Genomic DNA, 121,896 nt, shown 5'->3' with positions numbered 1-121,896 from the left:
CTGCAATTTACGCCCATTGCTTCTTATCCTATCCTCAGAGGTTAAGAAGAACAATTTTTCTCCCTCCTCCTTGTAACAACTTTTTATGTACTTGAAAACTGTTATCATGTCCCCTCTCAGTCTTCTCTTCTCCAGACTAAACAAACCCAATTTTTTCAATCTTCTCTCATAGGTCATGTTTTCTAGACCTTTCATCTTTTTTGTTGCTCTTCTCTTGACTTTCTCCAATTTGTCCACATCTTTCCTGAAATGTGGCGCTCAGAACTGAACACAAGACTCCAGTTGAGGCCTAATCAGCATGGAGTAGAGTGGAAGAATTACTTCTCATGTCTTGCTTACAACACTCCTGCTAATACATCCCAGAATGTTTGCTTTTTTTGCAACAGCGTTACACTGTTGACTCATATTTAGCTTGTGATCCACTATGACCCTCAGATCCCTTTCCGCAGTACTCCTTCCTAGGCAGTCATTTCCCATTTTGTATGTGTGCAATTGATTGTTCCTTCCTAAGTGGAGTACTTTGCATTTGTCCTTATTGAATTTCATCCTATTTACTTCAGACCATTTCTCCAGTTTGTCCAGATCATTTTGAATTTTAATCCCATCCTCCAAAGCGCTTGCAACCCCTCCCAGCTTGGTATCGTCCGCAAACTTCATAAGTGTACTCTGTATGCCGTTATCTAAATCATTGATGAAGATATTGAACAGAACTGGACCCAGAATCGATCCCTGTGGGACCCCACTCGTTATGCCCTTCCAGCATGACTGTGAACCACCGATAACTACTCTCTGGGTATGCATTTAGGGTAGTTCTAAATAAAGACTAGTAAACAGGTGTACAAAGTCAGAGTGACATAAGAATAAAGGAGGAGGATTAACCTGCATTAGGGTGACCAGATGCTAACTGCAAAATATCGGGACCGACGCAGGGGGAGCGCCTTTACACTCTCCTGTCTGGGTTTTTGGCGGCATTTCGGCGGTGGGTAATAAATTTTGCCGCCAAAGAAAGAAGTACCCGCTGCCAAAATGCTGCCGAAGACCGTCAGCGACTGAAGTACCTGCCACCGAAGTCCCGCTGAGATCTGGATGTGCCGGGTGAGTGTAACAATTGAAAAGGCACTCCCCCTCCCTCTCACCGCCGCCTAATCATGGGGGGGAAAAAAAAAAAAAGAGCCCGAAACAAAATATCGGGACAATACTTCGGTCGGGACGCGGGACAAACTGCTCGATATCAGGACACTCCCGATTTTATCGGGACGTCTGATCACCCTAACCTGCATTCTTACCAAAAAATAATTTTAACATAGCACATTTCTAAATAAAATCATGAAATAAATTACTAAATCTTAGTAACAGTGGAATAAATAATTGTTAATACATATATCTATATCAGTGTGTGTATATATATTATATATATAACATGCATTTTTAAAGGAAAAATATTATTTTGATGTAGTTAGTGTATTTCTAAATAAAGTCATTAAATAATTGTGCAAAGTATTAATGACAGGAATAAAGGGGAAGTATTAATACATATATAAACATACATTTTAGCAAAAATAATTGTATGCAGTTATTACACTTCTAAATATAGTTGATTAAACGGCACAAAGATCACAAAGTATTAGTGATAGAGAACCTGCATCCAGAGAGCTAGTCGTCACATACTACAGGGGACAGACATCTTTCAGAGATTACTAAAAAGGTTTTAAAACAGCAAGAAAGGGAAAAAAGGCAGAGAGAAGAAAGAAGTATCTCACCCCACAGAGTTACTGGCCAAATGACACAAACCCCTCTGTTCTAGGAGCTTGTAATAACCTCATTGGCTGAGCCAATCAGAAGGTATTTTTTAATCATGGAACCTCTTGTGGACAGATCACACAATATTACAATGGGTTGCGTTTTCCTGAGTCATGCTGAGCACAGCACTTTATGGATTTATCATCAATATCTCATTGATCCAGATTTTCCTGAGTCACGCTGAACACAGCATTTTATTCACTGTCACACATTAAAATGTAAATCAGAGTTAAAAATACCTGCCCAAAGGAATGCATGTAGATTTCTCCATCAACTTTTTATTAAACCTATGTAAATTTAGCAGTTAACCTTATTTGGTTTTAATTCTGTACCAGGAATCAAATTTCCTCTTTCTACACAACAACTTTAGCATATGCCTTTAAAAATGGCAGACAGAGCCCCTAATGAAAGGCATACCTACCTGTGACAGTCAGGATCCAGACACCCCAAGGGGACAACGGGGGGGCTGAACCCCAAGAATAAGCAGTTGACTCAGATGATTGTATGCAGTGTTATTGTGCTATAAAAACAAGCCAAGTAAGGTCTTTTGTGAAAATGTGTAATGTTTTGAGTGGAGTGATCGTTATAAGCCATGCATACAGGCGATGGTTATGAATTTAAGTATTTGTGTATATAGAGAACTGTGTTCATAACACTTAGGCGCCACTCTGCGGCACGACAGTAAGCAATCAGAAGGAAGAGACACCTCCCACGACAGGTGTTTACACAAAACCCAGTGCAAGTAACAATCCATTGTACAACCCAGGAAACAGCAACAATGGGTCATTTGATGTAATAGAAAGACACTGGGAGAACTAGGAATTCCCCCACATCCAACACTCCTTTTCAAATGATATGCATCCAGAAACCAAGGGACGCGCACTTCTCTGAAACACTGGATCCCCTCAATGGCAGGGGGTTTGGTGGGAACCGGGTCAAAGGCAATGGGTATCCTGTATTAGAAAAGGGCTTTTATTGAATTTGAAAGGGTAAAGCCTGAGGTTGCGTCTTTATGTTTATTTTTGTGGAACTTGTCCATGTTTGCTTTTCCTTACTGTTTGACCTTTGAATCTGTGATGTGTCTATTAAATGAACCTTCCGTTTATTTTCACCCCAAGTAGGTCTCTGGAGTGCACATTGTTGAAGTGCATGTGCCGAAGTAAACTGGTGTCTGTGGGACTGGTTTCATGCCTTCAGGAGTGATGAACCAGAGGGGAAAAGACCAAGTGGCCAGGTAATGAAGTCTTTTATATTTATTGAAAATGAGCACCTATTGACTTTTGCTATAAGAAGCCCTCTTAATTTCAATCCTGTAACACCAGTTTCCAGGAGATCATTTGTAAAGTGTGAAGATTTTGGGGGTCAGTATAATATCCCCATCAAACCTCCCGTGACTGTGAAAACCACTGCTATACGTGTTTAAGTACAGAAGGCGTTGAAATGTATGGGGCAAGAATGGGATGCCCCAGCTGTAAGTCCAATGCCTGTGTAGCAAAACTCAGAGCTTTGGGAACAGTTGGTAAAGTTGACAGTGAAACTAAATGTCTTTGTGGTAATGTGGTTTCTACAATGTTAAAAATCACCACTGTAAAAGCAAGACATGTTCCCGGAGTTATGAGCAGACTGACAGCACGAATGGCCCCCACTGTTTTATGTGTAGTCCTCGCTTTCTAGAAGAGGGTGAGGAGTCTCTCTTTTATGACTTTGAAGGCATGCAAGAAACTGGGCTACATGCCAAATTATGTAAATAATGCCTCCAGTTGGGACTTTAAAGGGGATGACTGTGTCATTGAGTTTGTTCGAAATGTTGTCGACAAGTATTTTAAGGGGTTCACCTTTATCGTCCACAACACTGAGAGTTATGACAGTTATTTTATCCTTAGTTGATTAAAATAAAAAATGGGCATTGACATTCTAATACAGGGTGGAAAACTCATGTGCATAATGGCGGGCGGGGGGGGGGGGGACTGAGAAATCAGACTTGTAGATTCTTTATGTTCTCTGTCCATGAAGCTCAGCAAGTTGCCCAAGGCCATGGAGTTGGAAGGAGTCAAGTGGCATTTCCCACACCTCAGAGAATCTGAGTGATGTGGGGCCTGTGCCTGGGGCAGAGCACATGAGGCCTGGAGCCATGGGCGGTGGGAGACTAACCCCTGGTTCCTCCCCTTCTGCCCCCCCTTCTATCTCCTCCTCCCCCACAGGAGCCCAAAGCACCCCCACCGCGGCCCCCCAGCCCCAGACGGCCAGGGGTGGGGGGCGAGGCCCCACCCCCGATGCACCGCAGCCTCAGCGCCCCCAGCCCCTGGAGTTCTGGGTGTCTGGGCAGCATGGTCGCCGCACCCCCAGTCCTGGTGCTTGGCCGGCGCAGTCACCACGCCCCTAGCCCCGGGGGTCCGGTGGCTGGGCAGCGCGGCCGCCGTGCCCTCAGCCTGAATTTTTGAGTAGGCAGGGCCCTGAGGTGAAGATGACATGGGGATGTTTATCCCCATTTGTTCCTGTGCAAACCCTCTTAACTGTATGTATAGAAAACAACGATATCCCCGCTCAGCCTTTGTTTTGCTAGGCTAACCAAGCCTAGGTCTCTAAGTCTCTTTGCTTAAAATCGGCTTTTCATTCCCCTGATCACCTAATCGCCCTTCTCGGCACCTGTTCCAGTTGCAATTTCTCTTCCTTGAACGTGGGTCACCAGAATTGCCCACAGTGTGCCAGATGCGGTCTCACCAGTGCCCTGCCCAGTGGCATTAGCACGTCCCTACTGCCACTGGATATACTTTGCCTGGTGCATCTTAGGATCCCTTTGCCTTTCTTGTGGCAGCATCACAGTGGCGGCGGTAATCCTCCTGTGATCAGCAAATACCTCCAGCTCTTTCTCTGCCTGTCATTTCCACCCCAGGAGTCCCTGTCTGGCTGCAGAGATGCTTGTTCTTAGTCCCTAAATGCATCACCTTGTACTCTGCACTATTAAACTTCATCTCATTTCCTTTGCTCCAGGCCTCAAGGTAAGCCAGTTCTTTCAGTAGGATATTAACTTTCTGTCATCAGCAAATGTCATTCATACACTCCTGCTTCTTGTGCCAGTCATGAATGAAAATATTAAATAAGATTGGTCCCAAGACCACTATGGCACTCTGTACCTCAGAGCAACATCCTGGAACCCCAGTATTCACCCCTGTAATAGAATGATGGTATATTTCATACAAAGCATGCCACGGAAGATATCATATGAAAGGTCATGATCTGCTGAAACCCATTGTTCTGTCAAAATATGTATATCGTTAGCATGTATGAAGTTATGAGATTTTACTCTATGGTTGTTACAGAAATATGTTGTAAGTTTGAGAGTCGTCTACTGCCAGTTCTCCAGTGACAATAAAGGAGGTAACCCCTCCTAGGAGGGTGTTAATCAGCAGGGGAGTTGTAAATAAGGGATTTACAATTCTGTAAGAGAAGCGTCACACAATGGGGCTGCTCACAGGGAGTTTCGCAAGGGAGTTTGGGAAAGGAGCGGGAAGGGGGCGAGGGTCCCTTGCCGGTTCTATCTGTTTTCCCTTTATTCCCCTTAAAACCTATAAACCAACTACATTCAAAATTTCTTGCTTAAACAACCCTTTCAGCAGACAGGGGGCTGCAGACGGGAGTTTGACAGAGGGAGGCTTACGATGGTTAGGAAGACCCGCAACACCTGTGCCAGCACTGCTTCTGTCTCCTCCACCTGTGCCTGTAGCCAGACAGAGCGCCTGAGCATGGATGCCTCTACCCAGATCCTGGTGTGGTTTTGCAAAGACTGTAACTTGCAATTTCCACTTACTGATATCCAGGCTGGGGGGACCATCCAATATGAGAGGTGCCTAGGGAGGTTGTGGAATCTCCATCTCTGGAGATATTTAAGATTAGGTTAGATAAATGTCTATCAGGGATGGTCTAGACAGTATTTGGTCCTGCCATGAGGGCAGGGGACTGGACTCGATGACCTCTCGAGGTCCCTTCCAGTCCTAGAATCTATGAATCTATGAATTGCTCAACCCTGTGACTCAGCAAAGCCCACCAGGACATGTCTGGGCTGGCGTTTTCCAGGCACATGGGCTGAGGATATAAAATAGGGGACAGTGGCATCATGCTTGGGCCTTTCTCTTCCCCCACCGACGCTGGAAGCAACGAATGCTGGGATGACAAAGACTTGAACTGAGGAGACTGGTCCCAGGCTTAAAGGAGAAGCCTGTGTATTAAGAACTTTAACCTACCTGCAACATCCAGTAGAATGAGGAAAACTGCTTGATCCAAATACTGCCTAGTTTAATAAGGTTTAAGATTTAGACTGTACATTTACCTTTTATTTTCTTTGGTAACTATCTCTAACCTTTTGTGCCTACCACTTATCATCACTTAAAATCTATCTTTCTGTAGTTAATAAATCTGTTTTATATTTTACCTAAAACAGCATGTTTGGGTTGAAGTGCTTGGGGAATCTCACTTCAGTTTACAAAGGCTGGTGTGTCCCCTCTCCACATCGTGGGAGGGGTGGACTGGATAACAAACTTATACTGCGGTCAGGCTTCTGACCAGGGAAAGATGGTATATTCTGGGGGTGCAAGGCTGGGGACTTGGGAGATTTGCTCGTGTCTTTCTCTGTGTGATTCATGAGTGGCTCAGGGAGCATTCATGCAATCTAGCTGCGTGTGGGGCTCAACATGCTGTTGTGCTGAGTGATAATAGCACCTGGAGGAGTTTGCTGCTTGCCACTAGCAATGCTTTGTGAGAGACAGCCCAGGTTGGAGAGTTAAGGGGCCCAGCAGTACCCCAGTTCCAGGTTGTACCCCGGGGATACCATCACAACCGCTCCTTGAGGCACTCTTGGTGACTTCGCTCTAGCCTAATGGTTCCCCTTTCAGCACAACTTATCTCCCTTTTAGCCAGTGCCATGTCCACATCATTTGTGAACTAATCCTTATATTCTCTAGCTTTACTAATAATGTCCATCTGGCAATGTAACAAAGATTTTACTGACATCCAGACAGATTAGCGCCTCTGTACTGCCCCTCTCTAGCGCAGAGTCCAAGGTCAGACGGGACCCTTGTGATCTAGTGCCTGACCTCCTGTCTAACACAGGCCATGGCATATCCCTGTAATGTGGGGCTTGTCCCATGGGCTAGAGAGCCTAAAACAGCCCTGATTACAGGATGGGCCACACCTGGGTTGAATCAGCGAATCCCAGAATAAGCAGAGCATGAAGTTGCAGTAAAAGGGTGAGCTCAGGAGACTGCAGCTAGGCTGGGAGATGCTGTAGGGGGCCAGAAGGCTCCTGTAGGGCCCCAAGCCAGCAGGGGAGACGCTGAAGATTCAGGAAAGAGTGAGGAAAGCGCTCCAGGCAGGGAGACCTGAGCGAGAGCCTGTAAAGCCAGCTGGGCTGCAGACGGGGTGAGTTTGTTTTGCATTACGTTGGAGTCATTAGCAGAGACACTGAACAGAGCTTGAAGGCTAGCAGGCCAGTATGGACCCGTGGACTCCATAACTGGGAGCCCTTGTGGGGTCTGAACCACCTTTGACCTGTGATTTCTCAAAGGGCCTGGAAGCGAGGCAGGGCAGTGCTGCGGCACCCTGCCCATGAGGGGTGCTCAGGAGGCAGTCAGCTGTGATGGTGCTATGTTCCCCAAAGCACCTCCTAGAGCAGAGCTCTTAGGAAACCATCCAATTGTGATGTAAAAGTGGTCAGTGATGGAGAGTCCACCATGACCCATGGGAAATTGTTCCAATGGCTCACCTCTAAAAATGTATGTCTGATTTCCAGTCTGAATTTATCTAGCTTCACCTTTCAGCCGTTGGATGGCGTTAGCTCTTTCTCTGCTGGATGGAAGAGTCATCCATTATCCAATTTCTGTTCCCCAGGTAGGTCCTTAATCACCCTTAACCTTCCTTTTATTAAGCTAAATGGATAGACTCAAGAAGCTAAGTTTCCAAAAGGCAGGTTTACTAATCCTTTCACCACTGATGTGACTCTTCTCTGAACCCTGTCCAATTTATTGACATCTTCCTTGACTTGGGGGCACCAGATCTGGACCCAGGATTCCAGCAGCAGTTGCACCAGTGCCATATACAGGGTAAAACCACCTCTCTCCATTACTTGAGATTCCAGTATGTGTACGGGATCATATTAGCCCTTTTGGCCACAGCGTTAGCCTGAGCTCATGTTCAGGTGATTAATTTGTCAGAGCCACTGCTTCCCAGAGTAGAGTCCTCCAGGGTGTAAGTGCAACCTATGTTCTTTGTAAATGTAGAGATTTACATCTAGCCCCAGTAAAACACAGCTTGTTCGCTTGCACCAGCTGGTCCTGCTGAGCTGACTGTGGCACTGGGTGCTCAGATGTTCCAGCTCCTGGTTGGCATTAAGGTGACCTTGCTGCTCCCTGGCGACCTGCTTTGTTCTCTGTACTGATTTTCAGTGGGTTTCCTTGAGCTGTTTGTCTGATAAAGCACCTTTGTGCTGCTTGTGTGTGTTTTTAAGCAGCACTTAAGGGGAGACGCTGTGAGGAGGGAGAGAGCAGCTGGAAGCCAATATACGTTGACTTGATTCCATTCCTCTCCTGTCTGTGCCTTCCCAGCAGGCATCAGGCCCATTTAATCCAACGCTCATTAGGGTTTAAAATACTGCCATGGCACCCAGAGCCTCGGGCTGAGATTTCAACGCATCTTAAGTCAGTTCACTCTTCAATTTGGTACTTATTGGCTTCCTTCTCCCCATTAGAAGCAACAGAGCTGTGAGCACCACGCATCTCAGTGGGTTTTATGCCAAACTTGTTAGAGTTCATTAGAGGCAATTTCATTAACAAGCTTCATCTGAAGTCACCGAGGCAAACTGCAGCACAACAGACCTTTAATTGGATTCTACCCCACCTCTTGCAGAACCATGGGGGAGGGGGAATATTCCCCAGCTACAGCCATCCCTACACCACAGATTAGTTGTGCTTGTGATGCTGGCTTGCAGGTCTCCTTTAGAGGAAGAGACACCTCGAAGCAGCTAGCTCACAGAAAAAGGACATAGTTCAGTGAAGATGCTGAGCAGACACCCTCTTGAGGGTTCAGACACAGTGTCTGATGAAGTGGGTATTCACCCAAGAAAGCTTATGCTCCAAGACATCTGTTAGTCTTTAAGATGCCACAGGACTCTTTGTTGCTTTTTACAAATGAAAGCTAGTGACAGACTCATCATCATAGGCATTGCAAGATGGATGGTGTGTAAGTAGTTGTGTAGCCACTAAAAATGTTTTAAACAATGTAACCAGGCACAGTTGACACACAGGTGTTTCTGCCAGACCAACCATTTCTACTCACTTGCCCCTGCTTAACTGAAGCACTGTGAGTCATAAAAACAATGGTAGTTACATTTGCATTTCAAGTCACTATGAGAAGATACCAAAGGCTAATTGTCTCTGGGCTGCAAAGACCATGAACTTGGGGCATCAGAGGAAGGCACATGGAGTAACTGGGCAGTGTGATTATGTTAACGAAAATGGGAACTCAAGCAGGGTTTGGCTGAAAGCACTGCAGACAGTTGGGTCAGAGAGATTCCTTTCAACAAGGGCTTAGCCTGTTAAGTTTAGACTAGAAGCATGTTATACCTTTGTGTTGGATCTGTAACCTGTTCTTATTGCCCTTGCTCACTATGTCATACATCTTAACTGTTAATAAACTTAGATTTGTTTTCAGTAAGTTACAGGGCTGTGTTCCATTCAGCTTGTAGGTGCATCCCCCTCGAGGACAGCTGCCCAGGTCAATACCCTGAGTGTCTAGAGACAGGCTGGGAACCATAGGGGGATGTTTCTGAGGAGGCGGGGACTGGGGTACACAGTGTTAACCTGCAGGGCAAAGTAGGGGCTATGCTAGAAGCAGCCTGAGAAGAACAGTTGGGTGGTTAACAGACTGGGCTGCGGGGGCTGATACCCAGATTAGCACCAGCATGTGTCTCTCTTGCTGAGACGGGGGTAATAGGGAGACTTGGTTCTGGGCACTCAGTGTCAAAACCTCTCCAGAGGGTTTTACACAAACAGTCACAGCCTTTAGTTCTAGTTTTACCTCAACCACTCAGCCAATTCACATCTGTCCCACTGCAGCAGAACGGAGTGAGTCTCCCAGCGCTGCTCTACCCTGCAGGAAGCTCTCCAGGGAAGGGAGCCAATGGATTTATGACAGGTTCCTGAGGGTTCGGTCTGGCTGCTCATGATGCTGGTGCAGCTGTTTGCTCCAGTCTCACTGGCTGAGTGTTTATTTTAAGATGTTAGTTTGTGAAGGGTAAATATGAAGGACCAGACTACCGCAGCACCCAGCTTCTGCCCCTGGGTATGGGGGGAGGTTGATGCTGAGCAATGCAGGTAATGGCTCTCAGGCCCAATGGGATGGGTTGCTATTGTCCGTCCTACGCTGTGTGCACAGAGTGTAGGCAAGCTGCCCTGGTGCATGCATGCAACACTTAACAGTCAGTGGGGTTGTTCTTCCTGCAGTGAGACAGAAGCTGGATAGGTGGCCCAGCCAGCACCAAGAGAAGCTGTCACCCCTCTCTCAGCAGCTCACAGCTGGGAGCCGGAAGTTGTGGAAAAGCATGTGGCTGCCTCCTGCTGCACTCACTAGCTCCAGCAACAGCATGGGCACCTGTGCTACCATGACCAGCACAGTGGTAAGGGATCCGTAACACGGACAATGTGTACATCAGACATGACCACCCCGCTTGGTCTCTTAACGGGACCCTGAGCATTGGCTGCATTTCCACCATCTTCCAATATGGGGCCAAGTTCTACCCTTTACTACTTCCACAGCTGGTTCAGTCCACACACTTGTAGCCAACAGCTCCAGGCCCTTTTCCACTTGAAGTGAAACACATGGAATGCAATTCCCTTCTTTATTAAAAGTGCTGAAATACAGCTTGGGAGAAGCAGCAGGTTTGCTTTCCAGACCCAGTTTGGTGAAGTATCACCTTCTTTCCTCCTGCAGCTCGGCATCCTCATCTCAGCGAATCACTGAACAGGCCCAATGCTGCTACTCAGCCACAGGTGTCTCCTGGCTTGGCAGACGGCCGGCTGAGCATAGAAGCAGTGGCCCAACCCCCCTCTGAATCCAGCCAGAACAGCAAGCTCTGGAATCACACGGGGATGCCCTGTGACAATTCTTATCCTTCTGAGACCAGACATGAAAATGTGGCATTGCTTATTGCCCCGAGTCAACAGCCCTTCCCTCATGATGCAGCCAGATCACAGCGGGGTCCCCTCCCTTCATCTCTTCCTCACAAACTTCTTGGTTGCTGCGTTGGGATTCATGCGCCGCCGGCCTGCACCCAGAGCTGCATCCCGGATCTGCAGGTTGGCTGCCCGGCTATAGATGTCGTTTTCTGCGAAGGGAGAAACCCCTGCAATGTAATCCGGGTCAAAGACGTTGGTTTTCTGCCTTGCCTTCCGGGAAAGCCGCTGCTGAGGAAAGTGCTGGTCCTCAGCCAAGTGGGGGTTGCTGGCGTGTTTTCCCCCTTGGGGAGCGGGCAGCGAGTACTGCGGGAGAGAGTAAGAGTCATTAAGGAGCAGAGTCCCCTGGCAAAGCCAGGACACTAGATGGAGGCCGGCTCCTCCCAGGAACTCATCCCCAAATAGTGAACTCAAGCAGTGATCTGTGAAGTGGTGACTGGATCAGTTTACGTACCTGAATAAGGCACCAAAATTTAAGATGGGGGCTCTTCTACCTAGCAGACAAAGGCAGAACAGTGGCTCGACGTTGAAGCTGAACAAATGTAGGCCAGAACTAAGTGAGGGGAACTAACCACTGGAACAATTTACCAGGGTCATTGTGGATTCTCTAGCACTGGAAGCTTTTAAATCAAGACCATGTTTTTCTGAAAGATGTGCTCTAGTTCAACCACAGCTACTGGACGCAGAAATTAATTCAGGGAAATCCTATGGCCTCTGTTATGCAAGAGGCCAGGCCAGATGATCACAATGGTCCCTGCTGGTCTTAATCTGAGAAACTCCTTCCATGCCAACAAGCCATAGCACAAGTGAAACAAACCCCTGTATTGTTTCACCACTGGAGAGTGAAAACCTCCTCAGCAGGCCTCTGTACCTGGGGCCCCAAGCCATTAACAAGAGACCAGGTGGCTCTCACTCAATGTTGCTATGATTACTAGGCTATGTCATGACAGCAGACCAGCCAGCATGTTGTGCCTAAGTCCCAATGATGAGCTACTCACCCGAAGCCCTCGTGTGTTCAGGACTTTGGGGTTGCGGGAGAAGTGCATGTGGAGGGTGCCATCAGCACCCACGCTCACTGCAACCTTTTTCAGTGTCTTGTTGCCACAGTGCGGACAGAAGACCCTGGTCATGTCAGACGTTGTCCTAGAAAACAGAAGTGGTTCAATGCTCCAGTATCACAGGCTCTCTCCACAAGCAGGATTCTAGCAACCGGCCAGTCTGGGCTATTGAGAGAGGCTGGAGCCAGTCCCCTGTGTACAAGACCCAGAAAGAGAAAGGCGACCCACGGAGCTAGGTGGGGTGCTGGCTTAACACACCTGTTTTTCATTACTGGAGTCTCAGGACCTAGGTCACACTCTGAGTGAGTTTGTTCAGTCCCAACTTAACCTATGACTGGCATTTATCCCCCAGATACTCCACCACACAAGCTGAATAAAGCAGCAGCCCTTGCTCCGAGGAAGCCCAGGGCTAAGAGGGAATAGTACTAGTTAGGACTGAGATACCGGGGCTTAATTGTCTTGGGAAAGCTTCTCCCTCTCTGCACTCAGCTGTCTAAGCACCAATGACCCCCCTGACACCTCCCTGGCAAGAGTAGCGCTGCTCTTCACCAGCAGGTTCCGATGCTTGTGACACGTACTTGAAGCAGCCATGACAGCGTAAGATGTAGCTTCTGGCTTGCCGGATCAGCATGCCATCCATTGCCAGCACATGGAGACCCATCTGGAGCAGAACATTCTGCAAGGAGAAGGAACAGCCATGGGGAAAACCCTGTAGGAGGAACCTCCAGGCAGCTCTTAGAGGCACCAATCAACCTACGAACAACAATGCACGTTGACAGAATTGTAGCAGAGGGCAGGCCTATGAGACAGAACCAGCTTTGCGGATGGCCTAAAGATAGTTCTGGGAGGAGTTGTATGGCCAAAGCAGGGGTGAGGCACTATTGCTCCCCAGTACAGCTGAAGACACTCACTGCAACCTTGGAGTTTTGTTACCACAGTGTAGACAGAGTCCACAGGGGTCCATCTCGGCCAGGAACCTCTCTCTCAGGAACCAGGGGCCAGTACCTGCTGCAGCAGAAGGAAGTCCAAGAAACCTGGTGTTGGGCAATTTATGCAATAAACTGCCCATCAGGGTGTGTCTCTCTTCCTAACCCCTATTAGTTAGGTTATTTTATGCTCTAAAACCAGATATTGACTCTATTTACCTAGCTTAGGTGGGGCCCATCTCTTCTCTAGAGCCAACTAACCAAAATGCCATCTGCAGTGAGGTGACAGCCTTTGTTCACCCCTTTTCTCATTGTGCAGGCAAGTGCATTACAGGGCAGTCGAGTGCAGATCTTTCTGGCATTCCTCTTCTGTGCTGGGGGCTTCAGGCGTCTCCACTGACTCCATGTTAAAAACTGACCATTGATTCCTACTCTTTCTGCCCAAGCCAGTTTCAGCCCCAGGCACTCTGCTGGTTTGGAAAGCCCTAATGAATTACATGCCCTAGTTCTTCTCCTTTATCTGTTCTTTTGCTGACTTGCTCAGTGATGTCCAGCAGAGGCAGAATCTTCCCTTTGCAGAAGACCTGCTGCTTTGGCTCCCATTCATCTAGGCATGTTATAGCTGCAGTCACACAGTCACTCCTTACCTGCATGGCAAAGTCTGTGGTCACGCAGCCGACCTGTACGTTGGCAGGAGCATCACCATGCCCCATACCCTGCTGGAGCCGTTTGATGTTGTCAGGAGTTATCCAGCCTTCTCCGTCATCACTGTCCCCTTCACTTCCGTCCTCCCCAGCATTTTCCTGATCCTCCCCAGACTGGAGACTCGCTGGTATCTCTAGGCTAATGGAAACGGTGTCAGCTTTCTGGAGGGCAAGAGACACTCAGTCAGATGTGGCCTATGCAGCACCTAGGCAGGTGAGATGAGTGATGCCAGAGAAGGGGGCACCAACCTAACAGCCATAAAGCTAGACAGGAGTGAGCCAGCAAGAGAATCCACAGAAACCAGGGAGCAAGGAGGCAGCAGCTGAAATGAGTTGGGAATTAGAGAGTGCCCTGTGCCTCTCACCTGCAGCTCCTGCAAGTCCTCTTCAATGCTGGGCAGAGGAGTCCTCCAGTACAGGAAGGAGCTGAACTCTGGGTTCTCCTCTGCTGCTGCATGCAGGCCACGTTCAGATGTGGACAGACACGCATCTTCCTCCAGGTGCTTGGACTAGGTTTGAACAAATAGAAGGAAGTTAGTGGGACACAGGAAACTGCCTGCATGGTTGATCACTGGGGGGAGGGCGTGGGGCTGGGTGTAAGCACGTGCCAACTCTGTCCCTCTCTCGGACTGCAGCTCCCTGGCATGGAAGGGTAGGGCTTTGTATTACGCACAGCAGGCTAGAGGCACAAGTGAATGTGCCTATGTAGTAACATTGTTAATGTTCCTATTGTTAGTTAACTGTTCCCTTTCTTGGTCAATTCCCCCAGGAGCATAAAACCTGCGCAAGTTTTAAGGCCCCTACATTGCCAGAGTGATTTGGAGCCTTATTATAAAGGACAGTAAGGGAATCCTCAACTAGGAAAGTCTATGTGCTTTCTCGCTTTTTTCCTGCGCCAAAGTGGCACAATGGGGTTAGATTACAGCTCAGGATTTATTTTACTTACCCATTTTTTAAAAAAGGACGTTTGGGCAAATAAAATATTTAACAAACAGTCAAAATGTCGGGACAATCAAAACCAAGCCCTTCCCAAAGTACCCAGCCAGGTCCAGGCCAATGATTTGCAAAACTGTATGACTTTCATGTGTGAAAGTCTGAGCAATTTAAAATGACTTTTTTTTTTTTTGGCTGTTTGGTGTTGTATAATGCAATTTAAATGAAAAACCATGCATTCCAGTTACAATCCTGGAATTGGTTACCAAGTGTTTGTAACTTAACTTTCATGTGTTGAGGAAATGCTGAATAGTTACTTTTTTCTGTACTGTGGTTTAAATATATTACCAAAACAATTGAAACTGGTGTGACTATGTTGAATTATTTTGACAAATAAAATATACTGAATTTTTTGCAGAATTTTGAATTTCTGGCACAAAATCCCCCCAGGAGTATATTCTGCTGTTGACTTGTGGACAAGTCCCAAACCGCCCTCTGCCTCAGTTTCCCCAGGATACAAAGATCTCTACCTACCCCATGGGAGTGGATGAGCCTTCATAAGTGTGGAAGGCTCTTTTCCCCCCATACTAGCACCTTTCATGGGAGGCTACGAGAGCACTACCATAGCCAATGCAAACAGTTACCTTGGAAGGCAGGTGGAACCCAGCGACATGAACCGGCGCCTCTGGATGCTGTATGGTGGAGCTCAGCTGAACCTGCAGGCAATTAAGAGCACCAGTGAGTTTGGCAGGCAGAGCAGAATGTACGACTAGGGCCGCCTTGGGCTAGTTCCTAAGCCAGCAACACGGGGATGGCCTGGGGCATCTCTACAAACCCCTCCAACAATGGAGCTTAGTTGACTTGAACTGTTTTCCAAACCAGAATGGAAGGTGTTGACTAGCAGGCAGCTGACTGCGCTTTAACCGATGGCTAGAAACAAACTGTTACGGCTCCGTGTTCAGTCCCCAGGATCTCTCCACTATGTAATGTTTACACTACAAGGCAACTTGGTTCAGAAGCTGTGCCCCAGAACTTGGAGGTGAGGGATGGAGGTGGGGGGGGTGGAGATGGGGGGGGGGGGGGCACACCTTATGAATCCCCTCTGGGCCAAATCTGGGGTTTATGTAGCCCCTTTATGTAGCTCTGTTCTTTCATCCAGTGTAAAGGAGCCAGAGTGGGGTTATAGATATCACCTGCAGTGTGGTCATAAAAAGTGACCGGCTTCTAACGGGTCAATCTTTTTGATTCCATAGTTTATTAACGGACAGCTGTTTATATGCATCATAATGTATTTAATATTTTGCTCTATACATTTTATAGAAACTGGAATTATTTGGAGGAAGGGTAGGGGGAAGGGGACTATAGCTATGGGGCCAATCCTGCAAGCTGTTTGTTCACCTGGGCTATGAAGAAAAAAAATAAATAGTACGTGATCATGGAATTAGAGAACATATAACAATAGACAATCACAAGGGGGCACCATTTTTATTCTGGCATGTCCTAACTTGAGTGTTTGAGTTTTACAATCTTAACATTCTTTTAATGCAGGTTTATTAGATTACTGCTGGGGGAATTCTGTGCCACTGCATGTGTGCATAATTAATAAGCCGTGCCTATTTTTAATTTTTTTTTTGCACAGAAAAAAGTTTCTGCTGAAAAGTTGTTGCAGTTCTGCCTTTTGCCCACTAGAGGGTGTTGTGCCAATGGAACACAGCAGCAGCTCCCAGCCAGCTAGGGAAAAGAGAGTCTGCAGAGCCTTCTTTGCAGCGGGCCAGGTCAGAAGACAGGGGCTGTGGATGAGGAGGGATGAAGGTCAGACTGGGGCTCATAGGGAGTAGTGGGGGAGGACAGACTGGGGCAGAGACTGAATGGGAGTGGAGGCATGGGGCCATGGTGGGAGGGGAGGTGCAGGGCCACATGGTGATGGGGGAGGGGGTGCAGAGCTACATAGGGCCAGAGAGTGGCTGGGTCCGGGTACAGACAGATAAGGATGGGGGAGTGTGTGTCTGAGTGGGTGTGGAGGGACACATGTGCCTGACTGAATCTGAGAGGCTAGGGGTCAGCCAGGGTCTGCATGGGGGAAGCTCCCTAACAGTCCCTCCCTACCCCCAAAAAACCTGTTCCATACATTTCCCACCCATAGCCAAAAACCCTCCAAGTTCACAGCCAGGCTCCTTCCCAGCAATTTATTTCCCTCTCTCTGAGCTCCTCCGTTACCCGGCCTTGCACTGCTTCTGGGGGGTGTGGGAAATAAGTTTCTGTGTTGTAGTTTAAATGAATTATTACCCAAAGTACTGAATGAATACGCCTAAAAAGGAATCTATTTGTCAAACATTTTCTGAATTTTTTGTTGGCTGTATTGTTAGACATACTTGCTGACACATTTTGAAATAAATGACCAAAAATAATTAACATAAAAACAGCCAGAGTAGGTCAGAACAAAGGTCCATCTAGTCCAGTATGCTGTCTTCCGATAGTGCCGATGCCAGGTGCTCCAGAGGGAATGAACAGGGAATCATCAAGTGATCCATTCCCAGCTTCTGGCAAACAGAGGCAAGGGACTCCATCCTGGCTAACAGCCACTGATGGACCTATCCTCCATGAATTGAAACTGGTGTGATTATATTAGGTAAAATATTACATCTGATTACACAAGTTCTCTAATGCAGCCCGATATTTCTTAAAAACAGAAGAGCTTTTTGGAGACTAGACAAAAAGGTGACATGGCACCAGGCCCTGACAGTAGATGCAGACTGAATTTTACATCAAGAATTGGGATTAAACATCCCCCTCACTTTTCTCATGACTATACACCCTCACCAGACACCTTTGAAAAGCCTATTCATTCATGAAGGCAGTAATCCTGAAGGACCTACCCAGCACTAGAGTAATGGATTGGGTCTGTCACTCCAGGGGAGTTTACCTTTTTTTCTGGCTCGGTCTTCAGATGAGCCACCCCAACAGTCTCTGCCTCCAACTGGTAGGTCAGGGCTAGCACCTGAAGATCTGTGGCTGACAGACTGGGGTAGTCACCCGTCTTCTTTGAAAATTCTGTCACTATAACAAAGGGAGAGTGCTGTCATTGGTGAGTCCAATGGTTAACAGATACATGGATACTAACGAAATTAGAACTTCCAGAAAAATACCCCAACCCAAACTCTGTATTTTGTATCTGTAGAGGCTGCTTTTTCACTTGAACCATTCCCATCTATTGAGAATTCTTCCCATAGCCCCCATTCTCTTAAGGGCATTTTCTCTTTAAATCTCACCCTAAAAGCTTTTCTCGCAGGCCTACAGGTAGCTCTGCGTAAAAGGGTCTGTGCCACTCTATCAAAGAGCATTTATCTGCTGAGCTTAAGAATATTTGGAAAGAATCCAGACGAAGCATCACTTTTCTCTTGAAAAGTGACAGTAAGGTTGTTTTAGGCTCAAGATGTGGGTTTTAGTAGTAATGGGCTAAGCAGATCAAAGACTCCTACAATCGGTCATGCCTCTCCTCATCCATTACTGCCACTACAATCATTTAGATGTGACAATGATCTCCTCTGTGGAATGTTTGAAATAAATTCCATGAGAATAGTTTTATTTGAATGCTAACTTTCTCCCAGAGGGATTTCAACCCAAACACCACAGCCTTGTGCTACTGCATGAGAACTAGGAAGCAAAAGTAATTAGAAACAAAAGTAAAAACTGACTATTCTGCTGTCCTGGGTGGGGTGGGGAGTAGTTTAACAGCATGAATGGTGAGAGTGTGTTGGGACTCTTAAAATTGTTAGTTTCAATCACAGGAGCAGGAGTTAATAAAGGAATGGGGCTTTCCTCCTGACAGTTGCTCTAAGGCTACGGTTAATGGAATCCAGGCACACTTTCTATGACAAAAAAATACCTATACAGAGAAAAGCTGTACAAGCGCCAGGACAGGCAGGAAGGACACAGAGTTAGGAGAAAGCAGCTAAGCTAACTGCTTAGTCCCCGAGGCCAGCTCGCCTACCTAGTTTAACGTACTCAGGGAAGGGCTGTTTGAAGTGAAGCTGGTAGGGCAGCACGGCCAGTCGCCTCCTGGTTTCCTTGTCCCGGATTTCACTGACCACTTCCTTAATAGTGTAAATGTTTCTACCGAAGTCCTGTTGTATGAAACACACAAGAATTCCTGATATTAGGAACAGACAAATGACTCTGATTCCAAAGCCAGAAGGCACATGGCGATGCCCATCCCCACAGACAGCAGGGTGTGGTTCCAAAGCAGCCCCATACACAGTGCCCAACACCATGGAGCCAGGTGCTGAAACATACCTGAGCCATTTTTTTAGGTGGCAATTCTGAAGAACTATCCCAGACTGAGATGCCATTAGAGGAAGTTTTGGAACAAATTCATAAATTAAACAGTAATAAGTTACCAGAACCAGATGATATTCACCCAAGAGTTCTGAAGAAACTAAAATATGAAATCACAGAACTATTAACTGTGGTATATAACCTATCACTTAAAGCAACATCTGTACAAGATGACTGGAGAATAGGTAATGTGATACCAATTTTTTAAAAAGGCTCCAGAGGCGATCCTGGCAATTACAGGCCAGTAAGCCTAACTTCAGTACCAGGCAACTTGATTGACGCTATAATGAAGAACACAATTATCAGAAACATATATGAACATGATTTGTTGGGGAAGAGTCAACATGCCTTTTGTAAAGAGAAGTCATGCCTCATCAATCTCTTAGGATATGTCTATACTATCGGCGGGAAGCGCTTGATCCAGCGGGGGTTGATTTATCGCGTCTAGTCTAGATGTGACAAATCGACCCTCGAGCGCTCTCCTGCTGACTCCTGTACTCCACCACCGCGAGAGGCACAGGCAGAGTCGACGGAGAGCGGCAGCAGTCAACTAACCGCAGTGTAGACACAGCAGTGAGTAGGTCTAAGAACGTCGACTTCAGCTACGTTATTCACAACTTCAGTTATTCACGTAGCTGAAGTTGCGTAACTTAGATCGATTCGCCCCCTCCCCCCAGTGTAGACCAGGCCTCAGAATTCTTTGAGAGGGTCAACAAACATGGGGACAAGGGTGAATAGTGAATATAGTGTACTTTCAGAAAGCCTTGGACAAGGTTTCTCACCAAAGGCTCTTAATAAAATAAGCAGTTATGGGATAAGAGAGAAGGTTCTCTCATGGATCAGTAACTGGTTAAGAAACAGAAAACAAAGGGTAGGAATAAATGGTTGGTTTTCAGAGCAGAGAGAAGTAAATAGTGGGGTGCCCCAGGGGTCTGTAAAAAGGGATAAACAGTGAGATTGCAAAGTTTGCAGGTGACATAAAAATACTCAAGATAGTTAAGTCCACAGCAGACTGCAAAGAGTTACAAAGGGATCTGACTAAACTGGCAACAAAATGGCAGATGAAATTCAGTGTCGATAAATGCAAAGTAATGCACATTGGAAAACATAATCCCAGCTACACATACAAAAAATGGGGTCCAAATTAGCTGTTACCACTCAAGAAAGAGATCTTGGAGTCATTGAGAGTGGTTCTCTAAAAAAATCCATTCAATGTGCAGAGGCCGTCAAAAAAGCAAACAGAGTGTTGGGAATCATTAGGAAAGGGATGGAGAAGACAGAAAATATCATATTGTTGCTCTACAAATCCATGGTGCGGCCACACCTGGACTACCGCGTGCAGATGTGGTCGCCCCATCCCAGCTATATGGGAATTGGAAAAGGTTCAGAAAAGGGCAAGAAAAGCGGATTACGGCGGGGCGGGGAGGCGAGGTGAAGAGGGCTGGGCCGGGCCTGGCCAGGCTGGGAAGGAGACAACCCCGGGGGATGTGCCCGAGAGCGGTAAGGCCGGGACCGGGGAGGGTTCCTGACCCCTCCCCCCGGGGAGCCCCTCGCCGGGGAGCCGCGAAGGCGGGAAGTGAAGCTGGGCTCGGGAGAACGAGGAGGCTCCAGGGAGGGCCCCGGGGCTCCGGGCTGTGCTGCGGGCACGGACTGACCCGGCTCCCGAGGCCTGGGCCCGGAAAGGAGCTCGGTAAGTTCCCGAGCCTGGGCCCGCCCCGGCGCTGGTGCCCCCAAGCTCCACGGGGGCCGGGGTCTGACCCAGCCCGGCCGTTCCCGGCTCGGGGCGAGCGTCCCGCAGGCCCCGCCCCGCCCCGCCGCGCCGCGCCGCGCCGCTGGTACCTGGAGCGGCGCCCCGCGCAGAAAGGCCCCGGCGTCCGCCACGACGTGCTCCACCGCCGCCATCTTTCCCTCGCGGAGTGCGCAGCCCTGCCCCACGGCATGCCGGGAGCGGTAGTTTTTGCGGGGCCGCGGTGCATGCTGGGACCGGCGCAGTTTCGTTGCCATGGTGCGCGCCGGAAGCGATGGTTCTCGCAGGCCCGGTACGCAGCTGCCCCGTGACACATTTCCGGGCTCCGAGTCAGGTGGGGAGCCGGTGTCACATGATCGCGATCGCAGGAGCCGGAAGTGGAGGCGAAGCCGTCGCCGGTAAATACGGAGCGGGCAGCGGCACGGGCCAGCTTGGCTGGCGGGAGGCGGGACCGGGCCCACGGGAGGGGGCAGCCCGACTCCCCGCCCACGGGCCTCCTGCTCCGGGAGTGTCGGGCCCGGGCCGGCCGAGGCGCCCCGCTGGGGACGGAGGGAGCCCCCGGCCTGGGAGCCGGGCGGAGAGCCCAGCCCAGCCCGCTGTAGGGCCGAGCCAGGGGCTGCTAACCCGGCTGTCCTGGGCCGCACCGGCTAGTGGTCCGCGGCCAAGGCCGAATCCCGGGCGCCCCGGCGGGGGCAGAGCGACTTCCGCTACCTCCGGTGCGATGGGGGCGGCTCTGCTACCCCCAATGGCCACGGCGCTGGGGGCGGGGGGAAGGCCTCGTCCCTTGTCCCCCCCACTGCAGCCTGGGGCTCCGCGGGGCTGCTGAACCGGGGGTTTCCCTGTTGGGTTTTGTGGGGTGCCCCCTCCCGCCCGACCGGCTGGAGAGTCTCCGCGAGTCTTGGCGTCTGTGCCTTGCTAGGCAGGCTGGGTCCCAGCCCTTTGCTGAAGGAATGGATGGGCTTATAGAGAGTCTCCTACCCGGTCTCAGGTAGGAAGTGAAAAGGAGCTTCCTGGTGTCTGAGCTCCGTGGGGATAAAGTAGCGTTTACACCTGACACCACCTGAGTGGGGCGGGTCCCCTTCGAGAGCTTTAGTCTGACTAGGGCACAAAGAGGCAGCTTGGCATCAGCATGTTGTACCGATGTCTCAGCCTCATGGCCTCTCCATCTCCTGGAATCTCAGCTGGGTGCTCCTTTCCCTCTCCCCTTGCTGGCTTTCCCTCTGTTTCTCTGTGGTAGGTGGCTCTCTGTCCCACCCCAAAAGCAAATTACCCATCTGTCACCTCACCTGCCACTTGCTTTTCCTTGTTAGTAGGTCTTTTGCCAAATTAGGCTCTGCCATGCTGGTTAGCCCCTTTTCCCAAATATTATGCTTGATCTGTTGCTGAGCTTCATTCCTGGCTCACATTCTATCTGTCTTTGGCCAGGGTAGCATTAGTTGGGAAGGAGTCTCCTGTTACTCTGACCTCGGCTCCTCCTTGAGAGAGCCACAGTCCTAAACAATAGATGATGCTGGTTCAACATGTGCACGAGTGGCTGGTAACTGGCAGCTTTGCAGTTCCTCTGTACCCAGATGGGAGCTGAGCGGGCTGCCTGCCAACTTCCGTCCTTCTTTGAGGCTAAGAGCCAGTGGGCGCCTCTTTTCAGCACTCATATGGCAGTAGACTGGGGGGAGGTAGCAGAAAAACAACTTGTTAACGTCTTTCTCGCTTATGGGCACAATTTAAGAATATACGAATAGCCACACTGGGTCAGACCAATGGTCAGTCTAGCCCAGTATCCTGTCTCTGACAGTATCAGTGTTTCAGGTCATGTACCTTTTAGGGCAGTTGGATCCACCCCTGTATTCCCCTCCTAGCTTCTGGCAGTCAGGGCTTTAGGCTTGCCCCGAGCATGAGGTTGCATTCCTCACCATCTTGGGAAATAGCCATTGATGGACCTTTTGTCCCTGAACTTATCTAGTTCTTTTTTGAACCCTGTTATATTTTCATTGCCAGAGGATGTTGTGATGGCCAAGTTCCAAAGTTAATTGTGTGTTGTGTGCAAAAATACGTTCTCTGGTTTATATTAAACCTGCTGGCTATTATTTTCATTGGGTGACCCCCCAATGAAAATAATAGGTTTTTCTATTGTGGGAGAGGGTAAATAATACTTCTCTCCTCCCCCCTCCCCCCATTCATGATTTGATAGGGCTGTATCCTATCCCCCTTAGCCATCTCATTTCTAAGCTGAACAGCACTCATCTCTCTAATCCAGGGGTAGGCAACCTATGGCACACGTGCCGAAGGCAGCACACAAGCTGATTTTCAGTGGGACTCACACTGCCTGGGTCCTGGCCACCGGTCCAGGGGACTCTGCATTTTAATTTAATTTTAAGTGAGGCGTCTTAATAAGGTTTTTTAAAATGGTTTACTTTACATACAACAATAGTTTAGTTACATATTATATACTTATAGAAAGAGACCTTCTAAAAGTGTTGAAATGTATTACTGGCATGCGAAACCTTAAATTAGAGTGAATAAATGAAGACTCGGCACACCACTTCTGACAGGCTGCTGACCCCTGCTCTAATCTTTCCTTGTATGGAAACCATTCCATAGCCTTGAACTTCTTTATTGCCCTTCTCTGAACCTTGTCCAGTTCCACTATATCCTTTTTGGGCTGGGGTGACCAGAACTGGGCAGAGTATTTAAGTATTCTAAATCTACAGATAGCTCCATGGCTGCTTCTCAGAGCTTCCACAGGAGTGGAATGAGTCCTGATTCATCTCCTCTGTTTGCAGCGTTGCTGTTCCAAAACCCTGGGGACAGCAATGAAATTGACACAAGGGGGTCAATTTAATTCTGCTGTTCCTTGGGGAAAGTGCTAAGCAGCAAAGGCAGGCGTGGGAGCTGTCTTCTGGGGGTGGAGGGGAGATGCAGCTGGAAGCTGGGGGAGAGGTGGTGCAGCAGATATTCTTTGCCCCTCCCCCGTTGCAGTAGCCAGGCAGCTTTTGAGTTGTGGTGGGGAGAGGGAAGAAGGGGAGTGAGGCCATCCCTCCTGGAAGCCGGTCAAGGTTTCAGGTGTGTGACACTTCATTTACTTCAAAGCCAGAAGCTGATCGATTCCAGCCCTGCAGTATGTTGTACATGTGCCCTGGGCAGGGCCTGTGTATTCTGTGGCCATGGAATTTGTTGCAGGCACCACACCCCGCCCCAGCATGTGCTCCAGAGTCTGACTTCAATTTGCAAACCTCTTTAGCCCCTCTGGCTGTGAAAAGCAATGCCTGTTGTCTGCAGGCTTGGCAAGTCAGCTTGCATCAGTAGCCTTGAGAGTTGTGAACTGTCCCATTCATATCAACAGTTCATTAGCTTTTAAATCTACCAATGGCACGGTGATGTTTGGCTGTTTCACTGTTAATCACTGCAGCAGAAACATGCTCCTTCCAATGTCACTCACTATCTCAGGTGCCAAAAGCCCCCCAGCTTTGCTCTGTCATCTCTGGGCACTTACGTGTTCTCAGTAGAAAGCTTTGGTGCATGTTGAAAATGTAGCGGTGGCATAAAAACTATTGAACTTGGTTACCTCACTAGCTGCATTAATCCAGGTAATGCAATGGAAGAGAGAGGGTCAGGCAGTGCTTACGACTAAGGTGACCAGGTGTCCAGTCAAAAAGGGACCCTGGTGGCTCTGTCACCACTGCACACCGGGCCATTAAAAATCCGGTCGGTGGTGCTAAGGCCGGCTAGTCCCTACCTGTCCTGGGGCACCGTGCTATGCCCCAGAAGCGGCTAGTAGGTCTGGCTCCTAGGTGGGGGGGGCATAGGGCTCTGGGGGCGGTGCCTGTGTGTGAGAGTGGCGCGTGGAGCCTCCTGGCCCCCCTGGCTAGGACCCAGACCTGCTGGCTGCTTTCGGGGCACGGGCAGTGCCAGGACAGGCAGGGAGCCTGCCTTAGCCCTGCTGCTGACCGAGGTAAGCCTGTGCCCCAGCCCTGAGCCCCCCGAAACCCAGAGCACCCTCCTGCACCCCAAACCCCTCATCCCTGGCCCCAGCCCAGAGCCCGCATCCCCAGCCCAGAGCCCATCACCCCGCCCACCCCAGCCCAGAGCCCCCTCCCACACCCTGAACCCCTCAGCCCCACGCCAGAGCCAGCACCCCCTCCTGCATCCCAATCCCCTGCCTAAATCTTCAGCCCCCTCCCACATTCTGAATCCCTCGGCCCCAGCCAGGAGCCCCCTCCTCCACCCCAAACCCCTCATATCCAGCCCCACCCCAGCCAGAGCTCTCACCCCCTCCCACACCCCACCCCAGCCCAGTTGAAAATGAGTGAGGGTGGGGGAGAGCGAGCCACCGAGGGAGGGGGAATGCAGTGAGCAGGGGGTGGGGCCGTGGGGAAGGGGCGGGGCTAGGGTGTTCGGTTTTGTGCAACTAGAAAGTTGGAGAACCCTACTTCCAACACGCCTTCGGGGCTAGAAGACCTGGGTTCCATTGTCCGCTCTGCTGCGGCCTTCCTGTGTGACCTTCTTAGCCACGTAGGCCTTGTCCACACGTGAGTTGTGTAGCCCTTTAACTGTACTGCTATTGTCAAAGCAGTACATCCCCTCGGAACGTGCATGCAGGTAGATCTGTATAAAGGTGCTTTATAGCAGCAGAGCTATTCTGTGCTCAGATGCTGCAGTAAGGGGGGGCCGGGCCTGGAAGTGTCTAGGACAGAAAGATACGTGTGGATTGACTTCTTCACCTCCTGTGTAATTCCATGCAAGTCCTCATTCTGAATGTGCTGGGAGCTGCTGCAGAAAGTCCACCTACTGCAGCAGAGCGCTGCTGAGAGCAGGCAGTGTTGCTGCGGGCAGCCTTCTTGCTAAACTGAAGCTAGGTATTCAATGCCAAATGCAGTGGCCTGTGAGCAGGCGTTAGTTACGCATGCGCTTTATGCAGAGTAGCTTGAATGGGGTACAGGGGCCAAAGCCTAGGTCACAAGTGAGGGCCAGTTGGTTCCCAGTCTTGTACATCCCAACCAGCTCATAACTTGGTGGCGTTAGGGGTCTGCAGAGGGTTTGGACCTGGGATGAGATGCTGACTTAAGGAGACATATTTCTATTATCTAATCCTCTGCTCTGCACAACCACTAAATATCCCATGATGATCTCGGGGGGAATGGATGTTTGTCCTTGGCCAAAATGACCCCTCAGTTCTGTTGTGGTGTGCCGCGCCGCCTGGATGCTGCTTCCACCCCAGAGGTGGCTGTATTTTGGTGGTGCTCTGTGAATGTAGCTTGTGAAGTGCATTGGGATCTGTCAGAGTGAGCTACAGACATAAAATGCTGTCGTAGTGTTATCCGTCTGTTTCCTAACTGTGCAAGTGTTGCTGCTTGTGTTGGTCATATGGGACTATTTATAAAGACTTCTGGATAACCCAGGGTAGTTTCCACTTGCCTGAGCCATGCTGCAGAACTGTCAATGAGGACAGGAGACCCATGGCCCACAGAAAGAGCCTGCTCTGAATCCCAGTCTTCAGGACTCATTAGGGAGGGGCCATCCAGTGGGAATCTCATCTGGCGGGGCTTGGGATCCAGCCAGTCGAGATCTTAACAGTGAGCCTGGACCTACGCGGAGGCCACCTTCTGGAACTAAACCCTAATGAGAGAGACCTGGGCTGTCCTTGAGGGCTCCCGACACTCTCCCATGTGATGCCTGGCCCCTCATTTCCTCTGTAGTAACCTAGAATCATAGATGCATGCATAGGACCGGAAGGGAGCTTGAGAGGTCATCTAGTCCAGTCCCCTGCACTCAAGGCAGGACTATGTAATAACTAGACCAGAGGTTCTCAAACTGGTCTGCGGATAGTTCCCTCTAAGGAGTGCCTGGGCAGCTGCACACGAGAGAATGAAGGGCCACCCACCTAACTAGTGGAGCCGAGCAGGCGTGGCTGCACTAATTAGGTGCCTGGACCCTGGAGAAGATGCACTTGTAAGGTGAGGTGGTGGCCTTGGGGGAAATAGGGCGTAGGTGGGAGAGGGCACTGGGGTGAGAAGAAAGGAGTGGGGGGAATTTGGGACGTGCAGGGCTGCGGCAGCCAGAGAAAGAGGTGACTTTCCCAGCTCCAGGCCTGTGGCTGCTGTGGAAAGATGGCCCTTCTTCCCAGCCCCAGCTCAGGGGCTGCTGCGGTGGGGAAGAGAGGGAGAGTCCCCCCCCCCTCCTGCCCAGCCCCAGCTCGAGGGCTGCTGTGGTGGGGGAGAGAGGGAGAGACCGACCCCCCCCCCTCCTTCCCAGCCCCAGCTCGGGGGCTGCTGCGACGGGGGAGAGAGGGCACATCCATCACATTAGAAAAGCAAGACTACTGATATTAAAATGAGTTGTGTGCTTTTGTTTGTAGAACAAAAAAAGTTAATAAGTTTTTTTTATATAGCGCTTTTATCCAAAGCACTTTTCAGTAGTTAGCTAACAGTACAAACAACGTTTGGAAAGATCATTAAGTCGTCCGCTGAGACCCTCAGCAATTTTCAAGTGGTCCGCAAAAAAAAGTTTGAGACCCACTGAACTAGACCATTCCTGACAAGTGTTTGTCGTGTTAATCTTGTTTCCGTGGGGGCTTTCCTAAAGGATCCTCATGCTGTTTAGTCACATACACTAGTCACGAACCGGCCAAATGCAGCCAGCATCCCTGTTCAGTGTGTGGGGCAGAAAGTGAAGGCAACTGTATCCTCTTAGCCCTGGGGGACACCTCTCTCCCTGTGCCATGCTGTCAGAGTTTGAGTTTGATCACCTGTCATCACAGGAGGGGCCTGCGGGCTGAGCAAGCTCTGTACTTTGGAACGCTCTTCCTGAAAGGTCTGAACTAGCCTGAGTTTATTGCCCTTCCTGTGCCAGGCACTTTGCAAACCCCAGCTGCTGTGGGCATTGGCCACGGGCTGAGGGGCGTGGAGGCTGGGGGTAAGCAGCCTGTCACGTGATTGGTGAAGTCTGAGGCAGGGGAAGAGCTGCTGCTTTGGCTGGATCTCCATTTATTCCGTGTTTAAAAGTCAAGGGCAGGCCGAGCTTTGGACAGGAGCCCTGTGCGGGATGTACGAGACCGGAATGAAAAACGACCAGTCGAATGACCCCGAGGGTGCTTATGGCAGCAGAACGTGGCTCTTGAGTGGTCGTGCAGGGCAGAGGGTAGATGAGGAGACACATTTCTATTAAGTCAGCATCTCCGTTCAGACTGGCGTGACCTCCTGCTGTCCCAGCTCCCAACCCCTGCCCAGACCGAAACAAAGGTGCCAGGGGCTCTCTAATGATCCCTGTTGGATTAATTTAGATGGAATAAATGGGCCAAAGGTGTGAACATAACCCTGCCATTGCCCAATAAAAAACAGTGCTAAACAAGGTATATAGAAATCTCGTGCCCTGGCCAACAGGTTTTAACCTTTTATTAAAGAAAGAAAAGAAGGAAACCCAGTTAAGGCCCTGGGAATGTCAAGTATGAACTAAGGCTTCCATCTGAACAATGTCCCTTGTTTCTGTACGCTGGAGAGAAAACCCGCTTCCTGGGTCTCTTAGATGGCGTCAAAGACGGCAGTCCTGCCCTGGGGGGGGGGGGGGGGGGGGGAAGAGAGGCTAGCTGGACTGGAGCTGCTGCTATAGTCCAATCCCGTTTCATCCCAGGGGGTGGTTGGGATTTCCTGGAGCTGGTCGGGGTGGCCATGTTATCTGGGTCCCCCTCTCTGGTCCGGGCTGGTCAGGACCTGTCTCAGGATTAGGATGACGAATGCCCAGGAACCCAGGAGATGGTGGGAGTGCCAGCCATGATGGTGAAGCTCACTTCAGTAGCTGCTGTCTGTGCTTCTCTCTGTTCTATCGAGGACTCAGAAAAGGAGTGGGGTGTGGCATAGCCCATCCCCTTATTATTTGTCCAGCAATTAATCCTGATATCTGACACCCCAATGTTTGTCCATAAATTTCTCAGTATCTTCTGTTTTTACCAACCATGTTTTCAGCCTAGTGCTTGAATTATGTGGCTCTTTGTGGGGACTTGTTTACTCTCTTTGGCTCTCTTCCACTTCTTTATTACGTTCTTTATGGAAAATAAGTGGACCTACTTTGCATGGTAAATTCCTGAACAGGCAGAAGTTAGAGACCAATTCTCACAACACCTGTAGAAGATGGCCGTACCCAGGCAGCAACGTTGCTCCCCCAATACCACATGAAGGGGGTAGTTCACTGCTGGTCCATTGTTGAATCCCCGACCCACCGGGGTCTCCTGTCCTGGCAGTGACAGGATCCCTGGAGATCCCAGCCCCGAGGTAGCCTGGCTGTAGCATGGAGCTGTACTAAGGTGTTGTGTCTGTTTTCCAGTCCCATGGTGATGACATGGCATCTGCTAGCTCCAGCAGGGCCACGGCAGGGCTGGCCTGTGAGAAGTCCCAGCTCACTGTGAAAGGTGAGTAGAGCTGCAGTGGGCGCCCCGGGGGTTGGGAGATGGGGAAGCAGGCACTCTGGCTAGGCCAGAAGCTTCTGGTCCTGCTGGGGAATGTGGATTTTCAAGTGTGGCTTGTCTTGTCCTAACTTCCTTCTCCAGCAGCCCAGGCAGCCTGCCAGCTTCAGACAAGCAGCGCCTGTCAGTGACCACCTGCTCCCCGGGGAAGGGAGATTGCCCTAGTCCTGGACTCCTGAGCCTGTGGCTGGGGGGGAGTAATTGTTGAGTGAAGGCTGCTATTGCACCAGTCCAGCCAGAGACTGGGTGTGCCCAGGAGAATGCAGGGTGTCCTGCTGTCTGGAGCAGCCCATGACTGTGAGCGCCTACCTCTGGGGAGACTGTCAAAAACAGGACAGACACCCTGTCACAGGGCGCTCCACTCACTGCTGGGCTGGTGCCTCCTCCTGGCCACTCTGGGGTTAGCTCTTGAGGTCAACACCCCAGTCTGCGGTTTGCACACCGTCACTCCAACTGCGGTCTGCAGTTCCTCCGGCTCCAGGACCCTCAGTGTTGTCTTTGTGACTTAGCCCTCTGGCTAGGTGACTGTGTTCCCCCTTCCGGGGTTCAGTCCATCAGCACTGCTAGGCAGTCTGCCCTGTCACTGCCCCAGTGCCACTTTCGCAGCAGCTGATAGGGGAACCCGGACCTGCCCTCATCTCTGGGTTCTAGTTCCTCCAGTCAGCAGTTCTGGGCTCATCTCTCTGCCTTCCCTGGACTGTTTCCTATCTCTCTGGTTCCCCTTCTCTCTCTGGGTGTGGCAGCTCCCAGAACCCTCTTCTCAGGAGTGGCTGCTGCCTGCCTTCCTGAAGCCTTCCCAACTGCCCCCAAACACTCTTCCCTCTTCCCAGGGAGTGACTGCCCTTTCTCCGCAGCCCAGTCTGTAGCCCACTACCTGGCTTTACAGGCCCTGCCTGTTCCTGCACCCATGAGCCTCTCTAATTAGCTGCCTCCAGCCTAAAGCTCCCCTGTTTGCAGCCTCATTAGCTGACTGGGCCCACCTGGCCCACTCAGCTGTTGCCGGGCTAGTGTGGGGTGGTGTGTTCTGTAAGTAGGTGTCACCAAGCCAGTAACCAATGTGAACTTCTGAATCCTTGTAAGTCTTACCACGGAGAGACAGGAGCTGGCATCTGGCCCGTCAGCGTCACTCATGGACTTCACCCCAATCGGCCAGTGCAGCAGAGTGCAGATTAAAAGATGTGTTCTTCCTGGTGCTTCCCCCTGGGTCGGGGATTGGCAGCCTCGTAGCCCCAGACATGAGGAGAGTCGGGGGAGGAAGGATGGGGTCTTTCTGCGGGCAGAGGCAGAGCCAGGGAGGCTGTCTCTTGGAGGGTGCATTCCCTATTGTCAAACCTTCAGCCTCTTGGGGCTTCCTCTGAAACTGGTGCTGGTGAATGGTGCCAGGCTGGAAGGTCTCCCTGCATGTCCAGGCAATGTGAGCCTTGGGGGCTGGCTGGCTGTCTGCCCAACTTTCCCCTTCTCCCTCTGTCCCGGGGCCGTCACCAGTGGATGCCTTGGTCTCCTTGGCTTTAGGGGAGGTGGAGTGTGTGCAGAACTCTGTTAAGGCCACCAGGGGGCTCCAGATACCTGGAACTGCTTCCCTGACTTCTGTCTACACTTCTTTTCACACGGCTCCTGTTTTTTATTCCCTTTTTAGGGTGCCCTTCAGGGTGGGGGGATTTCTCGGTCCCAGGCTGGGGGGCCTTGCCTTTCCCGGGTCTCCAGGACATGTCTCCCTGTCTGGCCCATGAGACCCGGCTGCCAGTAGTAAACCTTGGGCCCTGGTTTCTTGGGCTGGCGGCTGCTGTGTGGCATCTGGGCCTCTCTGGGTGGGGACAACTTGCATATTGCCTACAGCTGCGTGACTCTCTGCCTCTTTCTCTTCTGCCTAGTTGTGTCAGTGAAACCCAAGGTGCACAGCCGCCAGTCCCGGATCAACTCCTACGTGGAGGTGATGGTGGATGGACTTCCCAGTGAGACCAAGAAGACAGGGAAGCGGATTGGGAGCTCTGAACTGCTCTGGAATGAGATCCTCATCGTGTAAGAACCCCTGGGGACTCCAGGGGGTTGGGGCTAATGCAGGCACCCCAGAGCTGGCACCAAGCTCCCTACTTCTGCACTGGGTCATGCTGCGTAAGGAAGCCTGGAACGTTTGCCACTGGCTGGCTGGAAGGAGCTTAGGGTGCACGCTCAGGTGTGCATGTGCTGTGCTGGATGGAGAAGCTAGTGGGGGCCTGGGTGTCCCAAGGGCCTTGCCCTGGCCTCTTCTCTGCCCTCTGTGCCTGGCATGCCTGGTCCTGCTCTGCTAGCTTGGCATCAGAGAAGCAGGTGGGGAGATGACAGCCCTCCTCTTGGTTTGCCTTCCAGGAACGTCACAGCTCAAAGCCACCTGGATCTGAAGGTCTGGAGCTGCCACACCCTGAGGAACGAGCTGCTAGGAACAGCTTCCATCAGCCTGTGTAACATCCTGAAGAAGAATGGTGGGAAAAGTACGTATGAGTGGAAGCTACTCTGGGGCCCGGACGCCTGGCCTGGCCTTTGCTTTCTTCCTGAGCCTCATTTCCCTGTCTGGAGAAAGCAGGGAGCGGCTTGTCATGGGGGTTGGGGCCTCCTCAGCTGCTGGCATCGGGCAGCGGCACCTGCCTCCCCATGGTGCTACCATCTCACCAGCCAGATCTAGCTGTTCCTGAGCTCACTCTACCTCGAACCTCCAGCGTGGTCCTGCAGGATTTCCTGCCTCGGTAGGTGTGTGCCATGGAGAAGGGGTAGCTCAATCCCTTGCCCCGGGAGAGAACAAGGCATCCTTGTGTGAGGCTGGGCGGGCCTGTCGGGCGCTCGGGGCCGGTGTGTGATGGAAGCCATACCTTAATTGGCCAGGGTGCCACTGCCGGCAGGAAACACAAACTTCACAGCTATTTGCTGCCATTTGTGGTCACCCGAGTGTGGCCCGTGGTGGTGGCGGCTGCATAAAGACCTCCATTCAGGACCTGGGCTGGGCTAGCGGCTGCGTGGGGCAGGAGAAGGTTTGCTCTGTCTCTTCCAAGCAAAGCTCTCAGCCTCTCTCGAAGGACAAACCTTGCATTGAGAGCCGAGAGGGGCCTCCTCTCCCCCGAGGGAGACGGCACTTAGCCAGACTCTCCCTCATGCCAGGGGTTAGGCTGAGTCGCTCCTGGGCATTGCCAGCGGTGAGTGTCCCCAGCACACTCCCTGGGCAGTGTTGCCAGGACCAGGCCCATGTACTCTGGATGGGGTGGGAAGAATCACCAGGGGCTTTGTGGGGACTCTCTGACACGCCGGATGCCCGTGTCCCTGTCCCCCATGCATGGAGCTGGACAGTGCTGCTGTGCTGCGTGTGTTGGAGATGGCGGCTTGGTCTGGATCTCAGCCTGGCAGGCCCACGGTCCCCAGCTGCCCGTTCGGCGACCAGCCAAGTGCCATGCCTGTTCTCCTGGAGGTGCTGTCTGCTCCCGCCCTACCTGTGCGCGCCCCGTTGCAGGGGCACAATCAGCCCTTTCAGTGGGCTGTGTCCCCAGGGGGCCGTGTGGAAAATGAATGGAAAAGGCAACTGGCTGTTTTTGCTCATACTGAAAAAAGTGTCCGATTTTGTTCCCCCCCGACCTAGTGGGCTGTGAGGGGAGGAATCTTAAAGCTACAGCGCACAGCTGTGTCTGCAAGGGGCTGCCTGGGAGCTGGAAGGTGCTCCTCTGAACACTGGCCCAGAATGGAGGGCTCCAGGGCTCTCCCCCTGCAAGTGTGGCTTCCCTGGGCTGAGGTTCCCTGGGAGTGCAGGGCCTTTGGAGAGGGTCCAGGAGTGAGGAGTGGGTGGGGACAAGGCGGATCCAGTGCAGAGTGGAATAGTGGCCACGGGGCTGCCCCTGGGTCTGGGCACTGAGAGCCCTGCACCAAGTGGAGTTACTCTGGCTGTTTGGCGTGGGGCCCAGGGTCAGCAGGCGTCTGTATATGAGGGTGGGGATCTGAGCTGGTCACACTTTCCTCCCACAGCCTTCCTACGCGGTGACCTATGCTCCCGGCCCAGTCAGTCCCGCTGGTGTTCCCTAGCCGTCTGACACAGCCCGGGCCAGGGGTTGCTGTCCTAAGCCCAGCCCACAAACCAGCCTCCCCCCAGTGGAGGTGCTGAAAGGACACTCCGCTTGCTGCCACTTGTGCAGATCTTCACAGAACAACCCTCCTGGTCCTTCCCTATGTGTCTAGGTTAGCAGCGAAATAGTGAACTTTATTGCCATTTCAATGATCATTATTAGGCTTCAGAGTCAACACACCTCTGAGATGATTCGGGGCCCTTCACTCCTCTCCAGGCTGTCCTATCTGTCTGTCTGCAGACTTAGGCAGACATCTGTGATAGTCACCATGTGGGTGCAAAGCTTTGCCAAGACTTTTTATAAGTTACTGATACATACTTACAACCTTAACTGTGTCTTAAAGTCTTTGGCTGGGTGTTTCCATCGTTTTTATTAGCTGTCAAGGACAAATGTTGGTCCCCCAGCTATGTATTCTCCAGCAGTATGTCAGCGTCATTCCCCCTCAACAAAGGGCATGGCAGCATGTTTAGGTCTCCTGCGTGCTGGGACTGTGCCCAAGCTCCCTCTGTCCCTCCAGATGAGTGCTGTGAGCTTCAGAAACTGTAGGAAGAAACGGGCTTGTGTCTTTGGCAAAGAACCCGCCGGGCCTCGGCTTTCAGGCCTGGCAAATGGAATCCATTTGGCGCTAACAGACCAGGCTGTGTGAGAAATGAACTTCCAAAATGGGTTCCTTTTCCAAAAACCTCATTTTTCAAACATGCTTCTCTCCCGACTGCCTTGGCAGGTTCCTCTGCAACGCTCGGCACGGCCTCTCCTCTGGCACGGCACGGCTGCGCCGCAGCAGCCGGGGGGACAGAGTGCCAGGGAAAAAGGGCCTAGTCATAGAAAACAAGTTGCAGCCTTCTGTGGAGCTGCTCCCAAGGGACCTTTAAAACAGCTAATTTACTACGGCCTAGCCCCCTGCCCCAGGCCTCTGCCGCTGTGCTGGAGAAGAGGCTCTTTGTTCTGATGCTGTGGGGACTCGAAGGTGCTCTGCTGGTGCTGGGCAGGAGGAATGTCCCCGGGTGGCCTCGCTTTGGAGGCTTCATGGAAGCCGATATGGGGCCATGCCGCCCCCCGCCCTTGTGTTTGTACAATTCACTGAGCTGCGGACAGCAGGGCAGGCCCTGGAGTGACTCGAACGTGTGAGGCTGCAGCCTACAAATGAAAGCTCTTGTTTTTATTGCTTGCTGCTCAGGTTGCAAGTTACATCAACAGGCTCCTGTTTCTTGAGTGGCACCATCTGCCAGGGTTTTACAGCTCCTGCAAAGCGCGCTCTTTGCTTTCCGTTCTGCACCTCAGGCAGAACCGCTGGAGCCACAACCTCAAGGAATTCTTTCAGGAAGCCAGCAACAAACCCCCAGGCCTCTGGGAAGTTGCAGTCGACCCCTCCTCATGAATGTGCTGTCAAAGGAGCTCGCTGAAGCAAAGGCTCTTTTAGCAGAGAATCATAAAAGCAAATCTGTAGCCTGCCTGAAATGAATGTTAAACAAGTCGGCTCTGTCAGCGCCTGTACAATAACTTTGTAAACGCTGCTGTGCCAAACCAGAATGCCCCAATGAAGGCCTTCGCTGAGATTGCTTTGCGTTTCCTCACAATTCACTCCTGTTCCGCTCATGCTGCAGAGCTAATGGCCAGTGGGACTAGGCTGATATGCAGCTAACCCTGCTCCTCGGTGCACACCCTGGGCAGGGCCCAATTCGCTCTCCTGCATGAAAGGCCCTGCTCCCATCTCTCTGCCTGTGGGCTGCAAAGTGAAGGGGTGCCGGAGGGCCAAGTGCTGCCACTCTGGTATTGGCCCTTCAGTCCCCCGTTCCTCTGTCATGCACACGGCTGTTCAGCAGGTAACCAGCTGCATCTTCTGAGGATGAGACGTAGGGGCTGGGTGCTTTACCTTTTGCTGCAGTGTTTTAGGAGGAAGGATGCAGGGCTCGTGGAGGATGGCCTCAGGCCATGTCTATGCGGCAGTTAAAACCCTGTTGCCGGCCCAGGCAAGGGGCTGTTTAACTGAAGTGTAGACGTTTGAGCTTGGGCTGGAGCCTGGGGTCTAGGACCCTGCCAGGTTTCTAGAGCTGCAGCCTGAGCCCGAGTGTCAATTAAACAGCCCATTAGTCCCAGGAAGCTGTCTGGGCAACCACAGACTTCAGGCCTGTTGTGACTTCAGATCTCACCTGGTCTCCATGGCCCAACTTTGTCCCTGACTCTCACGATTCCTGCTCCCCGATTGCCATCCTCTACGCATGGCTCCTCCCCCACCTGTGCCAGGTCTCTTACACTTGGCTAGTGCACACCGTTGTCGTTATCTGCTGTCCCTTGCCATCGCTGCCTGCACTTGCACACATGGGGCCAAGGCATTTTCAGGGCTGGGCCCTTGGCCTTGGGGGTTCTCCCTTTGGCCTGACAGAGGCTGAGTTAATTGCCCCTCAGAGTGCCGTGTGTGTAAAGCCCAGGTGTGAGGCTTTCTCGGTGGTCTAAGGCAGCGGTACTCAGACCTCCATGGTTCAGGAGCCAAATTAGCGATCGGCATTACCCAAAAGAGCCATGGTCGGGTGAATTCATTGTGTCATTTAGTGTCCGACTATAGGTTTAAACAGTCGGCCGGGGAGATATTTAGAGTTTATGTATATTATTCTCACAGCAAAATGACTGACCAAGAGTTGTTGTTTTACCAACTACAATTGGTTAATAACCTAGTAAAAGCCTCCTGGTTGGTTAATAACTTGGATGGGTTAATACAGGGTGGCCAACCGGTGGCACCAGAGCCACATGCGGCTCTTCAGAACTAACTTGCGGCTCCTTGTACAGGCCCCGACTCCGGGGCTGGAGCTACAGACGCCAACTTCCCAATGTGCCGGGGGAGGGGGGTGCTCACTGCTCAACCCCTGACTCTGCTACAGGCCCTGCCCCTACTTCACCCCTTCCTCCAAGGGCCCCACTCCTTCCTGCCCCCTTCCCTGAGCCTGCCACAGCTCGCTCCTTCCCCTCCCCCAAGGAGGCATGGGGAAGGAGGGAGAGGTGCTGATCAGCGGGGCTGCTGGCAGGCGGGGCGGAGCTGATGGGGGGCTGCTGACGTGTTACTGTGGCTCTCGGCCGTGTACGTAGGTAAATTCTGGCCCTTCTCAGGTGCAGGGTGGCCACCCCAGGTTAATAATTCAATCACAGGGTTTTAATATCATGCTGTGAAGAGCCGCAGGAGACCCATTCAAGAGCCGCTTGCGGTGTGTGAGCCTCAGTCCCTGGTCTAAGGGATTTAGACCCATTTTCCATTTGCCGGGCTTTCCCTGAGAGGAGGCGGCTGGGTCCGGTTTGATTACACCGGAATTGTTTTAGTTGACGTAGGTCTGAGCTCGCAATGGCAGTGTGATAAGCACAGTTGAAGATGAGTAAATGGGCAGGAAACCCATGTATTGGAGGCTCCTGTCGGAAGGTCTCTGTCTACATGCGGGTTGGACTAAGCCACCTTCCCTGTGGAGAACAGGCCTCCAGTAGGAGCCAATCCCGCCCCAGCCCTGGTGGAAAGTTTTGTGATGCTCACGCCAATGAGCTGCGTCAGATGTGTGCAGTGACCAGAGCTCCCTCTGGGTGTGGGCTCAACGCTGGAGCCTTTATCACACTTGTTGCTACCAGCCTTACTTCTTGGAACTGTAAATCCCCTTAATGGGCTGGGAGGGAATTGCCAGCCAGCCCTCACTAAATGGGAGTGCTGATGCTGTGTGCAAGGCACTGGGAGCAGCTGAACTGAGACCTTATTCAGGACCTAATCACCCCTGGCCTCCTCCCAAAATACTAATAACCCCTCTGACATGCTGCTGCTTGCTGGGACACAGGCTGCCTTTGTGCTCACCCTTTGAGGGGACCCTCTGTTGGTGCAGCAGCGAGGTCCCTTTGTGCGTCCCGTGTGCCGAACGGGGACAGGGAATGGAAGGTTCGACTAGTGTTTATTTTCTTAAAAAAAAAAAAAAAAAGCTGGGGTGGAGGCAAGGAAGAGGAGGAGGCCGGCTGGGAGGTTCACATCCTCCAGTTGGAGACACCTTGTCTTTGCTACTTGACTAACTTCCCCCTTACGCTGAGACAGCCTTCACAATGAGGGCTTGTGTAGCCCGCAGAGCAGCGTGCGCTTTGCTGCTAGCCGCTCACAAGGAGCGAGCCTGGAGCGTGCGGGGCAGGCTTTCTCCACAGCTTGAGGGAAGCAGAGTTCTTATGGCAGGCAGTGACCGGTGAAAAGGGGTTTGCTGCTTTCTGCAGTACCTTCCATCTGAGGATCTCAAAGCACTCTGCATAGGCTAATGAAATGGTCTCCCCTGGGAGGCTCCTTTGTACAGATGGAGAAAGTGACTTGCCCAGAGTCATGCAGGGAGTGTGCAGCAGGGTCAGGAACGGAGCCCAGGGCTCGTGACTCCTAGATCTGTGCTTTACCCACAGGAAGATTTTCTGCTCATACTAAAAGCAAGCAGTTAGGAAGGGATTGTTCTGAGTTGAGAGATGCCAGTTGGCTACATAAAAACTTGAGGTGGTGCGTGCACAAAATTTGAGAGAGCATTACTCATCCTACGGCCCCATAGTGCCTGTCGCCCCCCACTGGCCCCATGGAGCTGAGAGTTACAGAAAGTCTGTGTCAGGATGGTAGGCCAGGAGACTTGCATGCAAATGGGGCCGATCTCAGGACTGGTTGCCTTCAGCACATGGCGTTTGTGGAAGCCTGTGCCATAGCCATGGTGTAAGCAGGGGTCCTGTTACTTCTCGGCCTCAGAAGCGCCCGAATTGTGCATGGCAGAGTGGGTCAGGAGAGGAGGCTGGCTCAGTCTCAGACCAGGCTGGCCTGTTCTCTGCATGGCCCTCATCTGGTCAGACGCAGCTAGAAACCTGGGATTCCTCGGCAGGCGCTGGTTCTGTTGCAAACAGATGTGCTTGGAAAGCCCTGCAAAGCCCAGGCCTCACCCTGCCAGTGGCACTTAGTGGCACCAAATCTCACCCGATGCCCTCGCTGCTCTCCCCTCACCACCTGGCTCTCTCCTCCAGTGGGCCCCCCAGCTTTGATGTCCTCTGCAAATTCCACTACAGCTGCACTGACAATCCCCCAAACACCACCAAGCAGCTGCCCAAGGCGCTGGACCTGAGCATGGCTGGGTGGTGAGAGCATGTCCTCCCCAGGATGGAGAGTGGCTGCTGTTACCATACCTGTGATCGCTTGACTACCATGCGATGCAGCGTTAGTCTCTGGGAAGCTGAAATCCGCCTGGCCTGAGCTCCAGCTAGCCGGGGCAGCCACTGCCAGGTGCATTGCTGTTGGGGAAGAAGCAGCCCCAGGGCTAGTTTGAAAAGCCCCAGGCCCCTCCCAATCCAACTCCGGAGCTGGGCATGGCCTGGGGCTTGCTGGTCTCGCGATAGCCATTGACAGTACCTGAATGTGCTGGAAAGGGAGGAAACAGACAGGGACCTGGTTCAGTTCTCAGCTCTGCCGTGGTCCACCTGTGTGACCTGGGCAAGTCATGTGATCCCTCTGCCTCCATTCCAGCTTCCCAGACAAGGATAGTGTTGCTGGGAGGATGGAGGCGAGGCTGCTCGTGGGCGAGCCATGGAGACATCGGGCAGCATTCAGCCCATGTGGTGGACCTCTCAGAAAGCTGACCATGGGAACGCGGCGCTCGCACGCAAACCGTTCTGCACCCTGAGCTCCAGCAGGAGCTGTCAAAGGCAGGGAGCGCTGCTGGTGAGAGCCAGGCTGGAAGCCCAGGAACCAGCAGGCGCCGCATGCGGAGCAGCTGTGAAGGCTTCTGCCTCTCTTAGCCCCTGCCAAGCTGCCTTGCTTCTGAGCTGGAGACTGGCTGTCGGGGTACCAAGGAAACAAACGCGATGAGTAGTGGTGTAGAATAAAAAAATTATTTGAGCAAAGTAGTCGGGAGGCATCTGGGCTGGTGTCGCCAAAAACCTGAGGCCTCCTGTGTCTTAGCTGGGTGTTCCAAGCTCACTGGCCGTAGCTGGGCATTGTTGTTACTATCCAAATCCTGCCCCGTGGCCGGGACCTGGAGGCTGACTGTCATCTTGTCCTGGCTGGTCCAGTTCATCAAGAAGCTCCATAGTTTGGCAGACTTTGCAGAGGCACGGCTAGCCCGCTGTAGCAGGGGTTGTGGGAATGGGGGGGGGGGAGGGTGCACAGCTGCCGCCTACCGTGTGCCTTGCTTTGACTGGTGCTGTTAGCCCCTCACTCTCACGGGCACCATGGATTCTTCTTGCTGGTACGTGTGTAACGTAAGGCTCTGGCTCCGCCTTGTGATGGGGCTGAGGGGATCTGCCCCAGGGGCCCAGAGGAGCAGGGCTCAGCTGGCTGACAGGCCTGTGTGTGAGATGGAGCAGAGCCCAGTTATAAGGGACGCCAGCGAACCTTGGTAGCTGCAGGCTGTTCTCTCAGCCCCTGCTTTGTGCCTCTGCTGGTCGTTCAGTTTGCTAATCAACTTCCTCTCCCCTGTTCTGCCCTGCCCGGGTCCCCTGGCTCTGGGAGGGGAGAATGGAGAGCTGTGTTTTCAGGTTAATAAGCTCTGGGCGAGGCTGAGGTGCCGTGCTCTGTGTCTGGCCACATTGTGCCTGCTGCAGCTGGTGGGACCTCGTCAACCTCCCAAGAGCCTTTGGCTGTCAGACGAGGGGGGAAGCAAAGCTGCAGGCCTGACGTGAGGCCGAACTGGGCCCTGCAGCCCCCTGGACCCGCGTGCTGTGCTCTGTTTCTAATGTGCCCCTCGCTGGGGCCGGGCGGCCTGCCGGGCAGTCTCCAGAGGCTTGTGGCCAGCGTGGGAGCAGCCTGGCTCCTGTGGAGCTCAGCAGAGCGGGGCCTTGGGGTTGAGGAAGGGGATTTTCTTTCTCCAATTGCCTTGTCAGTCTCTTGGGTGGGGAGAGGGTCCAACCCAAGGCGCTGCCGTCTGGACTCCTCCGAAGTGACCGCGAGGGGCCCTCTCAAATGCTCCCAGAGCTGCGATTGGCCGGGCCTGTGAGGGCCATTCCAGCACCCTGGTGACTTGATGTGTGCAGCCATCAGATCGTTCCATGTTCCCAGCCACTCTCGGCTGCTTTCTTCCCCGAGGTGCCAGGCCTTTGCTGTCTGAAGGAGTTATGATTACAAGCAGCTTAGCAGCTGGAGCCCTCCGCTCCGCTTCCACCATCTCCCACACTCCCGAGATCCTGTCTTCTGTATTGAAAGCCATTGGGACCCCGTCTGGCCAGTCTGCCCGGTGGTGGTACAGTGTGGCCTGCTCACAATGGGACGTTTACTGGCTCTGGCCCCTCAATCATCGGGAGGTTTGGACAGTGCAGGGGGAATGGCCCTGCCTCCTCTTGTGTGGGAAGGAAGAGGCCATGGCCTGTGGGCTGGGGACAGCCCTTGGTGGGAGCTGAGGGGCTGGCTTGGTGGCTTAGCATTGCTGGGGCACTGGTGTGGTGTATATGGGAACTGGACCAGAGCCAGCCAGTGTCCCGGCAGCTCCTGACCCTGCCGGAAGCTGAGGAATTCATCTTTTCCTCCTCCTGCCATATGGAGAGAGTCTAAACCCCCATGGCGGGGCAGGGTGTGGAACCTAGAATTAGGTGAAACTTTTCAGGTAGTGGTGACTGTGGCTTGTCTCTTTCTCCCCATCCCTCCATCTCCCCAGTGGAGAACACGCAGCTGACCCTGAACCTGCAGACGGAGAACAAAGGCAGCGTTGTTTCAGGCGGAGAGCTGACGATTTTCCTGGACGGGCCGACTGTTGATCTGGGAAGCCTGCCTAATGGCAGTGCCGTGACAGAGGGTGAGTGCCGCCCATCTCCACGTGCAGGCCGCTGCTCCGAGCATGAGGTGGTGAGTGCGGGCGGTGGGGGAGGGCTGAGATCACAGCTGTAAGGACTTGTGAGCAAACATCTGAGAGCCAGGAGCCACCTCCTCTCCCAGGTAAGGCCCCCAGCTCAGCCTGTTAGAGCGCCGTGCAGTCTGCCCAAAGGCTTGGCTCACCCTTGTGCTGACGGATTATCCCAAGAACTTGTGGAAGTGGCTCTGCCTGGGAGGGGAGCTGTGGGATCTGCAGGAAAAGGTCTCCTCCTCCCCCAGGGAAGTGAAGGGTGCAGCTGTTTTCTGGGACCTCTGCTGCTGCCTGGGCTCTGCATCCCCTCTCCCATCTCTCCTGGGCCTCGGGTGGCTGCGATGGGTTCGCTGTGAGCCTGGCCCGTTGGGGCTCCCTGTGGTGGGAGGGAGCAGAGCGGGATGATGCCTGGCAGAGTGAGGAGTTCAGCAATGCGTGGGTGCGTTTGCTATCAGGGCGTCTCGTTCTCTGTCACGTGTTGCGCTCGTTCAGCCCGCTCCCTGCCTGACATGAGCAGGGCTTCCTTGCGCTGCGGGATTTTCCCTGGGCTGGTGCATTTACTGGCCACGTGTGCCGGGTTCCGAGCCACGGCGAGATACAGGTGGCCTGAGAGAACCATCGTACGGGGTGGCCTGAGAGCTTCGGCTTCTGTGAAGCCTGGAGAAGTGGGGGCTGCAGGTGAAGACTGAGGAACTCTGGCAGAGCTGTGTGCGCAGAGCCCAGGGCTGGCAGCACTGACGCTGGGGAGCCAGGCCTGGGGCGAAGGGGCGTTGGCAGAGCGCCGCTGTGGAAAGTAGCCTAACTCCGCTGCTACTAGCCCCCATCCCTTGGGCCATCACTCTTCCAAATCCCCTGCAGGGCCCTGTGTGGAGACCCTCGGGGTATCGTGGGGCCTTGATGCACCGTATCAGATGCATTTGCAGCATGAGGGGCAGGTGTCCCTGCACCCCAGTGTGCTGGGCTGTTCTCTCTCCAGATTCCCTCGTTGGGAGGCAGCTGGCAGCCCACGTGTCTCCTAGCCTCTCACACTCCTTTCTCCTTTTCCCGCTTGTTTATTGTCCAGGGTCCCAGCCGCCTGCGAGGGATCCCAGCTGTATGGCTCCGGCTACAGAGAGCAGACACCAGCCCCCCAGCACCAACTGCTTTGGAGGTAGATCCAGGTAAGGGCCCCTCACTGACGACACCTGTTGGTCCGTTGATGGGAGCAGGAGGGGCTGGGTCTTGGATTCTGTGCAGGAGGCTGAGAAGTGAGGCTCCGCAGGAGCTTACAAAGGAGACCATTCAGTGAGCTCACCAAAGAGCATGCAGGACGTGTGTGGAAGGGAGGGGCAGCCCTGGCAGGCCAGCTGAGGGGCAGAGATGCCCTGGCAGGGCCGGGTGGGGAGCTGCCTGGCAGGGGTGAGGCAGACAGGAGGTGGTCGTGGGGAGTGGAGGCTAGGAGTCTGCCTGACTGGGACGGCTGCCTGGCAGGGGAGAAATGGGTTTATTGTAACCTGCCTCCGAGGAGGCTGTAGCCAGGAAGGAACCTGCCTCCGACACGCTGTGCAGATTCCTCCCCATGTACGCCCCCTCCCCTTGGTCCAGCCCGGGTCTGTTCGAGTGTTAGCCCTCTAGGTGCCCGTTTGTCTTTCCTGTGCTTGTACCGCACCCAGCACAATGGGGTCCCAGTGCCCTGCGGGCCTTGGGGCGCTTCCCCAGGAGATGCGGAAGGCTGCAGCTGAGGGCAGCTCGGTCTGGTTTACTCCTGCCCGGAGTTGGAAAAGGGCTCCAGCTGCGATCACCCGTGCTGGCAATGCCTCGCTGTCCTGCTCTGGCCTCGGCGCTCGGCTCCAGACAAATTATTTTGTTTTTACTGCCCGAGACGTCGTTTTTTTTCTTGCACTCCAGTGGCCAGGCCCTGCCAGGCGGCTGGGGGTGCTGAAGTGAAGTGGCTCTGCTCTCCTCTCTCACACCGTGCCCGAGGCCAGTCTGGGGCATGTCGATGTGCTGGCACGTGTGCAGGTTTGGCAGAGGAGGACGCAGAGCAGTGAGGGCGCACTGCTGGCAGGCGGAGAGATGCTGTGGACGGGCCTGCTCCTTTGGTCCCCTCTAGCGGATCTGGGCAGCTGCCCGTGTCTGTCTCGGAGGCCGAGTGCAGCATTTGGTTCCACACAGTAGGATGGAGGCCTCTTGGCACAGTCTAGAGATCCAGACGGGGAGCATCAACCCCTGAGCTCTGCTGGGAAGAAGCTGGCTGCATCCTTGTGCAATGTCTCCATTTCCCTGGCTCAGGGTGGGCAGGAGGTTCCCCATGCTCAGCTCCTCCCCTGCTGGCCGGTGGGCACAGCTGCCAGGGGCAGGCCAAGGACCAGCTTGATGTTCTCGGGGCTCGTCTCATCTCTCCGTTGCTTTGCTGTTAACGCTTGGGCCACTTGCTAGCCCTTTATACCCCCAGATGATCCTCCAAGCCAGTCTGACCCCGTGGGAACGACCCCAAGCTGCTGGGCAACCCACCGTCCCCCTGTTGCTCTCCCCCTCCTTCCAAACCCACTCCTGAGCAGTGTCTTCTCTTGGCAGCCCCTTCATCCCAGCCTACTGTTCAGCCCAGCCGCACCCCCTGCTGCAGTGTCACTCGATGGGGAAAGTGGCGCAGTCTGAGCCCTCCCCTCGGCCGATAAGGTTTCCTTGTCCGGAGCAGCAGTAGTGGGCTCGGTTCAGCCATGCCGGTAGCCAGCTGCCAGTGTCCTGTATTGCTCGGCGTGGTCCAGTGCCATCAGCACTAACCAACCCTGCATCTAGCTAAGACTGAATTGTAGGGAGGCAGAACATCGTTACCCTCGCTGGAATTCGGGCAGTAAATACCCCAGCTCTCACGAGGGATCTTGAATGAGCACAGCGGGCAAAGCCAACAGCACAGCACCTCCCCACATCCTGCTGGCTGAATTGCTCACACTACTTCAGCACCTCTGGAGGTCTCCTGTGTCCACGCTGGGCAGGCCACGCAGACCCCAAGAGGAGAATCGTGTACAGGCAGCTAATGCAGGGTCGCCATTGAGCACTAGGCAGGCACATGCAGCCACCAGGCTCACTTCCCAGCTCTAGACTCGCCTTAAGGCAGCGCTGTCCCCTACTAACTGGGATGGACCACCCACGCCAGCGTGCTAAACACGCAGCCAACCCAGGTCTGAGGCCTGGCCACCCGGAGTCAAGCCGTCTGCAGCCCTCACAGAAGAGCATCAGTCTGAAGACCATGATCACCGCCTTAGCCTCCAGCCTTGTGTCCCTGGCTATGGAGCCCAGCCCCTAAAGCTTCCACTCCAGACAGGACTCTGGAATTGCTCCACCCTCATGGAAGAGGCAATGGCAGAGGTGTGAGCACCCTCCTCACCGCTCCTTGGAGCCCATGTGCACTCAGCACATGGAGAAGGACGAGAGGAGCCTGCCCTGAAGGAGCAAAGAGCCCAGCACCACCACAATTCCTTTCAGAAGCCCTGTGTTTCTATGCGCAGGATCTGCTGGCTCACGCGGACAGAGCAGCGCCACCCTCATGTCTCAGCTGCCCTGGTGGGAGGTGCTGGGATTCTCTTCTCTGAAGAGACAGGCCTGTAAGCAGAACATCTGTAGGAGTGGCTGGACCCCAGCCACCAGCTACAAATCTACGTAGATGTTAAATCCAACCCCATGTTGACAGTGTGACACGTCTCCCAGTAACCACAGCTCCAAAGCGAGCAGCTTCTCCCCACTTCATGCCGCTCCAGAAGGCTGGCACGTGGCCCCAAGCCAGGGAGAGGATGGCCCAGTGCCGCAGCAGGACACTTCCAAAGGAAACGAGCAGCTGCTTTCCCTCCTCCAGCCCTGGTCGCTTTGCTTCTCCTGCCCTCCCTGCATTTTCTGACGGGCTCCCACTCAGGCCGCACCCAGCCTGGGCAGTCTGCTTTCCGCCCGGCACAGGAGCCTGCTGCCGCTTGAATCAAGGCAGTGGGCTGGGGCTGTCCAAGCTTCAGGAGCTGTTTGGAGGGAGCCCCTGCAGCCTGGGTTTGCATTGGTTTATCCAGTTACACACTGCTGGATTCAAAGGGAAATGCCAGGCTCCCTCCACACACACATCACTCCAGCTGAGGGAAACTGCTCTGGCTGTCGCAGGCCAACCCCTGGCCTAGCTCTCTTTCGAGGGGAAAGAAACCGCTCTACAATGGGCCCAGAGAGGAACAGGCCAGGTGGCCCTACAGCCACTGTTGTGCTGCCCCAGAGGGGAGCAGGAGAATGCCTTTGGGCCTCACGAGGAACCTCGCTGCCCACCCCGTGAGTGTAGGAAGAACTCTTGGAGTCATGCGGGCAGTTCTCTGAACACATCTGCTCCATGTGCAGTGCCAGTCAAAAACGGAACAGAATGGTATGAACCATTGGGAAAGGGATAGATAATGAGGCAGAAAATATTGTAATGCCACTATATAAATCCCTGGTACACCCACACCTTGAATAGTACGTGCAGCTCTGGTCGTTCCATCTAAAAAACGTATCTTCGAATTGGAAAAAGTACAGAGAAGGGCAACAGAAATGAATAGGGTTATGAGAGAGGTCTATAAAATTATGACTGGTGTGGAGAAAGTGAATGGCGAAGTATTATTTACCCCTTACCATGACACATGAACCAGAGATCATCCAATAAATTAACAGGCAGTAGGTTTAAAACAAACAAAAGGAAGTACATCTTCACACAGTGCAGAGACAACCTGTGGAACTCATTGCCAGGGGATGTTGTGAAGGACAAAACTATAATGGGGTTCAAAAAGGAATTAGCTACATTCATGGAGGATAGGTTCATCAATGGCTATTAGCCCAGATGGTCAGGGCCACAACCCCATGCTCTGGGTATCTCTAAACCTCTGACAGTCAGATGCTGGGATTGGATGACTGGACGGATCACTTGATTACCTGTTCTGTTCGTTCTCTCTGAAACACCTGTCACTGGTCCCTGTCAGAAGACAGGATACTGGGCTAGATGGACCACTGGTCTGACCCAGTATGGCCAGGAGCTGGCTGGACCCACAGGGAGCTGCTGGAAAGCGCGGGGATCTGAAATATCCCTATGGCCCCCACAGATTTAGAGTGGGCCCCTGTGAGTGATTCACAGGGAGATGAGCTGCGAGAGGCAGGAGACCCCAGAAAGGGGCAGAAGGGCAGTGCTAGAGCTGTGGGGCTGCGATGGAGCTGAGAGCAGCTCTGCTGGAGCTTGTCCACCCAGCTCAGGTACTGGGAGCTCTCAGCCTTGCATAAATCTGACTGTTGCTGTCCACACCTGATACCCTGATCACCGGGCTTTGCCCTGGGGCAAGTGGGGGGAGAGACTCTTATCAACAAAGTAAGACGGGCGGAAATGGCAAGGGTGCCACGTAGCCTCCTGTGGGAGAGCTTGGCTGTACCCGCCCCGGCTGGTGCTGGAAGGCTGACTGCTCCCGTCTGGGCATTTGCGTCTGTCTGGTGTCCATGCTGCCACAATGAGTCACACGCTGCTGAGCTGTCAGGGACTTGGCCTCCCTGGGAGCCTGAGCCAGATTCTTGAGTGCAAACAGCTTCACACAAGCCAGCGTTTTTCAAACCTGCTGAGCCTGGATGTCCAGAGATGTGCCGACACCCCCTGCTTGCAGCCTTTGAGAAAAGCGCTCACGTGAGCACAGGTGAGCTGCCCGGAGAGTCAGTGGCCCAGGGCACCATGCCCCGGGGCTCACCAGCCCTCCAGAACAGCCTACCTCGGGCTAGGGAGAACAAACGTGAACCTCCAGCTTGGCCACTCGCTCCACTCCCAACAGCTAGGACACAGGGCCTGATCCTGGGCAGAGAACTGTCTGCTCCAGCCACACCAGGTAAAGCATCCGCTCTGCAATGGTGAATGCGCCAGCGCCCCGACTTCACCCAGCAGCCCGGGAGTGACTTCTGGGCTGTTTTGATTTCTCTCCCCACTTTTTGTTCAGTATTGCGGCCTGCTGCGATCCGCCTCGGAGGGGCTGCCTTGATTCCCGTGTGTATGTGAGAGCAGGGGGGGGGGAGTCCGCAGTGGGAAAGGCTCTGTTTACTTGTCAAGTAGGCTGGAGACCTCCCTTAAAGACCGGATGGGAATAAAAGGGTTAGTCTTTGCTCCTCAACAATTTCTGCCGTGTCTTCTCAAGGGAAACTGCTTGTTCAGGGCTTCCTTTTCTTCCCCAGCACAAATGGTGTCCTGGGATTTGCTGGTAAACTTGGGGATAGGGTGTGAAATTCCACAGTGAACTGTGTGAAGAGAGAATAAAGAGCCAGTCATTTGCGCTGGCTGGGAAAGCTGGTGTCCTGGGTGTGGGGGAGCTGCTGTGAGCGAGGGCCTGCGGTGGGGGTGGGGGAGCCGGTAGCTGTTACTCTCGGTGTGTTGCGGGGCAGGAGGCTGCAGATTGCCAGACGGGCCGTGACTTAATCTGGTCGTGGACATGTCACTCGCGTCATGAGTTCTGGTGCTCCCAAGGGCTTCTCCAAGCTAGGCTCGGGTTTTGCTATACCTGCTTTACGAGGGCTGACGTCTTGCCCTCTGATTAGTGATGGGCAAGAATCTTCTTGTGAGGCCAGTCATTGCTCAGGTAATCTAGAGTCCAAGCCACTGGGTCACTTGTCCTAAAATGTTGTCTAGCCTCCCTTGCGCTGAATTCTACACAGCGCTGTACGTGGCCCCAGCACCTGACAGAGCACAGGACTTCACAGTGGGATACGGTAGCAGAAATGCCCAGCAGAGCTTTGAGCTCAAGGCTGCAGTCCCGGAGCAGGGGGGCAATAGGCTGTGGGCAGCAGCAGCTGGGTAGAGCATTCAAGGCTTAGCATCGCCCATTGAGACAGACAGCGATGACTGGAGGGAGCTGTGAGAGGAGCACTGAGGATGGTCAGGGGCTGGGGGAGAGAGATGTGGAAGGTGTGCGTGGCTCTGCAGTGGGGGGATCAGGAGAAGTTGGGTGGAGATGAGGTGAGTATTAGGAAGGCTTGCTGCGTGCGAGCTCTGCCAGGCTGTGGAAGGGTCTCCAAAGCACGGCTGGGAGCCCCATCAGGGGACACTAGCAAATCTAGGGAAAAGGCCAGCCTAACGAACCCTAGAGTCTCCTCCAGGTCCTGCCATTGCACAACCTCATGTGGCTTCTGGGCTGAGAGCGTGCAGAGGGACAGCCTCACATCAGCAGGCTGGCCCAGCAGCGCAGATCCTGCTTGCGAGCAGCGCTCTCCTGCGGCCCTTACTGCGCTGGGAGCAATTCTGCAAGCTGTGAAACCTTTCGAGGCCAGGGCATTTTGCCTTCGTTTGTTCCAGGTGGACCCAACAGCTGAGACTTGGGCTAACCTGAGAGCCGGGGGTGTAGAGCAGTTTGCAAAGGGCTGCGGAGGGGCTTTCCGGGCACGGCCACTTGGGAGGACGAGTGGCAAGGCAAATAGCAGCCTTGTCTACACCACCAGCTGGCTGCCCCCTGCTAGCCCTCATGGGAGCCCTCGGGTGGGCAGCAGTCCAGCTCCAGCTGCCATCCTCAGCGCCATGCGGATTAAGCTGGCTCTGAGCAGATACAATGAACGTGGTGCTGGAGCCAGGGAACAGGCAGTGCGCGGGCTCCCCATAGCGCCAATTTCAGGACAGGGGAACCCCGGTATTGGGGGGCGGGAAAAGGGGGCCGTAGAAATCTAGTGTGGAGGAGGTTGGTGTGTTTGCAGCCCTGCTGCTCCATCCATGCATGCTCTGCCCGACGCCGCCCTGAGCGTGAGGGTCCGTGCGAGGGAGGCTGGAGAGCCTGTGCACGTGGCATCCTTTCCCAGCCCTCTCAGGATGGGGGAGGGGGTTTCCCGTCTCCTCACTTCATGATGCTGCTATGGGCAATGTGCTTCACTCTGCCCTGCAAACAGGAGGCCTCTGCCTCTGTCACCACCTCCTCCCTGTTTTCACGGAGCCCAGAGGAATTTCTCAGCTGTGCGTTTCAGGTAGTGGCTAACGGCTCTGGGTTCTCCAGAGCTGCCCGGGCACCAGGTCACTCGAGCCGTCCTGGCATAGTGTGCCTCATGCCCGGCCGGAGCAGTTCCTCTGGGGCACACTCTGCCCTTCTGTCTCCCGTTCAGTTGCACCCTCTTTCCGCAGGCGTGTCTCCTGTGTCGGGCTTTGTGTCACCCTGCAGTCCCTGGACTGGGGCCATGGGGTCGTGACCACATTCAGGGGGGAGGGGATGAAATGACAATGTTCTTGGAGGAGATGGCACCCGCTGAGTGGGTTTAACAGAGGGGCCTAGACACAAGCTCAGGGACTGAGTCCTTACTTCTCTGGGCCTGCCCCTGCCCTTGCAGAGCGGGCGAAGGCCGGGGCTCTGTCTGGGAGCTGGCAGTGTCCGTTCTGGCTGTCTGCTGCCCCTGCTCTCTCCTGAGCTCCAGTCCGACGGGCAGAGCGGGACATGGGGGAGTGACTTGGTTTTGCACAGAAGGGGGCGAGAGCCTGCCGCAACTCCCCATGCGACAGGGTGTCTGAACGCGTTCCTGACTCAGCCCGGCTTTGGCCTCTCCTCCCCCGGGTACTGGCAAGGCTCCGAGAGTCCATTCCCATCGAGCTCTGCCTTGCTTTTTCCTGCTCCTATTTTAAGTGTTGGTTCCCAGCTGCATCTCCACCACGTGGCTGCAGTCTGTTTGTTTCCAGGCCTCTATTAAAAGACAGTGCCCATGTGGGAGCGCTTGTAGGAGGGCTGGGCTGGCAGGCTGGCTAATTCGGGCCTGGTAACCCCGTGTGGCCTGCTGGCAGCCTGGAAACATCCTGTTTTGGTTTCTAAAATCTCTCTGGGCTGCTTCTAGCTCGTCTGTATTGAGAAGGGCCCAGCGTGCACCTGAGGCTGCCTGCTCCAATGGGTCCAGCCTGTGTGGGGAGCGCCACCTCCTCCCTTCCCCCAGCTGGGCTCTCACCACAGGCTTCGCTGTTAGCTCTGGGTAGGACATGTCCCTTGTCCTCGCTGCCACCTGGCTTCAAAAGGGAAGCTCCTTTCCAAGAGACTGCAGGGAGAGGCATTGACTCCCCTGGAGGAAGCGGGGAGAATGTTCCTCTTGGGGCCAGAGATGTCCCCGCAGTGCATTGAGTGCCGTGGGTTTGGTCCTTAGCCCTTTACAACTGGCCCTCGCTCCATCAGAGCCCAGGCCCTGAGCTCAGGCCTTGCCTAGACCAGGGTTTGGATTTGAGCGGTTTAACAGGTGTTAAAGGAACACTGCCTTGTCTACACGGTAGCTCATGCCTTCTAAACACTAATCTAGATCAGGTCTCAGTTTCCTGTGTTGGGTGAGCCGTCCCGGCAGCCCCCTTGGAGGTGGGCAGCTGGGGAGGCAGATTTCTCGGGGCACAAGGGGTCAGAGCATTTCCCCCCACAGCAAGGGTGCCCAGATCCCTATCTTGCCCGTCAGCAAGGAAGGGGAGTTCCTTCTCCGCCCACAGGAGAATTCTCTCCTGAATCCTGCCATGCTGGAGAGAGGCCCCAACCCAGCCTGGGTTCAGGGGGAGCTTTTTTTGGGGGGTGGGGGTTGTAATGAGAATTGTGGCCAGAGCCAAGGCTTTCTCTCCAGGGCTGCCCCATGGGAGGAATCGTGACTGGTCAGAAACGGGCCCAGCTGCTCCTGCTCGCGTTCTGACCCATCTGTCTGCTGGACGGAGCCGGCTGCTCTTATCAGTGGCTGATTTCTCTGTAGCAATCAGTTTCTGCTATTGCCCACGTTTCCCCTCCCCCCCCGCCCCTGTTCCAGGGTCACGCTCAGCTGCTCCCCGTGGGGAGCAAGAACTGAGCGACTGGAAGCAATTGTGGGCTTGTCAGCGCTCGTGTGGGGCACGATTGATGTGACCCTGTGGCTGCCAAGCTGCCTTTTCCTCCCCGACCCCAGCTCTGTGCAGAGTCCTGAGCTGCCAGGACAGCGGGAGGGTTTTGCCCTTTTAAGGTGATAGCTTGTCTGGACTCTTTCCTCTCTGTGCTCCCCACCCTCCCTGCGGAAGGGGCTGCTTCAGCAGGGCTCATTTGGGAGCTGTGCACTGCCCTGTGGTCCTGAGATGCCCGAGCCAGGTGGGGGAGAGTCTGGCTGCTCTGCCCATCCCTATCCGGGAGGTTGGGACAGGGAGCTGTTCTCTGCCTGAGGGGGTCTCCCTGCCCCCATTTGCAGAGCTAGTGTAAAACATCTTCTGAATGCCAGGTTATTTCCACGAGTCAGTGATTCCTGGTTGCTCCCCCCAGCCTTAAATAGACGTTCCTTCTGAGGCCACTAGAGCCTTCCAGGCTGCTCCTTGCCCCGGAAAGAGGACTCTGTTTCTTGGTGGCTGCTATCCAACTCCCCTACCAGCAGGCCCTGAGCTCTGCTCCACCCTGCTCGGACATGGGCTTCAGCCAGCAAGGGTGAAGCAGGTCCTTTTCCTGAGGGTCTCAGTGCTCTTCTGGGGCACAGAGCGGTGAAGGCACCCTGCACCTAGAACTGGGGACCCAGTTTGTCACCAGTTGCCAGCAGAGCTGGCTCGAAACTTGGATTGTGTCAGTGCAGCCCAGGGTTAAAGCTTGCTTAGGAAACGTGGCAGCTACCAGTGTTTTGCTCCTGCTGGAGGCTGCAGCTGGCACATGGGTCTCTCCCCCCGTAGCCAGGTCAGTACAGACCGGATCCCCTAATCATGTTTGTGTAACTGCTTTGGCCGGTTCCCCTTCCTCCAGCTCTGTGCGGCCAGAGAGCCCAGGGTACATGGCTTTGCATCCTGCTGCTGCTCCATGTACATTGATTAGTGTTACATTTCTACTATGGTAGCACCCAAAGGCCCCCTGGGTCCTGGACACTCGGCATTGTGTGCCCTGGCCACTATCCTGCTGAGGGCCGTGCTCAGAATGCAGGGACACCAAAGGGGTTGGGCAGCATAGCAGATGTGATGGCACCAGAGCTACACTGTAGACCCAAAGTGAACCAGGAACTGGACGTGTGTGTGCCTGTGACAAGATCTCTGTTGCAAGCTGTAGTGTAGACAGGACTTGCCCGAGGTCACACTGCAAGCCAGGAGTGGAGACAGTAATAGGACCTGCGAGTCCTGACTCCAGTCCCTTGCTCACTCAGGAGCCTGGGCAGCCTCCCTCTTGGCTGGCCAGCAGAGGCGTTGTTCCACTGAGAGACTGGCTTCCTCCTTAGCTCTGGTGCCCTGTCCACGCGATGATCTGACCTTCAGTCCCTGTCCTGCTCTCAGGCAAGGGGTGTGCCTAGATTCAAGGGCAGCTAGTCTGCCCTGCTCTGTCGACAGGCCTCTTCTCCAGCCTTTTCTCCTGATCTCCAGCTCTGCACCTCCCTGAAACGAAGCTGCCAATGCATGTTAACGCGTGAGATGGGGAGTGTTGGCTAGAAGGCAGAGGTTGATGGCTTAGGTGGGTCTCAGCCCACCGCTGAGGAGGGGGTGATCCCGTGAGCTGTATGTAAGTATTCCCAAGGCTCTGGCTCCTGCAGCGCAGTGCATCCCACCCCCGCTGGTGTGCACGGCCTCTTTGCTTGTGCATGAGATTTTCACCCCTTGATTTGTGCGGAATGAAGACGACCGGCTGTTCTGCAGAGGTCTGTGCTGAGAGCGGAGGGAAGGACTCTGTGCCACGGAGTTGAGCAGCCATGTGTAAGAGCCCCCCATTTCCTCCAGTCGATGTTAATGCTGGTGCTCACTTGAGGTTGAGGGCCAGGGGCTGCAAATAGCCTCTGGGTAGACATGGGTCAGCCTGATAATTAACTGCTGCCCCCAAACTGCTGCCAAGTGTAATGGGTTTTATGAAAGTTATGGAATGAGATAATTAGCCTATGCCCCTAACTTGATCTTAAATGAGTGGTTTTACGGTGAGTGAAATGTCAGCTGGCAGCCCTGGAGAACGAAGCCCGGCGTGTATGTAGAGAGCCACAGCACGGCAAGCTTCACGTGCGCACTGCCTTGCAGCATGGCCCATCCCGGGGGGCGGCCGCTCGCAGTAACAAGGCAGTGCCGTCTCAGGGCCTGAGACCCCCCAAACTCCTCTTACAGAGGGGCCCCAAACATCCCGTAGATGGGAACAGCTTTTCATCCCGGCTGAGCTCAGGCAAATCCAGATCTGTCTGTAGGAAACACTGCAAAACCTTCCTCTTGAAAACCCCTTTCCACCCTCTCAGCACTGCCCCTTCACCCCAACAACCGCAGGGGCTTGGATGAAATCTAAAATCCCTCCCCCAAGCAGAACTTTCCCCCAGAGATGGCGATGTGCCCAAGAGCTCAGGGAGGCTGGTTGCAGGTGCTCAGATACCAGTGGTGGGCAGCAGTACAATCCCGGTAGTATAAAACGGGCGGAGAGCTGGGCTGGGTTCAGGATGAAGACTGAGAGGTGAAAGCATTGTAAGCCACAGCAATGCCCTGAGGTACCTGATGCCCCAGCAAATGTGAAAATCAGAGGGGGTCCGATATCAATAGGCACATTAAAAACCAGCGTAGTTAGAAGAATGTTAAGGTTGCAAAGTCCAGCCCTCAACCGTTAGGAAAAGCCGGAATGAAGATTCCCAGTGCTACCTTAACACTCCCTCGCATACATATATGTTAGGATAGTCTTGAACTCCATAGTCACACATTAGACTCTTAGAAGCGTCGGACTTGGAAGGCCCTCGAGAGGCTTGCTAGCCCCTTGTGCTGAGACAGGGCGAAGTATTAGCTAGACCATGCCTGGCTCGTGTTTGTCTAACCTGCTCTTAAAAATCTGATTCCGCAGCCTCCCTAGGTAATTTGTCCCAGTGCTTAACCACCCTGACAGGAAGTTTTTCCTGATGTCCAACCTGAATCTCCCTTGCTGCAATGTAAGCCCATTGCTTCTTGTCCTGTCCTCAGCGGTTCAGGAGAACAATGTATCACCCTTCTCTTTATAACACCCTTTTATGTATTTGAAGACTGTTAGCATGCACCCCCCCCCCCCTTCTCCAGACTAAACAAACGCAGTTTCAGTCTTTCCCTGTCGGTCGTTGTTTTCCCTGTATCAGGTGTCAGCAGGGTTTCAGATCCATAGCACAGACCTCTCTGCGTGGCTGGTGCAGCCTGAGGGAGGGTAGTGAGCGGGCGGGCAGCAGCGGCCTCCCATCCCTGTTCAGATCCTGCCCTATTCCCATCCCCATTCAGTCACCCCAGCCTCTGGCTCCCCCATCCCTCCTGGGGCAGACTGTGCTGGCTGAGTGCCTGAAGCCAGGTATCGCCACACCTCCAGCAGCTGCTGCAGGAGGAACTGCATCTCCTGCCCACAGCTCAGCCAAATGCATGACCTGCAGGCTGAGATGCAGGCAGGTGTCACAGGGTGTGTGTGTGTGTGTGTGTGTGAGACAGACGTGAGATGTGACGCTGGAGGAGGGGTCTTTAGACGTGAGTGGGCTTATGCCCACCCGCTTCCCGGAAATTCAATATGGCCAACAACTCCTGTCTGAGACCAGCCTTCCAGTACCCCAGCGCCCATCCAGCCTGTCCCCTCCTGCAGGGGGAGTGGTTGGCACTGCGATTCCAGTCCTGCAGTGTCCCGTTGTCCTTCCCTACTCACCTGTGGCTGGTGTGCGGTGCTAGGGTTCTCCTGAACCGCTCGGCTCAGCCCTCCTGTGAGACCTGCCATGTTTTCTTAGGCTGCAAGTGCTGGAGGCTGGAGTCCTCGAGTGGGAGGCTGTTCAGTGAGTGAAGTTGGCTGGCCGTGCCTACACACTCTTTGGGAATGGGAGCATCTCAGGCATAGCAGGGGGGAATTGTGCCCACAGGGACAGGGGGACTGAACTGAGCCTGGGGAGTCGCTGCATGACTGGGGAGAGGTGAAATTGTCTCTAAAAATGTCACCACCGCTGGTAGGGAGAGTCCTGTGTCTAGATCTGGCTTGGGGACCAGGACCAGATCCAATCCGAATTCAGGAACAGTAGGACTCTCCAGCACCAAATAACCAAGTGTCTCTCAGAAGAGACTTGGATTATTCATTAATACGCCCATTAGTGCAAGGTGAGCAGAGGCGTGTGGAACTGAGACCTCTGAGCCCCTAATGCCCCGCACCAAAGCCCCCACGCTGTTTCTCCTGGACTCCCCATTGCTGGGACTTGGGCACTAGTGGCCGAGATGTGTCTGGAACCAGCGTGTCTGCCTGTCTCTGAGCTGGGTGTTCTGGGGAGAGGGTGTTCGAAGTTAGGGAGGTGCTCTGGGGAGCACAGGTGCCTGGGACTCACTGGGAAGGCTGGCAGGGTGCACCTGGAGGGAGGGTAGCTTGTGTCCTTCAACACAGTTCTGGGCAAAAGGAACTGAGGAGTTTCCTTCTGAGGCCAGCCTAGTCTCTGACCTGGTGTGTGTTGTTATCCCACAGGGGACACAGACATTCAGCTGGAGCGGCCAGACAGAACGCAGGGAATGGAGACCAAAGTCCCAGCACCAGAGTTCGCCACCGCCAGCAAGTCAAGAGTCCGAGCACAGCAAATGGCACAGGTGAAGCACCGTACTGGACGGGGTGATGCTTGGCTTTTCAGGTAGTGGCTGTATGGCAGGCAGCGCTCAGGGCCTCACCTAGTGAAGGAAGATGACAACTGGCTGTACGGATGTTTGTTGAACCAAAGCTATCTCCCGGTAACACACAGCGTAGCCCACAGCTGCCCTGGAATTTCATGAAAACATTGTGTGTGGCCAAAGACTGCTGGTTCCAGCGTGCAATGCTCTATCTTGATCCAACCAGACAGCCCACGGTATGCGCTGGGACTTGTGCTCTCCCCGCACTGCCATATTTAAGGAGAGAGAAGTTCCATTCTGGGTCAGGTAGGAGCAGCCTTTGGGTTCCTTGTGAGTTGCCATTGTGGCCCCGTGACTGAGTAATTGGAGCAGCTCTGCCATAGATTCCAAGCTCAGAAGGGACCATTGTGATCCTCTAGTATAGCACAGGCCAGAGAACGGCCCCCAAATGACTTCTAGAGCAGATCTTTTAGAAAAACAGCCAATCTCCATTTAAAAATTCTGTGATGGAGAGTTCACCATGACTTTTGGTAATTTGTTCCAACAGTTAATTACTTGCACTGTTAAAAATGTACACCTTATTTCCAATCTGAATTCATCTAGCTTCAACTTCCAGCCATTGGATTATGTTAGACCTTTCTCTGGTAGATCGAAGAGACCACTATTAAATATTTTTTCCCCATGAAGATACTTGTGGACTGTGATCAAGTCACTCCTTGCACTTCTCCTTGTTAAGCTAAATAGACTGAGCTCTTTGAGTCTGTCACTATAAGGCATGTGTTCTAATCCTTTAATCAGTCTTGTGGCTCTTCTCTGAACCCTCTCCAATTTATCAAAACTCTTTCTGAATTGTGGGCACTAGAACTGGACACAGGACTCCAGCAGCCGTCACACCAGTGCCAAATATAGAAGTAAAATAACCTCTCTCCTTCTACTAGAGATTCCTTTGCGTAAGCATTCCAGGATCGCATTAGCGGAACATGAACTCCCAGTGTGACACTGGTCACAGCTGATTGTCCACCATGACCCCCAAATCTTTTTCAGAGTCACTGCTTCCCAGGATAGTCACCCGTTCTGTAAATACGGCTGACATTTTTTTGTTCCTAGATGTATATACACCTCTACCCCGATATAACGCTGTCCTCGTGAGCCAAAAATCTTACCGTGTTATAGGTGAAACCGCGTTATATTGAACTTGCTTTGATCCGCCGGAGTGCGCAGCCTCTCCTCCCCGCCCTCCCCCCACGGAGCACTGCTTTACCGCGTTATATCCGAATTTGTGTTCTATTGGGGTAGCGGTGTATTTACATTTAATTGTATAAAAACCCATATTGTTTGATTGCGCCTAGTTTACCAAGTGATCTAGATCACTGTCAGTGACTTCTCCTCTTCATTATTTATCATTGCTCCAATTTTTACATCATCTGCAACATTATCATTGATGATCTTATGTTTTCTTCCAGGTCACTGATAAAACTATTAAATAACCTAGGGCCAAGAACCGATTCCCACTGTGGACACACCCATTTAATTATGATTCCCCATTTACAGTAACATTTTGAGACTTATCAGTTAGCCAGTTTTTAATCCGCTTAACGTGTGCCATGTTAATTTTATATAGTTCTAGTTTTTTAATGAAAACATTGTGCAACGCCACATCAAATTCCTTGCAGAAATCTAAATCTATTACGTCAACACTGCTACCTTTTATCAACCAAACTTGTAATGTCAGACTAAGTTAATTTTGTTATGACAGATCTATTTGCCACAAACCCATGTTGATTTGCATTAATTACATTATCCTCCTTTAGTTTAGTATTAATCAAGTCCTGTATCAGTGGCTCCATTATCTTGCCCAGGGTTGATGTCAGGCAGAAAGGCCTATAATTACCTTGGCACAATATTAGCCTTCTTCTAGTCTTCTGGAAGAACTTTCCCAGTGCTCCAAGACTTACGGAAAACCAGCATTAATGGTTCAGTGATCACCTCATCTAGCTCTTTTAAAACTCTTGGATGCAAGTTATCTGGACCTGCCGATTTAAAAATGTCTGACTTTAGTAGCTTCTGTTTAACATCCACCAGACATGGGAGTGGAATGGAAAGAATGTTACCACCACCACCATCTGTTCCCCCCCCACAATTATGGAACAGCAATACTGTGACATACCAGGGTACAGGCCAGACCAGTATGGGGCTGTGTGACCCCTGCCCTGCAACCTTGGGTGCCTTACAATGCCTTGCTGAAGTAGCACCCACCTGGGCCACTCACAAACAGCCTTCCAGCATGCAAGCCACCCCCTGTGTCTGTCTGTAACAGCAGCCTGCTAGCCACACTTGGGTTACACTGTAGCTCTCACTGGGTTTGGGTGACCCCAGCACAACCCCAGTCTCAGATTTTCCCCAAGAAATGTATGTCCTGTACTGGCCAGTACAAATATTTTGTCTGTTGTTCCTTTAATGGGATAACATGCCAGTGTATTATCTTAAGTAGTTATTCAGACACTTCAGTTCAAACACGCTGGATTAGATAAAACAGTAAAACAAGTTTATTAACTGCAAAGAGAGAGCTTTTAAGCGAGTACAAGTAATGAGGCATAAAAATCAGAAATGGTTACTAGAAAAATGAAGATTAAAGGCTTACTAATGCCTAACTTAACAAACTACATGAGATTCAAAGCAAAGTTTCTCACCACATGCTCCAGCAGTTTATTGATGAAACTCTGAGGTCAGGACCCCTCCCCCAGAGTCCAACATCTGCTTCCTTTATCTCTTTAGGTGCAGTCAAAGCGATAGGCAGTGGGGGGGCCCGGGGGGGGTTCAGGTGTTTGTCCCTCCTTTTTATAGTTTGTCCCCCTCTTGAAAATCATTTCCCACTGGGCACAAGGAGACAAAGAGTCTATGTGGAAGAATGTTCCCTGCCAGCTTTCTTTGTTTCCTTTTCTGCTTGATGACTCTGTTTACTGCTTAGATGCAAATTAAGCAGCACTCATATTCCTTTGCTTAGGACAGACCTGTTTGCCAGCTTCTCTTTGGGCAGGGCTGTGGGGTTTGGAACATGTGGTAATAACACCATACAGGGGCGTCATAACTTCACACAGTGTTGCCACACACATTTTACCAGGACAATACTGCCCAGACTATTAAAAAATGATACCTTACAAGTGTATACAGAGATTATTACAATAGTGTCTAGGGTATGAATACAGGAATGTATTCTGTCTCACATACTTACTGAACACACTGCCTTTTCTGCATTATTACTGATAATGTTACCGTTTCCATTTAGTAATGGACCAATACCATTGTCAGGGGTCTTTTTGTTCCTAATATATTTTAAAAACTCATTGTCCTTAACTCTGCTGGCCATAGATTTCTATTTGTGTTCCTTGGCTTCCCATATCAATTTTCTACAATTCCGAGATTCTTATTTATATTCATTACTATCAATTTCCCCTTTCGTGTGTGTGTGTGTGTGTGTAAATTAATAAAAGCATAGAGTTTAAGGCCAGAAGGGAACTTTAGATCACCTAATCTGATTCCTGTATATTGCAGGCCATAAAATTCTCTATTACCCCTTACCATCGAGAGAGGTCTTCCTTTGGGAGTTTGTTCCAGTGGTTAATCACCCTCACCCTTTTTTTAAATAAAAATGTGCCTTATTTCTGTTTGAATTTGTCTGGCTTTGGCTTTCAGACATTGTTTTGCCTTTCCCTGTTAAATTAAAGAGCTCTTGAGTACTTGGTATTTTCTCCTTACACTCTGTAATCAAGTTAGATTGCGCTCTTTAAGTCTCTCATTGTAAGGTGGTTGTTTTTTTTTTACCAGCCCTCAAATGTTTTTGTGGCTTTTTTTTCTGCACCCTTTCCAAATTTTCCGTATCCTTTTTAAAACATGGACATCACGCAATATTCCAGTATCAGTTTCACCAATGCCATGTACAAAGGTAAAATTCCCACCCTACTCCCCTTTCCATACATCTAAGAATCGCATTCGCCCTTTTTGCCAGAGCATCGCACAGGAAGTTCGTGTGGAGTTGCTTGTCCATTATGACCTCACAATCCTTTTCAACGTCACTGCTTTCCTTGTTTCTAGATGCATAACTTTGCATTTGTCTGTATTAAAACACATTTTGTTTAAACGGGCCCCGGTTATGAAGCAATCCAGATCACTCTGTAGGGTGGCTGTGTCTTCATCGTTATTTACCGCTCCAACAATCTTTGTGTCATCCCCAAATGTTTTCAGCAATGGTTTTACTTCAGGATCGTTGATGAAAGTTTTCCTAGTGTGTGGGTGAATACTGATCACTGCTGAACCCCACTAGAAACTCTCCCATTCAATGATGATTCCCTATTGACAATTTTTTTTTTTTTTTAAGGATAGTTCAGTTATCCAGTTCATGCATTTAACATGTGCTATATTGATATTGGCCAGAGATCTCCTCAGCCAGCTTTTCTAGGACTCTTGGGTGCAAGTTATCCAGGTCTGCTGATTTGAAAATATTTGTTCTTAGTAGATGTCAGTTAATATCCTTGTTAGTTACTAATGAACTAGAAAGTACTTCATCATCTGACTACATCATTCTGCTTCTTTCAAAATGATATTTATTGAACACTTCTGCCTTATCTGTATCATTATTAATGATTTCTCTCTATGTAATAATAATGGCCTATCCCATGGATTTTTTTCCTTGATGTCTTTAGCTTCCCTTATAAATGTTCTGCACTCCATAACTTCTAACTTCTATTGATTACTGTCTAGTTCCCCATTTGTTATATGTTTCTGTTTTATTTCAAGTAGCTGCCTTCGCTCTGCCTCTGGATCAGGCTGGGCTTTTTGCCAAAGATGTCGTCTTTTTGGATTGTAGAATTAGATTTTTAGCCATTTAATAAACTCTTCTGAAACAACTCCCTATTTCATTCACATTTTTCTGTCTAAATTTTTTCTCCAATCAATTTTGCTCAGAATATTCCTCAGCTTTGGGAAATCGACTCTTTTGAAGCACCAAGATTATATATTGCTCGTTGGGACTCTCCTCTCTTTGCCCACATGGAATGGAACCAGGTCATTATTTCTGATCCCTGTTACACACCTAACTCCTCTTGTTCCCTGGCGTGTAACAGACCCCTACCACTACCTCCTTCTGTGCTGTTAGGTCGGTCACTGATCCAGACACATTCAGGGTCCTGTGGTTTTGAGTGATCAGTCACTCTAAAACCGGTAATTGTGTCTTTAATGTAGAGTGTCTCTCCACACACCTTTTACCTACTCTGTGCTTCCTGAACAAGTTGTAACCAGTGACTCTAACATTACAGTTTTGTGAATTGTCCTGTCAGGTTTCAGTGATGCCAATTATATTAAATTTATTCTTGTCAGTGAGAATTTCCAATTCTTCTTCGAGTGCTTGCTCATATCCATTCCATTAGGTGTGTGCGCGCCGCGTGCACGATCGTCGGAAGATTTTCTACCCTAGCAACACCGGCGGGTCGGCTGTGGAGCCCCCTAGAGTGGTGCCTTCATGGCGCTGAATATATACCCCAGCCGACCCGGCGCCCCCTCAGTTCCTTCTTACCGCCCCTGACGGTCGTTGGAACTGTGGAGTGCTGCTTAGCTGTTCTCCACTCTCCCTAGCTTAGTTTGTTGTATCACAGTTATAGTTATAGTTATAGTTCTAGTGTTTAAAAGTTGTTCTAGTTGTTCTAAGTAGTTCAGGGGATTAAGGGGGTCGTCTCCCCCTTTCTCCCCCGGCCGCGGGGCCGGGCTCATGCCCAACGCTCCCGGCTTCAAGCAGTGCGCCTCCTGCGCTAAGCCTATGCCCACGAGCGACCCGCACGACTCCTGTCTGAAGTGCCTGGGAGAGTCCCATCAAACAGACAAGTGCAAGATCTGTAAGGCCTTCAGACCAAGGACCAAGAAGGAGCGGGACTTTCGGCTCCGGCAACTCCTGATGGAGGCGGCACTTAGTCTGGACGCTCCATCTACAAGTCAGGCCCCGGCACCTAGCACCTCGGTGCGCAGTGCCCCGGCGGCACCGGCTATGACGACCACGCGAGTGGCGTCAGACAAGCCTCCCCGGCACCGGACCTCGTCGGCACCGCAAGCAGTGCCTCGGCGCCGGTCATTATCCCCGGGGCATAAAAAAGCCCATAAGACGGGGACATCCGTGCCGAAGACGCCGGCTCCCCCAGTGCCGGGGGTAGAGCCGCGTCCGCCGGTGGAGCACCGGAAACAGGTGCCTCCAGCACCGTCGACTCCGGCGCCGAGGCCGTTGAGTCCGGTGCAGATAGCGTCTCCACCGAGACCGGCGGTGATACAGTGCCTCCCGTCGACTCCAGAGACCTTCGCGGCGGCGAGAGACTTAATAGCTCTCACGGAGCCGGCACCGCCTCAACCACCGGCACCGACTGCACCGTTGACTCGCCCGGTCCAGTCGAGGGGGAAACCTGCCTTGATGCGCCCTCCATCGCAAGGGCTGGAACCTCGGCACCGATCCAGGTCCCGAAGCAGGTCCCCACGCCGCTCGCAGTCCCGGCACCGAATATCGCCTCGGCACCGGTCGTACTCGCGGCCAAGATCTTCTTCGCGGCACCGCTCTACGTCTCGGCACCGCTATGATCGTCGGCACCGATCAACGTCGAGACGTAGTTCTCGGCACCGCTACGGTCGACGCTCGACGTCGAGAGGCCGCTCCCGGCACCGGGCATACTCCAGGTCCTCGTCGAGGTCCAGATCCGACTCCCGGCACCGACGAGGTCATCGGCACCGGTCGCGGTCCCGGCACCGATCGCCGGCACCGCGTAGAGATAGATCATCTCCGGACCGGCACCGTGCGGCACCGCAGCCAATCGGAATCGTCTCGACGCTCTCGGCACCGCCGTGGCCATCGAGATCGGAGTCCCACTCCTCGGAGGACCTCTCAAGATCGGCATACCCCCCTCAGGGGCAAGCCGAGGAACAGGACTTGGGCCATTGGCAGGAGATGGCAGAGGACCATTCTCATGGCCCATCTCACTGGTCGTTTTGGACCCCGTGGGCGTACCATCAGGCGCAAGGGGCTCCAATTGCTTCGACCTCTCGCTCCGGTCACTCCATCAGAGGGGCCCCGGAGTCCACCATTTCGCGGCCTCCGCCAGGGGGCATGGAGGCTTCTGTGTCCGCACCACCTGACGCCCTGGACCCAGGCGCAGGTGATGCTCCAGCCCAGGAACAGAGAGACCAGGACCAGCCCTTGGATCCTGTTCCACCGGAGGCATCTTCCTCTTCTTCTCCGGATGAGGCAGTGGCGGGCACATCGTGCACAGGCCCACCTCCAATAGATCTTCGGGCTCACCAGGATCTTCTGCGCAGGATGGCCCGTAATATGGACCTGCAGGCGGAGGAGATAGTGGAGGTGCACGACCCGATCGTGAATATCCTTGGAGCGGATGCCCCATCGAGGGTAGCGTTACCCCTGATCCGCACGATACAAATCAATGCGGATACGATATGGCAAACTCCTGCCTCTATCCCACCCACAGCGAGAGGGGTGGAAAGGAAGTACTTTGTCCCATCTAAGGACTATGGGTACTTGTATACCCACCCCCAACCGTGTTCACTGGTGGTGGAATCAGTGAACGCACGAGAGCGCCACGGCCAGCAGGCTGCAGCGCCTAAATCAAAAGAGGCTAAGCGGCTCGATTTGTTTGGCCGTAAGGTATACTCAGCCGGAGGGCTACAACTTAGAGCGGCAAACCAACAGGCGCTACTGAGCCGCTACAATTTCAACTCCTGGAACTCTATGGGAAAGTTTAAGGAGTTGATTCCCCAAGAGTCCAGGGAAGAATTTGGGGCCATGGTAGAGGAGGGCAAGAAGGTGGCTCGGACCTCCTTGCAGGCCTCCTTGGACATAGCAGACTCAGCTGCGAGGACCCTGGCTTCGGGTATCGCTATGCGCAGGATCTCCTGGCTTCAGGTTTCGGGTTTGCCTCCGGAGCTGCAGCAAACCCTACAGGATCTGCCCTTTGAGGGACATGGATTGTTCTCGGACAAGACGGACTCTCGCCTGCAGAGCCTCAAGGACTCGAGAACAATCATGCGCTCCCTGGGGATGCATGTTGTGGGCCCTCAGCGCAGACCATTTAGGCCGCAGCCTCAGCGCTTCTACCCCCCCCCCGCCTCGTCAGAGACAAGACTCGGCCCGGAGGCGAGGGCGAGGTGGTAGGAGAAGATGGGCTGGCCCTCAACCCGGTCAGAACCAGGGGCCACCAAGACCACCTTCAGGTCCTAGACAGAACTTTTGAAGGTGCGGTCGAGGACGGCGCCCCAGTCATCCCCCAGGATCCAGCCCCCTCCTTTCAGGATCGTCTCTCCCACTTCCACCGCGCTTGGTCCCTTATAACTTCGGACTGTTGGGTCCTCCGCACGGTGGAGAGGGGATACGCTATCCAGTTTTCTTCTATCCCCCCCTCCCACTCCCCTTCCCCGTCCCTCTTCAGGGACCCTTCTCACGAGCAACTTCTTATACAGGAGGTTTCTACGCTCCTGGCCATGGGGGCCATAGAGGAGGTTCCGATAGAGTTAAGGGGCAGGGGATTTTATTCCCGTTACTTCCTGATCCCCAAGTCCAAAGGAGGTCTGCGGCCCATCTTGGACTTGCGCGGACTCAACAAATTCGTAGTAAAGTTGAAGTTCCGCATGGTCTCTCTGGGGGCCATTATCCCTTCCCTCGATCCTGGAGACTGGTTCGCCGCCCTCGACATGAAAGACGCATACTTTCACATCTCAATTTACCCACCTCACAGACGCTTCCTGCGATTCGTGGTAAACGCGGTGCACTACCAATTTGCAGTCCTTCCCTTCGGCCTATCCTCGGCCCCAAGAGTGTTCACGAAATGTATGGCTGTCGTGGCAGCGTACCTTCGTCGGCAAGGGATACAGGTGTTCCCGTACCTAGATGACTGGCTGGTACGCGGTCGCACCAAGGAGCAAGTTCAAGCTCACGTCCACATAATAGTGCACACATTCAACGAGTTGGGCATCCTACTCAACAAGGACAAATCCACTCTAGAACCTACCCAGAGAATAGAATTCATAGGCGCAGTTCTAGACTCCAGACGTGCACAAGCCATCCTGCCAGACAACCGATTTGGCACCATCACGAGCCTCATTCAAGGGCTCCAGGCGTTCCCAACTACCACGGTGAGGTCGTGCCTTACCCTGCTGGGTCACATGGCTTCCTGCACGTACGTAACCAGGCATGCCAGACTTCGGCTTCGCCCACTCCAGACCTGGGTGTCGTCAATATATCGACCACATCGGGACAGCCTGAACATGGTGGTCACGGTCCCGATCTCGGTCCTGACCTCCCTCACCTGGTGGCTAGATCACAATGTGGTCTGCGAGGGGATGCCATTTCACGCCCCACAACCCTCTCTGCACCTGGTCACAGACGCTTCATCTCTGGGTTGGGGCGCCCATCTCAACGAACACCATACCCAGGGCCTGTGGACTGCACCCCAGCTAGCCCTGCACATCAATGTTCGGGAACTGATGGCGGTGCGCCTGGCGTGCCAGGCATTTCTCAACCTCCTACGTGGCCGATGTGTGTTAGTTCTCATCGACAACACCACGGCCATGTTTTACATCAACAAGCAAGGAGGAGCACGTTCGTCAATTCTATGCCAAGAGGCCATTCGCCTGTGGGACTTCTGCATCGCCCACTCAATCCATCTCACGGCATCGTTCCTCCCTGGAGTCCAGAACACTCTAGCGGACCGACTCAGCAGGTCCTTCCAGACGCCCGAGTGGTCTATCCGTCCGGACATCATACATTCCATCTTCCAAAAGTGGGGGTTTCCCCAGATAGACCTGTTTGCATCTCGAGACAACAGGAAGTGCCACGTGTTCTGCTCCCTACAAGGTCGAGCTCCGGGCTCCCTCTCGGATGCGTTTCTCCTTCCCTGGAAAGACCACCTGTTTTATGCCTTCCCTCCGTTTCCTCTGGTCCACAAGGTACTGCTCAAATTGCGCAGAGACCAGGCACAGGTAATTCTGGTCGCTCCAGCGTGGCCGAGACAACATTGGCTGTTGGAACTCTCGGTTCAGACACCGATCCCGCTTCTGTTGTGTCCGGATCTCATCTCTCAGGACCACGGCCGGCTGCGTCACCCCGACCTGCAATCACTCCACCTCACGGCGTGGCTGCTCCATGGTTCACCCAGGCAGAGCAGCAATGCTCGCACTCTGTCCAACAGATTCTGCTGAGCAGTAGGAAGCCCTCAACACGCACCACGTACCTGGCCAAGTGGAAGCGGTTCTCCTGTTGGTGCGAACAACGAGCCATGTCCCCGTTGCAGGCACCCATTCCTCTCATTTTGGAATATCTCCTCTCCCTAAAACAGCAGGGGTTGGCGATATCTTCAATTAGAGTTCACCTGGCCGCTATATCGGCCTTTCACCCAGGGGAACTCGCGTCCTCGGTATTCTCTAACCCGATGGTCGTTAGATTCCTCAAGGGCTTAGACCGGATGTACCCACAACAACGTCAGCCCGTTCAGACGTGGGACCTCAACCTGGTTCTCTCCAAGCTCACAGGTCCTCCATTCGAGCCACTGGCCACCTGTTCACTTTTGTACCTATCCTGGAAGACAGCCTTCCTTGTAGCCATCACCTCAGCAAGGCGCGTTTCTGAACTCAGGGCGCTTACATCCGAGCCCCCTTATACAGTTTTCCATAAGGATAAAGTGCAGCTTCGTCCACATCCTGCCTTTCTCCCTAAGGTGGTTTCTCCTTTTCATATCAACCAGGACATCTTTCTCCCGGTCTTTCATCCCAAACCACATGCCACTCGCCAGGATCAACGTTTGCATTCCCTGGACGTACGAAGGGCCCTGGCCTTCTATATTGACCGCACAAAGCACTTTAGAAAGACGACGCAACTCTTCGTTGCAGTGGCCGACCGAATGAAAGGCTCACCGGTCTCCTCACAACGCCTATCCTCCTGGATTACGTCTTGCATCCGGACTTGCTATGACCTGGCAGGTGTCTCAGCACCGCACCTCACCGCTCACTCCACGAGGGCCCAGGCTTCCTCGACGGCTTTCCTGGCACAAGTTCCGATCCAGGACATTTGTAGAGCAGCGGTTTGGTCATCAGTCCACACATTTACAGCTCACTATGCACTAGTGCAGCAGTCCAGAGACGATGCTGCTTTCGGATCAGCGGTTTTGCACACAGCAATGTCTCACTCCGACCCCACCACCTAAGTTGGGCTTGGGAGTCACCTAATGGAATGGATATGAGCAAGCACTCGAAGAAGAAAAGACGGTTACTCACCGTTGTAACTGTTGTTCTTCGAGATGTGTTGCTCATATCCATTCCAAACCCGCCCCCCGTCCCCACGGTCGGAGTAGCCGGCAAGAAGGAACTGAGGGGGCGCCGGGTCGGCTGGGGTATATATTCAGCGCCATGAAGGCGCCACTCTAGGGGGCTCCACAGCCGACCCGCCGGTGTTGCTAGGGTAGAAAATCTTCCGACGATCGTGCACGCGGCGCGCACACACCTAATGGAATGGATATGAGCAACACATCTCGAAGAACAACAGTTACAACGGTGAGTAACCGTCTTTTCCTCTTGCTTGTTCCCCAGATTCCTAGCATTGGTATGTGAATGATCGCAATCTTCTCGCCACATTCTTGGCTGTATCAATTCAGTTTGCTCGCGACACGCTGAGTTCATTTGTACATGGTTTGCCTCCTTCTCCTAGTCGTGGTAGTTTAATACCCTCCTGGCTGCCTCCTTGTCCGCTGAGAAGGTGAGCCTGTGAGATGCAGGCTGTCCTGTTCGTACCGCCCCTGTCCCACTGCAGTGTAACCCAGCGTTCCACAGAACTGCAGGCATAACCTGGAGCTGTGGGGTGTTTTCAGTGTCTGTAAAATCCCTCAGGTCCTGGCTCTCTTATGCAGTACGTATCTACGAGCATCTAGGAATCTGCCTAGGGCCTACAAGTAACCTCCGAGGCGTAATATTGTCCAGGGCCATGGTAACTTGGCCTCTGCTTTGACTGCTGGGATTTCTACTGACTTACCCATTGTGTGGAAGCCATCTCTCCCTGTGAGCGAAGGGGTCTCCTGCGGGGACCGAGGTGCAGGGACTGGCTGGGGTTCCCTCTCCCAGAACTAGCCTTCAGTCAACATGGGCCAAAAGCTGCTGCTTGTTTTCACGCTTGGAACCAGTTTGAAGCCTGTGGCCTGGCTTTGGTCACGCGTTACACTTAGAATCCAGTCGTGGGTTCCCCTGAGTCCTAGCAGAGCCACGGGCATCAAGGTGAGGGGCTGGCAAACACGCACAGTGGGAGCTGCCATCCTTCCGTCACGCATGTGAGCACGTGTGCACACTGGGATGCCAGGAGTGGCTGCACTCCTCTTCCCTGTGCAGAGGAGGTGCAGCAGCTGCTAGTGGCATGGCCTGTGAGGGAGTGGCAGGGAAGTGGGCACTACCTGCCCCCAGCAGAAAACCAGGAAAGGCAAGAGCTTTGGGCAGTGGGCGGAACCACTGGGTGGCATCTTGCAGGCTAATGTGCTGCCACTTCTCTCTCTCTCTCCCTCCCCGCCCCCCCCATTAGCTCGGAGGTTTGCTCCTTTCCTGCTGAGTATTCAGTGTGGTCCAGCAGTATCGGATTTACTGGCACTGTCGGACTTGCTGAGTCAGCCCTTCCCAAGGCCCAGGGCACCTCCTGGCAGGTTTTTGGGATCCCTGCTCCTCACCTGAATTAACCCAGTGCCCCTAGAGCCGGGAAGTTTGCTGGCAGCCGCAGGGGAAATGCTAGACAGTGAGCGCCCTTGTTTCCCACATGCTCTGCTTGGTCCCGCCAATCCGGCCTGTACAGACAGAGGAGGCGCAGGGGGTGGCAGCAGCTGGCAGAGGAACAGAGGCCCTAGTACTGCTCCCCACCCTTGGGTGAACAGCGAAGCTCCCTGTGCAGAGGGCCACAAGCTCCTGGTGAACCTGGGGCCCTGGGGTGGAGGCTAATTGTTGCCGTCAGTAAGAATGGCTGTAGTGGTGCGTTTTCCCTTCTCCTCAGGAGGTGGGGCCATGCACGTATCGGGGCCAGCTAGATCAGCCACGGCTGCCTGTCTCTCCTCACTCAGCCCTAATCTCTCTGCCCTCTACATTTTCAGTGAATGGGGACTCTGCTGGTGCTACTGACGCTGAAGAGGAAAGGTCTGTGGTGGGAGTGACCTCGCCACCTGCAGCAGTGTCAAGCGAGACCCCCGGGTCCACCGCTGCCACCCTTCCTGCTTCATCCGTCCCTGGGGAGCCAGAGGAGCCGGCCCCTGCCTCAGGCACCCAGTCACCTCAGGCTGCAGCACAGGCCTTGGAAGCTCTACCTCCCGGGTAAGCAGCTCCGTCTCCAGCCTCAGGCCCATTCCGAACACGGTGTGGTCCATTCCCAGGGCAGGGCACCACGGCGCTTGCTCCTCACGTGCTGGGGTAGGGGGAGTGAGGCTAGCTCTGTGCAGAGAGGGTCTGAGGAGCTTGAGTGGTCTGGGCCGTTGCTCTGAGCCTACAGGAGCAGCTGTGTTGGAGAGGGGGGCTCTGTTCTGCCAGGCTGGCTATGGAAACACAAAAGCACATGGGGCTCTGGGCACCTTCTGAAGCAGCACAGACAAGCAGCCGGACTGTGACAGATCTGGTCCATGGACCGCATCTGTGTTTGGCTGTATGTGGGGACTGACCTCTCCTCCCTCAGCAGGGGGTGGGCCAAGGCTGTATCCGTTTCACATTCTCAGGGGCTATACATAGCGGCAACATGACATATCCCTTGCTGTCAGGTCCCCAGGAGAAGAACTGCGCCTTTTGCTCTCCCTGAGCAGGACAGAAGGTGTCTGTGGCACATACATTACAAAGAGATGGGAAATTTCCAGAGCGCTCCCTTTAAACAAGAGGGCCTGAACATTTTAAAAAATAAACTCTTAGAAACATGTAAGGTCCTGCTCCCCTGTCAGTTTGGAGGGGGAAGGGGGGGGTCACACTTAGCTGGGATCGCCCATGCTAGCTGCTATACAGAGAAATGCGGGAAGGGTTAGCTCAGTGGTTTGAGCATTGGCCTGCTAAACCCAGGATTGTGAGTTCAATCCTTGAGGGGGCCATTTAGGGATCTGGGGCAAAAATTTGTCTGGGGATTGGCCCTGCTTTGAGCAGGGGGTTGGACTAGATGACCTCCTGAGTCCCTTCCAACCCTGATATTCTATTCTATGAAACAGTGGGTCTGACCAGACAAAGTGTGCTGTCAGATGCACACAGGAGGTGGAACCAGCGAGAGCTCTGTTCTTGGGTTTCTGTCCAGTCCTGGGCCTTTCCAGATACAGGTAACAGCAGGAGGTGAAAAAAGCTTCAGAGCAGAATTTCGTTTTCAGCTTCCTCCTGTTCCTTTAAAGAAAAGATGTGAGACTTGATTCCTCTGTCACATAAAAATCTGCCTGTCCTCTGCATGAGCTGGTGTCCTGCCAGGTTACCTAAGGCCACGCAACTTCCTGTGCAGGGCCGGCTCTAGGATTTTTGCCACCCCAAGCAGAAACAATTTTGGCCGCCCCCTCCCCCCCTGTTTTTTTCTTACCCCACCCCCTGGCCCCGCCTCAGCTCCGCCCCGTCCCCAAATCCCCAGCCCTGCCTCCTCCCCCCAGGCTCTCAAGCCTAGGAGGGAGGGGGAGCAGCGGCGCGAGAGCGGTAGCAGCGGAGGTGAGCTAGGGAGACCGGGGCACATCTGGTGCCAGCCATGCCGCCCCTAAAAATGTGCCACCCCAAGCACCAGCTTGTTTTGCTGGCGCCTAGAGCCGGCCCTGTTCCTGTGTCTCTTGCTTGGCTCTGGGCATTGGAGATGACACCAGCTCCCAGCAGAAGAAATACAGCCTGCAGGGAGGAGGTCTTGGTGCTTGCAGTCCCCCCAGTAGCAGGGCCGTTGGGAGAGGGGCGCTCTGGAAATTACGGCTGATGTGTGCAGCCCAGCCCAGGTTGCCGGAGGGCAGCCTGAGTGAAAGCTTTCTCTTTACATTTGGGCCATTCAGGCAACGCAGCAAGAAGGGTTGTTAAAGGGGAAAATGGCCTCCTGCATTTCCTGTGAAGTGAGCTGTTTGTTTCCTTTGGCTAAGCCAGTGCCTGGAAGGTCAGGGCCTCGCTCATGTGTCAGTCACAGGTAATTAGGGTTAACAGCTCAGTGTGTCTTTGGGGGGGGTGTGAGGGTTACTGTTCTCAGGGCTTGGGCTCTTCCTGTTTCCAGGCAGCTGGAAAAGGCCAGTCTGAAAAAGGTCTTTATTCCAGCAGGAGCTGGAGCCCCTCACTGCTCCTGCTGGTCAGACTGAAGATCTCCTTCTTCTCGCCCGGGCAGACCTGGGGCGCTGCCTTTCCGGGCGTGAGTGGGCTGTGACTGCCAGCCCAGCCCAGCCCGTGTGCTGCTCACAAACAGCGTTATGGAAGCCCCTAAGGGTGCAGGGAGGTGTCAAGCCAGCGCTTGAGCACGTTCAGCTCTTCCAGCCACCTAGCCTCTGTCTGTCAGAGGATGGCGATGGATAGCAGGAGAGAGATCACTTGATCGTTGCCTGTTAGGTTCACTCCCTCTGGGGCACCTGGCATTGGCCACTGTCGGCAGACAGGATACTGGGCTAGATGGACCTTTGGTCTGACCCGGTACGGCCGTTCTTGTGTTCATTCCATGGCCCCGGGGAGCCACACTGAGGATGGGCTAATTTGCTGTCCATGCCCTGGCTCAACGGCACGTTCTTGCTGCTGTTTCTCTCTGTGATTGGAACAGAGAATCCAGCATGTCTGAGGGAGAGAGGGCGGCAAATATTCAACCTGCTCTTTGTGGTGGGGGTAGGGAGGAGGAGGAACAGCAGCAGGAAAACCCCTCCTGTTGCACCCACTGGCCTGCATGAACTTTAAGGACCACCACACCGCAGCTTGGGCCGTTCCCTATCTGTACCCTGGGCAGAGGCTCTCCTGGGGGTAAAATGATTCACCCTCTAGCTGGGGCTTGTTAATGGAGTTACAGACTCGTGCTGTGCTAAGCCACTGGCCTGCTAGTGGGAGTGGAGTGTATTCTGGGGTCTCTCCTGGCGGTTCTGAGCACATCAGGAACCAGATTTCTAGGGCATAAGTGGCCAAATGTGAGACCTGACCCAAGAGAGGCTAGACCAGCCTTTCTCCCCCCAGAGTCTTGCTCTGGCTTGGCAGTGCCCCTGGTGGCTAAAATGAGGTGGGGGAAAAAAGTGGAGGTACGTGAACCAGAGCTGGTGCAAATGGGCTTGTGGGGACAGGGGGTTTCTATTAGGCCCTGATCTGGGGAGGCACATTTCTGGCTGTCTTACCACGCTGGTGTGTTGCTGGGAATGACTTCGGCTAGCGGTTTGGGGAGCAGCTTGCAGGCTGGAGAAGCAGTCAGCCGTGTCCATGTGGGCAGTAGTGTCAAAGGACGAAGGGGACCCAGACAAAGCTGGGTATGTTCAGGCTTAGTAGCAAGACATTCCCATACGTGGCTGAGCAGTGTGCAGATCAACCCCTTGGTGGCCGGGCTGTGGCTGGTGACTGACTGGGGAGGAGTGCTGAGTGCGTACGGAGCAGTTCTGAGGCCTTGGTGGCCGGGCTGTGGCTGGTGACTGACTGGGGAGGAGTGCTGAGTGCATGCGGAGCAGTTCTGAGGCCTTGGTGGCCGGGCTGTGGCTGGTGACTGACTGGGGAGGAGTGCTGAGTGCATGCGGAGCAGTTCTGAGGTCTTGGTGGCTGGGCTGTGGCTGGTGACTGACTGGGGAGGAGTGCTGAGTGCATGCGGAGCAGTTCGGAGGTCTTGGTGGCCGGGCTGTGGCTGGTGACTGACTGGGGAGGAGTGCTGAGTGCATGCGGAGCAGTTCGGAGGTCTTGGTGGCCGGGCTGTGGCTGGTGACTGACTGGGGAGGAGTGCTGAGTGCATGCGGAGCAGTTCTGAGGCTTGCTGCTTACAAGGGATCTGGGTCCCCACCTGCTATTGAGCATCATGCCATTGTAGGTGGGTCCGAGAGCCTTCATGTCACTCACTGGCTTAGAATGCTCCAGGGGGTCGAGTGCCTGTTGCAGGAGCCCTGGCTTTTCTACGCACTGCCTTTGGTCCCTGGAGAGACGCAGTAGGATGATCTCCCCCACGTCCACTCCCTTTATCGGATGGATGCCTGGAGCTTGCTTCTCTCCCCAACTCCCATCACACCCATGGAATCTACAGAGTGCAGGTTCATGTGGCGATTCTGAGCTATTTGTTCTGCTCAGATGCCTGTCTCAGAACATCTGCACCAGATGTGGGGAGCACAAAGGAGTCTCATGCACATGACTGGGAGTCTGTTTTAGGGGCTGGAGAATACCGGAAGGTGGTCTGAATAATTCCAGTTCCAGCAGCACCCAGAATCCGTCCCGTTACATCCACCTGGCCTTACTCTTAAACTTATCATGTGATTAACTTGAAGGAAGCCAGGGTACGTGTGGGTATGAGAGAAGTTGCTTTGTAGAGTTGGAAACGTTTGGGGTGGGGACCCCACTTTAACACACAGGTTTCCCAGCTGGCTGATAATGGAATGGGAAGGCAGCTGGAGTCATCAGCTCCTGCATCTGGTTCCTATCAGTGATGATCCTGCACTGGGGACGGAGAGCGAGTTAACACGGCGTGTATACAGAGCTCTGTCTCGCGCACACAAAGAGGCACATTATGCTGTCTGGCAGAAGGCAGGGTGCTGTGGTTTCTTACATAAGGCAAGGCATTTTGTTTGGACTGCGGGTTACCTTAGCACTGCCATTTCACACTGGCCACTGCTCCCTACAGCCACTGCCTGGTGAAGCCATTTCCTGCAGCCAGAACAGAGTTATACTGGTGTGCAGTGCAGGCAGGCGTGCCTCACGCTGCAAACTCTCAGTGACAGGGTCCCTGGATAAAACCACAATCACCTTGCTCTTCGGAAGGGAGGGAAGGCTGCTGGGGATTTTCCACCAGTCACACACACAGGGTACGTGTATACTTGCCTCCGGGTCCCGGAAGTGCTCGCCGTCGACGCCGGTACTCCTGCTCGGCGAGAGGAGTACGCGGAGTCGACGGGGGAGCCTGCCTGCCGCGTGTGGACCCGCGGTAAGTTCGAACTAAGATAGTTCGACTTCAGCTACGTAAATAACGTAGCTGAAGTTGCGTATCTTAGTTGGAAGTGGGGGGTTAGTGTGGACCAGCCCTGAAGCATGATTAGAGAGAGGGGTGCTTGCAAATAAACTGCCCACATTTCTTGGGAGTTTGACAAAGCTTCATCCCTGGGCCTGGGCCTGGAGAATGGGCACAAGATGCAATGCACATGCATAAGCAAAACCCAGACACTAACTTCTTTGCAGCTGAGACTGATTCTGTCACCACACTTCACTAGGGTGTTGTTTGTCTGTTTTACCTCTTGTCCTGACTGGATGCTAGAGTAACAGCTGAAGCAGGAACTTAAATCATCCAAATTTGTGTAGATGTTCTTCCAGCAAGTGAGCCTGATGAAACACTTTCAAATGAACAAGTGGTTTTGTATAATCCCGTTTCAATCTGAAACAGCCAAAATGAAAGCCTCAAATTTCACCGAGCTAGGTGATTGTAGTTTACAGAGGCAGCCACTTTTGTGCCCCAATTGGTACCGAGTTTCTCCTCTGGTTGACAGATACAGAGGCATACCATTCAGCCAGCAATAAGGATCATCCTTCAGAAGTTATTCAAAAAGATGCCTCAATTGCAGTGTGCATTGTACTTAATCTTGATCACCTTGATCGATCAGCCCTTTAGCCCTCATCTAGATTGTGCCGATCACAACATGTCTTCCATTCTTCTCTTATCCTGGCCTTCCTTCTCCATGGGCGGCCATGCCTTTTCAAGATAAAATTTTCCCATCTCTTTGGAGGTTGGCTGAGTGGTCATTTCCGTTCCTGTGGGTACCACTAGGCGACAGCTGCAGTCCATTGATTGTCAGTGAGCCTAGTTATATGCCCGACCCATCACATTTTACTATACCTGCTTTCAACAACCATGTCCTGCGCTCCATTCTGCTGTCTGATCACTTCATTGGGGACTCAGTCACGGATTGAAATCCCCAGAATTCTTTCCATCACCAACTCCGTGACAGACAATTGTTGCTCCTCTATCTTGGTCAGCACCCATGTTTCGCTGCTGTACAACATTGCTGGCAGTACTGTTGAGTTGCAGAGGTTTGCACGTGTTGCCTTGTTCATTTTTCCTTGGAGGACATCCTTGACAGAACTGAATGCACACCAACCTGCTTGCTTTCTTTGCGAGAGTTCGCCCTCCTGATCATGGTGCATGTTAATCTCTTGGCCCAAATAGACGTATTGCTCAACTTCTTTTATTTGTTCTCCCTTGACTATTATTTGGGCTTTTGGCAAGACATCAGACTGCATACATTTCGTTTTAGAGCAGTTCGTTTTCAGTCTGACTTGGCTTCTTTTTGTGTAGAGTTCTTGCAGTATTTTCTGTAGTGTGATAGTGTTTTCGGGAATCAACACGATATCATGCTGACAGCACTTAACAGCTACAAAATTATCACACCACTGCACACAAGTCTTGCTACACAGCTACACCATGAGTTTGGGTCTCACAATTTAATTGATAGACTGCACCTTCATGGATCCTGCCTAAATTAGGATGAGGTGAGGCAGTTCATCACTAGCACTGCAAAACCTGAAGTGGAAAGACTCCAGTGTGTTCCTTTCAAATGGAATTGTACCACTTCATGCTGATGGAAATGTCATCCATGAACCATGATCATATAGACATCAATGTAGAGACCACTGATGGAAAGAACACCTTCCATTCAATGGCTAGAGTGGTATTTCAAGAACAGGCTGCAGATAGTCCAGCATCACAGCAAATGTGGGAAATGTGGGAAAGAAAAGTCACTTATTCTCCCTGGGCAAACAGATCTCTTATGCAGTATACAGCATTTGAAAAACCCAGAACAAATTCCCCATGAAAAAGTACTTGTGAAAATAAACTCGTCACCTACAAATGAACACTGCCCAAGATCTTTCCTGGTGTCTTAAGATGGCTACCTTGTGATGTCCTACCAATGCCAAATGACGTTGATATTGTTCACACTCGGGGGATTCCATTTTGGACTGGTTTCAACCACAAGCTTGCAACCAAGAGCAGCTACACAGCAGTTGCATGTGCACCACATGCGGATGCCAAACCAGTTGAGATGACCACAGTGTACACAACAGCGCTGAAATGTAAGGAAACAGCAGCATGCCGTTCGGACAATGGATCAGCAGCCGTATGTGCTGCTCAGTAAGTGGAAAACAGACGCTCCCAAATGAATTTGGTACCAACGTGATTCGCCTGGATGCTTTTCACACCCTGTGCTGTTTCCCTCCATGCACGGGGAAATTCTGGGAAGACGCAGGATGGTGAGACCTTCTTGCTGACCCTGAGTGTCTGCACGTGTGCGCTGCGTGGCCTGACTCTAGCAGCGGAGGCCCTGAGTGCTCTGGCACTTTATTCATTTGTTCAGTGTCATGAGCAGGGAGGGGGCACGCGTGGAGTCTGGCTAAGGTTGGCTAACATTCCAAAGGTGTTTGAGTCTGAAGACATTGGGTCCTTACAGTACGTCATTTAAAAGCTTGATGATGCTGTGACTCAGCATATGCTACCATGACTGGAGGAATTTCAGACATGGACGAATGCCCAGTCTGCTACATTCAAGTTCTGGGATCATTTTCTCCAGGTTATGCAGATACTGTTCTAAATGTCCATGCAGAGCAAGAGGGTGACTGGAAACACGCAGAATGCCATGCTGCCACACTTCTTTACTGCAAGGAGGCCCAACTACACCAGGGGATACCAGTCTACATTACTGACATGCTAGCTCTCCCCAGAGTGCACAGTGCTTTTGAAGCTGGGGAATTTGTTGTGCATCCGACTCCTGGTTCTTTCAATGGAATTTAGGGTGACCTGGGAACAGAGAAAAGTGACACCAGAGACTCAAAGGGTAGCAGTGGGATTGTAGGACTGACAAGACAGAAGCCAGCTCTTGTCAGATGGACCCTCACAAGTCCTGAGTGAATATGCAAAAGCTATGGGAGTAAGAAGTGGCCTAATACGTAGTAATGTAGACAGTCCACAAACAAATCCATGCCTCTGCACTGCACTGCAGAGTGATGAAGAGCATGTTACAGACACCTCTTACCAGCCACGTCATCAACAATATAACAAACCATTTGACCCTGAACTGTATCCAGAGGGGCTTAATATATCTACTGGATTGAATGAAACATCAGATGCACAAGAGTCTCTATGGCTAACAGTAGATGTTGGTGAAGAACAAATGGAGAAATTTGTGAGAGATGCACTTGATTCTGATGGGATACCCAGCTTCTTCAGCCCAATCAAGAAATCTGGCATCAAAATATTTGCTGACATGGCCAAGACCACCAAATTTAGGTCTGGCAAGGGAGGGACAATCACAGCAGCTATCAGTCCAGAAATTGTTTTCCTGTCCTTTAGAAAGATGCAGAGATGATGTTTCAATGGCAACTGTTCTTAGTGACCCAGTAGGACCAGTGCCTGTGTCACTCTTCCATGCTGATGGAACAATGAAAAGAAGAGATGCTAAATCAGGACATCTTCTGGAAGCTCAAGCTGACAGAATCCATGAGCTAAGAGCATGCCACAAAGGAAGTGTACATCAGAGATCCGATGGCTGTCACACCAATAATGGCTAGAGATAAATTCCACACACTAGATGAATTGGCTGCTGAGTACTTGAGGCAGGTCCTAAAAGGATTTCACAAAGCTAATTCTGTAATCAAAGTCTTTGACAGATACGACAACAGTAACTCTGTGAAAATTGCAGAAAGACAGCGCTGGACAGAATCTAAGGCTGGATGCAATACCCGGTGACTGGTATTCTAAAGTTTCTAAATGTGGCATCCAACAAGCAGTCAGTCACCTATAAAATTCCTCTGTGAATATATGATTCAAAATGCACCTGAGGTTGTAAGAGCACATCCAGCACAAACACTCCTTGCTGGAGTCTCTTCCAATGGTGAAGTACCAAAGTCCATCACCAGCAGAGGTGTTGAAGCAGCCTAAGACTTGTACAATATTAAAGAGAAAGTGGATACAAGGATGCTTCTGCATATTGTATGTGCCAGCATAGTCTCTTGGTGTCAAAGGAACCACAGTAATTAGGTCATCCGATACAGATTCCAAAATGGAACACACAGATAGCATGTGGACCGAAACAGGCACCATTACCAGCAAAACTGCAAGCAATTTGTGATGCACTCACTCCTGATTTCTGCAACACACTTCCTGCTGTATGCTCATTAACGGGATGACTCTGTCATCCCTGTTTGTGTTGTCAAAACAAAGGGCACTTACCGCTTCGGAGATCTTGCCAAATTGGGAGACAGTACTTAACAAGCCACAATTTCTGTAGCAATGAAGTTGGTAACAGTGTATGACCAGGTGAGAAAGAAAGGGAGACCCTCAGAGACCTAAAGTGCCTGCGCATCAATCTAGTCATCAAAAAGGACAAGTCACTGTGTGAAGACAAGTCACAGTTTTGAAGAGCATGTCAAAAGAGCATCTTAGCAAACAAAGATTTGGGTGTCTTCGAACATAAGTAACCCAGATATTGGATGACTATTACAACATAGTTGGGAAAATGTGGATAATAAACTACTTCCTGTATTCTTCCAGGGCCCAATGACATCTGAGCTTCCGCAAGACCGTATTTGTGTCTGCACCAGTAGGGATCACTGCACAATCAACTGTCAGTTTGCAGGAGGAGCTGAGACAAACATTAATTCAGCCAATCAGAAACCAGCTTATTCAAAGATATTTTTTTAAAATGTACTTTAATTAAAAAAAAAAAAAAAAAAAAGATTTCAATTGGCTGGAGCCTGTTTCCTGGGCCAATCAGAATGCACTTCCCCCCACAAGAACTGTCTAGAATGCAGCTTGCCAGGATAAGAGAAGAATGGAAGACATGTTGTGATCGGCACAATCTATATGAGGGCTAAAGGACTGATCGATCAAGGTTAAGTACAATGCACACTGCAATTGAGGCATCTTTTTGAATAACTTCTGAAGGATGATCCTTATTGCTGGCTGAATTGTATGCCTCTGTATCTGTCAACCAGAGGAGAAACTCCGCTACCAATTGGGGCACAAAAGTGGCTGCCTCTGTAAACTACAATCACCTAGCTCGGTGAAATTTGAGGCTTTCATTTTGGCTGTTTCAGATTGAAACAGGATTATACAAAACCACTTGTTCATTTGAAAGTGTTTCATCAGGCTTACTTGCTAGAAGAACATCTACACAAATTTGGATGATTTAAGTTCCTGCTTCAGATTACTAGCAGCTTGGATAGCATCAACTGAGGTTGTGATGTTTCATAGAACAGGCGTAGACTTGCCTTGTCCATGTTGTTCATGTAATGAAATTGCAGAACCGCAGTGTTTTTCTAATCTTTCCTGCAACATGCTGCTGGAATAGCTTGCAGTTTTAAGGAAAGTAGGGCTTTATATTGTTGTAGCAGCTTGGACAGGAGAGGAGTTTTCTTGTTGCACATAAGAGAAAGTCAGTCTTGTAATGGAGTATTGGTGGCACATCATCTATACTAGAAAACTCACCTAGTAGATACCAATACAATTCATCTCTCCTTGGCTCTGCTGTCAATAAAAGAGAATTCTTGCCAGTACTGGTGACTTTTGACAGTTTTTTGCATTCTTTTGATTTTTCTTGATAAAGAACACCCTTTTCAAAGTTTATGAAGTGTCTTTTTGATGTAAGGGACTTGTATCCGCCATGTCTTATATATTGTAACTTCCTGTGGAGGTAAAATTCCCAATTTATACTGTTAGCATGACTACCATCATTTTTCATTTTGTACAAATAGACATACTTGTGCTAAATTAGATATAAATTAGATCTTTAGGTTAGTAAGGTAATGGCCCTTTTAGATTGAAGCCCAGTATGAAGCAGTGTATTGTCATCTATAACACTAGTACTGACCTGTGAATTAAAAAGCTAGTTTCTAGGCTATTTCAAAGTTTAGTACTTCATGCATAGGCAATTACAAATTAAAATCTTGTAGCAGGCAGACTAGATGCTACATTGTATATACAAAAGATTACACATAGATTAGCTTTCAGAGTAGCAGCCGTGTTAGTCTGTATCCGCAAAAAGAAGAACAGGAGTACTTGTGGCATCCTTAGAGACTAACAAATTTATTAGAGCATAAGCTTTCGTGGACTACAGCCCACTTCTTCGGATGCATCCGAAGAAGTGGGCTGTAGTCCACGAAAGCTTATGCTCTAATAAACATGGATTAGCGTTACATTAGGAATTTATGTACATTTATAGCTACCCAATATACAGTACAAACTATGGGCAGGCAACTCCTGCCGTGCACAGCCATCAGTGTGAGACTGATCTGGTCAGCACATTTCAATTGAAAATAGAGAAAACTATTATAATCACCTGTGAGATACTTTGACAATTAAAAATATACAATGTGAAAACATTTCATGTTAGTATATTGCACAATGTTGCTATTTGCCATTTTTGCCATGTGTTAAATAGCTTCGTTGTTTCTGGGGGAAAAAACAACTTGCCCATGCACAACCACTAGAAGAAGCTTTTAATACATTGTCTTTTGATAGCTTTGACCAATAAAAACCACATTCGGGTGTTGAAATTAATGTGAACAGTAGAAGCTGTAGTCATAGTCTGGTTGCAGCGTTTCTGGAATTGTGCGAAAAATGACACTTTCTCATTTTGGGTACTATTGTTTCACCTTGCCTACAGGCTTATGGCACCACTTGACAGCTCCACATCATACCTCATCCAAATGTACATAAAATAAGCTTTCAAGTAATTTATGATGTGGGTGTGGGTACTTTAAACTCTCCAAAATAGCCCTTTTTGGGGAATTGCTGCACTCCTATGTACTTTGCCTGTCCCATGAACCCCATCGTTCCTGGCTGTGTCCATCTCAATAAGAGCTTGGTGCTGAGGGTCCTGCATGGTTACCTCTGGAGAATCACATGCTAACGTGATCTCAACCTCCCTGGCCACACAATAGCGGATGTAAAGGTAGCCATCTTACAGCAAAAAAACTTCAGGACCAGACTCCAAAGAGAAACTGCTGAGCTCCAGTTCATTTGCAAATGCGACACCATCAGATCAGGATTAAACAAAGACTGAATGGCTATCCAACTACAGAAACAGTTTCTCCTCCCTTGGCGTTCACACCTCAACTGCTAGCAGAGCACCTCACCCTCCCTCGTTATCTCCACACTGATTTATACCTGCCTCTGGAGATTTCCATTACTTGCATCTGAAGAAGTGAGGTTCTTACCCACGAAAGCTTATGCTCCCAATACTTCTGTTAGTCTTAAAGGTGCCACAGGACCCTCTGTTGCTTTTTACAGATTCAGACTAACACGGCTACCCCTCTGATACTTGACACATGCTAACGTGGGTCTGTGGCTGACATTATTGGCACCAAAGTCCCCATATCCCACTAGATCAACACAAATCTTGTGCCAGAGATTCAGCATCATCAACTGCAAAAGCCAAAGTGGTTCTGTGTCTAACATGAACAGCATTGCAGGCCCAGATCTCTTCTGGGCTGACTGAGGCCAGTGCCAAGGATCAAGCATATTTGCTTCTGAAGCACAGCTTGCCAAAGTGGACGATGTGCCCAGGCCCATCAAGGCAGGGTTCCAGCTTGAGTGACTCTCTGTGCTCCACACAAGTGGTACTGAAGTCCCTGGATCCGCCCAACAGAGTGCAGTACGTAGGGTTAAGCTCCGTAAAGAGCTGCTGCCCAATGAGGCTGTATAGCTGGATGGAAATTGAGCTCTGTGCTGTGGTTTGGGGGACTGTGTGTATGCTGAGCCTAGCGCCCTGCTAGGCAAGGCTGAGAGCTTCTTAATGAGGCTGTGATCCCTAACCCATTTAGCACCCATCAACCCTTAACCAGGGGTGGGGCTACTCAGGGAGACCAGGACTTTAAAAAGCCCGCTCCTAAGTGACTGGAGGAGCTAGCAAACAGGAGCGACTAACAGGAGTTTTGCTAGGGAGTTTACAGGGGGAGTGTGAGCAGGGGCTAGAACTCAACATTCTTTAAACTTCAAAGCCAAAACCACTCCCTTGATAAAAACAAAACCTCAACAAAGGAACCAGCTGCAGGAGTAAAGAGAATGCAGGCAGAAGTCCAGCAACAGAGTGGGTTTGCGATGACCGGGAGAACCGCACGGTGACTTGCCTGCCTGGTGCAGAGGTTGCGGATCTATCGAGACCTCTAGATAGGCTTATGTGTAGTGCTGGGGAGGAGCCGGTGGTCGTAGTACAGGTAGGTACCAATGACATAGGGAAGGATAGGAGAGAGGTCCTGGAGGCCAAATTTAGGCTGCTAGATCAGAGGTTGAAGTCCAGGACCTCTATGGTGGCATTCTCTGAGATGCTCCCAGTTCCACTCGCAGGGCCAGTTAGACAGGCAGAACTGCAGGGTCTCAATGCATGGATGAGACGATGTAAGGAGGAGGGGTTTAGATTTATTAGGAACTGGGGAGCCTATACAGGAAGGATGGGCTCCACCTAAATCAAAATGGAACCAGATTGCTGGCACTTAACATTAAAAAGGTTGTAGAACAATTTTTAAATTAAGAGCTGGGGGAAAGCCGATTGGTGCGGAGGAGCACGTGGTTTGGACATCTCTTAGGGGAGGATCTATTAATAGAGAATCTCTATGTCCTAGTGACAATGAGAGGATGGGAAATGATAAAATACAGGCAGGGTCTGATCAGAAACAGTCAAATAAAAAAGAGTAATGGCATACTGTGTAATCTGCCCACTGATCAGGAACTGGCTTCAGGTCAGGGTTAGGTGTGGCTGGCTTTGAGAAAGTCCCTGTTTCTATTGTAAATGGAACTCTTAATAATAAAGAACCGTGGAGTCAGTGGAGCGCCTGTGGAGTGCTGCCTTGTCTTTTGGGGGATATGTCTGCCTCGAGGTGAGATGGGAGCTGTACGAGGGATTCAGAAGTGTGCTATTAGACAGGGTGGAGGTGAGGTGCCGGGCTGGTTGAAGGCAATGGGATACAGACCTTCTCACCCGTAGGGCCTGATTCAGATCTGACCCCCAGATTTGAAAGCCACTGCTGTCCTCTGTCTGACCTGCGTGACGTGAGACTGGGGGGAGGGGTCTCACTCCACTTCCATTTCCGGTATCCCATCAGCAAATGTCAGTACTAAGGGGCAGCCTCAGTTGTGGGGATTTAGATGGGCCCTTGCATTGGTCTTCACGGCTGAGGATGTGAGGGAGATTCCCAAACCTGAGCCGTCCTTTTTAGGTGACAAATGTGAGGAACTGTCCCAAATTGAGGTGTCATTAGAGTAGGTTTTGGAACAAATTGATAAACTAAACAGTAATAAGTCTCCAGGACCTGATGGTATTCACCCAAGAGTTCTGAAGGAACTCAAATGTGAAATTGCAGGACTACTAACTGTCATCTGTAACCTATCATTTAAATCAGCTTCTATACCAGATGACTAGAGGATAGCTAATGTGCCGCCAATTTTTTAAAAGAGCTCCAGAGGTGACCCTGGCAACTACAGGCCAGTAAGCCTAACTTCAGTACTGGGCAAACTGGTTGAAACTATCGTAAAGAACAGAATTGTCAGACACATAGTTGAACGTAATTTGTTGGGAAATAGTCAACGTGGTTTTGTAAAGGGAAATTATGCCTCACCAATCTACTAGAATTCTTTGAGGGGGTCAACAAGCATGTGGACAAGGGGGATCCAGTGGACATAGTGTATTTAGATTTTCAGAAAGTCTTTGACAAGGTCCTTCACCAAAGGCTCTTAAGCAAAATAAGCAGTCATGGGATAAGAGGGAAGGTTCTTTCATGGATTGGTAACTGGTTAAAAGATAAAAAACAAAGGGTAGGAATAAATGATCCATTTTCAGAATGGGGAGAGGTAAATAGTGGTGTCCCCCAGGGATCTGTACTGGGCCCAGTCCTATTTAACATATTCATACCCAATCTGGAAGAAGGGGTAAACAGTAAGGTGGCAAAATTTGCAGATGATACAAAACTATGCAAGATAGTTAAGTCCCAGGCAGACTGTGAAGAGCTACAAAAGGATCTCACAAAACTGAGTGATGGGGCAACAGAATGGCAGATAAAATTCAATGTGGATAAATGCAGAGTACATTGGAAAACATAATCCTAACTATACATATACAATAATGGGGTCTAAATTAGCTGTTACCACTCAAGAAAGAGATCTTGGCGTCATTGTGGATAGTTCTCTGAAATCATCCACTCAATGTGCAGCGGCACTCAAAAAAGCAAACAATGTTGGGAATCATTAAGAAATGGATACATAAGACAAAAAATATCATATTGCCTCTATATAAATCCATGATACGCCCACATCTTGAATACTGTGTGCAGATGTGGTTGCCCCATCTCAAAAAAGATATATTGGAATTGGAAAAGGTTCAGAAAAGGGCAACAAAAATTATTAGGGGTATAGAACGGCTTCCATATGAGGAGAGATTACTAAGACTGGGACTTTTCAGCTTGGAAAAGAGGCAACTAGGGAGGGATATGACAGAGGTCTATAAAATCACGAGTGGTATAGTAAATAAGGAAGTGTTATTTATTCCTTCTCATAACACAAGAACAAGGGGCCACTAAATGAAATTAATAGGTAGCAGGGTTAAAACAAACACAAGAAAGTATTTTTTCACGCAACTCACTGTCAGCCTCTGGAACTCCTTGCCAGAGGGTGTTGTGAAGGCCAATACTATAACGGGGTTCAAAAGGGATAGATTCATGGAAGATAGGTCCATCAATGGCTATTAACCAGGATGGGCAGGAATGGTGTCCCTAGCCTCTGTTTGCCAGAAGCTGGGAATGGGCGACAGGGCATGGATCACTTGATGATAACCTGTCTGTTCATTCACTTTGGGGCACCTGCCATTGGCCACCGTCAAGAGGACGGGATACTGGGCTTGATGGACCTTTGTTCTGACCCAGTCTGGCCGCTCTTATGTTCTTGATACCGGGCTGCCCTAGTGGTGGTGTCTCAGAGGGGGTTGAGATGTGTGCGCAGACACAGGTGTGTAGCGGGGGAAGAGGCTTGTGCTGGGCTGTGGGTGAAAAGAGGGCTTCAGCCTTCAGGGCTGTAAAGCTGCAGGACGTTTACTCAAGCCCCTGAGTAAGGGTGACGCAGTTGCTGCCTGTCCACTCTTGGGAAGCTGCTGTGTTTAATTGGGGTAATTCCGAACGTTCTGTGAGGTCTCTGCTCTGGTCTGGAGGCAGCCTTGGCCATTCAGGGATTCGGTTGCTTGGAAAGTGACCCATCAGCTGCCGGGAAAAGATCTCCTGACCCACCAGTCATCCCAGCCACCTTTGTGCCTTTCTCTTCCAGCTGGGAACAACGAGAGCTACCAAACGGGAGGGTCTATTACGTGGACCATAACACCAAGACCACCACCTGGGAGAGACCTCTGCCTCCAGGGTAAGACACTTTTGAGATACTTGGAGTTTCCGAGGGCAGAGGGGAGCCCCCGGATAATAGCTGCCTGAATGGATTGGGCACACAGCAGGCTGCATGCAAAGGAGAAAACGGGAGAGAGAGAAGGTGGGAGAGACGCATCTCCATTTCCAGGCAGGTTGCTGCCTCCTGGGGATGTGGCACATGTTCTCATGCCAGTCCATACTTACTCGCCTCAGTCCCTTTCTATCTGTAGCCCCTCTGAGCCCTTGTTTTCCAGAGCACTATCTGGCTCTCTCCTTCCCTCTGTGCCCCGTAAAAGCTGAAAGTGATCAAGCCAAATCATTGTTCTTCCCTTGGCTGCATTTAGACCAGAGTGATCCTAATCAGTGAACGTACTTTAAAAGCCAGCGTGCAGGGTGAATGTGAAATAAGGCCTTTCCCACGTCGCTTCCATACCCCTCATCTCTCCTACTTACATACACCACCTCCTGCTAAAACCGGACCTCTGCAGCCCTCCCTGCTGCCCTGTGGTCTTGTCTGAGCTCCTAGACTACTCTGAGTTTAGACAGGCCCTTACATGGGTGGGAACCCTCCCAGAAAACCCCCCTGGTGGTGGTTGTGATGCGGTAGGGGGCTTCCCATGACCCAGTTCCCCAGCATGGCGCTGGCTGGTGCTGTGGACCTGGGTGGGGAGAGGGAGGGAGAAACCTACGGAATCACCAGTGTCACTTCCTTTAGCACCTGGGCTCTCCTTGGACAGCTCCTGTCCTCCAACTACTCAGCAGCACTACCCGGCTTAACAGGACATCTGCAAAGAGGCACCATGGCTCCCGTCAGTCTCGTGTCCCGTGGTGCTGAAGTCGTCCTATCCAAAGGAATCCGTTCCCCGTGGAGTGAAGGTTCCAGTCTGATTGAGACTAGAGCTGCCATGTAAAGCCGGCAGCACTGGCCCCTCAGAGGGGAGGACAAGCAGTGTTTGAAATGAGATTGCAGTGGTAGGACTCAGTGCAAAGTCTTGGTCCTGCCGGGACACGCTCGACCACCACAGCTCTTGTAATCCAGTTCCCCCAGAACGGCTCTGGACTCCTTTCTTGCCTGTGAGTTTGGAGACCAGTAACCCCTGAAATGCTGCCGCGAGCCAAAGCCTAGCCCATAGCGCATCCTCTGTGAATGCACTGTGCCCTCTGCTCATCCCGGCACCTCAGACGGCTTCTGTCCTGCGGGTGTCGGAGGCAACTAAGCAACCCGCTGCAGTGGCAGGTGGGGGTACCATAACCCCTGGGGCCCGTCTCTGACACCCCACGGGGAGGGGTTTGTTCCACTCCCAGCTGCTCCAAAGCAGCACGGCGAGAAGCTCGGTACCAGTGGGACGCTGTGCGACCCAGCTCTGCAAGGCACAGAAACGCCACCATCGGCTTGGGCCTTGCTGCTCACTGAGTCTGGCTCCAAAGGCTCCACCAGCGCCTTTCTCATCACCAGCCTCTCAAGACTTCCGGGGCAGCCTGTGCCTGGGGTGGGGCAGCCCTCTCGGCAGCGGGGCTGCACTCCTGGCCACTGAGTGTCTATTCTCCCCCGGCAGGACTGAGTAATTGCTCTGCCTTGGGTCTAGCAGCAGGAATGGAAGCTGAGTCTCTGGCCTTGAAGCCTCAGTTCTAGTGGTTCTATGGGTCTGCTTTGGCGCCAGCCGGGATGGGCTTGAACGCTCACCCCTAAGGCCCTCGCAGGAAGAGAACTTGTGTGTCCAGGACACACGCCGTCCCTTTCAGCCTGAGAAGAGTTTTTTCCTCATGGGGCTTCTCTAGCACCTTGGGATAATCCTTCCCCATGGCTTTGTGGCCCTATTGACAGGGACCTCCTCCTATTCCTTGGTAGGCTGGGTGATGGCCTGGCTGTGAGTGGCCCATGAAGGGCTGTAAGGCTGGCAGATGGCCTGGCTGCCCATCTGACAGTTGTGAAGGTTCATTTCCTAGGAAGGAAGGTATGTTCCACTGACATTCCTGGTCTCTGAGTTACCAAGTAACCATGGTAAGTCATGGCCAAGAATCATTATCAGCCATGAGACTGGGTGCTGCCCCAGGCTGAACCCCTCATGGGGTAACCACAGACAGTATCTAGGAGCTTGGAAAGCAGAACAGCATCTAACATCTTCTGGTGCCTTGGACCCAGCAGCAAGGGCACCATTTCTCTGCTAGCAAGGGAGCTTTACATTCTTTCTTTGGCTTTTAAACATCTCCATCATCCTCCATCCCTCTGACCTGCCATGTTTGTTCCATCCACGTGTTGCCCTCCAGTTCTCTCTCCAGTGCCCCTTGGGGGACCCCCTGCACTAGGAGCACCTCCCAAGGCTCATTACGAATGCTGCTTCCGCGGCCCAGGGTTGAGCGGTCAGGCTCTGTGTGATGACGGCAGCGCGGGTTTGATTTGCTGTTGTGAACTGCGCTGTGAGATCACAGACCATGCGGGCTCATCCCACGGCTGGGAGCAGGGAGATCTGCCTCCCTTTCTTTGCAGCCACGCACTGGAGCACTCTGGAAGCTACCAGTTTGCTAGGCTGAGCCCTGGGGAAAACCACAAGCATCTGCGGAGCACCCCAACTAGCACGTACCAACGGATTAGCCAGCCGTGCTAACGGACAGTCAGCTAAGGTGGTAGTGTGTGAGCAAGTGGGTGTCGGGGCGAGCGGAGGGTCTGTACGGGGGGTGGCAATTACCGTCAGTAATGCCGTCCTGTCTGCGGTGTTTCCAGCTGGGAGAAGAGAGTGGACCCCCGGGGCAGGTATTACTATGTGGATCACAACACCAGGACCACCACTTGGCAGCGTCCCACAGCGGAGTATGTGAGGAACTACGAGCAGTGGCAGACGCAGCGAAACCAGCTCCAAGGGGCCATGCAGCAGTTCAGCCAAAGATTCCTGTACCAGGTAAGGGAAGTCGACCTCTCCTCTTAAGGGGTCAGACGGGTGGGACCGTGGAGCAGTTTTCATCGGCCCTCCCTGAGCAGCGTGTGCGGAATCCAGGCCCTGCTCAGGGATGTTGGCTGTAGTTGTGGAATGATGAGTGAGGGTCTGTCAGACCTGCTAACCAGTGAAGGTGACGTGGGACCCAAACAGCCTCCAGGGTCTCCAGTGACAATACAGTCTTCTCCAGCTATGACTTGCTAGGACCCTTCCCCACACTGCAGTCTGCCCGTTGTATTGGGCACTTCTCCAGGCACTTACCAGTCCCTTCTCCTAGTTCCAGAGCCCAGCACTCCTCAGAGGGCCTCTCCAGCTGACTCACAGCCACTGCCCTCATGTGCTGTATCCCTGATCCGCTCCGCTCCAGAGGACAAGAACTGCAGGAACCTCAGAGCAAGGGGTTGGAGCAGCTGGGAAGATCCCACAAACACCTCTGCTGCCTCCAAGGCAGGGAGCCAAGAAACCCTGAGGGAACTGGCGTTCCCTCTTTAAAGAGATCCCTAGAACTGTCAGGCTGGAAGGGACCTGGAGAGGACATCTAGCCCAGCCCCCTGTGCTGAGGCAGGGCCAAGTGAACCTCGCCTGTCCCTGACAGCCGTTTGTCCAGCCTGCTCTTAGAAACCAGCCCATGGAAGGCTGTTCCAGAGCGTCGCTGCCCTTAGTTAGAAAGTTTCTGCTAATATCCAGCCTAATGATTCATGTTGTCCTGAGCAGAGGCAGCAGGAAATGACCTCAGGCCCTCTCCCCTGGGATGGGGGGAGACTAGCATGGCAGAGGAACTTGCTTTCTCCGTCGACTCCTCTGTGAGTCCCTGGGGCCTTCTCTGGAGCATCCTGGAGCTGTCCCTGGTGGGATGGCTGCAGGTCTCTGCTGGGTGCCATGCAGAGCTCAGGCCGTTCTGGGAACTGGATCTGTGGCAGGAGAGAGGTGCTCGGAGCCCATCTGGGCCTGACTTTTCCATCCGGGAACCTGTGTTTAGCTGATGGCGTGGCTGGGCTCGGGCAGTGAGGTCACACTCTGTCCCGGGAGACTGGAACGATCAATTCCGAAGCAAGGTAATACACGGGCGGCTCCCCTTCCTGGGGGCTCAGGCAGTGGCTGCTGGGGTGAGGCCAAAGGCCCCCGGAGCCCCAGGGCTGAGCTCCTGCTGTCCCTGCCTCTTTCCTTGGGCTTGAGCTGGCCGAAATGGCCACGTCTCCTTGGTGGGGGATGGAGAGCTCTCCCCTCGCTTGGGGGGGTGCAGCTGCTGAGTGCAGAGTCTGGGCTCTGGCAGCTCCTATCCCCTTTGGGCAGGACCCTCCCTGCTTAGCTCAAGAGCTGGAATTCCAACTTCAGAGTCCGAGAGGGACTGGCTGGAGACATCTGCGGCGAGGAGACTCTCTGGACGGGTCAGTCGGTCCCCAAACCCACCCTCCAGTCCTGCTGAGCACCGTGACCACAGCTGACTCTGCACTTGTGCAGGTCAGCAGCTGGCAGGCCGCAGACTTAGCCAGTGGAGTCATCAGGCCTGTGCGCTGACCTTTACCCAGGACGCCTCTGCCCCCCAGTGCAAGGACCTCCAACCACTCCCCTGTCAAACAGCCCCTGGCTGAGTCCTGGATCTTACAGGAGGCCTCAGCCCTGGGCAGCGCTGCTCTCCCAGGGCTCCGCAAGGGTGTGATTGTGGGAAGACGCTTGAGCCTCTCCCAGTTCCTGTGTCCACTGCTCCAAGCCCTCCGGTCTGCTCCGATGACACGTGTGCGTGGGCCTGCTGTCCTTGCCAGGAGCAGCGGAGAGCTCGTGGGTGTGAGCGTGGGGTCGGCGTGGGAAAACAGCCCCTTCCCCCCCCAAGCGAGAGCTCCTGGGTGATGAACTGCTCTTCCCCACGGAGGGAGCCAGGAGGCTGAGCAGTCCAGAGCTATAGAAATGCCCCGTGCAGCTGGCCATGGCCCCTGCATCCAACTCGTGGTGTGCTGGCAGCGTTAGAGCGCGGAGCAACCTGCCTTCCCTGCTCTCAGCTCTTCCTTCCCTTCCAAGCCCGGCCCTCCCTTTCCTTCAGCGAGCTTGCTGGGCTGCCGCAGGCTTTGCTGCCCTCCACGTGCCCATCGCTCTCATCCGGGGTTGGCAGCGCTGGCTCCCAAGCGCTGAGTGGGAGGGGAGTCCGTCAGTCCAGAGCGTTGCCTGGGTTCTGAGCGTGAGCCCCCGAGCCACTGCGCTGCAGCCCGGCCAGCGCTTTGTGACACAGCCCGGCCGGGCGCTGGGCAGGGCGGAGGGGACTTCACTTCATCAGGCTAAATCTGGAAGTGATGATCCTTTTGCTTCCAACGCTGCTGCCAGGAGTGTTGGCTGCTGCTCAGCTCCCATCCCCGGAGGGCCTTTGGCTTGAGCCCTCCTGGGCCTGCCTGCCTGTGTGGCAGGAGAGGCAGCTGGGCTAGGCTGGCATTACTTAGTCATGCGGGTGGCCCAGGTTTCTCGGTATCGCCGGCCTCTGTCTAGGGCAGCATTTCTGGGCTTCTCCGCCCGGCAGCATGGATGGGGACAGGGCTGTGTCCAGAAGCTGCTCTCTCGTGCTCGGCTGCCTGGCCCTGCCCTGGGGATTTTCCGTGGGCTCCTGCCCTTGGCAGTCTTGGAGCATTTGCTGTGCTGGTTTAACTGGGCACCATGTTACTTTTCCCTTATGTTTCTGTGTTGCCCCTGGGAGCTGGGTCTCGCCCTGGCTGTTAGCAGCCTGGCCGTTCCCCCTCGCTGCACATGTGTGGGCACTGTGGGAGCAGCGCGGGGGCTGGCTCCTGCAGCTTTAGGCTTCGCTCGTGTCGCGCTGCCATGTTTGTTCAAATCCGTTATTTTTAGGTCCCAGTGAGGTGATACCTCCGGACGTGACTCGGCTGGCTCTCTGGCAGGCTGCTCTGTGCGTCTGTCTGAGCTGGGAGGGGCAGCTGAGACAGCCCGCCGCATGAGCCAGGATTTCTCAGCGTGGCCATGGCCTGCTCACCCCAGTCCCTGCTCGGCAGATGTGTGTGGGGAGAAGGGGCCTTGACTGCCGCGGGTTCTGTTTGTTCCCAATCCCGTGTCCTGTCTCACCCCACCAGGATTTCACATGGCCCCTCAGGTTCACCTGCACCCTCTGACACAAGGGCAGTTCGGTTGGCAGGCAGAGGAGCTGCCGCGTGCCTCGACCACGGGGCTCTAGGCAGCCCTGTGGCTCAGAGTGGAAGCTGTGTGTGGACGTCCGTCATTTCCCCGTGGGGCGGGGAAGGGGTTGGCAGTGCCATGGTGTGTCCCTGAGCCCCGGTCAGGTTTCTGTGCATGGCGCGCTGCTCCCTTCCTCAAACCAGTCCGCTCCGGACCCGGGGTCTGCCTCGCAACGTGAGCCCCCAACGCCCACACTTTAATGAAAAGGCCGTTTTAGTAACAATATGTTTCTTATTTAATGCTGAGAAGTGTATGCTGAGCCCCCCACTCTCCTGAATCCTGGCCTGTTTGGTCTGGCGGACCATCCCCAGGAGACCTCCCAGCAAAGCCGGGGAGGGGGGTTAATCTAAACAGTGCCAGGCCAGCAGCCCCCAGTCCAGGCTGCTCCGCTCGCCCTGAGCCAGAATAAAGGTGCTTTGTGCAGTGGACCTGTTGGGGGTGGGGACGTGCAGGGGGCTCAGGGAGACGCCTGTCTGCGCAGGCATGAATGTTTCCTCAGTTGGAGTGCATCTCGCACACTGCCGCTCGCTTTCACAGCCCGCTGCGAAGGGGGAGGCGGGGGAGGCTGCAGGCTGAGCCAGGAAGCGCTGGGCGTGGACAGGGCTTGTGGGAATGATTTCATTGGAAAGGCCTGCGCTATTTTTTCCCCTCTTGTGTGTGGTTCTTGGAGAAGGTTGGAGGTGTAACTGTGGTGGTGATATCAGTCGCCTGGGCCAGCAGGAGCAGAGCGGCCGTGCACAGCTGGATGTTCCAGCAAGCCCCGCTCCTCTCTCCCATGGCCCCTGCGCCTGCTGCCCCGGCCGTGGCTTAGCGTGGGCATTTTTCACCCCGAGCGTGCAAGTTGTTTTTAGCTCCTTAGCAGTAGGCTGTTTCCCTGCTGAGAGTTGGGGTTGAGAGGAGAGCGGGGAGCCTGCCCCCACCTCCCTGCTCATCTCACTCCCGGCTCTTGATAATCTCTGTGTTTTGTATTTTTGCCCCCTCTGCTGTCTCCAGTCGTCCGGCGCCCCGTCTGACAATGATCCTCTGGGCCCCCTTCCTCCTGGCTGGGGTAAGTACCAAGCCTTCTCCCCTGCTCTCTCACTTCTGCTGCTCACCTGGCACCACCCCCACTCCATCGCTAGGGCTTGAACCCTTCCTGTGCCGTCCGTCCCTTCCGGCAGCACCTTTCCGCTGGCTGCTCTTGGGGGGCAGAGCCTGTGTTCTTGGGGACTCGTTCCCTCTGCGTTACTGGTGGGGTGTGTGAGCATAGGGAAGATGACCATGTCCCACCGTCCATGCTGCCTGTGGGGTGGATCTGCCAGATATCCACCCCAGCCTGGACTTTAAATCCAGCATTTTGAGTCCAGAGGTGCCCAGCTCTCTGGGTTTGCTCCCTGTTGACTAAACCCAGCAGCGTCTGTGATTGTTGCCTGGACTCGAGGAGGGGTTGGAGAGGTTGGCTCTCTCTCCTGGGGTCAGCTCCCCCGTTGCATTTGGGAATGGGAGGAAAGGCTCCGCCAGGGGGGAAGGCCTCCCGCTGATGGGGTCCAGCAGGAAGTCTACATTGGGAATTTGCTGTGGTCCGTTCTCGGTGCCATTGCTTTCCACTGGGCTCCACCAGGCACCTGCCTTTTTCGTGTCACATCTGAACCAAATGACGCTAGTCCAGAGCGAGGTGGGTTGTGGGTAATGCGGGGATGGGACAGCCACTTAGTGGAGATCTAGGGAGTGGCAACAGCGTGTGCCCAGGGGAGGATCCCGTGGTACCGGAGTGCTGCTGAGATTCTGGGGGATGATGGGCACGGATGGGGGACATGGAAGATCCCGGGAGCGCTGGGCCGGTTTGAAACGGGGTTTCTGAGCCAGGGTGTGGGGCAGAGAGAGCCCCGTGTACGCAAGGGGGTGCCCTAGGGGCGGTGCTAGGACAAGGCAGCCTATACAAGATGTCCCCCCACCCCTTCTCAGGTAACAGCTCCGCTGGGCTGAAACCTGGCGGGGGCCGGAATCACTCCCCCGCTCCCAGGGAATAATCAAGTTGGGGGCGGGGGTTATGAAGCCGGGACCACGGGGCTGCAGAGGGAACGGGAGCCATTGCGCGGGTTTGCTAGCAGGCGCCGTTACCACCGTATTCATGGCATGTGACACTCAGCGGGAGGGTTTTGCAAACCTCAGTGAGAATGGAGACACAGTACAAAGGTGCCTAGAGACTAGAGATGTGGACAAAGGCCAGGTGCTCTAATAACCCACCCCGCAGCAGCTGGCTGGGCGGACGGCCTGGGTAGGAGTGCTGCCCCCAGGGAGCGACATGGAGACCTGGGGCTGGACATGCAGATGTGGCTGGGGAGTGTCTGGGTCCGAGGCCCGTGAGCGGCGTAGGGAGATTGGAGCAGGGCTGCAGGGGCTGGAGGAGGGGTTAACAGCCTGCTGGCGGGACTGCTGCTGGCAGCAGCTGTTTTCCTATCTTGACGCCAGGGAAACTGTCAACAGCTACTTGGGGTGTGAGCCCCGGGGCGGGGGACCATAGAGTGTGCGCCAAGGAGAGGCCAGAGGGTGAAACAGAAGGAAGATGCAGGGTGGCTATCGGACCAGCATCCTGACAGCCAGATGCACCGGGCTGTCAAGGGGGCAAGGTGGAAACCCACCTGCTTGAGTCATTTAATACTGTCCTGGGCAAGACACCTGGCACGAGCCCGGCCCTGACCCTAGTTGGTGAGATGGACCTAAAAGAGCTTCCCCGTCCCTGACATCTGAAATCCGTATACCTTGCTGGCTCGTGTCTTCTCTGAGGGAGCCCCCTTTAATTCCGTGCGTAGTACAAGCGGGCGGGGGGGTGGGCTGTGGGCTGAGGGGGAGGGTGTGTGACCTGGCTCAGATGTGGGCTGGGTGACTCCAGGGCCCCAGGGGGGGTGTGTGTGACCTGGCTCAGATGTGGGCTGGGTGACCCCAGGGCCCTGGGGGGTGACCTGGCTCAGATGTGGGCTGGGTGACCCCACGGCCCCGGGGGGTGACCTGGCTCTGATGTGGGCTGGGTGACCCCAGGGCCCTGGGGGGTGACCTGGCTCAGATGTGGGCTGGGTGACCCCAGGGCCCCGGGGGGTGACCTGGTTCAGATGTGGGCTGGGTGACTCCAGGGCCCTGGGGGGTGACCTGGCTCAGATGTGGGCTGGGTGACCCCAGGGCCCCGGGGGGTGACCTGGCTCAGATGTGGGCTGGGTGACCCCAGGGCCCCGGGGTGGTGGCCCGGCCGCGCGGGGCCATGGAGGAGCTGACAGTCCAAGGGAGAGTCCAGCCAGCGCTGGCTCTGTCAGGTTTCTGGGTGCTGCTCCCCGCAGCCGCTGCGGTGCTTGGGCCCTGTGCAGGAGGGGCATTGGCCTGGGTCACTCGAGGGCTTCCAGCAACTCTCCGCTTGTAGCACTAGCCTGAAGTAAGGCCCCTGTGAGTGGAGCAGGGGCTGTGGGCAGGAGCTGGCTCCCAGGTGCTCTCAACCACCAGCCCCGGCCTAACTGGCTCCCTGCCCCCTGCTTCTGGCCCTGATTTATTTCCAATAACCTTGTGGTCTCAGTGAGGAGAGTCTGGCATGTCCTGGGCTGCTCTGTGCATCCGGCTGAGAGCGCAGTCCAGCCAAAGCCTGCAGCGTGGGAGCAAACACATGAGCTGCCTGAACGTCCAGGCGGGAAGGGGGAAGGGAGCCTGCTTCCAATTAGCGGTGCAGCCTGAGCCACCCTCCAGGAGGTGCCTGGGACTCCCGGGAGCGTCCTGCTTCCCCAGCTCAGCCTCTGGAGGAGGGGGAGCTCCCAGGAGTGGGAGATGAGCAGGGCCACGCGCTCAGCGTGCTGCCTCTCCAGCAGCTGGGCCTCTCCAGCGAAGCAGCAGGGCAAATGCCGCGCCTGGGGAAACTCTGCTCCTCCCTGTAGTCTGTGCGGAGCAGGCAGGGCCGGCGGCTCACAATAGGGCCAGTGCCTTGGGGGTGCCCGCGGGCAGGGCCTCCGTGCAGCGTGGCTAGGGGCAGGGGCACTGGGAGCCTGCGCAGCTGTGTGGGGTGTGCGTCTGTGTGTATCGGGAGGCGGTTGTGTCTGGCTAGGCCAGTGCGTGTGTCTGGGTCTAGAGGAGAGGCAAAGTGATGACAAGGGGTGTGTGTGAAGGACGGGGTGTACCTGGAGTATACGTACGTAGAGAGGTGTACGGAGGGCTCAGGAAAGCTGTACATGGAGAGCTGTTTGTTTGGGCGGGGGAGGGTGTCTCGGTGTGTACATGGATAGGCTGTTGGTTTGTGAACTCTAGGGGAGCGACTGTGTGTTAGGGAGTAGGGGTGTGTGTGTGTGTGTGTGTGTAAAGTGGGTGTGGGGAAGGCATGTGTGGTGCATGTGGCGGGTGTGTATTGGGGGAGACCTGTGCATACACTGGGAGTTTAAGGGGCGGGTGTATGAAGTGGATGTTTCTGAGGGAGGTGTGTTTTTGATGAGCGGGTTGTGCATGCAGTGGAGGGGTGTGGGAGGTGTGTGCATGTGATGGGTGGAAGGGGCATGAATGGGGTGCGTGCAGCAGGGGAATGGATGGGGTAGGCCTGTGAGGGGGTGCATGCAGTGGGGGAGGGATGTGGGTGGAGGAGAGGGGTGCATATGCGGCGCATGCAGCTGGGGGGGGAACGTGTGTGTGGGGTGTGCATGCGGCCGGGGGGAGGGATACAGGTGGGGGGGCAGGGGTATGTATGCGGCACATGCAGCGGGGGCTGGGAGGCGTGTGCACACCCATGTGGCAGGACAAGGCTAGTTACAGCACTCTTCCCAGAAGCTGCCCATCCTGTATCTCTGCGTCTCTGTGCCCCGGCCCGGCCCGGCCCAGCCCAGCCCAGAGTGCGCAGGGTGTTGAGCTCTGTGACAGGTGCCAGAGTCCGCGCAGTGTGGCGGGGACCCTGCTTTGCGGGACGTTGTGAGTAGTTGCTGCTGTTCCTTCTCATGCTCCATTTACCCCAGCCTTAGACCAAAGATTTTTCCTAGAGCCGGGCTGCGAGGCAGGGGAATGCCATCCCTTTGCAAGGAGCGGGGGCCCCAGAAGCACTGGCCCCAGGTGATCCCCAGCTCCTGGAGAGCTGAGAGTTACAAAAGGCCTTTTCAGCTTCCAGCCTGTCTGGTGTGCACTGTGCCCCGGGTGTGATTGCAGTGCGTGGAGATGTACCTGCTAGCTCTGACCTCGCTAGCCTCAGTGCGGCTGTACCAGCCCACCTGCACCCTGGTCGTCTCGGGCATGGCTAGCCCACACTGCAGCCATGTGGCTGCATTGTCACTGCAGGTATCAGGTTTGTCTACACGCGCTGCAGCCACATCCTTGACTGCAGCGTCGCCATTCCCTGAAAGGCTTGAGGCCAGCGCGTGCTCCCCCTGGGCTAGTGCAGAGCCGTGCGAGTGGCGCGAATGGGCCGGAGGGGGTAGGGTAACACTCTCTCCCTCTTTCTCCCTCAGAAAAGAGACAGGACAACGGGCGAGTGTATTACGTGAACCACAACACGCGGACCACCCAGTGGGAGGATCCTCGCACGCAGGGGTAGGGCGCCACCTTTGCTTGGCTAGGTCATGCTCTGGCGAGTGGGCCCCTAACCACAACAGAGCTTTGTGCTAGTAACCCCACGTCTGAGAGCTCAGGACAGGGTTCCGGAGCAGTCCTGCAAACAGACACAGTGGAAAAGGCATCAAGTGCCAGGAACTGCAGCAAGGCAGTGCCCAAGCAGGGGTGGGGGCACGCTGGTTTCCCCTGGGAATCTTGTCTGAGACCATCTGCCAGGCCCCAGACTAGGAGGCAGCCACAGCCCAGGCCCCCATGCAAGGGGAACACTCTGGGCTGGTTTGGGCAGGAGGAGGCACTTCCATGTAGGCCCCGTGAGGTTCCTGCCCCCTCCTACCGCATGGCTCTGTGCTCGGGTTCCCTCCCCACACTGGGCCAGTGCAGCCAGAGCGAGTCCTGGGGGTGTCCCTGCGGTGGCTGGGGGTGCTGTGCTGTGCTCCCCATTGGGCACGTCTCCTGGGAGATGGCTGAGTGCAGCGTTAGCTGGAGTCCGTCTCCTGGGCTGAGGTCACATGGTGCAGGGCTCCTGGCCCAGGGCTGAACCAGGTCCCCGCCAGTCCTGCAGCATGGAAGGGCTTCCTGGGAGCCAGGACAGAGCTGCAGCTACAAGGAGACTCCTGGGGCTTAGGGGAGTGGCACACGGCGTGAGGGGCTGGGGGCCAGGAGCTGCACTTGTTCCCAGCCTAGGGGGTGCCGGAACAGGCCATGCCAGGGGAACGGGACCCTTTTGCCCCCAGTGTGCCACGTGTCCAGGAATCTTTTCCTTGTGCCGGGCAGGATGATCCAGGAGCCGGCCCTGCCGCCTGGCTGGGAGATGAAATACACCAGCGAGGGGGTGCGCTACTTTGTGGATCACAACACTCGCACCACCACCTTCAAAGACCCCCGCCCTGGCTTTGAGTCTGGGTAAGGCGCTTCCTGCCAGGGCCCCATCTCCTGTCACTGCCACGTGCTGCCGGGCGGCTCGCGCCCGGGCTAGGAGCTGGGTCCTCCGCTCTGCCTGTGGTTGGCTCTGTAGCCGTAGGCCACTCCCACTGCCCCCAACAGGAGGGGAGAGGCTCTCATGAGGCGCTGGGAAGATGCCAAGTGCCGCTGTTAGTGCGGGACCTTGTGCACCTGCAGCGTGGCCTGGGGCCACTGGGTCAATGGCTGGTGGTTGTGCCTCCCCAATACCCTTGGGCTGCTGGGCGCGCTCACGCTGGGCTGCTGTTCCCCCAGTGCCCAGCTGTGCAACGGCTGGCCAGGCCCAGCCACGGAGCAGGTGGTGGCTGCTGTATTGTGGGGGAGCTCTCCTGGCTGGGGCTGGGGCATGGCTCCCGGAGGTTCTCAGCCAAGGCCCATGTGTTTGCTCCTGTAGGAATAAGCAGGGGGGTTCCCCTGGGGCTTACGACCGAAGCTTTCGCTGGAAATATCACCAGTTCCGCTTCCTGTGTCACGTGAGTACTGGGGAGCGGGGCACGGGGGTCAGGACAGCCTCTCGCTCAGCCAAGCTGGGGGCTGGAAAGGGTGCGGGCGGCTCACTGGGAGGGCAGAGCTGTGCTGACTCTGAGCCCAGTCCCTGTGTTTGGTTCCAGTCGAACGCGCTGCCCAGCCACGTGAAGATCAGCGTTTCCCGGCAGACGCTCTTCGAGGACTCCTTCCAGCAGGTGAGTCCCTGCGCAGGGAGGGCCACAGGCAGAGCACGGCTCTCTGAAGGGGGCCGTGTAAGAGGGCACCAGGGATGCAGGAGCCGGACTGGCCCTGGATATCAGGGCTGCCCCTGTGGGTGACATGGCCCATCTCTTCCCCCTCGTAGATTATGAACATGAAGCCCTATGATCTGCGGCGCAGGCTGTACATCATCATGCGCGGCGAGGAGGGGCTGGACTATGGCGGCATTGCGAGGTGAGTCCTGCTGAGCGAACGGGGCAGCCTGCTGGGAATGCCCTTCATGGGGCCCAGGGAGAGGCTTGGGGCTTTCACAGGGCAGAGCTCGGGCGCGTGTTCCTCTCCCAGGGCTCTGCTCAGCACCTGCTGCGACAGAGAAGCCCAGGGCACGTCCTGCTGGGTTTGAATGAGAAATGGCCTGAATCCTGTGTGCACCACAGTAACAAAACCGAGCAGGAGGGCCCCCCTTTGGGCTCTGCCTGCGCCCCTCGGGCTGGAGAATGGGGGGGCTCTGCCTGCGCCCCTGGGGCTGCGGTGGGGGAGGGAAGGTGGGCTCTGCCTGCGCCCCTGGGGCTGGAGAATGGGGGGGGCTCTGCCTGCGCCCCTGGGGGGGGAAGGGTGGCTCTGCCTGCGCCCCTGGGGCTGCGGTGGGGGGGCTCTGCCTGCGCCCCTGGGGCTCTGAGGAAAGCCTCATGGTGCAGTGTTCGGCCAGAGAAGGAGTCTGTGTTGCTGCTGGCCCCAGCCGGCCTCTGCCTGGGTGCTTGGCTTGGTGCTAACTCTTCTTCCTCCCCCCCCTCCCCGGCTCCCTGGTGTCCTCGTGTCTGTCACACCCCAACTCCTCCTCCTCCACGGTGACCCTGCTCCCGTCTCTGGTCCGTGGGCTCCTGCTCTGTCTCTCTCTGTGTCCTGCCAGTGGTTTTACCCTATGGTAGGTTACGTCATGCTGTTCTACCACAGGGTAGAACCACGGACAGGATACCGGGCGCTCTCTGCGTTGGAGGACGACTCGTCTCCCTGAGCTGCTAGGGAGTACCAAGGCAAAGACCACGCGCCTCTCCTGTGCTTCTCCACGGAGCTAACGAGCCAGGAAGGGGCAGTGTTCCCTACACGGGAGCCACGGGAGACAAGGCTCATGAGGGGAGAGGGGGCGGAGACAGGAAGGGCACATACATGTGCGTGTGCTTTGGACGCGGGCAGGGGTATGTGGGTGTGCGTGTGTATGTGCTCGGGGGGCAGGCAGGTGTGTGTGGACTGGGCTTGGGTGTGTGTGCGCAGGCGTGTGCACGTATGTGTGCATGTGCTCTGGGCGTGGCCAGGCGTGTGTGGGGGTGTGTGTGCAGGCGTGCGCACGGGGGTGTGTGTCTGTGCTCTGGGCGCGGGCAGGCCTGGGCGGGGGGGTGGGTGTCTGTGCTCTGGGCGCAGATATGGGTGCACTCGGGGTGAGCAGGCGTGTGGGGTTTGTGTGTGGGCGGGTGGTGAGTGGGTGAGTGAGTGGGGGACTGGCTGGTGGGAGTGTGCAGACCTGGGCAGGGGGACGTGTATGTAGGACAGGCGTTCCCTGGGGCCCCCGGCACCCCTGCCAGGCCAAGGGCCGATGCCAGTGAGTGCTGGACGCACCAGGGCCCACGTTCACTGGGATGTTTTCCAAGCCTTTGTCATGCTGCTGTCTCCTAAAATGTTTCCCAGGCTACACGTAGAAGTGCTGAAATGCAGCTGCCTCTGGGGTGGAGACTGACCTGGGATAGTGGGGACCCCCCCCTGCTGTTTCAGAAAGGGCCCAGCAGAGCCGGGCTAGTGTGCATGGGGTGTGCTGCAGAAGAAGGCATGGGCGGGCTGAGCAAAGGCGTCTGGGCTGCTCCCTTTCCCCAGGTGAAGCTTTTGTATGCAGGGGCCAGTAGGCCGGCCCACCTGCCAGCTGCCCCCCGGAGCCCGGGGCCTGCTGCCTGGAGAGCAGGAGTGGAGCGGCTGAGCTCTGCCCTCTTGGGGGCGCCGAGCACCCCCGTCACTGCGCTCTGGTCTCTTGTCCCACAGGGAATGGTTCTTCCTCTTGTCCCACGAGGTGCTCAACCCCATGTACTGCCTGTTCGAATACGCCGGGAAGAACAACTACTGCCTGCAGATCAACCCCGCCTCCTCCATCAACCCCGACCACCTCACCTACTTCCGCTTCATCGGCCGCTTCATCGCCATGGTGAGCGCCCCGGCGCCGGGCGGAGAAAGGGCCCAGTCAGTGAGGAGAGCAGGCCTGGCCCCAAGCATGGCAAGCCATGTGGGGAGGAGGGGCTGGGATTGGCCACTTAAACCCGAAAATGTTCCAAGCCTTGGCCCCAGAGGGGGAGCTGCCTGCCCAGCTCCTTGGAGGGCCAGCAGCAAGCAGGCTGGCCCGGGTTGGGTGTGCAGGAGCAGCTGGGGCCCAGCCTCCACTTGGGGGGTGGGGAGGGCATAGATGGCACCAACGGTGGCTCCATCCCAGAGGCCAGGACTCGGAGGGGAGGAGCCGTGTGCTTGACCGGACTGTGGGATCCACCAGATCTGCAGCCTCAGGAACAGCTTGGGGGTCAGGGTGCACTGTGAGTGGGGCGGGGGCGGGGGGTTCAGGGGTCTGTGTCTGGGGTGGAGGGGAGCGGGATGTCTCTGGGGGCTGTGTATTGTGGGGTGAGAGTAGGGCCTATGTATCAGAGGAGGCACATCGGGCTGGCTGGGGGGGCGGTCTATCGGAGGAGGGTCGGGGGGTGTTCAGGTAGCGGGGAGGTCTATGTATTGGAGGACGTTCGTGGGGGGGTCTGTGTATTGGAGGTGGTTCAGGAGGGAGGTGGCTGGAGTCGGGAGGGGGTCTGTGTATTGGAGGAGGTGGCCGGAGGAGGTTCGGTGGGTGGGGGGGGTCTGTGTATTGGCCGGCGGGGTCTGTGTATTGGAGGAGGCACATTGGGGTGGCCAGAGAGAGGGGCCTGTGTATTGGAGGAGGTTCTGGGGGGTGTCTGTGTATCGGAGGAGGTTCGGGGGGGGGTGTCTGTGTATCGGAGGAGGCACATTGGGGTGGCCAGGGAGGGGGGCCTGTGTCTCGGAGGAGGTTCTGGGGGGGGGGGGGGGTCTATGTCTCGGAGGCGGTTCTGGGGGGGGTGTCTGTGACTCGGAGGCGGTTCCCGGGGCCTCGCCCAGCTGGGCTGCGGGGATGTGCCCAGCTCCTTGGCTGCCACCCCAGTGTCCCAGTGGATCTGCAGCTTTGGGGGCTATTTTTAGCCCCAGCAACGTGAGATTTTCCAGCTGCCCAAACGCCAGCGACTGCCCCTGTTTCTGGTGGCCTGAGCCCAGCCTCATCTCCCCACGGCCTGGGGCTCGGGCCTGGCTCCGGGATCAGCCCCTCCATGGGGCCATGCTCAGGAAGCTGGTATGTTCTTCCCAGGTCTCCCCCAGCCGCCCGGCCTGCTCGGAGCAGAGCCGGATCCCCATAAACTCCCCGACTATTAATCACCGCTGGGCTGCTCCAGACAAGCGTCTGCATTGTTTTTGGCTGCCTTTGCCTTGAGGCTTCTGGAAGCCAGGACCCAGGGCGGCCACAGCAGGGCTGTTTAAACAAGTGCTCTTAATAGAGCTGCAGACGGAGAGGGAGACGCCATGGAATTGGGGGTGGGAGGGACGTTGGGTGCTCTGCATTCCCGGCGCTGCAAGCAGGACTCCAGTGTCGTCATGAGGGGCCATGTTCTCCTAGTCGTGACCTCTGGGACCTGTCCCCTTTGCTGGCTGTGCTCCGTGGTCCCAGGAGGCTCCGGGTCCCGCTTGGCTCACTGGCTAGCCTCAGGGTCCCCCGGCACGCAGCTCCCCCAGCCACCGGGCAGGAGTGGAAGGGGAGCCGTGTCGGGTGCTTTAGTCGCTACGTTCCGCCGGCCCAGGTGCCGCTTTTGGGTCCCAGAGCCCGTGACCGGGGTGTTCTCTCCCGCGCAGGCGCTGTATCATGGAAAATTCATTGACACTGGCTTCACGCTCCCCTTCTACAAACGCATGCTTAACAAGAGACCCACGCTGAAAGACCTGGAATCCATCGACCCCGAGTTCTACAACTCCATCGTCTGGATCAAGTCAGTGCCTCTCCCCTGTCAGCCCAGGGTCCCTGCTTCTCTAGGGGTGATGGGGCGAAGTCCCCATACAGTCCAGGGCTCGATGTGCTGAGGATCTTGCCTCGGGCCTGGTGTATCAAACCCACCAACGCCGGCACGTGAGCCTGTGAAATCTCCACGCAGCCGTACCAAGGCATGCAGCTTGGTCACATAACCCCAGGGTACCTTTAGGGAGTGCTGCGGCCCCCATCCTGCCAGATCTCGCCTTGCTGGGTGCAGCCAGGCTAATGTGCCTTTTGTCGCTTCTCCCCCAGGGAGAACAGCCTGGAGGAGTGTGGCCTGGAGCTGTACTTCATCCAGGACATGGAGATTCTGGGCAAGGTGACAACACATGAGCTGAAGGAAGGAGGGGAGAGTATCCGGGTGACGGAGGAGAATAAGGAAGAGTATATCATGTGAGTACCAGTGTCTGGGCTCTCCCCGCACCTTGGCATGGAGTATGGGGCTCGGGGGCACGGGGCTGCTCCCGGCGCTACTTGGCTTTGACGTGGGCAGGAGGCGATGGGCTGTGGGCTGGGTGGCCCTACCGCAGCCCTGAGCGCTCAGTCGGGATCTGGTGCTGGGGGTGGGGCGGGGTTGCCAGCACTTTGAGAGGGGAGGTAGAGCATTGGGGGAGGTTCTTATTTCCCTCTGCCCCAGGCCCTGCGGCTGCAGCCGCTCAGCTGCCTGCCCACCACAGCTCGGGGTGCTGCTGGTTCAGTGCTGAGTTGGGCCCAGGCAGCAGCAGAATCCCCCAAACCCAGTTCGAGTTGGTGCACCCCTGTGGCCAGGCCAGCCTTGTGGACAGGCGTCGCCAGCGCACCCACGACAGCAGGTCTCTGTTCCCAGAGTGCCCTCTGCCGGCAGGCCTCAGAGAGCCACCGCTCTGGGCTTTGGGAGGCAGGAACACCACACAAGAAAGGATTTGGAGGAACCTTGAGAATTTGCCCAACTCCTCTCCCCTGCACTTGCCCTGCTGCTGTCTGGGAACATCAGAGGTTCAGACAGCAGGACTGGCGGGATCCTGCAGGGCTCTGGGGGTTGGTTGTGGGTACTATGTCTGAGAGCTTGGCTGGGGTGCGCCCCGGGTTGCACGTCTGCCCTTGCAGGCTGCTGACGGACTGGAGGTTCACGCGGGGCGTGGAGGAGCAGACCAAGGCCTTCCTGGATGGCTTCAATGAGGTGGCGCCGCTGGAGTGGCTGCGGTACTTCGATGAGAAGGAGCTAGAGGTGAGTTAGCGAACTGCTGGGTCTCCGCGCCCCTGGCTGGGCGAGTCCCGAGCATTGGTGCTCGCTGTCCCACAGCAGAGAGGTCCTAGCATCAGCTGGGGCAGGAGGGGCTGCCGGCTAATGGCCAAGAACCCCCCCCAGTCTGGCTCAGGGCCTAGTGAAAATACAGTTTGTATTTAACTCTGCTCCTGAAATGCTGCCCTGGCAGGGGGCATTATCCGGACACAAGCTCTCGTGCTGCCTGCTGGAAGTTGTCGAGCCTGTAGAGCAGGTGACCTACTGCCGGGCTGGCCCCTACTGAGCTGGAGACTTCCTGCTGAGCCCCTGACTTCTCCAGTGCCTGGGTCGCGGGCAGAAATGGAACCCCACTGCCTAGTCTCTGGAGGAACTGGTGCATGTGCCACTCCAGCCGTTCTCCCGCTTAGAGTGCGGGTGGGGGAGAGTCTGTGGTTGGCTGCTGACTTGTCCCCTGGTTCCCTAGCTGATGCTCTGCGGCATGCAGGAGATGGACATGAGTGACTGGCAGAAGAACACCATCTACCGGCACTACACCAAGAACAGCAAGCAGATCCAGTGGTTCTGGCAGGTGAGCCTGAAAGGCACCTGGGAGCCGTCCCGAAGGGAGTGGGGTTGGGAGGCAGGATCAGCCGCGCTCCACTGCTCCAGCGTCCAGGCAGAATGAGATGAAACCGAGCACATCCTCAGCACGAGGGCTTTGGTCGTAGCTGGCAGCGGCTCCGGAGTTGCTCAGGGCAGCAGGCAGCACTTAGTGGTCAGCCTGTTTCCAACAATAGCTGCTGCTCTCGGGGGAGGCAGGATGGGAGACGGTGACAAAAGAGGCTGGAAATAAAGCAGCCCCAATTCAGGTGCCTCTTCTCCTCAGTGAGCAGAAGGGGAGCAAACTGGTCCTCAGCCAGGGCAGTGCGGGGTAAAGCCCGTGTCCGGGAGACTCAGGGTCGGGCGTGGAGTCATCTCTCCAGAGGATTCTCAGGCTGGGCGCTACTCCCATCCTGCACCCCTGTGGAGCATAGATTAGATCCTGCAGCCTCGGCGTCTGGGGGACGCTCTGTGTTTTGCGGTTTGGTTTCCTGTTGGAGCTGGACAGGAGCCACTGAGGCAGGAGTGAGAGATGCTGTCCTCCCGCCCCCCAATCCCAAGCCCCATTGCTGAAGCCAGGAGCACACAGGTGATGGCAGAATCCCTGTCTCATTGCATCTACTCTGTTGGTTGCAGGTGATTAAGGAGATGGACAATGAGAAGAGGATCCGGCTTTTACAGTTCGTTACAGGGACCTGCCGCTTACCAGTTGGAGGATTCGCAGAGCTCATTGGTATTTATTTCCCAGCTGCCCCAGGGTGCACAGGAAGGGGGTGAGGGGATAAAGGAGAGAGAGGCTCATGATAGTCCAGTGGTGTGGAAGGGCGGGGCGCAGAGGGGGGCAATGTTATGACTGTTATACTCGCCTTTCCGTGGTACAGCTCAGAGCATTTACAAAGGCAGGGAAGTAAGATAGGGCACAGAGAAGGGACAGAATTCCCCCCAGCTCTCACATATTTAACCAAATGTTGTACTCACATTTTAAGCCAAATGCCTTACAGCAGTCGGATATCTGTCAACACCGTTATCTTTGTCAACCAAACCTGTAATCTCATCAAACAATGGGATCAGTATTGTTTGACAAAACCTAATTTCCATAAAACCAGCTGTTTGGCATTAATTATGCTACCATCATTTAATTCTTTACTGATTGCATCTTGTATCAGTCTTTCCATTATTTTCCTGGAATTGATGTAAACATACAGTCAGCATATAGTTACCCAGGTTATCCTGTTTTCCCTTATTAAATACTGTCCCATTAGCTTTTTTCCCAGTCCCCTGGAATTTCCCCAGTGTTCCAAAATTTGTTAAATATCAGCATCAGTGGCTGAGAGTTCCTTGGCCAATTGTTTTTAAAACTCTTGAATTGAAGTTATCCAATCCTGCATGTTTAAAAATGTTTAACTTTAGCTGTTGCTATTTAACATCCTCCCTTGTTACTGTTGGAATAGAAAGTATTCCATTATTACTATAAGCTATGAATATTCCATGGAGCTGTGAATATTCCTTAAACCTACTGGGCATAGATTTTTTTCACTGATACCTTTAGCCTCCCTTATCAATTGTCTGCATTTCATCACTATTCATTTATAGTCATTACTATCAACTTTCTTCTTTTTCTATTCGTTATATGTTATTTTTAGTTCTGTTTTTACTTTTCTTATTAATCAGGATATTTTTTAACTGAAGAAGCATTCCTTTGTAATTGTGAAATTGTGTTTTGTTGGGTATTTAATTTAGTTTTCCTAGACAACTCCCAATTACCCTTCATGTTTTGTTTAAATTGTTTACATTTTTCTTCCTAATCATTTTTACTCATAATGATTTTCAACTTTCAGCCCAAAGTATATGTATTACTGGTCAGCACTATATACTGTTTGCTCATAACAAATGTGATCCGTCATGATCAGTTTCACCTAGACAACCACAATTTTTATTCAGTGATCAGTTCATCTTCAGATATCAAAATGAGGTCTTCTATGGAATTACCCCGAGCTGGCTGCAATATTTCTTGTTAGAAAATTGTCTATAATTTTTAGAAACTCCAGGGACATTTCCAACATGACAGCAGACCTCCAGCATATGTCCCTCAGACTGAAATCCCCCATGATAAGTTTTTCTTCCTGCACATTATATGTAGCTGTTTAAAGAGCTGTTAGTCCTGCTTTCTAGTCTCGTTTGGTGATCTCTAACGGACTGCCACCAGTAGCCCAGCTTTGCCATCGCATGCCAGATGAATGGTCTGTCTAGTCCAGCATCCTGTCAGTGGCCAGTACCAGCTGCTTCAGAGGAAGGTAGAAGAAACCCCTTAGTGGCCATTTATGCACTAACATACCTATTGGGGAAATTTCTTCCTGATCCCAAGCTGGTAACGTTGGTTTCAGCCCTGGAGCACAAGAGTTGTATTACCTGATAAGGGAAATGTTTATCCTAGTTAGTGTTACTGTGGGTAATCTTATTACCCATATAAATCTCTACTGAGCTCTTTCCTCAATGAGATCTTGTAGCAGTGAGTTCCACCGGTTAGCTAGATGTTACGTGAAGTGTCCTTTCCAGCTGTCAGTGTTTCCTTTCCTGTAATGTAATGAGTTGTTCTGTTCGTGACTGACAGGCAGTAATGGTCCGCAGAAGTTCTGCATCGATAAAGTTGGCAAAGAGACGTGGCTGCCCCGGAGTCACACCTGGTGAGTCTCATTCCTCTTGGAGCAGATGGGGGTGAATCCAAGCAGTCTATGTGGGGCTACCCCTTGTTTGCTCTCAAACCAGCTCCACCATGGGCTTTGCAGGGGATGTGGCCACAACTTCCGTGTGCTGGGGCCAGCTTATGCATCTCAAAGTGCAGCCCCAAAGCATGGCTGAGAGAGCAGGGAGATGCCCCTGCTTCAGGAGAGCATGGGGGCGGGGGAAGGGGGGAATTGCCACTGCATTGACAGCCTTTGTTTTCTCGCCAGCTTTAACCGCCTGGATCTTCCTCCCTACAAGAGCTATGAACAGCTGAAGGAGAAGCTGCTGTATGCCATTGAGGAGACAGAAGGCTTTGGCCAGGAGTAATGACGCTTGCTCCTTCCCCGGCACCCCTCGGCCGGCCCAGGGCAGAGCAGCGTCTGGAGTAGGCTGCACGCTGGGTGCTCTCGCTCTCAGGGCAGGCAGAGAGCAGTTTGTCTGTCTCCCTCCCGCCCTCCCTGGGAGTTTGTCTGTCACTCTTGTTCCTGGGTTAGGCTGGTGCCAATGCAGCCCAATGGCAGACGGGCTGCCCCCCCACCTCCAAAGCGAGCCCAAGGTGTTAGGGGGGAGACGGACACAAGAGCCCGCCCATATGCCACTACTGAGGGGGAACGAAGCGGATGGCTGGGAGGGGGCTGGATCACTGGCCCCTTGCCACGTGGTGCGCTCCTGGGGGCCGGACCCTGTACAAGTTCCAGTCACCATCCAACTGCAGCCCAGTGTCTGAGCTCCAGACCTTGGGGTCTTTGGACCTGCAGCAGGGACCCCCTGAGAGACGGCAGTGTCCCCCCAAGGCTGGGCAGTAGTGAAGACACCTCCCCCTCCCCGAGCCACCTTGCACCAAAGAAATGTGTGCAATCGTTACCTCTGCCACCTGGAAAACGGGCATTGAATGAATGGAAAGCAGAGAATTCCAAACAAACCCAGTGATTTCCTGCGGTGTGTCTTTCCTTTGTTAGTGCACAGAGCGTTTAGCTGTGGCCCTGCGTCCCTTTGGATTGGGGCTGCTCGGAACGGCCCGAGACAGCAAGGCCGGGTGGGCACTTCTGTCTGGGGAAGCTCCTGCCAGGGCCTAGCGCTGGACAGAGCTTTTTAGCATTCAAACGAGCAGGGAACTGCTTTTTAAGGGTCGTTTTTCACGTCTATTTTTCCTGGCGTATCGATTAAAGTAACTAAAGCTCCTACTCAGGTGGTGCTGGGTAGTGACGTCCATGAGCCCAGTCCTGCCCCCAACAGAGGCAATGGCAAAACTCCCACTGACCTTCAGCCGGCTCCTTCCCAGCCAGTGGGCGGGGGGCGCCCCTACCTGTCAGTTGTGTCTGCACAGGATGGATGTGGTTGGGAACTCTGCCCCGAAGGAGTGACCAGTGGGGAGGGCCGCCCTGAGGCAGGCAGATGGGGGCGTAGGCCTGTGCTTTGATTTGCGAGTGTGTGTGGCCCCTGTGCTCTTTATTTAACTATTTCAATGGAATGTATTGCTAGGTGGTGGTGATGCTCTTTAATAGGATTCTAGAGGCTCCGCTCGTGTTTTGTACAGACAACGCGCTGTTCTCTCGCGCTCCGGTCCTGCAGCGACTGCAGCTGAGGGCTGCGAAACGGGCTCTTTCGCCGCCGAAACGAGCAGAGAGCTTTTCAAAGCAGTGACCCCTCCTGACTTGCCCTGAGCCCGGCAGCTGAGTGCCCATGTGCGAAGAGCTCGTGTGGCCTTTGCTCCGTCTGTGGGTTCAAGTGGAAACTCTTGGCCTGATTCTTCTGTCCCAGACCGCGGTGGAGATCAGAAGCCCTTGGAGTTACGCTGCTGTAAGTGAGGGCAGAATCCAGCTTACTCTACAACCTCTGCCGGCCTAGGCTGCTGCCTCAGAGAGTTCGCCCTTCCCAGGCTTGAGGACAGCAATGGCCCAAGTGTTGGTGTGTGCGTGGGGGGTGGGCCCCGCATGCGTGTGAGAGCATCTGTGTACATAGCTGTATATAATGAAGTCTATGGATACAACAAATTGCAATAGCTTTGGAGCGGTAACCTTGATAGTTTTGTACTGCACCATCCTGCCTCAGTGATGCCAATTTCTTGTGCAATAAACGATCAGCAGCTGCTTGGGGGGTTGCGTGTGACTCTGTGAAGGTGGCAGATCAATACAGTCCTGTGAAGAGAGAGGCTCTGTCCAGGGCTTAAATTCTTACAGAGGATTTCCCAGAGCACCCCCCACCCCCAAGATGCTATTAAAAACTCCAGGGGGGTTGGAAATATTTGCCAGAGCTCTGCTCTGCACAGCTCCAACTGAATTTAACCCTGGTTCTGTCCCCGTCGCTCTGAGCAGCCGGGGCCCGGGGGGGGAATGCTCCCAAGGAGCAGAGCACAGCCCCCTCGGGCATGCAGGATGCAGTGTAAAGTCATGGAAGTAGGAAGGAAACATCTAAAAAATGCAGCACATGTTGGTGGCCCCAGCATTGGGAATTCAGGCACCAGCAGCAGCTTCTGTCCTCATCACTGTGGGACCTGAGTGCCTTCAGGGACAGCTGGACTCTTCCGGTGCCATTCTGCGTAGTGCCTCCATTGCGCCTGCACCCACCCCAACTAGTGCTAGGCGGGGGCTTTGTGGAGAAGCGGAGGGGGGGGGGGCTGCTCTGTCGCACTGGATGGAGCAGCCTGGACTGTTACTAGCACCTAGTACTGTGGGACCTCTAGGGGCTGCTATAAATCCTCCACCCCCTGATCCTCGGCTGGCCATGCTCCACTGTGCCGTCCCTGCCCGGAGCCAGTAGGGGCTAGCCTGCAAAGGGAGGCTTTGGGAGCTGGACTGCTTGGGTGGAACAGAACTCGGCGCTTGCCTGGCATGTGCAGTTGCTCTGTTCTGGAGGGGCCGTGGTGAAGGGTGGGGGGGGGGGCCTGTCTGGAATGAAGGGAGCACCCCCAGCAAAGATGGGCGGGTGAGGGAGGCTGCTCTGCCAGGCTTGCTCAGAGAGGGGAGGTGGTTCTGGCATCATCTGTGTGTCGGGGTGAGGCGGCTCCCATCCCAGGGACTAGAAGGAAAGTTAGACCACACGCTGCCGCAGCCGCAGGTGAACAGTGCCCCAATGTCTCCTCCCCCCCCAAGTCCACTAGCTCCTGCTGCCCCCTGGGAGCAAGAGCTGGCACTGATGGGCTGTGTGCTGGAGGGAGGGGTGTGGGACACTGGATGGAGTCCAGGAATGGCTGGCAGTTCTGAGCTGGTATTTGAATGGTGGTTGCAGCAGGGTGGGGTGGCTTGTTAGGAGGGAGGATTTTGCAGCTAAGGGAAGGGTGGGAGCGTTGGGGCAATTTCCCTGCTGAGGATCCTTGTCTTCAGCATCTGAGGGCCAGACCCTTTCTGGGGCTAACGGGCAGCACGGTAAATGGACGGAATGGAGAGGAGGGGCTAGCGGCTTTGACACATTCAGCTTGGAATACAGCCAAGAGCCAAGTTTGCTTAAGGGGACAGAGCTGCAGTGTTCACGGGAGAGAAAAGCTTCCAGGTGCCCCAGCAGCAACCAGCCCAATGTCAGCCACTGAGATACCCCCCTCCCCTCCCCATGCTTCCTTTGCTCCATCCTGGACTGTGCCCAGAGGGCTTGGAGCAGGATCTAGATTTTAGTTGCTACCCACATGCCCATTTTTGGTGAGTAAATGTCCGTATGGGCCATGTGTGCAGCGAATGAGCCTGCACTGCAGCCCTCCTCCCCCGCCGGAGGTGAGGCTGATGGCTCCTGAAAGACTGTAATTGATGGGAAGGTGGTACACGGCCGCCTTTATATTCCAGAGAGATGAGATGGTTTGTTTGCAACTCTCCCACCCAGGGGCCTGTGGCACAGCCACCAAATGCCCGCCCAGTGACTGCAGTCTGGGGCAGGAGACTTCCAAGGCAGCTGGAAAAATACAGACTGTGTAACACAGCCAGGCCTTTGCAGAGCACGACCAGGGACAAGTTCCAATTTCAGACATTCATAGAGTCCAAGGCCAGACTGACCTTCTCTATCAACAGGCAGAGACCTGCCCCCAAATAACACATAGAGCAAAGGTTTTAGAAAAAGAGCCCACCTTGACTTACAAATTGCCTGGGATGGAGCATCCACCACGACCCTTGGTAAATTTTGCTAATGGTAATTACTCTCCTCGTTAAAAATGTACCCCTTATTTCTAGTCTAGCTTCAAATTCCAGCCATTGGATCGTGCTATACCTTTTGCCGCTAGATGGAAGAGCCCATTATTAAATATTTGTTCCCTGTGTAGTTATTTGTGGACTGTAATCAAATCACCCCTTAAGCTTCTCTTTGTTAAGCTAAATAGACTGAGCTCTTTGAGTCTGTCACTACAAGGCATGTGTTCTAATCCTTTAATCAGTCTTGTGGATCTTCTCTGAACCCTCTCCAACTTATCAACATCCTTCTTGAATTGTGGGCACCAGAACTGGATACAGGATTCCAGCTGTGGTTACACCAGTGCCAAATACAGAGGTAAAATATCCTCTCGACTTCTTGAGATTCCTGTTTATGCATCCCAGGATCGCATTAGCCCTTTTGGCCACACTGGCAGCTCACGTTCAGTTAATTGTCCACCACAAATCCCAAATCATTTTCAGAGTCACGGCTTCCCAGGCTAGAGTCTCCCATCCTGTAAGTGTGGCCTGCATTCTTTGTTCCCAGATGTTGACATTTAGCCATATTAAAACATATTGTTTGCTTGCGCCCAGTTTACGCTGACTCAGTGACTGGTGGTCTCATCATTTACTGTGACTCCAGTTCTTGTGTTATCTGCAGACTTTATCAGAGATGATTTTCTGTTCTCTTCCAGGTCATTGTTAAGAATATTAAATAACGCAGGGCCAAGAACCAATCCCTGCAGGTCCCCACTGGGGAAACACCCACTCAAGTCATAGATCCATAGATTCTAGGACTGGAAGGGACCTCGGGAGGTCATTGAGTCCAGTCCCGTGCCTGCATAGCGGGACCAAATACTGTCTAGACCATCCCTGATAAACATTTATCTAACCTACTCTTAAATATCTCCAGAGGTGGAGATTCCACAACCTTCCTAGGCAATTTATTCCAGTGTTTAACCACCCTGACAGTTAGGAACTTTTTCCTAATGTCCAACCTAGACCTCCCTTGCTGCAGTTTAAGCCCATTGCTTCTTGTTCTATCCTTAGAGGCTAAGGTGAACAAGTTTTCTCCCTCCTCCTTATGACACCCTTTTAGATACCTGAAAACTGCTATCATGTCCCCTCTGAGTCTTCTCTTTTCCAAACTAAACAAACCCAATTCTTTCAGCCTTCCTTCATAGGTCATGTTCTCCAGACCTTTAATCATTCTTGTTGCTCTTCTCTGGACCCGCTCCAATTTCTCCACATCTTCCTTGAAATGCGGTGCCCAGAACTGGACACAATACTCCAGCTGAGGCCTAACCAGAGCAGAGTAGAGCGGAAGAATGACTTCTCGTGTCTTGCTCACAACACACCTGTTAATACATCCCAGAATCATGTTTGCTTTTTTTGCAACTGCATCACACTGTTGACTCATATTTAGCTTGTGGTCCACTATAACCCCTAGATCCCTTCTGCCGTACTCCTTCCTAGACAGTCTCTTCCCATTCTGTATGTGTGAAACTGATTTTTTTCTTCCTAAGTGGAGCACTTTGCATTTGTCTTTGTTAAACTTTATCCTGTTTAATTCAGACCATTTCTCCAATGACAAGTTCCTGTTTACAGTTACATTTTGAGACCTATCAGTTAGCCAGTTTTTATGCCATTGAATGTGTGCCATGGTAATTTTATATTGTTCTAGTTTTTTAATCAAAATGTTTTGTGGTACCCAAACGCCTTGGCTTAAGTCTAAGTATATTATGTCCGTATTAGTAGCTTTAGCAATCAAATTTGTAATCTTGTCAGAAAATATAAAGTTAGTTTGACAGGATCCATTTTCCATAAAGCCATGGCTTTGCATTAATGACATTACCATTCTTTACTTCTTTATTAATCGAGTCCTGTATCAGCTGCTCCATTATTTTGCCTGGGATCGATGTCAGACTAACAGGCTTGTAATTACCTAAGTCATCCTGGTTACCCTTTTTAAAAATTGGTACCACAGCAGTTTTCTTCCAGTCTTCTGGAACCTCCCTGGGGTCCAAGACTTATCGAAAACCAACATTGACAGTCCAGTGAGCTCATTGGCCAGCTCTTTTAAAACTCTTGGATGCAAGTTATCTGGACCTGCTGATTTTAAAATGTCTGACTTCAGTAGCTTGTTTAACATCTGCCAGAGAGACTAGCGGAATGGAACAATTGTTATCAACATATGATGAGACCACATCATCTGTTTTTCCCCCCAAATACAGCTGAACTCCTCTACCTTTACTACATTATTATTGATAATGCGATCATTTCCATCTAGTAATGGACCAATGCCATTGTCTGGATTCTTTTTGTTCCTAACATATTTCAAAAACTCCTTCTTGTTCTTAACTCTGCTGGCCACTGATTTCTCCTTGTGTCCCTTGGCTTCCCTTATTAATTTTCGACAATTCCTGACATCTGATTTATATTCATTACTATCAACTTCTCCTTTTTTCCATCTGGTAGATATTTTTAATTTTTTTTTTTCTGCAGCCTTCACTTCCCCTCTCAACCAGGTTCCTTTTTTTACCCAGCACGGCCTTCCTCAATTGTAGCTTTTTTGGGCATCTAGTAAGGTGTGTTCTTAAATGATTCCCAATTATTATTAACATTTTTCTGATTAAATTCTTCCTTCCAGCTGATTGGGCTCTTAATTGTTTTCAACTTTGTGAAATTGGCCCTATTAAAGCACCAAGTGTATACCCGTATATTACTGATCTAGACTGTATTCTCCTTGCACATTATAAATGTGACCAAATCATAATCATGTACCTAAGCTACCATTTAGTTCCACGATCAGTTCTTCTTTATCTGTTAATACAAGTTTAATAAAAAATTCCCCTGTATTGGCTGAAACTCTTGGAGTTTGGAAATTTTCATCTATAATGTTTAGACATTCCAAGGCTGTTTTAGTACTGGCAGCATGAAACCTGAAGCATCTGTCTTTCAAACCGAATTCCCCCCGCTCATGAAGGGTTTTTTGGTACACGTAGATAGGTGTGTAAGGGAGGCGGTTACCCTGTTCCCTCGGGTGACGTGGTGGTCTGCATCAGACATCAACTAATACCCCAGCTTGTGCTTTATCTGTTAGGACATTAAGCCATAACTATTGAAGATCATTTTCTTCAGAGCGGTCAGTGACTTGGAAACAGCGAATGCCGTTTTGGACAGAGTGCCCCTCCCCCACCCCCTCTGACCCTTCCCAAACAGGTTCTCGCCATTGAGTTTAAAATCCCACCAGCGTCTCACCCGGGGAATCATCCCACAAAGGCCCAGTCATAGCAACTGGAGTGAACTGATGCCCATAAATGTCCCCTCCCTCTGGCCTGTTTCCCAGGCCTCTAGCCTTGGGCTATGGGCAATTCAAGAATTTCTTCTCTCCATGCCCTTTGGTTCCTTGATTCATTTTGTACTTCACATCTTCCCACTTTTTACCCTCCGCTTTTGCTATTAGTTTAACCCCTTCCTGACTCCTCATGGTACACACATGCAGGAAACCCTTTACAGCCAGAGTAAGGAGTGTGGGTGTAGGCGGGGAGGAGAACGAATCCAATTGCCTGCTCTGGAAGATCCATAGCAAAACCTCAGACCCAAAGGGAAAATAATGTTGCCTTCAAATGGCCCGGCCCAGAGAGGTTCGATTATTATGGATGGTTTGGAGATGGTACCAGCTCGTGGCCACAGCCAGGTCCAGCTACACTGTGCTGGGGGCAGCACACAAACAAGGAAATGCACTTTAGTAGTTCACGGCACCCAGAGGTAAGTAAGGTGCTTCACAGAAAATACATGCAAAGAAGGTCTCTGCCCAGAGGAGCTCACCATCGGTGTGCTGGGTTTGACGAACAGGGAGGGCGTGTAGGGCACTGGCTGCACACTTACCCAGAAGAAGTAGTTGCTGCTCTTGCGGTTTCAGGCTCATTGAGGTAGGTGGTGCTACAGAAACGAGCCTGCTGGGAGTGGTTTGAACATGGTGAAGACAGAAGCATGGCAGACAGTCTGAAAGGCCTGTCTAAATACAGAGATGAGAGAAGGCGATTGAGGTGGATGGGGGGAGGGAACGGACAAATAACGGGAAAGCCCATCTTTAAATCAATGCTGGTACCGTAGCACAGTGTAGTCATAATCTCTTTCTCTGAGGCTGCCTGCTCCCAACTAACTCTTCCCCCTGCGGGGGACTGGGCTCTTATAGGAACTTTTTTCCCAGCATGCCTGGGGCTGACTCTTTAAATTTGGCACAGCCAGTGAGCTCTAGCCCTTAAACAGCACTTTGGGTCATTACAGCTGCACCTCCCTCCTGACTGGTGAGTGTCCTGAACTCCTTTGTTTTCTTCTGGTTCCTGTGGTGACACGTGTCCAGAGGAAAGCCTAACTCTGCTGTGTGGGCAAAGTCTGTATTGATTTGAGTGTGTGAAATTCAGGCTGGGAGCAGTTGAGGGAAAGGGGGGTTCAAAGGCAGGTGGGGGATGGACAGAGGGAGAGCCAGCCAGGAATGGTCTGGGGAAAGGCTGGGAGCTGGGGAAAGCAGCAGGGATGGTGTGTGGGGGAGAGAGAGTGAGCCAGCCAGCAGCAGCTCAGGACTCCATTCCCATGGCAGTGGCTTCTGATGCTACCTTTCTAGGGGGCCTGCCATCGCTGGTATCACAGCCTGCATGAATGGCTGCTTATGTGCAGCACTTGGGCTCCTAGTAAGCGGCTGTGGCAGCCCGCTGGGGGGCACAGTTTGGCTATGCCCGTAATGGCGAAAGCCTGTGCCCGCTGGCTCTGTTGCAGGGCTGGGGCCCAGATCTTTCACAGCAAGGAACCCAAGAAGGAGACATGAGCTTCAATATAAACCCCCTGGAATTGGGGAAGCAGCAGGGATGCCTCACTATTATTTCACATCACTCCTGGGATAGCAGCTGAAGGTTTCCCCAAAACTGGGGCTCCATTGTGCTGGGCGCTGCGGATAAAGGAATGACGCTCCCTGCCCTGACGCGCTGACACACGAACCGGGAGCTGGGGAGGGAGCTGCCTGCACCTGTGGGTAACCCAAATCTCCTCCTGAAAGTGAGGATGGACACGTTGTGCCTTGGGCGTTGTTGGAAAGCCGATGCTTTAACTGAGGCAGCGTTTCCATGGAGTTTCTGTGAGTGGTGCTGCCCTACACTAGCCTGTCTTGCCAAAGCTGGTCGTGCAGCAGGTGCGGGGTGAGACTGAGGTTGTGCTAGGTAGCATGCCATCACTCAGGTGAGCAGCAGAAGATCCAAGGGGGAAAGAAAAACAGAAAGGCCTCAAGCCCCATTGCTACAGGAGGACTCAGGTCTGGAGAACTACGGTCTGACACGAATTAGTTCAGCCATTCAGACTGGATTTTTTTTTCTCCATTAATGTAGTAATTGGCAGAATCTGCAAACTTGCCTTTCCCCACCCCTTCCCTTGTACAAGAGCTAGAGCGGGTTAGAATAAGGCGCAAGCGCTCTCCACTAACGCTGCCTATCCTGGCCCAATCTATTGTCATTCTAAGAATGAGTCAAAAAATCCATGCCAGGGCTTGGTGACTTGATTGAGTTCCACTTCAGACTCTCCGCCACCCCTCCAGCGACAGGAAGGCAGTGGCAGTTGGCAAGAAAATGAACTGGCATTCATGTCACTTTTTATCGCTGCCCTAGCACAAGGCATGACATCACTTTCACACTAGTAGTGAGTTAAGTCCAACTGTGGTCTGGCAATTAATTCGCCTGCTAAAAGCCTCTCCTGGATGTTGTTAGCAGTTGACTGTGCCCCAGGCCAAACCCCCTTGGAATGCACTGAGTCCAATCAGGAAAAGAAAAGATTTTCTGAAGTATTTCCTCTGTAATTTATAGGGCCTGGAGTCAGAGGCTGAGGGTTTAGTCAAGGCTGGCACTAGACTGAAGAAAACAGCAGAGCTGGGATCCTGCAGCTGTGGGAAGCGGGAAGTAAGAGCCTGACTCCAACATTGGGCGAAGTCAGTGCTCCAGCTCAGGGAAGGCTTTTTTTTTTCTTTTTTCTAAAAAAATTAAGACCGGAGCCACAAAGATATTTAGCCTCCCAACACCCACTGACTTCAATAGCTGTTAGGAGCCTAAATACCTTCGTGGAGTTGGGCCTTAATTTTTAAGCCAGTTGCCTCTCACACCTCTCCACCGACTCTGTTTCCACTGGAGGGATGGTACAGGGAGTTGGTTGAGTCACTAGCGGCAGGATGGCCTTCTTTAATAACAAGCACTGTAGCCAGTAATACTAAAAGCAAAGGACCTTTTATAGGACGTTCTGTACAGCATGCACCCTTCACTGGTTGATTTAAAGATGAACCGAGGGGCCTTCCTCTGTTCACTTTGGAACTGCAGTATGTTTAGAGCAGATAGGATGTAATGTCCCTGTGTAGGAGCCAGCTTGCAGCCCAATGCCATGGTAGTGGGAGAAAACCCTCACTTGGTTGAAGTTTGTGTCCCTTTGCTGCATTGCAGAAACTCAATAGCTGTTGGTTTAGTTTCAGGAAATGGTTGATGTGATTTATCTGAATGGTTCCTAGCTAAACACCTCTCCCTATGCCCCTCTGCTAGGATGGGTATAGGGAGCAATTCTTAGTAGGGTTTTTTTTTTTTAATTAAATGCTGCTGTTCTAGTTTCAGGGAGTTCAATATTTTCCCTGATTACTCAGTAAAAGCTGTAACACAGGACACCTTATTTTATGCATGGTCTCTGGCCTATACAGAGCTGGCAAGCTTATGAATATTCCTGTTTAGTGGCAGGACAGTAACTTCTTGCAGTGAGCTGTGGTTTCCCTAGCGCTCTCAATGAAATAAATATTTTAGGCCTCAGCTGTAAGGCAAAATGCTCATAATGTAATGTTACGACTGCAGCTTCAGAACTCATCTGGCAAAAGGGTGAGGCTCTGCTCTGTCATCTGAGGCTGGCAGATGATTCGATGGGGAAGAGGGATTATAGCTAGTTTGGAACTGCCTCCTCCCCAGTGCATTCCAGAAAATCCAGTGCTTTTTTTTTTTTTTTTTTTAGTCCCCTTGGCAAAGAGCTGGGGCTGCTGGCTCTCACTGCGATCACATCAGCCAGGCACCTGAGAGTTAAGAGGCCAGTAGTGGGATTTTTGCACCTTTTTGCATGTATTTCTTTGCCCCACAATCAGTTTTGTCTGTGGCCTGCAAACTGACTTTTAGCCTATTCTATTAGCAAAAGCAAAGGGATTTTTAAAGGCTTGACATTTGTTTTGAAAAAAATGTATGAAGCATTATGAATCTCTGACATTGCAAACAGCCGTAAGGGCAAAAAACAGCCACATCACACCTACGGTTGCTGGACACACCTGCTTTATTTAGGTAGGATACTTCCTTGCAGTGCTGGAGCTTTCCCTCCATTGAATGTGGTCAGGAAACAGTGCAAACACTGTCATCTAGTGGTAGAGAACCACCAGCCATTGAGCCTCAGCAACCCCAGAATGATTTTAAACACAGCGAGCTGGGAGTATTACTTATTCTAGACACAGAGGGGAGGAAAAGCTATGGCCAGACCTGGATCAGGTGTCAGCTGGGGTTCAGTGCTCACGTTTAAATCCAATCCAAGACTAGAAGGCAGGGGTACTGAAACATCATGAGATTTCAACCAAAAGTTGCAGAATTCTCACAAGATCAGGGGTTCTCATAAAATTACCTCCATCCTTTCACCAATCAGCAAAGAGAGATGCATGCTCCACAAACACTAATTTTCATGGTGTTCTTCATGTGAGGTGTGTTCACAAGAGCAAGACCCACTAACTCACCAAGAATGGGCCACAACCTTCTGATGATGGTTTGCAGCCCCTGCTTGCGTCGGGCAGGCTTGAGTGGTGAAAGATTCCCTACCTCAACCACCCACCTCCCTCCCCTTCTTACAAAGCAAGTGGTAAAAGTATCTTAAGTTATTGCCAAGTGGAATTTTGTTTTTTTCAGTCACAGAAAGTCTCGCTCAATTTCTTACTCCTTCACAGTGACGGGTGGGCGTGGGAGGGAAAACCCTTTACCAAGAAAGGCTGGGGCCCTGGTTGGGGCAATAGCCAGGCATGCCGAAGGTCTGGATTCACTTCCCTGCTCTACCCACTCCCCCTGTGACATGGCCAAGTTCCCATCTCTACAGTGGGGATAAGAGCCCTGCTTTGCCTCCCCAGGCTGGCTAAATAACTGTGGGGTGTTAGGGCACTATGGTAATGGGGCCAGATACACACCTAAGAAGATTCAACTTGAGCTGGTTCACCACACAGACCTGTGCTGCTGCATAAAGTAAACTGACTGGAAACTGAGCATTTATTGCCTCCAAATGGTGTAAAACTACCATAATAACAAACCAGTTTAATTTCTCATGGAACCGGAAAATATTCTCCTATTACATAACAGCAAGTGAATCAGAGTCAGGGTCAGTTCAAGGTCTTGATACTGACTGTGGCATTGGGCTACCATGGTGATGGATGTTACATCTACAATGGGCCTGGGAAACATGCTTGTTTTTACATGGCAGCAGCTGAAATCAGTGAGTTCTGCCTGCCGCGAGTAGGGCATCAACAGGTTTATGATCTTCCCAGGGCTCTAAGGCAGCATTTTCCATCTCGGAGTCATTTGAAATAGGCCATTCAAGGATCTTCTGGGACCAGGACTGGCAGGTTGAGGTCTCCCACCTTAAACAGTTACCCTGAGTGAACTTACTCTATTTAATAGAGTCCTATTCCCTGCTTCACTTCAACATGGTCCTATAGCACCATGACAGAGAGCTAAATGCAGCACTTGTAATGACACTACGTGGAAGTTTGAACACGACCAGCTCTCTTAGAGGAAACGGGGATGCTGTCTGACAGGCCACCAGGGCAAAGGTTTCCTAGGCTAACCATCAGTCAAGGGAAAGATAGTGTAGTTGGCCAACACGCCCTTCCATTCACCCAGATTCAAAGTAGTGCTTCTAGAGGCGCCTTTATTTCCTAGCGTCCACACACTTCATTTACAGGAATGTAAGAATCACTCTCTCATCTAGAAATGCAACGCCTGGAGCCTATAGATCCATGCAAGGAATGCTCCTGCTTGAGCTCAGCCAATGCCCTCCTCTTTAATGTGGAGCCCCTGGCTGCACTTCCACAAAAGGGTTTGGAGCTGCCTAAGACCAACGTGCTGGCTGCCCCTCCTCCTCTCACTGAGGAAGGTAGGGGAGCAAGGAGCCACCAGCCACTCTTAAGGAAGTGACTAACATGGGCGAGCTCCCAAAATTCACAATTAACTTGCGCGTGTCTTGTAGACTCCATGCCAAGATGGAATTTGTCCTGTCATAGCCTTTAGCGCCCTTGATTAGGCGGGGGCTCTTGTCCTGGGCACTACAGACGTAACTGGCCCAAAGAGCTTTGTGCTAGTTGTCACTACGGCACCAACCGCTCTAGAGCTATTTTGCACATCTCAGCACGAAGGGCACAAACCCATCTTATCCTCATAGGCTCCATTCTGTGCTCTCAGCCTGTTCAGCGTCTTTCCTCCTGAAACGAGATTCTTGTATCCTACATTCCTCTCTCCAGCACTAATAAAATCTGCTCCCCTTTGGCTTTTGGGATTAAAAATGACCAGAAGTCAGAGTTACAAACCAAACCATTTAATCTTCTCTTGGAAGTAAAACAGTATAGAAGCCCAACCTCAAGATCTCCTGGGCAACAGGCTGGGCAGGTAAATTCATCCTCTGTGCAGGGCCTTCAAGCACAGATTAGGAGTGACAGCAGAATGCAAGATGGCAAGGAGCAGCAGGGTCATGCATACAGTTTAGCAGTTTTACATACTACATGGTAGTAACCCCAAATAGCCCATAGACCTAAATCATGAGGGAAGGAGACAGACAAGCATCTTGGGACACAAGATTTTACTGGCAGCAGATGACAAACGCTGCACTTTACCTTTGCTTGTTCCTTCCTCCCTTCACAGCGCTGAGGACTGAAATGACAGGGGCTTTCCTTCCCAGTAGTAAGGCTGCCTGTTCCTTATTAGAACTGCCAGTTTGTGTGGACTGAATTCCCACGTCCCCTGTATCCAGCTATCTGCCTGTATGATGTAAGAGCAGAGGCAGCTGATCTGAAAGTGCCTCCCAAGACAGGCAAGAACAGAGAACTCTGATCACTTTAACAAGTGAAAAGAACCTTCTAGCAGCAGAGTGATTTAGTTTACAAGATTTTAATTTACAAATAAAAAACTACACTTTTCATTTTTTCTCTTTTTTCTCCTCTTTCTTGCCATCACTCTTCTCTTTGTCTTTCTCCTTCTCATCTTTCCTCTCCTTTTTGCTTTCCTCCTTTTCCTGACCTTCCTTCTTCTCTGCATCTCTGTTGGCAATCTTGTTGTTGATGAGGTTGTGCAGGGCAACCACAGACCGGATAAGAGAAGCCAAGTAGACCACCACCATCTGGTCATTGGTCTTCAGGTAAAAGGCCTTGACAAACTCCTGCAGGTTGACATCTGGTAGCAGGTTGAAGACATCCTGAAGCTGGTAAATGATCTGGTGATTGATGGGTAGTTTGCCCATGGCCACTTTCTCTAGGTAGCTCCTGATATCCAGAAGCTTGGAGTTCAGTCCCTTCAAACCATGGACCTGGTTTGTGATGCGCTGGGACAGAGTGCCCACTGTTGTGTCTTTAATATCTCTGAAACACCCAAAATAGGAAGGAGAAGCCTTAATGTTACTTTACTTACATTAATTTATTTTTGAGCTAGAAAGATCTATAGAAGGCTGCTTTGA

General features: G+C 53.0%; 3 protein-coding genes across 3 annotated transcripts in view; 1 reads left to right on the top strand and 2 right to left on the bottom strand.

Moving 5' to 3' along the window:
- Positions 1 to 10,673: 10,673 nt before the first annotated feature.
- On the bottom strand, positions 10,674 to 20,917 carry NOB1 (NIN1 (RPN12) binding protein 1 homolog). The gene is made up of 9 exons (XM_054049183.1): positions 20,817 to 20,917; positions 18,634 to 18,766; positions 17,566 to 17,699; positions 15,287 to 15,358; positions 14,075 to 14,218; positions 13,653 to 13,871; positions 12,658 to 12,755; positions 12,020 to 12,164; positions 10,674 to 11,327 (listed from the first exon to the last, which is right to left on the bottom strand). Exons 1-9 carry the CDS (start codon positions 20,877 to 20,879, stop codon positions 11,058 to 11,060), a joined length of 1,278 nt encoding a protein of 425 aa, XP_053905158.1. The 5' UTR covers positions 20,880 to 20,917; the 3' UTR covers positions 10,674 to 11,057.
- A 141-nt stretch (positions 20,918 to 21,058) lies between these two features.
- WWP2 (WW domain containing E3 ubiquitin protein ligase 2) lies at positions 21,059 to 109,118 on the top strand. Its single transcript, XM_054048801.1, has 24 exons — positions 21,059 to 21,122; positions 29,038 to 29,122; positions 31,048 to 31,195; positions 31,523 to 31,644; positions 40,872 to 41,009; positions 42,121 to 42,217; positions 55,385 to 55,503; positions 68,676 to 68,892; positions 85,004 to 85,093; positions 87,818 to 87,992; positions 92,193 to 92,247; positions 96,638 to 96,719; positions 97,515 to 97,643; positions 98,095 to 98,173; positions 98,312 to 98,383; positions 98,533 to 98,621; positions 100,416 to 100,575; positions 102,327 to 102,460; positions 102,754 to 102,894; positions 103,588 to 103,708; positions 104,190 to 104,294; positions 104,942 to 105,038; positions 106,917 to 106,989; positions 107,257 to 109,118. Exons 2-24 carry the CDS (start codon positions 29,053 to 29,055, stop codon positions 107,354 to 107,356), a joined length of 2,613 nt encoding a protein of 870 aa, XP_053904776.1. The 5' UTR covers positions 21,059 to 21,122; positions 29,038 to 29,052; the 3' UTR covers positions 107,357 to 109,118.
- An 11,631-nt stretch (positions 109,119 to 120,749) lies between these two features.
- PSMD7 (proteasome 26S subunit, non-ATPase 7) overlaps positions 120,750 to 121,896 on the bottom strand; it is an 11,012-nt gene continuing 9,865 nt past the window's right edge. Inside the window, exon 7 of the mRNA XM_054049054.1 lies at positions 120,750 to 121,801. Within this exon, the coding sequence (XP_053905029.1) occupies positions 121,363 to 121,801 (439 nt within the window). The 3' untranslated portion in view covers positions 120,750 to 121,362. The remainder of the gene's footprint in view (positions 121,802 to 121,896) is intronic.

Source organism: Malaclemys terrapin, chromosome 14 (assembly GCF_027887155.1).
Source record: "Malaclemys terrapin pileata isolate rMalTer1 chromosome 14, rMalTer1.hap1, whole genome shotgun sequence".
In the NCBI taxonomy this organism is placed as follows: domain Eukaryota; kingdom Metazoa; phylum Chordata; order Testudines; family Emydidae; genus Malaclemys; species Malaclemys terrapin.
Note: the sequence above shows the minus strand (reverse complement) of the source record. Positions and strands in the feature narration are given on the sequence as shown.

Bases quoted from the DNA above. Each gene is read 5' to 3' on its own strand.
- NOB1 (XM_054049183.1), bottom strand. From the start codon at position 20,879: ATGGCGGCGGTGGAGCACGTCGTGGCGGACGCCGGGGCCTTTCTGCGC. The intron at 18,767-20,816 runs GTACCAGCGGCG...TTCATACAACAG, and splicing joins TGCGCGGGGCGCCGCTCCAG to GACTTCGGTAGAAACATTTA. The intron at 15,359-17,565 runs GTAAACTCCCCT...AATTGCCTGCAG, and splicing joins AGACCGAGCCAGAAAAAAAG to GTTCAGCTGAGCTCCACCAT.
- WWP2 (XM_054048801.1), top strand. From the start codon at position 29,053: ATGGCATCTGCTAGCTCCAGCAGGGCCACGGCAGGGCTGGCCTGTGAG. The intron at 96,720-97,514 runs GTAGGGCGCCAC...TGTGCCGGGCAG, and splicing joins GAGGATCCTCGCACGCAGGG to GATGATCCAGGAGCCGGCCC. The intron at 97,644-98,094 runs GTAAGGCGCTTC...TTGCTCCTGTAG, and splicing joins CGCCCTGGCTTTGAGTCTGG to GAATAAGCAGGGGGGTTCCC.